Source organism: Ranitomeya imitator, chromosome 2 (assembly GCF_032444005.1).
Source record: "Ranitomeya imitator isolate aRanImi1 chromosome 2, aRanImi1.pri, whole genome shotgun sequence".
Taxonomy (NCBI): Eukaryota; Metazoa; Chordata; class Amphibia; order Anura; family Dendrobatidae; genus Ranitomeya; species Ranitomeya imitator.
In genome coordinates this window covers 276,524,563-276,668,741 of record NC_091283.1, presented here as the reverse complement: position 1 = coordinate 276,668,741, position 144,179 = coordinate 276,524,563, and the positions used below count along the sequence as shown (strand labels likewise).

Here is a 144,179-nt window from a genome sequence, read left to right as displayed (position 1 = left end):
TTTTCTCGGGAGTGTTCAGCCCTTTGACATTGTGAGAGCAGAAATTAATTCCAGCCATGTTAAAATTGGGTATCTAGGGTACGATAGTATGGACTTTGAGACCAGATCCTAGGAGATTTTGGGAGTAGATGTTGGAGTTGGAGGGGGGGGGGGTGGGGGAGGAAAAAGAAGAGTAAGAGATAGTAGGAGGAATGAGAGTAAAAGAGAAGAACTAAGCGTGTGTTAAGTGAGTACCTGAGGTGTGTAGTCATGGTGTGGTTACCTGGTGGGAAACCACCCAGAGAACTACCGACGGGGTCGGAAGAAGCCGCAGGAGAGAGTCCACCCTCGGCCTTCACCCCCGCAACCTGAACAATAAACAGTTGAGACAAACTTTAATGATCGACATCTGAGCCTATTTAAACTATGATTAGATTTACCTTGAATCTAGGGAGCAGGGGAAGGAGAGAAAAAAAAAAAAAAGGGGGGGGGGGGAAAGGGGGGTAGAGGAGGAAGGGAAAAAAAAGGGGGGGTAGAGGAGGGAGGGAAAAAGGGGGGGTAGAGGAGGGGGGGAAAGGGGGGTAGAGGAGGAAGGAAAAAAAAAGGGGGGGGGTAGAGGAGGGAGGGAAAAGGGGGGGTAGAGGAGGGAGGGAAAAAAAAGGGGGGGTAGAAGAGGGAGGGAAAAGGGGCGGGGGAATAGAAGAGGGAGGGAAAAAAGGGGGGGAGGGGTAGAGGGGGGAAGGGGAGGGGGATAGGGGGGAGGGGGAGAGGGTTAGGGGGAGGAGGAGAGGGAGGGGGAGGAGGAGGGGGGAGAAGGGGGGGAGGAGGAGTGGGGGGGATAGGGGAGAGAAAAAAGGGGGGGAAGATTAATAGATAAACCAACAATTCACTAACACTGTCTCAGAGTCCAGTAGCTAGATCTATGAACTATTAAGAAGTTGTGCACGACAAGGTGCGTGCAGGTCAAAACCAAATCGGTGCGTGAATCAATGGAACTTGTAACAAACTATTAAGATGTAAAAGAAAACATCACTGGGGAGGACAGCGTCTGGCGAAAGCTCCTTTCAAGTTGGGTCCGGGGAGGGACTAGTCTTCTTACGCTGCTTAGAATGCTGTGCTTTTAGCCATCTTGGGGGGATGTCTGGCAGTTGTGGTGAGCGCGGCCAATCAGGGAGGTCAGTCATTGGTAGCTCAAAGGTTCCTAGCAAGTTGGCCAGGTCACCCAGATTACGGAAAATGGCCGTCTTCCCGCCCATGAAGGCAATCAGCTGGAATGGGAATCCCCATCTGTAAGTAATGTCTCTGTCCTTGAGGAGAGACAGCAAGGGGCGTAACGCTCTCCTGAGCTGCAACGTGCACCTAGATAGATCTGACAATAGTAGAATTTGAGTTCCACAGTAGTCTATGGTGCCCCTCCGTCTGGCAGCTAGCATGATGGCCTCCTTGGTTCTATAATAATGAACTCTACAGATGACGTCCCTAGGTCTCGATTCTGAAGTCGGTTTGGGTCCCAGGGATCTGTGTATACGGTCAAACTCGATTGAGCGGCTTTCCTCACCTTCCAGAAGGTCAAGAAATATTTTCTGAACAGTGGAGTCCAAGTCAGGGGGGTTTACAGATTCAGAAAGGCCACGGATTCTAATATTATTACGTCTGTTACGGTTTTCTAAATCTTCCATTCCTGTCGCAAACTCCTCCAGTCTTTGAGCGTGGCTAGCTATAACCTCCCTGTGGGTTTGTAATTCTTGTAGAATAATGTCCTGGGACTTTTCAACCTCTTCCACCCGAGTTGTGAATTCTGACTTGAGAGCGTGTAGCTCTTTTTTGTATGAGTTTTCAATACGGCAAGCGACGGCCTCCAAGTCTGATTTAGTAGGAAGAGATCTGATGAATTTGCTAAGCTCGTTAACAGACACATCATCTGGGAGTTCTCCACTATCATCCCCTTCATTGATCATTCTGTCGGGCGAGCCCTGGTGGGCTGGTGGGTCCTGTCTGTTAGAGCAGTCTCCTGAGGACTTGGTGGAGGATTTGGATCTTGTGTTCCTGTGTTAGCCATTTGTATTAAGAAAACGATCCATGTTGCCAGGGAGAGGGTCAGATTCTGGGAGCAATCCAGTACGCTTTTTGGTCTTGCCCATACGCACCCGTGAGCCTTTAATTGCTAATAGGCGATTGCGGGGGGGATCTGGAGGGCATGTGTGACTACATTAGACAGGCAGACCTCTCAACGGCAGGTTCCTTTCCCCTATAGGAATCCTGGTTTCGATGGGGGGGTTAGACCCGGGGTGTTGTGGCCTGTGAGCGGGTCAATGAAGAGGGACCTGGTTGTGGTTAGGAGGCTAATCCCTTATGTGGACCTCGTGTTCGGCGTCGATAATGGGGGGAGGTGGAAGCCACCCAAGTCCTGAACTGGCCGCACACTGAGCTCTCCACTCCAATCCAGTGGGACAGTGGGGTTGCGAGGGGACGGTAGAGACAGGCCGCAGGGGTGACCAGAGGGCAGGCTGTGCCCAGGGCCGGTAGCTGACAGTGAGGCAGCAAGATGGGCACCGCCGTAGTCAGCGTCTACTCCCCACGCCTTCGGCACTCCCACACACACTCGGACCTGCTGTGCTGTGCCGCGGTCTCCCTCCCTGCCTCGCGTCCCGGTACCTGAAATGAGGGCCTGACCTCCTCTGTGCTCTGACCTCTTCCAGGGACCACAGCAAGGCGGCAGCAGCGTCTCTTTTATGGCCAGAGTGGGCGCCGATCAGTACACCTCTGCCCTGGAGATCCTCCAGCTGGAGGGACCACACGCAGGGTAGGAACCGGCTCTGCCGCCTCCGGGTGCGCAGCTGCCCCCAGTCCTCTCCACGGCAGCGCTCGGTGGCACAGCGGCGCGCCGAAGCAGGGAACTCTGCAAAGAGCCAGGTGGCTCCAACGCTGCGGCCAAGCTCCCAGGTGAGGGAAGGATCGCTGTGCGGGCATCTCGCTCCTCGGCGCAGTCCACTGACGCGATCGAGCCCCCTGCTGCTCGGTATTCAGGAGGGACTCCCGGCTCCCGATGGTCCCCGACGCGGCTCCCCCGGCAGAGGCGGATCCGGTCTCGAAGTGTGTCTCAGCCTGAGTTGGGGTAGTCCAAGGGCCTGCAGGGAAGGCTGTGTTGGTTAGTCCTCTGGGCTGTGTTGTGAGGGCGGGAAGGCCTCCGCCATGCGGCCTGTGGGCCCAAACCTTCAGGTGGTAAATGTCTTAGTCCGGAGCTCAAAAGTGGGTCAATCCTGGAATCAAACTGATCCTGACGGGGTCACGATTAAAAATCTGCCTAGTACTAAGTGGTGGGAACGTTCTTTGGGGAGAAGAATGAGGATTCCCACTGGAGCTCAGGAGCCGCACGTCTCCTCTGCTGCGGTCCTAGGCCACGCCCCTTGAAAACTGAGGTCTTTTAATGTGTGCAGCAAAATGTTAGAAATGTTCTACCAGTCGGTGGTGGCAAGTGCCATCTTTTTTGCAATCATATGCTGGGGTAATAGTGTGCGGGCCTCTGATGCTAATAAGCTGACTAAGCTTATCAAAAAGGCAAGTTCTGCTGTGGCCTGTAATCTGGACTCTTTTGGGGAGGTAGTAGAGAGAAGAACTCTGAGAAAGTGTATGGCAATTATGAACAATAATGCACATCCACTATATGAGCTATTCATGAGACAGAAGAGCACCTTCAGTAACCGGCTAATACTTCTGAGGTGTAAGAAGGAAATATATAGGAAATCGTTTGTGCCAACTGCTATGGGGATGTACAACAATAACATTAGGGTTAAATCATAAAGGTGATTGTCTACTTTATTTCTTCTACTTTTCAGTTCACCCGCTGTGTATGTCCTATTCTAATGTATAATGTTCTTCTGTCAACAAACTGTCATGTCAACTAAGTAATTCATTTTATGATTTTTATGATGTAAGTTGTGCTGCTGTGATACCATAATTTCCCACGGGATCAATAAAGTGTATCGTATCGTATCGTATTCCTGCGGTTCAGTGGGCACAATTTCATACTAGACAACTGCAGAAATTTCAACTGCAGAAATTTGTGTTAGAAGAGGACATTAAAAAGCGTGGACGTTTAGATCAGACAGTTTTTCTAACTTTAGAGGTGGTTTGCTCCCTTACATGGTGGTTGGAGTGGGAAAATCTCTCGAGAGGAGTTCTGTGGGTGATAACTCCTTCAAAAACATAGTGACCATAGACGCTAGTCCAGAAGGCTGGGGGGCACATTTTCAGGAGCAGATAGCTCAGGGTCTTTGGTCCAGATCAGAATCTTATAATTCTTCTAATGTTAAAAAATTAAGAGCTATATATTATTCCATACTCCACTTTCTTCTTCCAGCTGCGAGGCTCTCACACAAGTGTCCTTTCTGACAACACCACTGCAGTGGCCTACCTAAACCATCAAGGAGGTACACGGTCGGACAATCTCATGGATGTTACATCAGACATCATGAATTTAGTCGAAAGTCATCTGTTGTCTCTGTCAGCGGTTCACATCAGGGACATAGACAATTTTTGTGCTGATTTCCTCAGCCGCCACACCCTTCATCAAGGAGAATGGATGCTCAACAGGAAGATTTTCAGACTGATAACAGCTCGATGGGGGGTGCCTCAAATAGACTTATTTTCAACAAGAGCCAACCGTCAGGTCAGAGCATTCGCCTCGCTATGCAGACAGGACTATCCGGACACATTCTATGCCCTTCAGGTTCCATGGACATTCAGTCTGGCTTATGCTTTTCCCCCATGGAATCTCCTGCCCATAGTTATAAGAAAAATAAGAGAAGAAGGGGCAAGAGTGCTGTTGATAGCCCCATTTTGGCCCAAGAGGCCATGGTTTTCATGGCTCAAGGCAATGTTGATTACAGACCCTTGGATTCTAACTCAGATCAAGAACCTGCTCTCTCAAGGGCCATTCTTCCACCCTCAGGTAAAGGGCATGAACTTGACTGTCTGGAAATTAAGAGGTAGTTATTAAGTCTTAGAGGATTCTCTAAAGGGTTAATAGATACCCTCATGAAAAGTAGAAAACCTTCTACTACCAAAATTTATATCAGAGTCTGGAGAAAATTTCTTGAATTCCACACAACACAATTTTCTTCTGAGGTACCTATATTTTCAATATTAGAGTTTCTGCAGAAGGGTCTTGAGTTAGGTCTCTCTGTAAGCACTCTAAGGGTTCAGATTTCCGCTCTAGGAGCCCTCTTCAATTATGATGTTGCTGGAGATAGGTGGATATCCCGTTTTATATCTGCATGTGAACGGTCAAAACCAATCCGTATACCTCAGGTCCCTCAATGGGATCTAACTTTGGTCCTAGACGCATTGACACAGAGCCCTTTCGAGCCTCTTCATACAGCCTCATTGAAAAATATTTAATTAAAGACGGTGTTGTTAGTAGCATTGGTATCTGCTAGGAGAGTGAGCGATCTTCATGCCTTACTAATAGATCCTCCATTTTTATCTGTAACATCTGACAGAATAATTTTAAAAACGGACCCGTCCTATCTTCCTAAAGTATCCACTAGGTTTCATAGATCCCAGGAGATCTTCCTACCTACTTTTTTTATAAAGACCACTCAACTCCAGAGGAGGGGAGGCTTCATACCCTAGACGTTAAAAGGACTGTTCTGGCCTATTTAGAGAGGACTAGGGACTGGAGTAGGGCTCTCTTTGTGTCTTTCCAGGGTAAAAACAAAGGGTCCAGAGTCACAAAGTATACTTTATCGTGCTGGATCAGAGATGCCATTATCTTGGCATATAAAGCTAGAGGAAGAGATCCACAACTACATGTGGGAGCACGCTCTACAGGTGTTGTGAATTCCGCTCTTGGGCTCCCTCCAGTGGTTTTAAGTGGAATGGCTGCTCCTTGGATTTAGCAGTCTGCAGCTGCTTCCACTAATTGTCTTTCTGCTCGGTTATTTATGCCTGGCACTTTCCTTCATCAGTGCCACTTGTCAATGTTTCCTGGCTGGAGTCACATCTCTGCTTGGATTTTCCTGGTTTCCTGACCAGTTCAGCAAAGATAAGTTCTGGCTTTGCTCATTTCAGTCCACTTGTTGTGGACTTATTTGTTCTGTGCATTCTATATTTGTCCAGCTTGTCATTATGGATTATTTCTGTTAGCTGGAAGCTCTGGGAAGCAGATTTACCCTCCACACCTTTAGTCAGGTGTGGAGATTTTTGTAAACTCTGTGTGGATTGTTTTGTAGTTTTTATACTGACCGCACAGTATCCTTTCCTGTCCTATCTATCAAGCTAGACTGGCCTCCTATGCTAAAATCTGATTTCATTTCTGCGTATGTAATTTTCCCCTCCTCTCACCGTCAATATTTGTGGGGGGCTATCTTTCCTTTGGGGATTTTCTCTGAGGCAAGATAGGTTTCCTGTTTCCATCTTAGGGGAAGTTAAATCTTAGGCTGTGCCGAGGGGTCTAGGGAGCGTCAGGTACCCCCCACGGCTATTTTTAGTTGCGCTGCTAGGTTCAGGGTTTGCGGTCAGTACAGATACCACCTCCTTCAGAGCTTGTCTCATGTTGTTCCTAAACCACCAGATCATAACAGTACAAGTGGCCAAAAATGAATTAAACGCATCTCAAAAGAAGGAAAAGAAAGTTCTGAACCATTTTTTTTTCTGTGCTCTGTTTTGTCCCTTTTTTTCCTCTTGATTTCTGGGTGGTTCAGGATTTATGCTCTGGCATGGATGTTCAGGGTTTGTTTTCTCGTGTGGATCAACTTGCTGCAAGAGTACAGAGTATCCAAGATTATGTTGTCCAGACTCCGGCTTTAGAGCCTAGAATTCCTACTCCTGATTTGTTTTTTTGGGACAGATCCAAGTTTTTGAACTTTAAAAATAACTGCAAATTGTTTTTTGCTTTGAAACCCCGTTCTTCTGGTGATCCCATTCAGCAAGTAAAAATCATCATATCCTTGCTGCGGGGTGACCCTCAAGACTGGGCTTTTTCTCTTGAATCAGGGGATCCGGCATTATTCAATGTAGACGCATTTTTTCAAGCGCTCGGATTATTGGATGACGAACCTAATTCTGTGGATCATGCAGAAAAAACCCTGTTGGCCTTGTGTCAAGGTCAGGAAGCGGCAGAATTATACTGCCAGAAATTTAGAAAATGGTCTGTGCTCACTAAATGGAATGAGGAGGCTCTGGCTGCTATTTTCAGAAAAGGTCTTTCTGAAGCCCTTAAAGATGTTATGGTGGGCTTCTCTACGCCTGCCGGTTTGAGCGAATGTCTCTAGCCATTCTATGTCTCTAGCCATTCAGATTGATCGGCGTCTGCGCGAGCGCAAAGCTGTGCACCATATGGCAGTGTCCTCTGAGCAGAGTCCTGAGTCTATGCAATGTGATAGGATTTTGACTAGAACAGTCAAGGCAGGAATTCAGACGTCAGAATAGGCTGTGTTTTTACTGTGGTGATTCTGCTCATGTTATCTCTGATTGCCCTAAACGTACTAAGAGAGTCGCTAGGTCTGTCACCATTAGTACTATACAGCCTAAATTTCTCTTATCTTTGACCCTGATTTGCTCATTGTCGTCCTTTTCTGTCATGGCATTTGTGGATTCAGGTGCTGCCCTGAACTTAATGGACTTAGAATTCGCCAGGCGCTGTGGTTTTTCCTTGCAGCCTTTGCAGAGCCCTATTCCTTTGAGGGGTATTGATGCTACACCATTGGCCAAGGATAAACCTCAGTACTGGACGCAGATGACTATGTACATGTCTCCAGCACATCAGGAAGATTGCCGTTTTCTGGTGTTGCATAACCTGCATGATGTTGTTGTACTGGGTTTTCTATGGTTACAGGAACATAATCCGGTGCTGGATTGGAAAACTGTGTCTGTGACTAGTTGGGGTTGTCAAGGGGTACATAGTGACGTTCCTTTGATGTCAATTTCCTCTTCCCCCTCTTCTGGGGTCCCTGAGTTTTGTCGGATTTCCAGGTTGTATTTTATGAGCCCAAGTCCAGTTCCCTTCAACCGCACAGGGACTGTGATTGTGCTATTAACTTGATTCCTGGCTGCAAGTTCCCTAAGGGCCGACTTTTCAATCTGTCTGTGCCAGAGCATGCCGCCATGCGGAGTTATGTTAAGGAGTCTTTGGAGAAGGGGCATATTCGACCGTCTTCGTCACCATTGGGAGCGGGTTTCTTTTTTGTTGCTAAGAAGGATGGCTCCTTGAGACCCTGTATAGATTATCGTCTTCTTTATAAGATCACAGTCAAATTCCAATACCCCTTGCCTTTGCTTTCTGATTTGTTTGCTCGGATTAAGGGGGCTAGTTGGTTTACTAAGATTGGCCTTCGAGGGGCATATAAACTTGTGCGTATTAAACAGGGTGACGAATGGAAAACTGCATTTAATATGCCCGAAGGCCATTTTGAAAACCTTGTGATGCCATTCGGGCTCTCTAATGCTCCATCTGTGTTTCAATCCTTAATGCATGATATTTTCCGCAATTATCTTGATAAATTCATGATAGTGTATTTGGATGATATTTTGATTTTTTCCGATGATTGGGAGTCTCATGTGAAGCAGGTCAGGATGGTATTCCAGATCCTTCGTGATAATGCTTTGTTTGTGAAGGGGTCTAAGTGCCTATTCGGGGTTCAGAAGGTCTCTTTTTTGGGTTTTATTTTTTCCCCCTCGTCTATAGAAATGGATCCTGTTAAGGTCAAAGCCATTCATGACTGGATTCAACCCACATCTGTGAAGAGCCTTCAGAAATTTTTGGGCTTTGCTAATTTCTATCGCCGTTTCATTGCCAACTTTTCCAGTGTGGTTAAGCCCCTTACTGATTTGACGAAGAAAGGCGCTGATGTGACGAATTGGTCCTCTGCGGCTGTTGAGGCCTTTCGGGAGCTTAAACGCCGATTTACTTCTGCCCCTGTGTTGCGTCAGCCGGATGTTTCTCTTCCTTTTCAGGTTGAGGTTGACGCTTCTGAGAATGGGGCAGGGGCCGTTTTGTCTCAGAGAAATTCTGATGGTTCTTTGATGAAACCGTGTGCTTTTTCTCCAGAAAGTTTTCGCCTGCGGAGCGCAATTATGACGTCGGCAATCGTGAATTGTTGGCTATGAAGTGGGCATTTGAGGAGTGGCGACATTGGCTTGAGGGAGCCAAGCACCGCATTGTGGTCTTGACTGATCATAAGAATCTTATATACCTCGAGTCGGCCAAGCGGCTGAACCCTAGATAGGCTCGATGGTCCCTGTTTTTCTCCCGTTTTGATTTTGTGGTCTCGTATCTTCCGGGATCTAAGAATGTTAAGGCTGATGCCCTCTCTAGGAGTTTTTTGCCTGACTCTCCTGGAGTCCTTGAGCCGGTTGGCATTCTTAAGGAAGGGGTGATTCTTTCTGCCATCTCCCCTGATTTGCGGTGGGTGCTTCAGGAATTTCAGGCTGATAAACCTGACCGCTGTCCGGTAGGGAAGCTGTTTGTTCCTGATAGATGGACAAGTAAGGTAATTTCTGAGGTTCATTGTTCAGTGTTGGCCGGTCATCCTGGGATTTTTGGTACCAGAGATTTGATTGCTAGGTCCTATTGGTGGCCTTCCTTGTCGCGGGATGTGCGTACTTTTGTGCAGTCCTGTGGGACTTGCGCCCGGCCAAGCCTTGCTGTTCCCGCGCTAGTGGATTGTTTTTGCCTTTTGCCGGTCCCTGAGAGGCCCTGGACGCATATTTCCATGGATTTTATTTCGGATCTTCCTGTTTCCCAAAAGATGTCTGTTATCTGGGTGGTTTGTGACCGGTTCTCTAAAATTGTCCATCTGGTACCTTTGCCCAAGCTGCCTTCCTCCTCAGTTTTGGTTCCATTGTTTTTTCAGCATGTGGTTTGTTTGCATGGCATTCCGGAGAATATTGTGTCTGACAGAGGTTCTCAGTTTGTTTCTAGGTTTTGGCGGGCCTTTTGTGCTAGGATGGGCATTGATTTGTCTTTTTCTTCGGCGTTTCATCCTCAGACTAATGGTTAAACTGAGCGAACTAATCAGACCTTGGAAACTTTTTTGAGATGTTTTGTGTCTGCTGGTCAGGATCATTGGGTGGCTTTCTTGCCGTTGGCCGAGTTTGCCCTTAATTATAGGGCTAGTTCGGCTACTTTGGTCTCACCTTTCTTTTGTAATTTTGGTTTTCATCCTCGTTTTTCTTCGGGGCAGGTTGAGCCTTCTGATTGTCCTGGTGTGGATTCTGTGGTTGACAGGCTTCAGCAGATTTGGACTCATGTGGTGGACAATTTGACGTTGTCTCAGGAAAAGGCTCAACGTTTTGCTAACCGCCGTCGGTGTGTTGGTCCCCGGCTTCGTGTGGGGGATTTGGTTTGGTTGTCTTCTCGTCATGTTCTTATGAAGGTTTCTTCCCCTAAGTTTAATCCTCGGTTTATTGGTCCTTATAAGATTTCTGAAATTATCAATCCGGTGTCTTTTCGTTTGGCTCTTCCAGCCTCTTTTGCCATTCATAATGTTTTCCATAGATCTTTGTTGCGGAGATTTGTGGTGCCCGTTGTTCCCTCGGTTGATCCTCCTGCCCCGGTCTTGGTTGAGGGAGAGTTGGAATATGAGGTTGAGAAAATTTTGGATTCTCGTTTTTCGAGGCGGAGGCTTCAGTATCTTGTCAAGTGGAAGGGTTATGGCCAGGAGGATAATTCTTGGGTTGCTGCCTCCGATGTCCAAGCTGCCGATTTGGTTCGTGCTTTTCACTTGGCTCGTCCTGATCGGCTTGGGGGCTCTGGTGAGGGTTCGGTGACCCCACCTCAATTTTCTTCTGAGGTACCTATATTTTCAATATTAGAGTTTCTGCAGAAGGGTCTTGAGTTAGGTCTCTCTGTAAGCACTCTAAGGGTTCAGATTTCCGCTCTAGGAGCCCTCTTCAATTATGATGTTGCTGGAGATAGGTGGATATCCCGTTTTATATCTGCATGTGAACGGTCAAAACCAATCCGTATACCTCAGGTCCCTCAATGGGATCTAACTTTGGTCCTAGACGCATTGACACAGAGCCCTTTCGAGCCTCTTCATACAGCCTCATTGAAAAATATTTAATTAAAGACGGTGTTGTTAGTAGCATTGGTATCTGCTAGGAGAGTGAGCGATCTTCATGCCTTACCAATAGATCCTCCATTTTTATCTGTAACATCTGACAGAATAATTTTAATAACGGACCCGTCCTATCTTCCTAAAGTAGCCACTAGGTTTCATAGATCCCAGGAGATCTTCCTACCTACTTTTTTTATAAAGACCACTCAACTCCAGAGGAGGGGAGGCTTCATACCCTAGACGTTAAAAGGACTGTTCTGGCCTATTTAGAGAGGACTAGGGACTGGAGTAGGGCTCTCTTTGTGTCTTTCCAGGGTAAAAACAAAGGGTCCAGAGTCACAAAGTATACTTTATCGCGCTGGATCAGAGTTGCCATAATCTTGGCATATCAAGCTAGAGGAAGAGATCCACAACTACCTGTGGGAGCACGCTCTACAAGTGTTGTGAATTCCGCTCTTGGGCTCCCTCCGGTGGTTTCAAGTGGAATGGCTGCTCCTTGGATTTAGCAGTCTGCAGTTGCTTCCACTAATTGTCTTTCTGCTCGGTTATTTATGCCTGGCTCTTTTCTTCAGCAGTGCCACTTGTCAATGTTTCCTGGCTGGAGTCACATCTCTGCTTGGATTTTCCTGGTTTCCTGACCAGTTCAGCAAAGATAAGTTCTGGCTTTGCTCATTTCAGTCCACTTGTTGTGGACTTATTTGTTCTGTGCATTCTATATTTGTCCAGCTTGTCAGTATGGATTATTTCTGTTAGCTGGAAGCTCTGGGAAGCAGATTTACCCTCCACACCTTTAGTCAGGTGTGGATATTTTTGTAAACTCTGTGTGGATTGTTTTGTAGTTTTTATACTGACCGCACAGTATCCTTTCCTGTCCTATCTATCAAGCTAGACTGGCCTCCTATGCTAAAATCTGATTTCATTTCTGCGTATGTAATTTTCCCCTCCTCTCACCGTCAATATTTGTGGGGGGCTATCTTTCCTTTGGGGATTTTCTCTGAGGCAAGATAGGTTTCCTGTTTCCATCTTAGGGGAAGTTAGATCTTAGGCTGTGCCGAGGGGTCTAGGGAGCGTCAGGTACCCCCCACGGCTATTTTTAGTTGCGCTGCTAGGTTCAGGGTTTGCGGTCAGTACAGATACCACCTCCTTCAGAGCTTGTCTCATGTTGTTCCTAAACCACCAGATCATAACAACAAGAGCCTTGTCGGCTTCCTGGGCAGAGAAGGCGAACGTGCCAATAGACCTTATATGTAAGGCCGCAACCTGGTCTTCACCTAGTACTTTCTATAAGCACTATAGATTAGACCTATCTTCCACCTCTGATCTAACCTTTGGAAAATCAGTACTTGACACGGTGAACCCACCCAATCTATAGTCTCTGTAAATCTCTCTAGTGGGTGCTGTCGTGGCGAATAGAAAATACCGGATTACTTACCGGTAATGCTTTATTATAGAGTTCACGACAGCACCCATTCACATCCTCCCTTTTTTTTTATAGCAGCACGTGGTGCCTTTGTGCTGAGGTGTAAATAATAGAACAGTATAGTATAAGGTTGTAAATGTGTACATATTTCTGAGCCTATTAACTAAAGCCAGGCAGCGGTTCCTCCTATTCTCTGTTATACAACTGAGGAGCGAAGGGGGCCGCCCCTTTTATCTCTCTGAAGGTTTCCTGTTCCTAGGGGCCGATCCTCTCTCTCTAGTGGGTGCTGTCGTGGGCTCTATAAAAGAGCATTACCGGTAAGTAATCCGGTAGTTTTCTTGATTTCTCCTATTAGTGTGGTTCCATCCGTATCCAGCTAGATTGATTGCAAACACTATGTAGGAGTAGAGAGAGGAGCCTTTCTGCAGCCTTGCAGCGCTAGTGCACAGTTCTCTGCACTGTTCACAGCTGTCTGCGAGGTCTCTGTGTGTGAGTGCAGCTCACGCTGTAGTGTGTTCTGCAGCCACCTCCGGTTGTAGTCCACTCAGCGTGCGTCACTGCCTCATACATTGTCCTTTTTTGCATTACTGCTGCTCATTTTTCCTGATTTCTCCTATTAGTGTGGTTCCATCCGTATCCAGCTAGATTGCTTGCAAAAAACTATATACAGTAGGAGTAGATAGAGGAGCCTTTCTGTAGCCTTGTGCCCTGCAGCCCCAGCCAGATTAGTATTAGCCTATTTTTTGGAGCCTCATCTATTGCATTGTAGGTTACCTTCCTGCATTGTAATAGCTACAAAAAGTTTGTGATACTATCGGTTTTACATCTTTCGTCACATCCAGTGTCTTTTTGTGAAAAAAAAAAAAGTTAATAAAGTTCACCAAACACTCCACTTTACAGTTGTGTAGGCCACATTAGCTCATATTAAACTTTAGTGCACACTTTATAAAGTTAGTGTTTCTTATACCTGTTAGCAGCTGTTCAGGAATAAGCACACTAAGCCCTTAGTACTTTTCTGCTTATCTTTATCAGTCTACCAAGATGAAGAAGGCAGGGAGTAAGGCACGTGGTCGTGGGCGTGGAGTTTCTGCAGGGAGAGGACGTGGGGATTCTGTGCCTGCTGCGGGCACCAGTGACTCAGCACACCCCCAGTTTTACCAGGGAACAGTCCTTTATGCGCAGCTTTGTAGGAGCTCGCCGTACCCCACTGCTGCGGGACCAACAAATTGAAGCTGTTGTCGGATAGATGACAGCTAACGCATCGACTTCAATTACTTCCAGATCCTCTCAGGTCCTGAGCACTGAAGAGCACCCATCTGTCTCTTCACCACCTGCCAAATTGCCCAGGCAGTCAGAGAGCCCTGGACAGGAGCCATCTCTACTTCTGTTCTCTGAATCTCTTGGCTTGGAAATAGGGGGCAAGCCAAGCAGCATTCTAGAATTTGAAGAAGAGGTAGTATGCAGAGATGCGCAACCGCTTTGTCTCTCTGAATCTGAAGAGGCGGGTGGGCCAGTGCCTATGGTCAGCACACCTCAGTACGCATCTGATGATGAGACTCAGGTGCCACTTTCTGGTGCGTATTGTGCTGTTGAGACTGCCCAGGAGAAGCAGTTGTTTGAAGAGGGTAGTGTAGATGATGAGGTCCTTGACCCATCATGGCGTGAGGTACAGGAAGGTGGTGGGAGCAGCTCTGAGGAAGAGATTCCCCGAATGGCCCAAAAAGGAGGGAGAGGGAGGGGGCAGACTTGGTTGCTTGTAGCCTCCACTTCGGCATCCATTAGGAGCATGCATCTTCCAAAACCCAAAACGGCCGCTCCCAAGACTTGCAGTGCCTGGTCCTTTTTTGACACAGTTGCAGATGACATTTGCTTTGTCAAATGCAAGCTGTGTAATCAGAAAGTGAAAAGAGGGAAAAATGTCAGCAACTTAAATACCACAAATATGTGGAAACGTGCGGACCAAGCACGTGGTGGAGTTACAAAGACACACTGAAGACCTAGGCCAACCTACAGCGCCACCTACCACCTCTTCAGCTCCTGTTGTAGCCTCTTCCTCCAGCTCACAGACAGCTGGTTAGGCTTCCTCACAGGATTGCCATGGAAGAACTTCTGGCACTGTTGTACAGAGACACAGTGTCATTACACCCAGAGCACCACGTTCCCTGTCATCCTCACACTCCCAGGTCATTCTACAGCCATCGGTAGCACAGGCATGGGAGAAAAGGCGCCCATACTCGGCAAACCACTTCAGAGCACAGGCTCTGAATGCTGGCATTGCCAAACTACTGTCCCTTAAAATGCTATCATTCAGGCTGGTGGAGACTGACAGCTTCCGTGACTTGATGGCATTAGCAGTGCCACAATACAACGTGCCCAGCTGCTTTTATTTCAGCAGGCAAGCCGTCCCTGCCCTGCAAAAGCATGTGGAGGGAAAAATTAAACATGCGCTACTAAACGCCGTCAGTAGCAAGGTCCACTTGACCACCGATGCGTGGACCAGTAAGCATGGACAGGGATGATACCTTTCTCTCACTGCCCATTGGGTACATGTTGTGGAGCCGGGCACAGATCTTGAGAGTGGCACTGTACATGTTCTGCCAACTCCAAGGATTACAGGAATCCAGTCTGTACACATTGACTCCTCCTCATACTCCAGTTCCTCTGAATCAGCGCTGCAGGAGCCGTCACGGTCTACCTCCATATGGACTCGTGAACGCTTACCTGTTACGACCAATATGAGCACAGCCGTGGCCAAACGTCAACAGGCTGTATTGAAATTAATTTCTTTGGGGAATCAAACCCACACAGCGCAGGAGCTCTGGAATGCCATCAGGCAGCAGAGCGACGTGTGGTTTGTGCCAGCAAATCTCCAGCCAGGCATGGTAGTGTGTGACAATGGCTGAAATCTGGTGGGAGCTCTGGGCCTAGGCAACCTCACTCACATCCCATGTCTGGCACATGTGCTCAACTTGGTCGTGCAGAGTTTTTTTAGGTACTATCCGGATCTTGATGCACTGCTGCACAAGCTCCGCATAGAGTGTGCTCACTTGCGGCATTCCAGCATGGCAAGATCGCGCATTGCAGCTCTGCTGCGCCGATTAAGCCTTCCGGAACATCGCATCATATGTGACCTACCCTCCAGGTGGAATTCAACATTACATATGTTGGAGAGGTTGTGTGAGCAGCAGTAATGGAGTACCAGCTGCATCAGGCGCAAACAAGTCGCACTGCGCGTCTTTCACACCTCACCACCACTGAGTGGGCCTCTATGAAGGACATCTGCCACGTTTTGCATGCCTTCGATGATTCCACGCGGATGGCGAGTGCAGATGATGCGCTAGTCAGCATGACTATCCCCCTTATCTGCCTGCTTGAAAAAACACTGCAAGCACTAAGGGAGGAGGTTTTGGAAGAGGTGGAGGATGGGGAGTCACAAATGCTATCTACTTCTGGACAGTCTGTGCAACGTGGTTCCTCACAAAGGCCTAGGCAGGGGACACTTTGTGAGGAAGATGAGGAGGAGTCAATGGAGGATGAAGACATCTGTCCAGAGGAGGGAGGTACACAATGCTCTAGTAGTTAGTATGAAGAGTGAGGGTGGGGTGATGCAGAGCAGGCAGAGATGATGCCTCAAGCAGGGGACAGCGTTTCTTGGCCAGTTGGCAGTCTGCAGCACATGGTTGATTTCATGCTGCAGTGCCTGAGAAACGACCGCTGCATCGCCCACATTCTCAACACGGCTGATTACTGGGTGTCCACCCTCCTAGATCCTCGCTACCGGGAGAACTTACAAAGCCTCATAACACCGTTGAACCGGGAGCGTAAAATGCGGGAGTACCAAGACACACTGGTACATTGCATCATGTTCTCCATTCCATCCGAGAGCAGTGCTGCTAGTGCCTTACAAAGCAGCTCAGTGTGTCGAGGCAGTGGAGGAAGCTCTGCACAAAGAGGGAGCAGAAGCAGCGCCTCAGCACAAGGCAAGACCAGTATGGCCCAAATGTGGCAAAGTTTTGTGTCCCCGCCACAAATGTCTAAACCACCACAGATGGCTCCAGTCAGCAGGAGGCAACGTTTCCGTCAGATGGTGACAGACTACATGTCTTGCCCTCTCAGTGTACTCCCAGACGGCTCTTCCCCCTTCAAGTTTTGGGTCTCTAAGCTGGATACATGGCCAGGGCTTAGCCAGTATGCATTGGAGGTGCTGGCTTGCCCTGCTGCTAGTGTATTATCGGAACGCTTCTTTAGTGCCGCAGGTGGTGTACTAACAGACCGTCGCATGCGACTATCCTCCGATAACGTTGACCGGCTTACTTTTCTGAAAATGAACAAGGCCTGGATCTCGCAGGAATTTGCCAGTCCTCTTCCAGATTAAATAATTGGTTGGCAACAGTATCCAGGTCTCCTGATGTGTTCATGTTTCTACCACCTGAACTGTAATCCCTGGGCTCCAACACCGCCAGTTGCTGCTCAGAAGCGCCGCCTGCACAGTCAACACATGCTCCAGTGTTTTTGGGGTTGTGTAAAGCCAGCTGATCCCCTGCTGTGTGTCTGGCAATTTTTCCTGCTCTGTCCACATTCACACTACTGTTGTGAATTCTGTTGGCAAGCTCCCTCCTGTGGTTATGAATGGTACTTCGGCTGGTTCTGTCCTTGGGCTTCCTCTGGTCGATGTGAGTGGGGCTGCGGCTTCTGAGTTTCCGTCCACAGGTGACGAGGTTAAGTCGTTAGGTGCTGCTCTATTTAACTCCACCTAGTGCTTTGCTCCTGGCCTCCAGTCAATGTTCCAGTATTGGTATTGCTCTCTCCTGGATCGTTATTGTGGCCTGATTTCCCTGCATAAGGTAAGTTCTGCTTGTGTTTAATTTGTTTGCTATTTTTTCTGTCCAGCTTGCTATTTTTGGTTTGTCTTGCTTGCTGGAAGCTCTGGGACGCAGAGGGAGCACCTCCGTACCGTTAGCCGGTGCGGAGGGTCTTTTTGCGCCCTCTGCGTGGTCTTTTGTAGGTTTTTGTGCTGACTGCAAAGCTATCTTTCCTATCCTCGGTCTATTCAGTAAGTCGGGCCTCACTTTGCTAAATCTATTTCATCTCTGTGTTTGTATTTTCATCTTTACTCACAGTCATTATATGTGGGGGGCTGCCTTTTCCTTTGGGGAATTTTCTCTGAGGCAAGGTAGGCTTATTTTTCTATCTTCAGGGCTAGCTAGTTTCTTAGGCTGTGCCGAGGTGCATAGGGAGCGTCAGGAGCGCTCCACGGCTATTTCTAGTGTGGTGTGATAGGATTAGGGATTGCGGTCAGCAGAGTTCCCACGTCTCAGAGCTCGTCCCAAGTTATTAGTAACTATCAGGTCATTTTGTGTGCTCTTAACCACCAGGTCCATTGTTGTCCTAACCACCAGGTCATAACAGTACTGGAAGCCCAAAGTACTAATGCTTCTCAATAGAGGGAAAAGAGAAGTTCTGAGACCATTTTTTTTTCTTTGCACTGTGTTTTGTCTTTCTTTTCCCCTAGACATTTGGGTGGTGCAGGACACAGGTGTAGTGATGGACATTAAAGGTCTGTCCTCTTGTGTGGATCATCTCACTGCAAGAGTACAAAACATTCAAGACTTTGTGGTTCAGAATCCTATGTTAGAACCTAAAATTCCTATTCCTGATTTATTTTCCGGAGATAGAGCTAAGTTTCTGAATTTCAAAAATAATTGTAAACTGTTCCTAGCTTTGAAACCCCGCTCCTCTGGTGACCCAGTTCAACAGGTAAAGATCGTTATTTCCTTGTTGCGTGGTTACCCTCAAGACTGGGCATTTTCCCTTGCGCCAGGAGACCCTGCATTGCGTGATATTGATGCGTTTTTTCTGGCGCTCGGATTGCTCTATGATGAACCAAATTCAGTGGATCAAGCAGAGAAAATCTTGCTGGTTCTGTGTCAGGGTCAGGATGAGGTAGAGATATATTGTCAGAAGTTTAGGAAGTGGTCTGTGCTCACTCAGTGGAATGAATGTGCTCTGGCAGCAATTTTCAGAAAGGGTCTCTCTGAAGCCCTTAAGGATGTCATGGTGGGATTTCCCATGCCTGCTGGTCTGAATGAGTCTATGTCTTTGGCCATTCAGATCGATCGGCGCTTACGTGAGCGTAAAACTGTGCACCATTTGGCGGTATTATCTGAGTATAAACCAGAGCCTATGCAATGTGATAGGACTTTGACCAGAGCTGAACGGCAAGAACACAGACGTCAGAATGGGCTGTGCTTTTACTGTGGTGATTCCACTCATGCTATCTCCGATTGCCCTAAGCGCACTAAGCGTTTTGCTAGGTCTGCCACCATTGGTACGGTACAGTCGAAATTTCTTTTGTCCGTTACTTTGATCTGCTCTTTGTCGTCCTATTCTGTCATGGCATTTGTGGATTCAGGCGCTGCTCTGAATTTGATGGACTTGGAGTATGCTAGGCCTTGTGGTTTTTTCTTGGAGCCCTTGCAGTATCCTATTCCATTGAGATGGCCAAGAATATGCCTCAGTATTGGACCCAACTGACCATGTGCATGGCTCCTGCGCATCAGGAGGATATTCGCTTTTTGGTGTTGCATAATCTTCATGATGTGGACGTTTTGGGGTTGCCATGGCTACAGGTCCATAACCCAGTATTGGATTGGAAATCTATGTCTGTGTCCAGCTGGGGTTGTCAGGAGGTACATGGTGATGTTCCATTTCTGTCTATTTCATCATCCACCCCTTCTGAGGTTCCAGAGTTCTTGTCGGATTACCGGGATGTGTTTGATGAGCCCAGATCCAGTGCCCTACCTCCTCATAGGGATTGCGATTGTGCTATCGATTTGATTCCTGGTAGTAAGTTTCCTAAAGGTCGACTGTTCAATCTGTCTGTGCCTGAGCACGCCGCCATGCGGAATTATGTAAAGGAATTCTTGGGGAAGGGTCATATTCGCCCGTCGTCGTCGCCATTGGGAGCGGGGTTCTTTTTTGTGGCTAAGAGGGATGGTTCGTTGAGACCTTGTATTGATTACCGCCTTCTTAATAAAATCACAGTCAAATTTCAGTACCCCTTGCCGCTGCTGTCTGATTTGTTTGCTCGGATTAAGGGGGCTAGTTGGTTCACCAAGATAGATCTTCGTGGTGCGTATAATCTTGTGCGTATTAAACAGGGCGATGAATGGAAAACAGCATTTAATACGCCCGAGGGCCATTTTGAGTACCTGGTTATGCCATTCGGGCTTTCCAATGCTCCATCAGTATTTCAGTCCTTTATGCATGACATCTTCCGAGAGTACCTGGATAAATTCCTGATTGTATACTTGGATGATATTTTGGTCTTCTCGGATGATTGGGAGTCTCACGTGAAGCAGGTCAGAATGGTGTTCCAGGTCCTGCGTGCGAATTCTTTGTTTGTGAAGTGGTCAAAGTGTCTCTTTGGAGTTCAGAAGGTTTCATTATTGGGTTTCATTTTTTCCCCTTCTACTATCGAGATGGACCCTGTTAAAGTCCAGGCCATTTATGATTGGACTCAGCCGACATCTCTGAAGAGTCTGCAAAAGTTCCTTGGCTTTGCTAATTTTTATCGTCGCTTCATTAATAATTTTTCTAGTATTGCTAAACCGTTGACCGATTTAACCAAGAAGGGTGCTGATGTGGTCAATTGGTCTTCTGCTGCTGTGGAAGCTTTTCAGGAGTTGAAGCGTCGTTTTTCTTCTGCCCCTGTGTTGTGCCAGCCAGATGTTTCGCTCCCGTTTCAGGTCGAGGTGGATGCTTCTGAGATTGGAGCAGGGGCTGTTTTGTCGCAAAGAAGTTCTGATGGCTCGGTGATGAAACCATGTGCCTTCTTTTCCAGGAAGTTTTCGCCTGCTGAGCGTAATTATGATGTTGGCAATCGAGAGTTGCTGGCCATGAAGTGGGCATTCGAGGAGTGGCGTCATTGGCTTGAAGGAGCTAAGCATCGCATCTTGGTCTTGACTGATCACAAAAATTTGACTTATCTCGAGTCTGCCAAACGGTTGAATCCTAGACAGGCTCGTTGGTCGCTGTTTTTCTCCCGTTTTGACTTGGTGGTTTCGTACCTTCCTGGCTCTAAGAATGTGAAGGCTGATGCCCTGTCTAGGAGTTTTGTGCCCGACTCTCTGGGTTTGCCTGAGCCAGCGGGTATTCTCAAAGAGGGGGTAATTTTGTCTGCCATCTCCCCTGATTTGCGGCGGGTGCTGCAAAAATTTCAGGCTAATAGACCTGACCGTTGCCCAGTGGAGAAACTGTTTGTCCCTGATAAATGGTCGAGTAGAGTTATCTCTGAGGTTCATTGTTCGGTGTTGGCTGGTCATCCTGGAATCTTTGGTACCAGAGATTTGGTGGCTAGATCCTTTTGGTGGCCGTCTCTGTCGCGGGATGTGCGTTCTTTTGTGCAATCCTGTGGGACTTGTGCTCGGGCTAAGCCCTGCTGTTCTCGTGCCAGTGGGTTGCTTTTGCCCTTGCCGGTTCCAAAGAGGCCCTGGACACATATCTCTATGGATTTTATTTCGGATCTCCCTGTCTCACAAAAGATGTCGGTCATTTGGGTGGTTTGTGATCGCTTCTCTAAGATGGTCCATTTGGTACCCTTGGCTAAATTGCCTTCCTCCTCTGATTTGGTGCCATTGTTTTTCCAGCATGTGGTTCGTTTACATGGCATTCCGGAGAACATCGTTTCGGACAGAGGTTCCCAGTTTGTTTCGAGGTTTTGGCGAGCCTTTTGTGCTAGGATGGGCATTGATTTGTCTTTTTCCTCGGCTTTCCATCCTCAGACTAATGGCCAGACTGAACGAACCAATCAGACTTTCGAAACATATCTGAGATGCTTTGTTTCTGCTGATCAGGATGATTGGGTGTCCTTTTTGCCTTTGGCTGAGTTCGCCCTTAATAATCGGGCCAGCTCGGCTACTTTGGTTTCGCCGTTTTCTGCAATTCTGGTTTCCATCCTCGTTTCTCTTCAGGGCAGGTTGAGTCTTCGGACTGCCCTGGTGTGGATACTGTGGTGGATAGGTTGCAGCAGATTTGGACTCATGTGGTGGACAATTTGACATTGTCCCAGGAGAAGGCTCAACGTTTCGCTAACCGCCGGCGCTGTGTGGGTCCCCGACTTCGTGTTGGGGATTTGGTTTGGTTGTCATCTCGTTATATTCCTATGAAGGTTTCCTCTCCTAAGTTTAAGCCTCGTTTCATTGGTCCGTATAGGATTTCTGAGGTTCTTAATCCTGTGTCGTTTCGTTTGACCCTTCCAGCTTTTTTCCATCCATAATGTATTCCATAGGTCATTGTTGCGGAGATACGTGGCGCCTGTGGTTCCATCCGTTGATCCTCCTGCCCCGGTTTTGGTTGAGGGGGAGTTGGAGTATGTGGTGGAGAAGATTTTGGATTCTCGTATTTCGAGACGGAAACTCCAGTACCTGGTTAAGTGGAAAGGGTATGGTCGGGAAGATAATTCCTGGGTTTTTGCCTCCGATGTTCATGCTGTCGATCTGGTTTGTGCCTTTCATTTGGCTCATCCTGGTCGGCCTGGGGGCTCTGGTGAGGGTTTGGTGACCCCTCCTCAAGGGGGGGGGTACTGTTGTGAATTCTGTTGGCAAGCTCCCTCCTGTGGTTATGAATAGTACTTCGGCTGGTTCTGTCCTTTGGCTTCCTCTGGTGGATGTGAGTGGGGCTGCGGCTTCTGAGTTTCCGTCCACAGGTGACGAGGTTAAGTCGTTAGGTGCTGCTCTATTTAACTCCACCTAGTGCTTTGCTCCTGGCCTCCAGTCAATGTTCCAGTATTGGTATTGCTCTCTCCTGGATCGTTATTGTGGCCTGATTTCCCTGCATAAGCTAAGTTCTGCTTGTGTTTAATTTGTTTGCTATTTTTTCTGTCCAGCTTGCTATTTTTGGTTTGTCTTGCTTGCTGGAAGCTCTGGGACGCAGAGGGAGCACCTCCGTACCGTTAGCCGGTGCGGAGGGTCTTTTTGCGCCCTCTGCGTGGTCTTTTGTAGGTTTTTGTGCTGACTGCAAAGCTATCTTTCCTATCCTCGGTCTATTCAGTAAGTCGGGCCTCACTTTGCTTAAAGGGAACCTGTCACCCCGTTTTTGAAAGATGAGATATAAATAGTGTGAAATAGGGGCAGAGCTGGGCTTTACATTAGTGTCCTTTTGGTGCCTTTATTCCCCCGGGATGCTGCTGAAATACCTTTGTGAAGTATCCGTTTTGTCCTGTCAGTCAAGTTGGTCAGGTCGAATGGGCGTTGTAAAATAGCGGTTCCTCCCCCACCTCATGCAATTCCCTGCGAAGTTTAGTTCCGCCGTTGGCGTTATGTTTAGCGCTTGCGCAGTGAATTTGCCTCCGGCAATCTGTGGGCAAAGCATAATTGACATCATTGCGCATGCGCGGGCCTTCACTTTAGCCGGGGTGCCCCGGAAGTTGTCATATCGGCAAAGTGTTATTCTGGATGCCGTATCTCATCCCACACTGCGAGCGTAAGTTTTGTGCCAAGATCGCTCGCCTGCCTTACGCTCGCAGTGTGGGATGAGATACGGCATCCAGAATAACACTTTGCCGATATGACAACTTCCGGGGCACCCCGGCTAAAGTGAAGGCCCGCGCATGCGCAATGATGTCAATTATGCTTTGCCCACAGATGGGCAAAACATAATGCGCAGGCGCCGGAGGCAAATTCACTGCGCAGGCGCTAAGAAAAAGCGCGATCTGTGCTATTCACAGATCGCGTTTACGAAAGACAAGCCGAGAATCAGGGGGAGGAACCGCTATTTTACAACGCCCATTCGACCTGACCAACTTGACTGACAGGACAAAACGGACACTTCACAAAGGTATTTCAGCAGCATCCCGGGGGAATAAAGGCACCAAAAGGACACTAATGTAAAGCCCAGCTCTGCCCCTATTTCACACTATTTATATCTCATCTTTCAAAAACGGGGTGACAGGTTCCCTTTAATCTATTTCATCTCTGTGTTTGTATTTTCATCTTTACTCACAGTCATTATATGTGGGGGGCTGCCTTTTCCTTTGGGGAATTTTCTCTGAGGCAAGGTAGGCTTATTTTTCTATCTTCAGGGCTAGCTAGTTTCTTAGGCTGTGCCGAGGCGCATAGGGAGCGTCAGGAGCGCTCCACGGCTATTTCTAGTGTGGTGTGATAGGATTAGGGATTGCGGTCAGCAGAGTTCCCACGTCTCAGAGCTCGTCCCATGTTATTAGTAACTATCAGGTCATTTTGTGTGCTCTTAACCACCAGGTCCATTGTTGTCCTAACCACCAGGTCATAACACACTACTACTGATTTTAAACTTGCTCCAATTAGGCCTCTGGCTCCACTCTGTTTTTAGTATTTACCCTGGGTTCCAGCACTGCTAGCTGTTTCCCAGCAGTGTCTTTGGCACGGGTACTCCCTCCTGCCCAGCCAGGTTCCAGCACGCCAGCTGTTTCCGGGTAGTGTCAACATCACTTTGCCTCCAATACGCTGTCGTGTCCTGTCGTGTTGTGGTCGGGTTAGCCGACTCTATGGTGCCTGCAGTTTACATGCTTCCTAAGTGGGCTGCGGGATCTGGCAATGAAGGCTGGTTCCATAGTGCCAATAGGACAAGCACCCCCTGTAGGACTGTGGGTTTCGGTAACTCTGGCCGGCTCGCGGCCTTGCAACTTTTTTTTTTCATGTGTACCTTCTGCTACCTATCTGAGTTCCAGTACCATTAGCTGGTTCTTTGGAAGTCAATCTTGAATATGTCCCCCTGGGTTCCAGTAACATCAGCTGGTTCCAGGCAGTGCCTTTGGCTTAGGTGCCTCCTTCTCGGTATCCGAGTTTCATCAAGGTCTGCTGGTCCTTGGTAGTGCTTTTTGGCACAGGTACCTCCTGCTTAGTAACCGGGTTCCAGTACCATCAGCTGGTCCTCGGTAGTTCCATTGGCTCTTGTACCTTCTGCTACCCATCTGGGTTCCAGTACGGTCAGCTGGTTCTCGGCAGTTCCTCAGCCTTCTTGTACCTTCTGCTACATTTCCAAGTTCAAGCTTTTTTAAATGGTTTTTGGTAATCACTCTGGATCTCCCTGACAACGACCCTGAAGATGACGACCCTGTTGACCACCCCGAAGAAGACGACGACCCTGAAGACGACGACCCTGAAGAAATTGATGAAAAAGATGCTGCTGCTGAGGATGATGAAGTAGAAAGTATGGGAGAAGTAAAAAAGAAGGTGAAGAGCATGGAAGTAGTGAAACATATATAAATATCTGACAAAATATAAAAAAACTTAACATAGTCAATAACTTTGTAACTCAGAACATCTTAAAAACAAATTAATTCCTGCTATTCTATTTGGTTGGGCTAAACCTCTATGCCTTTAAAGTCTCCTCCACCTCCCCCAATACATTCTACATTATTCTTAGTTGTTTTCCTTTATGTAGAATTACCCTACACGGAAAGAAAGGGTTTATTTTCATTCCAAAATGTGTGTCCCATTGACTTGCATTGGTTTCCGGTATCGGAATCGGCGATATCCGATATTTTTTGGGTATCGGTCCGATCCAATATTTCCCGATATCGGAAGGTATCACTCAACACTAATGAACACATTTTCCATATAAACAGGTGGATATTATATTCCCTGAGCCTGATACGTGAGGAATGAACATGAAATATATGTAGATAATAGAGGAAGGAACACATATCCCATATAAACAGGTGGATATTATATTCCCTGAGCTTTATAGGGGAGGAATGAACATGGAATATATGTAGATAATAGAGGAATGAACACATATCCCATATAAACAGGTGTATATTATATTCCCTGAGCATTATAGGGGGGAATGAACATGGAATATATGTAGATAATAGAGGAATGAACACATATCCCATATAAACAGGTGGATATTATATTCCCTGTGCTTTATAGGGGAGGCATGAACATGGAATATATGTAGATAATAGAGGAATGAACACATATCCCATATAAACAGGTGGATATTATATTCCCTGTGCTTTATAGGGGAGGAATGAACATGGAATATATGTAGATAATAGAGGAATGAACACATATCCCATATAAACAGGTGGATATTATATTCCCTGTGCTTTATAGGTGGGGAATGAACATGAAATATATGTAGATAATAGGGGAATGATCACATATCCCATATAAACAGGTGGATATTATATTCCCTGTGCTTTATAGGTGGGGAATGAACATGAAATATATGTAGATAATAGGGGAATGATCACATATCCCATATAAACAGGTGGATATTATATTCCCTGTGCTTTATAGGTGGGGAATGAACATGAAATACATGTAGATAATAGGGGAATGATCACATATCCCATATAAACAGGTGGATATTATATTCCCTGTGCTTTATAGGGGGGGGGGAATGAGCATGGAATATATGTAGATAATAGAGGAATGAACACATATCCCGTATAAACAGGTGTATATTATATTCCCTGAGCTTTATAGGTGGGGAATGAACATGAAATACATGTAAATAATAGGGGAATGATGACGTATCCCATATAAACAGGTGGATATTATATTCCTTGAGCTTTATAGGTGGGGAATGAACATAGAATATGTTTTCATTCCTCTATTATCTACACCACCTATAAAGCTCATTGAATATAATATACACCTGTTTATATGGGATATGTGTTCATTCCCCTATTATCTACATATATTCCATGTTCATTCCCCCCATATAAAGCTCAGGGAATATAATATACACCTGTTTATATGGGATATGTGATCATTCCTCTATTATCTACATATATTCCATGTTCATTCCCCTCCTATAAAGCTCAGGGAATATAATATACACCTGTTTACATGGGATATGTGTTCATTCCTCTATTATCTACATATATTCCATGTTCATTCCCCCCCCTATAAAGCTCAGGGAATATAATATTCACCTGTTTATATGGGATATGTGTTCATTCCTCTATTATCTACATATATTCCATGTTCATTTCCCTCCTATAAAGCTCAGGGAATATAATATCCACCTGTTTATATGGGATATGTGTTCATTCCTCTATTATCTACATATATTCCATGTTCATTCCCCCCTATAAAGCTCAGGGAATATAATATGCACCTGTTTATATGAGATATGTGTTCATTCCTCTATTATCTACATATATTCCATGTTCATTCCCCCCTATAAAGCTCAGGGAATATAATATCCACCTGTTTATATGGGAAATGTGTTCATTCCTCTATTATCTACATATATTCCATGTTCATTCCCCCCTATAAAGCTCAGGGAATATAATATACACCTGTTTCTATGAGATATGTGTTCATTCCTCTATTATCTACATATATTCCATGTTCATTCCCCTCCTATAAAGCTCAGGGAATATAATATTCACCTGTTTATATGGGATATGTGATCATTCCTCTATTATCTACATATATTCCATGTTCATTCCCCCCTATAAAGCTCAGGGAATATAATATACACCTGTTTATATGGGATATGTGTTCATTCCCCTATTATCTACATATATTCCATGTTCATTCCCCCCTATAAAGCTCAGGGAATATAATATACACCTGTTTATATGGAATATGTGATCATTCCTCTATTATCTACATATATTTCATGTTCATTCCCCTCCTATAAAGCTCAGGGAATATAATATCCACCTGTTTATATGGGATATGTGTTCATTCCTTTATTATCTACATATATTCCATGTTCATTCCCCCCCTATAAAGCTCAGGGAATGTAATATACACCTGTTTATATGGGATATGTGTTCATTCCCCTATTATCTACATATATTCCATGTCCATTCCCCTCCTATAAAGCTCAGGGAATATAATATACACCTGTTTATATGGGATATGTGATCATTCCTCTATTATCTACATATATTTCATGTTCATTCCCCTCCTATAAAGCTCAGGGAATATAATATACACCTGTTTATATGGGATATGTGTTCATTCCCCTATTATCTACATATATTCCATGTTCATTCCACCCTATAAAGCTCAGGGAATATAATATCCACCTGTTTATATGGGATATGTGTTCATTCCTCTATTATCTACATATACTCCATGTTTATTCCCCTCCTATAAAGCTCAGGGAATATAATATCCACCTGTTTATATGGGATATGTGTTCATTCTCCTATTATCTACATATATTCCATGTTCATTCCCCCCTATAAAGCTCAGGGAATATAATATACACCTGTTTTTATAGGATATGTGTTCATTCCTCTATTATCTACATATATTCCATGTTCATTCCCCCCCTATAAAGCTCAGGGAATATAATATCCACCTGTTTATATGGGATATGTGTTCATTCCTCTATTATTTACATATATTCCATGTTCATTCCACTCCTATAAAGCTCAGGGAATATAATATCCACCTGTTTATATGAGATATGTGTTCATTCCTCTATTATCTACATATATTCCATGTTCATTACCCACCTATCAGGCACAGGGAATATAATATCCACCTATTTATATGGGATATGTGTTCATTCCTCTATTATCTACATATATTCCATGTTCATTCCCCCCTATAAAGCTCAGGGAATATAATATCCACCTGTTTATATGGGATATGTGTTCATTCCTCTATTATCTACATATATTCCATGTTCATTCCCCACCTATAAAGCTCAGGGAATATAATATCCACCTGTTTATATGGGATATGTGTTCATTCCTCTATTATCTACATATATTCCATGTTCATTCCTCACCTATAAAGCTCAGGGAATATAATATCCACCTGTTTATATTGGATATGTGTTCATTCCTCTATTATCTACATATATTCCATGTTCATTCCCCCCCTATAAAGCTCAGGGAATATAATATCCACCTGTTTATATGGGATATGTGATCATTTCTCTATTATCTACATATATTCCATGTTCATTCCCCACCTATCAGGCACAGGGAATATAATATCCACCTGTTTATATGGGATATGTGTTCATTCTCCTATTATCTACATATATTCCATGTTCATTCCCCCCTATAAAGCTCAGGGAATATAATATCCACCTGTTTATATGGGATATGTGTTCATTCCTCTATTATCTACATATATTCCATGTTCTTTCCTCTCCTATAAAGCTCAGGGAATATAATATCCAACTGTTTATATGGGATATGTGTTCATTCCTCTATTATCTACATATATTCCATGTCCATTCCCCTCCTATAAAGCTCAGGGAATATAATATCCACCTGTTTATATGGGATATGTGTTCATTCCCCTATTATGTACATATATTCAGTGTTCATTCCCCTCCTATAAAGCTCAGGGAATATAATATACACCTGTTTATATGGGATATGTGTTCATTCTCCTATTATCTACATATATTCCATGTTCATTCCCCCCTATAAAGCTCAGGGAATATAATATCCACCTGTTTATATGGGATATGTGTTCATTCCCCTATTATCTACATATATTCCATGTTCATTCCCCTCCTATAAAGCTCAGGGAATATAATATCCACCTGTTCATATGGGATATGTGTTCATTCCTCAATTATCTACATATATTCCATGTTCATTCCCCTCCTATAAAGCTCAGGGAATATAACATCCACCTGTTTATATGGGATATGTGTTCATTCCTCTATTATCTACATATATTCCATGTTCATTCCCCTCCTATAAAGCTCAGGGAATATAAAATCCACCTGTTTATATGGGATATGTGTTCATTCCTCTATTATCTACATATATTCCATGTTCATTCCCCTCCTATAATGCTCAGGGAATATAATATCCACCTGTTTATATGGGATATGTGTTCATTCCTCTATTATCTACATATATTCCATGTTCATTCCCCACCTATAAAGCTCAGGGAATATAATATACACCTGTTTATATGGGATATGTGTTCATTCCTCTATTATCTACATATATTCCATGTTCATTCCCCCCTATAAAGCTCAGGGAATATAATATCCACCTGTTTATATGGGATATGTGTTCATTCTCCTATTATCTACATATATTTCATGTTTATTCCCCACCTATAAAGCTCAGGGAATATAATATACACCTGTCTATATGGGATATGTGTTCATTCCTCTATTATCTACATATATTCCATGTTCATTCCCCCCCTATAAAGCTCAGGGAATATAATATACACCTGTTTATATGGGATATGTGTTCATTCCCCTATTATCTACATATATTCCATGTTCATTCCCCTCCTATAAAGCTCAGGTAATATAATATACACCTGTTTATATGGGATATGTGTTCATTCCTCTATTATCTACATATATTCCATGTTCATTCCCCCCCTATAAAGCTCAGGGAATATAATATACACCTGTTTATATGGGATATGTGTTCATTCCCCTATTATCTACATATATTCCATGTTCATTCCCCTCCTATAAAGCTCAGGTAATATAATATACACCTGTTTATATGGGATATGTGTTCATTCCTCTATTATCTACATATATTCCATGTTCATTCCCCACCTATAAAGCTCAGGGAATATAATATACACCTGTTTATTTGGGATATGTGTTCATTCCTCTATTATCTACATATATTCCATATTCATTCCCCACCTATAAAGCTCAGGGAATATAATATACACCTGTCTATATGGGATATGTGATCATTCCTCTATTATCTACATATATTCCATGTTCATTCCCCCCCTATAAAGCTCAGGGAATATAATATACACCTGTTTATATGGGATATGTGTTCATTCCCCTATTATCTACATATATTCCATGTTCATTCCCCTCCTATAAAGCTCAGGGAATATAATATACACCTGTTTATATGGGATATGTGTTCATTCCTCTATTATCTGTTGTGAGTTCTGTTTTTGGGCTCCCTCTGGTGGTTACTGATGGTACTGGGTGATTTGTGTTCTGCTGTCTCTGGTGTCCACCTGTTCTATTAGGATTTGGGAGTTTCCTAATTAACCGGGCTTTCTTGTCATTTCCCCGCCGGCTATCAAGGTTATCAGAGTGTTTTGTTACCTCAGCTTCTGGCTTCAGTAATCTTCAGGACAAGCTAAGTTTTTGATTTTCTTGTTCCACGTTTTGATTTATTTTTGTCTTGTCCAGCTTGCATATAATTGTTTCTTTGCTGCTGGTTGCTCTAGCGGGCTGTAATTGCTCCTCATGTTCCATGAGTTGGAACATGAGTTCAAGTAATTACAGGATGGTTTTTTGAAGGGTTTTTTGCTGACCGTGCAGTTTACTTTTGTATCCTCTGCTATCTAGTTTTAGCAGGCCTCATTTTGCTGAATCTGATTTCATACTGTGTATGTGCCTTCCTCTCATTTCACCGTCATTATATGTGGGGGGCTGCTATTTCTGTGGGGTATTTCTCTGGAGGCAAGAGAGGTCTGTGTTTCTTCTAATAGGAGAAGTTAGATCTTCGGCTGGTGCGAGACGTCTAGGATCAACGTAGGCACGTTCCCCGGCTATTGTTATTTGTGTGTTCAGGTTTAGGGTCGCGGTCAGCTCAGGTTCCATCACCCTAGAGCTCGTTGGTGCTTGTCCTTTTGTGATTCCCTGCCATTGGAATCATGACAGTATAGCCGGCCCAAAATGTTTGGGCTGAAGTAGGAGGAAAAGTAGTCTGAGGAAGTTTTTTTTTTTTTTTTTTCTCCTCTGAGGTTGCTGCTTAGCCCTAATTGCAGCCTGGCTGATTTTTTTTTTCTCCTCCTCTTAATCCTTGAATGGCTCTGACCTTAGCTGTTTATCATGGACGTCCAGAGTTTAGCTTCCAGCTTGAATAATCTTGCTGCTAAGGTTCAAAATATACAAGATTTTGTTGTACATGCTCCTATGTCTGAACCTAGAATTCCTATTCCAGAGTTCTTTGCTGGAGATAGATCTAGTTTTCTGAATTTTAGGAACAATTGCAAGCTGTTCCTTTCTTTGAAATCTCGCTCTTCTGGAGACCCTGCTCAGCAGGTTAAGATTATTATATCTTTCCTGCGGGGTGACCCTCAAAATTGGGCATTTGCATTGGCACCAGGGGATCCTGCGTTGCTTAATGTGGATGCGTTTTTTCTGGCATTGGGTTTGCTCTATGAGGAACCAAGAGATTCAGGCTGAAAAAGCTTTATTAGCTCTCTCTCAGGGGCAAGATGAAGCAGAAATATATTGTCAGAAATTTCGGAAGTGGTCAGTGCTTACTCAGTGGAATGAGTGCGCCCTGGCTGCAAAGTTCAGAGATGGCCTTTCTGAGGCCATTAAAGATGTTATGGTGGGGTTCCCTGCGCCTACGGGTCTGAGTGAGTCTATGACTATGGCTATTCAGATTGATCGGCGTTTACGGGAGCGCAAACCTGTGCACCATTTGGCGGTGTCTTCTGAACAGGCACTTGAGACAATGCAATGTGATAGAGTTCAGTCTAGAAGTGAACGGCAAAACTATAGGCGGAAAAATGGGTTGTGCTTTTATTGTGGTGATTCAGCTCATGTTATATCAGCATGCTCTAAACGCACAAAAAAGGTTGATAAGTCTGTTGCCATTAGTACGTTACAGTCTAAGTTCATTCTGTCTGTGACTCTGATTTGCTCATTATCATCCATTTCCGTCGATGCCTATGTAGATTCAGGCGCTGCCCTGAGTCTTATGGATTGGTCATTTGCCAAGCGATGTGGGTTTAGTCTTGAGCCTCTGGAAGTCCCTATTCCTTTGAAGGGAATTGACTCAACACCTTTAGCTATGAATAAACCTCAGTACTGGACACAAGTGACCATGCGTATGACTCCCGTTCATCAGGAGGTGATTCGCTTCCTGGTGTTGTATAATTTACATGATGTTCTAGTACTTGGTCTGCCATGGTTACAAACTCATAATCCAGTCCTTGACTGGAAAACAATGTCTGTGTTAAGCTGGGGATGTCAGGGGGTTCATGATGATGCACCTCCGATTTCTATCGCTTCATCTACTCCTTCTGAGGTTCCTGTATTTTTGTCGGATTATCGGGATGTTTTTGAGGAGCCTAAGCTCAGTTCGCTTCCTCCTCACAGGGATTGCGATTGTGCTATAGATTGAATTCCTGGTAGTAAATTTCCTAAAGGTCGTTTGTTCAATCTGTCAGTGCCAGAGCATACTGCTATGCGGGATTATGTTAAGGAGTCCTTGGAAAAGGGACATATCCGTCCATCTTCGTCCCCTTTGGGAGCAGGTTTTTTTTTCGTGGCCAAGAAAGATGGGTCCTTGAGACCTTGTATAGATTACCGTCTTTTGAATAAGATTACCGTAAAATATCAGTATCCTTTGCCTTTGTTGACTGATTTGTTTGCTCGCATTAAGGGGCTAAATGGTTCACTAAGATTGATCTCCGGGGTGCGTATAATCTTATACGAATAAAGCAAGGTGATGAGTGGAAAACCGCATTTAATATGCCTGAGGGTCATTTTGAGTATTTGGTAATGCCTTTCGGACTTTCTAATGCTCCTTCAGTCTTCCAGTCCTTTATGCACGATATTTTCCGTGAATATCTGGATAAATTTATGATTGTGTATTTGGATGATATTTTGGTTTTTTCTGATGACTGGGAGTCTCATGTTCAGCAGGTCAGGAAGGTGTTTCAGGTCCTGCGGGCTAATTCCTTGTTTGTAAAGGGCTCAAAGTGTCTCTTTGGAGTCCAGAAGATTTCTTTCTTGGGGTATATTTTTTCCCCTTCTACTATTGAGATGGATCCCGTCAAGGTTCGGGCTATTTGTGACTGGACGCAGCCTGCATCTCTTAAGAGTTTGCAGAAGTTCTTGGGCTTTGCTAATTTTTATCGTCGTTTTATAACTAATTTTTCTAGTGTTGTTAAGCCTTTGACGGATTTGACTAAGAAGGGTGCTGATGTGGCTGATTGGTCTCCTGCGGCTGTGGAGGCCTTTCAGGAACTTAAACGCCGGTTTTCTTCTGCTCCTGTGTTGCGTCAGCCTGATGTTTCGCTTCCTTTCCAAGTTGAGGTTGATGCTTCCGAGATTGGAGCGGGGGCGGTTTTGTCACAGAGAAGCTCCGATTGCTCGGTGATGAAGCCATGTGCGTTCTTTTCTAGAAAATTTTCGCCCGCTGAGCGGAATTATGATGTGGGTAATCGGGAACTTTTGGCCATGAAGTGGGCATTTGAGGAGTGGCGTCATTGGCTGGAGGGTGCTAGACATCGTGTGGTGGTCTTGACTGATCACAAAAATCTGATTTACCTTGAGTCTGCCAGGCGTCTGAATCCTAGACAGGCTCGTTGGTCACTGTTTTTCTCTCGTTTCAATTTTGTGGTTTCATACCTGCCAGGTTCAAAGAATGTGAAGGCGGATGCTCTTTCTAGGAGTTTTGTGCCTGACTCCCCTGGAAATTCTGAGCCCACTGGTATCCTTAGGGATGGGGTGATTTTGTCGGCCGTCTTCCCAGACTTGCGACGTGCTTTGCAGGAGTTTCAGGCGGGTAAACCTGATCGTTGTCCGCCTGAGAGACTGTTTGTTCCGGATAGCTGGACCAGTAGAGTCATCTCTGAGGTCCATTCTTCTGCGTTGGCAGGTCATCCTGGAATATTTGGTACTAGAGACTTGGTGGCCAGGTCTTTTTGGTGGCCTTCCTTGTCTAGGGATGTGCGTTCTTTTGTGCAGTCTTGTGAGGTTTGTGCTCGGGCTAAGCCTTGCTGTTCTCGAGCCAGTGGATTGTTGTCACCTTTGCCTATCCCGAAGAGGCTTTGGACGCACATTTCCATGGACTTTATTTCGGATCTCCCTGTCTCTCAAAAAATGTCCGTCATCTGGGTTGTGTGTGACCGCTTTTCTAAAATGGTTCATCTTGTACCCTTGCCTAAGTTGCCTTCCTCCTCTGAGTTGGTCCCTCTGTTTTTCCAGAACGTGGTTCGTTTGCATGGGATTCCGGAGAACATCGTTTCTGACAGGGGATCCCAGTTTGTGTCTAGATTTTGGCGGACGTTCTGTGCTAAGATGGGCATTGATTTGTCCTTTTCGTCTGCATTCCACCCTCAGACGAATGGCCAGACGGAGCGAACTAATCAGACCTTGGAAACTTATTTGAGGTGTTTTGTTTCTGCTGATCAGGATGACTGGGTTACCTTTTAGCCGCTGGCCGAGTTTGCCCTTAATAATCGGGCTAGTTCTGCTACCTTGGTTTCTCCTTTCTTTTGTAATTCGGGGTTTCATCCTCGTTTTTCCTCTGGTCAGGTGGAGCCTTCTGATTGTCCTGGAGTGGACTTGGTGGTGGATAGGTTGCATCAGATTTGGAGTCATGTGGTTGACAATTTGAAGTTGTCCCAGGAGAAGGCTCAGCAGTTTGCTAATCGCCGTCGCCGCGTGGGTCCTCGACTTCGGGTTGGGGACTTGGTGTGGTTGTCTTCTCGTTTTGTTCCTATGAAGGTCTCTTCTCCTAAGTTCAAGCCTCGGTTCATCGGTCCTTATAGGATCTTGGAAATTCTTAACCCTGTGTCGTTTCGTTTGGATCTCCCGGCATCGTTTGCTATTCAGAATGTGTTCCATCGGTCGTTGTTGCGGAGGTATGAGGTACCTGTTGTTCCTTCGCCTGAGCCTCCTGCTCCGGTGCTGGTGGAGGGAGAATTGGAGTATGTTGTGGAGAAGATCTTGGATTCTCGTGTTTCCAGACGGAAACTCCAATATTTGGTCAAGTTTGGGTTATGGTCAGGAGGATAATTCTTGGGTGGTTGCCTCTGATGTTCATGCTGATGATTTGGTCCGCGCTTTTCATAGGGCTCATCCTGGTCGCCCTGGTAGTTCTCGTGAGGGTTCGGTGACCCCTCCTCAAGGGGGGGGTACTGTTGTGAGTTCTGTTTTTGGGCTCCCTCTGGTGGTTACTGATGGTACTGGGTGATTTGTGTTCTGCTGTCTCTGGTGTCCACCTGTTCTATTAGGATTTGGGAGTTTCCTAATTAACCGGGCTTTCTTGTCATTTCCCCGCCGGCTATCAAGGTTATCAGAGTGTTTTGTTACCTCAGCTTCTGGCTTCAGTAATCTTCAGGACAAGCTAAGTTTTTGATTTTCTTGTTCCACGTTTTGATTTATTTTTGTCTTGCCAGCTTGCATATAATTGTTTCTTTGCTGCTGGTTGCTCTAGCGGGCTGTAATTGCTCCTCATGTTCCATGAGTTGGAACATGAGTTCAAGTAATTACAGGATGGTTTTTTGAAGGGTTTTTTGCTGACCGCGCAGTTTACTTTTGTATCCTCTGCTATCTAGTTTTAGCGGGCCTCATTTTGCTGAATCTGATTTCATACTGTGTATGTGCCTTCCTCTCATTTCACCGTCATTATATGTGGGGGGCTGCTATTTCTGTGGGGTATTTCTCTGGAGGCAAGAGAGGTCTGTGTTTCTTCTAATAGGAGAAGTTAGATCTTCGGCTGGTGCGAGACGTCTAGGATCAACGTAGGCACGTTCCCCGGCTATTGTTATTTGTGTGTTCAGGTTTAGGGTCGCGGTCAGCTCAGGTTCCATCACCCTAGAGCTCGTTGGTGCTTGTCCTTTTGTGATTCCCTGCCATTGGAATCATGACAATTATCTACATATATTCCATGTTCATTTCCCCCCTATAAAGCTCAGGGAATATAATATCCACCTGTTTATATTGGATATGTGTTCATTCCTCTATTATCTACATATATTCCATGTTCATTCCCCCCCTATAAAGCTCAGGGAATATAATATCCACCTGTTTATATGGAATATGTGTTCATTCCTCTATTATCTACATATATTCCATGTTCATTCCCCTCCTATAAAGCTCAGGGAATATAATATACACCTGTTTACATGGGATATGTGTTCATTCTCCTATTATCTACATATATTCCATGTTCATTCCCCTCCTATAAAGCTCAGGGAATATAATATACACCTGTTTATATGGGATATGTGTTCATTCCTCTATTATCTACATATATTCCATGTTCATTCCCCTCCTATAAAGCTCAGGGAATATAATATACACCTGTTTATATGGGATATGTGTTCATTCCTCTATTATCTACATATATTCCATGTTCATTCCCCCCCAATAAAGCTCAGGGAATATAATATCCACCTGTTTATATTGGATATGTGTTCATTCCTCTATTATCTACATATATTCCATGTTCATTCCCCCCCTATAAAGCTCAGGGAATATAATATACACCTGTTTATATGGGATATGTGATCATTCCTCTATTATCTACATATAACTCATGCTCATTCTCCTCCTATAAAGCTCAGGGAATATAATATACACCTGTTTATATGGAATATATGTTCATTCCTCTATTATCTACATATATTCCATGTTCATTCCCCTCCTATAAAGCTCAGGGAATATAATATACACCTGTTTATATGGAATATGTGTTCATTCCTCTATTATCTACATATATTCCATTTTCATTCCCCTCCTATAAAGCTCAGGGAATATAATATCCACCTGTTTATATGGGATATGTGTTCATTCCTCTATTATCTACATATATTCCATGTTCATTCCCCCCCCTATAAAGCGCAGGGAATATAATATCCACCTGTTTATATGGGATATGTGTTCATTCCCGTATTATCTACATATATTCCATGTTCATTCCCCCCCTATAAAGCTCAGGGAATATAATATCCACCTGTTTATATTGGATATGTGTTCATTCCTCTATTATCTACATATATTCCATGTTCATTCCCCCCCTATAAAGCTCAGGGAATATAATATACACCTGTTTATATGGGATATGTGTTTATTCCTCTATTATCTACATATATTCCATGCTCATTCTCCTCCTATAAAGCTCAGGGAATATAATATACACCTGTTTATATGGAATATGTGTTCATTCCTCTATTATCTACATATATTCCATGTTCATTCCCCTCCTATAAAGCTCAGGGAATATAATATACACCTGTTTATATGGAATATGTGTTCATTCCTCTATTATCTACATATATTCCATGTTCATTCCCCCCCTATAAAGCTCAGGGAATATAATATGCACCTGTTTACATGGGATATGTGTTCATTCTCCTATTATCTACATATTTTCCATGTTCATTCCCCTCCTATAAAGCTCAGGGAATATAATATACACCTGTTTACATGGGATATGTGTTCATTCTTCTATTATCTACATATATTCCATGTTCATTCCCCTCCTATAAAGCTCAGGGAATATAATATCCACCTGTTTATATGGGATATGTGTTCATTCCTCTATTATCTACATATATTCCATGTTCATTCCCCCCCTATAAAGCTCAGGGAATAAAATATACACCTGTTTATATGGGATATGTGTTCATTCCTCTATTATCTACATATATTCCATGTTCATTCCCCCCCTATAAAGCTCAGGGAATATAATATCCACCTGTTTATATGGGATATGTGTTCATTCCTCTATTATCTACATATATTCCATGTTCATTCCCCCCCTATAAAGCTCAGGGAATATAATATCCACCTGTTTATATGGGATTTGTGTTCATTCCTCTATTATCTACATATATTCCATGTTCATTCCCCGCTATAAAGCTCAGGGAATATAATATCCACCTGTTTATATGGGATATGTGTTCATTCCTCTATTATCTACATATATTTTATGTTCATTCCCCTCCTATAAAGCTCAGGGAATATAATATCCACCTGTTTATATGGGATATGTGTTCATTCCTCTATTATCTACATATATTCCATGCTCATTCCCCACCTATAAAGCTCAGGGAATATAATATCCACCTGTTTATATGGGATTTGTGTTCATTCCTCTATTATCTACATATATTCCATGTTCATTCCCCCCCTATAAAGCTCAGGGAATATAATATCCACCTGTTTATATGGGATATGTGTTCATTCCTCTATTATCTACATATATTCCATGTTCATTCCCCCCCTATAAAGCTCAGGGAATATAATATCCACCTGTTTATATGGGATTTGTGTTCATTCCTCTATTATCTACATATATTCCATGTTCATTCCCCACCTATAAAGCTCAGGGAATATAATATCCACCTGTTTATATGGGATATGTGTTCATTCCTCTATTATCTACATATATTCCATGTTCATTCCCCTCCTATAAAGCTCAGGGAATATAATATCCACCTGTTTATATGGGATATGTGTTCATTCCTCTATTATCTATATATATTCCATGCTCATTCCCCACCTATAAAGCTCAGGGAATATAATATCCACCTGTTTATATGGGATATGTGTTCATTCCTCTATTATCTACATATATTCCATGTTCATTCCCCCCCTATAAAGCTCAGGGAATATAATATCCACCTGTTTATATGGGATATGTGTTCATTCCTCTATTATCTACATATATTCCATGTTCATTCCCCTCCTATAAAGCTCAGGGAATATAATATCCACCTGTTTATATGGGATATGTGTTCATTCCTCTATTATCTACATATATTCCATGTTCATTATCCCCCTATAAAGCTCAGGGAATATAATATCCACCTGTTTATATGGGATATGTGTTCATTCCACTATTATCTACATATATTCCATGTTCATTCCCCACCTATAAAGCTCAGGGAATATAATATCCACCTGTTTATATGGGATATGTGTTCATTCCCCTATTATCTACATATATTCCATGTTCATTCCCACCTATAAAGCTCAGGGAATATGATATACACCTGTTTATATGGGATATGTGTTCATTCCCCTATTATCTACATATATTCCATGTTCATTCCCCACCTATAAAGCTCAGGGAATATAATATCCACCTGTTTATATGGGATATGTGTTCATTCCTCTATTATCTACATATATTCCATGTTCATTCCCCACCTATAAAGCTCAGGGAATATAATATCCACCTGTTTATATGGGATATTTGTTCATTCCTCTATTATCTACATATATTCCATGTTTATTCCCCTCCTATAAAGCTCAGGGAATATGATATCCACCTGTTTATATGGGATAAGTGTTCATTCCTCTATTATCTACATATATTACATGTTCATTCCCCCCCTGTAAAGCTCAGGGAATATAATATTGTCAAGGTGAAAAATATATTTTCTTTATACTGTTTTGTACTTTTATGTATTCTTATGCTGCGAAACAATAAGTTTTTCCCCTTTGCTTGTTAATGCATATGTAATTGTATTTAAGATGGCTGCCAGTATTCACCTTTGCCTTAGTTTTTGTTCTTGCCAAGAATCTACTTTCGTTTCTGAAGCTAAAGTATCGTTTCTGGAGAAATGGAAACTTAAAGTGACGTGGAGGAAGGAGGATCCATCATATGACGTCAGGCCAACCAGAGGGACTGAATACTAGATACATTGCTTAAACCCCGCCTATCCCCGCCCTCTGCACACCTTCCCCCAATAGATCATATAATGTTGTCTATTAGGAAATAAACCAGTTGCTGTGACGTTCCCACTACGTGTGGACACCCGAGCATGCAATGAGTTTGAACCAGCATTGTGTCTGACTCATTGTTATCCGGTACCAACATGCTCTTAATCTGATTTGGAATGACTGGTGGATGAAGGGTATTGTCGTGACGACCCCGACAATTTGGCGCAACCAACGTGGGGCGTGGCCCGCGAGATCCGAGACCCCCTGGACCCATGCCTGGACGTCCGTGGACGGCACCCGTAGTGGCTGGCCTCGAGGACTGATCACCTTCCAAACACGGTAAGTGGAGATCACATACTATGTATGTGTCACACTTGCTAGTGTTTCAGCCATTATTGGTTTGTCTGTGGTCTCCTTGGGTCTGGGGAGTGACCGGTCGAGTGGTGAAACCGAGCGCGATCCCGTGCCACGCTTCGAACCAGCAACTGAGAGACGTCGCACTCTGCACGTCCTCGTGTACACCACACCTCCTCCACCGGTCATTGTACTCCATTCAACCACCATACCCATGACTATTGCCTAGTAGTGATAGAGTGAAAGATTGAGAAGTTTTGTGGATTGGGGGCGGCTTAGAGGAAGGGATAGGAGACGTAGCCTCTGTGATATTGTACGCACATACATCGGTAATTAAGACGTCCCAAGAGGGGGACCACCAGAAACACTTGCACACACTTGCACATATCGGTAATTAAGATGTCCCAAGAGGGGGACCACCAGAAACACTTGCACACACTTGCACATATCGGTAATTAAGACGTCCCAAGAGGGGGACCACCAGAAACACAGTGGAGGGGTCTCACTAGGAGACCGCCTCCCAACGTTTAGTATATCGTGACAGGACAGACTGTAATCACTGGTGTTCAGGTTAGGGAAAAATATTGAGCGCGAGGCTCTTTATTCATAACACGTCGAGCGCGAGGCTCCGTGTTAGGACACAAGTGTTGCTGTCGCTGTCAGCGGCCTGCTGCAGAAGGGCGTAGTATTCTGTGAGTCATGTTGCGTCTCTTATAGCAGAAGAAGTCCGTGCCCCACAGGTTAGATGAGGATGCTGTGGAAGTCAAGACAATATTAGAGTCATGGGAGGGCAAGAAGGCAGTCAAGAATGTTGAGAGGTTGATGGAGAGGAAAGATGAAAGGATGCAGAGCCCGTGTTTGGTTATAAAATACCTCAATCATTAGTTTTTCTAGGGTGTTCTGGCATATGAATTGTGTGAAGGTTTTGTAGAAATTAATTGAGTCTGAGAACTGCTGTATTTCGTTACTCTGTGTGGTTTTCCGAGACACCCGATGGGAGGGGTCAAACAGCTGCGCTATGCCCTTCTTCTTTGTGTTGAGGAATGCTGTAAATTCTTATGTCTGTGTTTATAGCTGATGGGAGGGGTGAACCCCTGCGCGAATTGTTTCTGATTTCTTCTCTTTGTGCTGCGGGCCAGAGAAAGGGGGGGCCATGCAGCTGCGCTGAAGAATATGGTGGAGCTGTGTATGTTCTTTCCTTGGTTCATTAAAAGTAGTACAAAGTTTTCAGAAGAGCTTAACCCATTCTGTATCAGCAGCTGCAGCGATCTATACTCGCTCTCTAGCCCCCCTCCCCCGTGTCATGCCGTTGCTGCCGCCGCCTCTCCCCACTGCAGCTCGCCGGGTGCGTGCACGCGTCGCATTCAGCTCTGCGCGTGCGCACATCTGATTCCTCTGTTGGCGCTCTTTCCTGTCCTCTCCATCATCCTGGAGGACTGTAACCCGGAAGTAGCTCCCTTGCTGCTATGTAAACTGCTTCCTGCTGCTTCTCTGTGCCTGATGTTCATTTGTGTTTACAAGTGCTTCTGGCCACCTGTGGTCTCTGTGCGTTCCTAGCTCTCTGACTTTGGGTCTCCTCCGCCCTCTGCAGTGCCTGCCTGTTTCCTGTGTTCCTGCCTTGTTCCTTCAGGTCCTTTTCCTCTGCGGTACCTGCCCGGCTCCTATATCTTTTCCTTGCTCCCGTCAGCCTCGGTGTCTCCATATTGTCCTGCCAACCTCCGTGCCTCCGTAGCGTTCCCATCTTCTCCCTTGTCTCAGTAGTTCCTTTCTGTTCCCTATTTCCCTTTGTGCCTGCTGTGTTCCCTTCTGTTTTTAGTCGACCCTCCAGCTTCCGTGGCGATAGTCCCTCACGGGCCTGCCCCTAACTCTCCCTGTATAGGGGGCGGTCCACCTGGTCAGCTCGTCCGAGAGGGGTTCGTCATCACGGTCCAGTGGGTCCACACTCCGTTTTTCACTGTTTGAATTTGCATGCTCTAATAGGACTGCACTCGGGTGACATCCGAGTGCAGCCAGATTCTTACAGCGTCACAGTAACATCAGGCCATGGACCCCGCTGGAGTCTCCGCCACTCAAAAGGAGTTACTCTTTTTGCGTGAAAACCAGACTAGGATCATGTCATTTTTAAAGAATATGGAGTCTCGCCTACCGGCTTTACAGCCTTCTGATCCTGGTATTGCTCCGCAGTTGGTTGCCCTTCAGCAGGAGCTAGGTCAACAACGGGACACTCGGTCCCATATTTTGAATTTTATGGCCTCCATTAATGATCGGCTTCTCTCCCTCCAGAATGTGGCCTCTGTTTCCACTCCTGTCTCTGCGCCACATCCCTCGCCCCGACTTGCTAGGCCTCCTCGGTATGGTGGGGATTCTAAAGCGTGCTGCGGCTTTCTTAATCAATGCCAGTTGCATTTTGAATTGTCTCCGCTACTTTATCCTACCGACCGAGCTAAGGTTGCTTTTATAGTATCCCATTTGGAGGGTGAGGCTTTGGCATGGGTTAATCCTCTCTGGGAGCGTGATGATCCTTTGGTCTCCCAACTCAATCCGTTCCTGGATACCTTCCGTAAGGTTTTTGATGAACCTGGTCGTCTGGTCTCTACCACTGAGTCCCTCTTTAACCTTTTACCAGGGTACTCTCTCAGTAGCCCAGTACGCCATCCGTTTCCGGACTCTGTCCTCAGACCTTGGGTGGAATAATGAGGCTTTGGTTGGAGCGTTTTGGCTTGGTTTGTCTTCACGGATTAAGGATGAGTTGGCGGGACAGGACACTCTCACCTCTTTGGATGATCTTATCTCCTTGGCCATACGCATTGATCTGCGCTTTCAGGAGCGCACTCGTGAGCTTGCCAGAGAGAGGAGATCTCTTCGCCAGACCACTGTTGCTCGAGGGACTTCTTTTTCTCAAGCAGCCCCGGTGGCTTCTTCATCTTCTCCTGAACCCATGCAGGTCGATCGCCTTAAGTCTTCTGAGCAATGCCGCAAGGAGAGACTCGCACAAGGTCTTTGTTTTTACTGCGGCAATGCCTCTCATCTCTTACGCGCTTGTCCTCAGAAGCCGGGAAACGCAATCGCCTAGGACAGGTAAGAGAGGCCTTCCTAGGTGGTTATGATTCCTCTCCGCCTCTGGTTTTGTCTGTTATTCTACATTTAGGTTCCCGTCACTTTTCTCTGGAGGCTTATGTTGATTCAGGAGCGGCTGGGAACTTTGTTCAGCTCAATGTTGTTAACAGGCTTGGGATACCTGTTAGACCCTTGGAGACTCCTAGACAAATAGCTTCCGTCGATGGTCAGCCTTTGCGGGAGACCGTCAACTTGGTTACGGAGGAAGTCGAACTTCAGATTGGAGCTCTTCATCGTGAGAAACTGGCCTTTTATGTTTTACCTTCTTTGTCTCATTCTTTTCTTTTGGGTCTTCCTTGGTTGAGAGATCACGAACCCACGCTGGACTGGCGTACTGGAGATGTTCTACGGTGGGGACAGTCTTGTCTGAACAGGTGCCTGCTTCCCGTCAAGCCTGCGTCCTTCTCTCGGTCTGCTTCGGAATCCGTGGGAATTCCTCCAGCCTATTGCACTTTCTCGGACGTCTTTAACAAGAAGGAAGCGGAGATTTTGCCGCCGCACCGCTCTTATGACTGCCCGATAGACCTTGTTCCTGGTTCTACTCCACCTAGGGGTCGTATTTACCCATTGTCTCCTACCGAGACTCAAGCCATGTCCGAATATATTCAAGAGAATCTGGCCAGAGGCTTCATTCGAAAGTCTTCCTCACCTGCAGGAGCTGGGTTCTTCTTCGTTAAAAAGAAGGACTGTTCTCTTCGCCCATGTATAGACTATCGGGGTCTCAACACCATCACGATCAAAAACAAGTACCCACTTCCTCTCATACCAGAACTCTTTGATCGTCTGCGTGGAGCACGAATCTTTACCAAATTGGATCTCAGAGGAGCTTATAATTTGATCCGTATCCGTTCTGGTGACGAGTGGAAGACTGCGTTTAATACCAGAGATGGTCATTATGAATATTTGGTTATGCCATTCGGTTTATGCAATGCACCCGCAGTCTTCCAGGAGTTCATAAATGATGTTTTTCGGGATCTACTTTACACCTGTGTTGTAGTGTACTTGGACGATATCCTTGTGTTCTCTCCAGATCTGTCTACTCACAGAAGAGATGTGCGGCAAGTACTTCAGCGTTTGAGAGAGAATCGGCTGTACGCAAAACTGGAAAAATGTGTCTTCGAACAGTCATCTCTACCCTTCTTGGGTTTCATCATTTCCGACGCTGGTTTGTGTATGGATCAGGGAAAAGTTTCTGCCGTGCTCAACTGGCCGCGTCCTCTTGGAGTGAAAGCAATTCAGCGATTTCTTGGATTTGCTAACTACTATCGGCCGTTTATACCTCACTTTTCCTCTCTTTCAGCTCCAATCTCCTCCATGATTCGGAAGGGTGCCAATCCTCATCTGTGGTCGTCTGAGGCCGAAGAGGCTTTCCGGTCCATCAAGCAAGCCTTTGCCTCAGCTCCTATTCTTCATCGTCCAGTGGCCAATAAACCCTTCATCCTTGAAGTAGATGCTTCTGCAATTGGAGCTGGAGCTGTGCTCTCGCAGAAATCCTCTTCTGGTCGTCTTGTGCCCTGTGGTTTTTTCTCAAAGATCTTCTCCTCCTCAGAAAAAAATTATTCCATCGGTAATAAAGAACTTTTGGCAATCAAGTTGGCATTAGAGGAGTGGCGGTACCTCTTAGAAGGGGCTTTACATCGTTTTATAATCTACAGCGATCACAAGAATCTGGCGTATATTCGTTCTGCGCAAAGACTTAATCCTCGGCAGGCCAGGTGGGCCTTGTTTTTCGCCAGGTTTGACTTCGAACTTCGTTTCTTGCCAGGAAATAAAAACTCCAAAGCCGACGCTCTGTCTAGGTCATTCCAGGTGGTGGATTTGGAGGAAGAGCCTGCACACATAATTGATCCTGCCAGAATCATCACAGTTGCTCCAGTCTCTCTCACTTCGTTGCCTCTGGGTAAGACCTTTGTCGCTGAAGGGAACAGGAGACGTGTCTTACTTTGGGGTCACGCCTCCAAACTGGCTGGACATGTTGGTTTCAAAAAACCTTTCGTTTGATCTCTCGTTTTTACTGGTGGCCAACGTTGTCTAAGGATGTCCAAAGTTTTGTCGCCTCTTGTCCTTCCTGTGCCAAGAATAAGATTCCCAGGCAACTACCTTCTGGGCTTCTACATCCTTTGCCAGTACCTTCCTCTCCGTGGCAACATTTATCTATGGATTTCATCACTGATCTGCCTCATTCTTCTGGTTCCACCGTCATCTTCGTGGTCATGGACCGTTTCTCCAAGATGGCTCATTTCATCGCTCTCCCAGGTTTACCTTCTGCTCCCGAATTGGCAAAAATTTTTGTTCACCATATTTTTCGTCTTCATGGTCTTCCTTTACATATTGTTTCTGACCGAGGTGTTCAATTCACCGCCCGCTTCTGGAGATCCCTCTGCAGATCTATGAACATTTCGCTTGATTTTTCTTCGGCCTACCATCGACAGTCCAATGGCCAGGTGGAACGTACTAATCAGACCTTGGTAACTTATCTCCGTCATTTTTCCAATTCTCATCAGAATGATTGGTCTGACTTACTGCCATGGGCTGAGTTTTCTTACAATAACCATCCCAGCGAAGCCACTAACAAATCTCCATTTTTTATCGTCTACGGTCAACATCCTGGTCTTCCTCTTCCGGTTCCTCCTGTCTCTACTGTACCAGCGGCTGATCTTCTGTCTAGAGAGTTCTCCAGGGTCTGGCAGGAGACCAAGTCCGCCCTTGAGTTGGCTCAAGTTAGAATGAAGAGACATGCGGACAAAAGACGTCTTGATTCTCCTATATTCCATCCTGGGGACAAGGTTTGGGTTTCTTCTAAATTTATCCGTCTCAAAATCCCTTCACATAAGCTGGGTCCTCGCTATATCGGTCCATTCGAAGTTTTGTCTCGTATTAATGACGTTTCTTACAAACTTAAGTTGCCTGCCTCTCTGCGTATTTCAAATTCTTTTCATGTGTCTCTCCTTAAACCTGTAGTTTTTAATCAGTTTCATTCTTCTAACCTTTGTTCTCCTTCGCCTGTTTCCGAGGATGATGTCTTTGAAGTTAGGGACATTTTAGCCATGAAAAAACTTAGAGGGAGAACTTTGTTTTTGGTTGACTGGAAGGGTTTTGGTCCTGAGGAGAGGTCCTGGGAGCTTCGAGAGAACATTCGGGCTCCTCGTATTTTGTCCCGGTTTCTTTCTAGTCTTAAAAAGGAGGGGCGTAAAGGTGGGGGTACTGTCATGCCGTTGCTGCCGCCGCTTCTCCCCACTGCAGCTCGCCGGGTGCGCGCACGCGTCGCATGCAGCTCTGCGCGTGCGCACATCTGATTCCTCTGTTGGCGCTCTTTCCTGTCCTCTCCATCATCCTGGAGGACTGTAACCCGGAAGTAGCTCCCTTGCTGCTATGTAAACTGCTTCCTGCTGCTTCTCTGTGCCTGATGTTCATTTGTGTTTACAAGTGCTTCTGGCCACCTGTGCGTTCCTAGCTCTCTGACTTTGGGTCTCCTCCGCCCTCTGCAGTGCCTGCCTGTTTCCTGTGTTCCTGCCTTGTTCCTTCAGTTCCTTTTCCTCTGCGGTACCTGCCCGGCTCCTATATCTTTTCCTTGCTCCCGTCAGCCTCGGTGTCTCCATATTGTCCTGCCAACCTCCGTGCCTCCGTAGCGTTCCCATCTTCTCCCTTGTCTCAGTAGTTCCTTTCTGTTCCCTCTTTCCCTTTGTGCCTGCTGTGTTCCCTTCTGTTTTTAGTCGACCCTCCAGCTTCCGTGGCGATAGTCCCTCACGGGCCTGCCCCTAACTCTCCCTGTATAGGGGGCGGTCCACCTGGTCAGCTCGTCCGAGAGGGGTTCGTCATCACGGTCCAGTGGGTCCACACTCCGTTTTTCACTGTTTGAATCTGCATGCTCTAATAGGACTGCACTCGGGTGACATCCGAGTGCAGCCAGATTCTTACAGCGTCACACCCCGGCCCCTCAGCTGCAAGGACACAGCTGGCAACTGGTTCCTTATCAGTGGCCCAAGCAGAAGACTCCAGCTCCAGCCCCCCTCCCCTACACAAATCCAGTCTCACACTCCAATATTCATTTTAACCCTGTGTCTGGAAATCTCCCTCGCCATGTTAATTCTCAGACCAAGATAGGACAGATGGACTTGTAAATATTGCGGTCAGACAAACCCAGACTGGAGAAATACTTGTATAATCTGTGCTACAACCCGACCTAAGTGAATTACGCTGAATCCTGTCCAGATAAGATCATATGTAGTGATATAAGAAGCTGACACAGGATTGTGGGTAGTGGGGACATTAACTTTTGGGAGTAAGCTGACAGTAATCCTTTTGGGAAGGAGCTGTAGACCAGCATGTCATGTCACCCCCAACCGGTCATCTAGTCACCCCCACCACCAGACAACCAACCACATCAGGTAGTGTAAGACAGATACAGGAGTATTATCCCTGGAAGCCCTCTGACTAGTTAGCTACAGTGGGGCAAAAAAGTATTTAGTCAGTCAGCAATAGTGCAAGTTCCGCCACTTAAAAAGATGAGAGGCGTCTGTAATTTACATCATTGGTAGACCTCAACTATGGGAGACAAACTGAGAAAAAAAAATCCAGAAAATCACATTGTCTGTTTTTTTAACATTTTATTTGCATATTATGGTGGAAAATAAGTATTTGGTCAGAAACAAAATTTCATCTCAATACTTTGTAATATATCCTTTGTTGGCAATGACAGAGGTCACACGTTTTCTGTAAGTCTTCACAAGGTTGCCACACACTGTTGTTGGTATGTTGGCCCATTCCTCCATGCAGCTCTCCTCTAGGGCAGTGATGTTTTTGGCTTTTCGCTTGGCAACACAGACTTTCAACTCCCTCCAAAGGTTTTCTATAGGGTTGAGATCTGGAGACTGGCTAGGCCACTCCAGGACCTTGAAATGCTTCTTACGAAGCCACTCCTTCGTTGCCCTGGCTGTGTGCTTTGGATCATTGTCATGTTGAAAGACCCAGCCACGTTTCATCTTCAATGCCCTTGCTGATGGAAGGAGGTTTGCACTCAAAATCTCACGATACATGGCCCCATTCATTCTTTCATGTACCCGGATCAGTCGTCCAGGCCCCTTTGCAGAGAAACAGCCCCAAAGCATGATGTTTCCACTACCATGCTTTACAGTAGGTATGGTGTTTGATGGATGCAACTCAGTATTCTTTTTCCTCCAAACACGACAAGTTGTGTTTCTACCAAACAGTTCCAGTTTGGTTTCATCAGACCATAGGACATTCTCCCAAAACTCCTCTGGATCATCCAAATGCTCTCTAGCAAACTTCAGACGGGCCCAGACATGTACTGGCTTAAGCAGTGGGACACGTCTGGCACTGCAGGATCTGAGTCCATGGTGGCGTAGTGTGTTACTTATGGTAGGCCTTGTTACATTGGTCCCAGCTCTCTGCAGTTCATTCACTAGGTCCCCCCGCGTGGTTCTGGGATTTTTGCTCACCGTTCTTCTGATCATTCTGACCTCACGGGGTGGGATTTTGCGTGGAGCCCCAGATCGAGGGAGATTATCAGTGGTCTTGTATGTCTTCCATTTTCTAATTATTGCTCCCACTGTTGATTTCTTCACTCCAAGCTGGTTGGCTATTGCAGATTCAGTCTTCCCAGCCTGGTGCAGGGCTACAATTTTGTTTCTGGTGTCCTTTGACAGCTCTTTGGTCTTCACCATAGTGGAGTTTGGAGTCAGACTGTTTGAGGGTGTGCACAGGTGTCTTTTTATACTGATAACAAGTTTAAACAGGTGCCATTACTACAGGTAATGAGTGGAGGAAAGAGGAGACTCTTATAGAAGAAGTTACAGGTCTGTGAGAGCCAGAAATCTTGATTGTTTGTTTCTGACCAAATACTTATTTTCCACCATAATATACAAATAAAATGTTAAAAAAACAGACAATGTGATTTTCTGGATTTTTTTTTCTCAGTTTGTCTCCCATAGTTGAGGTCTACCTATGATGTAAATTACAGACGCCTCTCATCTTTTTAAGTGGTGAAACTTGCACTATTGCTGACTGACTAAATACTTTTTTGCCCCACTGTACGCTAAAATAATTGGCTGACCCTGAGAACAAACCTTTCCCAATATACAGACAAAGATAATATGATGGACGTATAAGTGCACCTGAGCAGACCTAGAGAGTTGGTGAGCCAAGATGATGGTCAGATGGTATTTATGTTATATAACCCCTATGTAGATGAACATAATGAGATGTGTATCTTACACGCACTTTCCCGATCAGTTTGCAGAGAGGAAAAAAAAAAAAAAAAGGGGGGGATAGTGTCTCTAACCCTGGCAGTTAGAATATCCTTATGTCACGCTGCTTCAGTATGTGGGTAATTTTTTGTTTTTTTGTTGTGTGCACAGACAGAGCAGGAAGCCATTGTTGCCACTGTTAGTTTTCGCAAGTATCTGGCAGATCTGAACTGTCGGGTTTCGGCCTCGAGACTTCGGTTCTGCCTTGGTCAAGTGATATTTTTGGGTCACTGTCTCCTTCAGGGTGCCAGACACCTCACAGAAGAAAGAAAAATAGCCGTCAGCTCCCTTTCTTTCCCAAAAGATGTGACTGAACTCCAACGTTTCCTTGGACTATGTACTTATTGTTGTCAGTGGATACCGGACGCATCCCGCATAATGCAGTCTCTCTACAAAGCCCTGAAAGACGGTTCAAGGTATGATGAGTTTGTCAGATTTCACACCGGATACGCTGTTACTATGGAAGACACTGTAGTGCCCGGAGCTGCACTCCCTCCCTCACTGTCAGGACAAGAAGCAGAATTTCAGGATCTGTCTACTACATGTGTTCTGGCCAAAGACAGGCGGGCTAATATATACACGGACTCACAGTATGCATTTGGTATTGCTCATGATTTCGGAGCTCTATGGGCCAATCGAGGATTTGTTACTACTGCCGGGACTCAGTGAAGAATGTTGAAGCTGTTAAAACCCTCATGGACTCAATCAAATTACCTACTCAGGTGGCCATTATCAAAGTTAAGGAGCACGGTCCTAGGAACAGTCCACAGACTGTTGGTAACGCCTGTGCGGATATGCAAGCAAAAGCCGCTGCTCTTCTACCCGTTGAACTGACCATACCAGCTATGGTGACCACACACTCTCAGCGTAAACAGTTACAAGAAACACTGACTCTACAGGAACCTGATGATCTACGCCAGACTGAGGTTTTTTGCCGGACCCCGCAAGACCGCTTAATGACGATGCAGAGAATTTCTCCAAAGGAAGAAGTGAAGCAGTGGAAAGCTGATGGAGCACGTATGGACATGGTCTCTGGAAAAAGGACCAACTTGTGTGTCTCCCTAAGCGGATGTACCCTGCTATTGCCACGTGGGCGCATAGGCTCACACATCGAGGTATCTGTCAGACCTGCAATCCCGGTCAACTTCAAAGTGTACCCCCGAAGCACCTTGCTAAGCCCGACTATCCTTTCCAAAGGCTCCAGGTGGACCACATCACGTTGCCTAAGTCTGGAGGGTATGAATATTGTCTGGTGGTTGTCGATATGTTCTCCAGGTGGCCAGAAGTATTCCCCGTTACCAACGTGACTGCAAAGACCACAGCAAAGAAACTGGTGATGGAAGTTATATGCAGATATGGTGTTCCGGAAGTTGTTGAAAGTGACCAAGGCCCGGACTTTTCTTCTCATGTGTATCAGGAGGTTCTGACAATGCTTGGATCCACTGTAGCCCTCCATACTCCGTACCATCCACAATCCAGTGGGAAAGTTAAGAGGCTGACCGGCACACTGAAGGGACAATTGACCAAAATGATGCAGGAGACTACGGCTCCATGGCCAGGGCTCTTACACATTCGTACTACCCCTATTGCAAAACATGGCTTGTCCCCATAGGAGATATTGTTTGGTGCTAGGTTCTTAGTTGCAAATTTTCATTCTCAGTAGTTGTCAGAAGAAACTGACCGTGCTGTTCAATATGTTATTCAGTTTAGTAGAAATGTTGCTAACACCCATGTTTTAGTTTCTTCTTTCCTTCTAGATTCAGCAGAAATCGATATTGGTCACAATTTGAAGCCTGGTGATTTTGTGGTCGTGAAAAGGCATGTCAGAAAATATGGACTAGAACCCCTGTGTGACGGTCCCTACCAGGTCCTCCTCATTACTCCTATGTCAGTAAAGCTAGAAGGGAGGCCGACATGGATCCACGTATCGCACTGCAAGCTGGTCAAACAGACTAGTAGCAAATAAGGGGACATAATGTTTTAATTTTTCGTATTTCCATATAAAAATATTGGTAACCGTATGGGACAGTCTAAATTCCCCAATATCCTTGAATAATAAGTTTGTACAATATCATGAAAGATTAGTAGTACAGATGGGTATAACCAATAGAATTGTCAGTTATACAAATGTGGGATAAATTGGTTAGGGCCACAGATTATCTAGATGATCAAATTTGGGATATATTGGATATACTTAATACTACTGCCTGTGTTATGAATCTGTTGAAGGGTCTAAAGTCCACTGATTGCTCAGATCATGTCCCACTAATTCATGAAGAACCCAAACTAAAGGTCCCAGGAGGGATAACTGTGTTAGCTGATAATTATACCTGCTATAATTCCCACGACACTACAGGTACACCAGTAGGGGTCTTCGAGACAGGTTTCAGCAAAGAGAACAGTTTCCTAGATACTGACTTGCTAGTTAATCATACACAGTATATGTACGACATATATTGGTTATGTGGAGATGGTAAGCTCCGTCCTAGGTTGCCTGGACAGGTCAATGTACCCTTGTTAAATTAGCTATGCAGTTCAAGATTTTACCTTGGGATCCGGAGACACCTGATGAATATACCAGAAAGAGGAGAAGTCTCGATCAGCTCCACATGAGTTATGAAGAAGATCCATTGGTATATGTCGATGGCATTGGAGTGCCAAGGGGGGTGCCTGACCAATTTAAAGCCCGGAACCAGATCTATGCTAGCTTTGCTTCTTTAATCCACAAGTGCAGATTAATAAAAATGTTGATTGGATCAAATATATATATTACAGTGAACAAAGGTTTGTCAATTTTACCTGTGATGCCTTCCAAGGTATAGTTGAGAAATTGAGCCCTAACACTAGAATGACCCTCCAAAACCGACTAGCCCTTGATATGATCTTAGCTGAGAAAGGAGGAGTCTGTGGGATGGTGGGAGAGGAGTGTTGTACCTATCCCTCAGAACTCTGGGGTAAATGGAAAGACCATGATAGCCCTTAAAAAGATAAATGGGTTAGCAGCAGAATTAAAAACTAATGCTGGAGTAGACACATCTTTCTTTTCCGGTTGGTTGGGTGGGCTCAAAGGATTTCTTCAACAAGCTTGTCTGGTACTGATTGCCCTTCTTGTAGTTGGATCGATAATTCTCTGTTGTGTTATTCCCCTGTATAAAAAGGTTATTGCTGAAGCAACTCTGACTGGCACCTTCCTCAACCAAGAAGTAGATCCACTAGAGTACGATGGCACTGATCCAGGGGAGATCCCTAAGCATGTCCCCCTTAAGAAATTAGACAAAACCCCTTATTCTCAGATGACGCTGAGATTTAGTTTAGGGACAGCGGGAGAACTCCATGTGAAGCTAGTGAAGGGTTCAGCTGCCTGGAGGCCTCTCACAAGGGGAGAGCTTCTGAGGTGTCTGGATGAAGAAATCCACCTCCCCTTTCCCCATCACATGGACAGTCTCGAAGGATCTTTCTTTTTAGGGAAAAACTTAGTGTTTAGGGGGGATTGTCAAGGTGAAAAATATATTTTCTTTATACTGTTTTGTACTTTTATGTATTCTTATGCTGCGAAACAATAAGTTTTTCCCCTTTGCTTGCTAATGCATATGTAATTGTATTTAAGATGGCTGCCAGTATTCACCTTTGCCTTAGTTTTTGTTCTTGCCAAGAATCTACTTTCGTTTCTGAAGCTAAAGTATCGTTTCTGGAGAAATGGAAACTTAAAGTGACGTGGAGGAAGGAGGATCCATCATATGATGTCAGGCCAACCAGAGGGACTGAATACTAGATACATTGCTTAAACCCCGCCTATCCCCGCCCTCTGCACACCTTCCCCCAATAGATTATATAATGTTGTGTATTAGGAAATAAACCAGTTGCTGTGACGTTCCCACTACGTGTGGACACACGAGCATGCAATGAGTTTGAACCAGCATTGTGTCTGACTCATTCTTATCCGGTACCAACATGCTCTTAATCTGATTTGGAATGACTGGTGGATGAAGGGTATTGTCGTGACGACCCCGACAATATCTACCTGTTTATATGGGATATGTGTTCATTCCTCTATTATCTACATATATTCCATGTTCATTCCCCTCCTATAAAGCTCAGGGAATATAATATCCACCTGTTTATATGGGATATGTGTTCATTCCTCTATTATCTACATATATTCCATGTTCATTCCCCACCTATAAAGCTCAGGGAATATAATATACACCTGTTTATATGGGATATGACATCATTCCTCTATTATCTACATATATTCCATGTTCAGTCCCCCCCTATAAAGCTCAGGGAATATAATATCCACCTGTTTATATGGGATATGTGTTCATTCCTCTATTATCTACATATATTCCATGTTCATTCCTCACCTATAAAGCTCAGGGAATATAATATCCACCTGTTTATATGGGATATGTGTTCATTCCTCTATTATCTACATATATTCCATGTTCATTCCCCACCTATAAAGCTCAGGGAATATAATATACACCTGTTTATATGGGATATGTGTTCATTCCTCTATTCTCTACATATATTCCATGTTCATTCCCCACCTATAAAGCTCAGGGAATATAATATCCACCTGTTTATATGGGATATGTGTTCATTCCCCTATTCTCTACATATATTTCATGTTCATTCCCCCCCTATAAAGCTCAGGGAATATAATATCTACCTGTTTATATGGGATATGTGTTCATTCCCCTATTCTCTACATATATTTCATGTTCATTCCCCCCCTATAAAGCATAGGGAATATAATATCCACCTGTTTATATGGGATATGTGTTCATTCCACTATTATCTACATATATTCCATGTTTATTCCCCTCCTATAATGCCCAGGGAATATAATATACACCTGTTTATATGGGATATGTGTTCATTCCCCTATTCTCTACATATATTTCATGTTCATTCCCCCCCTATAAAGCTCAGGGAATATAATATCCACCTGTTTATATGGGATATGTGTTCATTCCACTATTATCTACATATATTCCATGTTTATTCCCCTCCTATAATGCCCAGGGAATATAATATACACCTGTTTATATGGGATATGTGTTCATTCCTCTATTATCTACATATATTACATGTTCATTCCCCCCTATAAAGCTCAGGGAATATAATATCCACCTGTTTATATGGGATATGTGTTTATTCCTCTATTATCTACATATATTTCATGTTCATTCCCCACCTATCAGGCTCAGAGAATATAATATCCACCTGTTTATATGGGATATGTGTTCATTCCCCTATTATCTACATATATTTCATGTTCATTCCCCTCCTATAAAGCTTAGGGAATATAATATACACCTGTTTATATGGGATATGTGTTCATTCCCCTATTATCTACATATATTCCATGTTCATTCCACCCTATAAAGCTTAGGTAATATAATATACACCTGTTTATATGGGATATGTGTTCATTCCCCTATTATCTACATATATTTCATGTTCATTCCCCTCCTATAAAGCTTAGGTAATATAATATACACCTGTTTATATGGGATATGTGATCATTCCTCTATTATCTACATATATTTCATGTTCATTCCCCTCCTATAAAGCTTAGGGAATATAATATACACCTGTTTATATGGGATATGTGTTCATTCCTCTATTATCTACATATATTCCATGTTCATTCCCCCCCTATAAAGCTCAGGGAATATAATATCCACCTGTTTATATGGGATCCATGTTGATTTCCTAATTCTCTACATATAATTTATTTTCATTTCATATCTAAGATCCATAAGATATCTTTGATTTCTCTCCATCTCTTTGGACCTATAAATTATCATCTTCCTTTTCTTCACTCTTTTTAGTACGTCCCCCTTAGGCTACTTTCACACATCAGGTTTTCTCCTCCGGCCCAATTTGTCTCTTTTTTGAAAAACCGGAATCGGCTAAATCAAAAGCCGGATCCGTTTTTTTCTCATTGACTTGTATTAGCGCTGGAATGCTCCGCATCGCTCACCGTTCCTTCCATTTTTTTCCAGATCCGGCGAAAAATTCCATTCCGACATCTGGAAAAAACGTCTACAGTAAAGTTTTTTTTTTTTTTTTTTGTCTCCAGCGCTTCTGGCTTTTTGCTACAATGCAAGTCTATGGGCGCCGGAATATGCTGGATCCGGAAAAAGACAGATTCAGTGACCTGATCTGGTTTTTTAATCTGAGCATGCTCAGTACCAATTGGCCGGCCCAATTTACATTTTGGGGCCTCCCAGGGGCGTTTTAAAAAACCGGATCCGTCAAAAAATGGATAAAAAAAAGGAAGAAACGGATGGAAAACTGATGTAACGGATCCAGCTTTACGCCGGTTCCGCTAGTCGGATCTGTTTCATCAGTTTTTCACATTTTATGCCGGATCTGTCTATCGGCATCATGGCAAAAACCTGATGTGTGAAAGTAGCCTTAGACCTCATCGAGCGAGAGTACTGCCCTCCCCCGACATTCTGCGACTGTGGCTGTAGATTAATAAAGACGTCGCAAATATACACCTCGTACACACGGCTCCGCTCCGTACACCTCGTACACACGGCTCCGCTCCGTACACCTCGTACACACGGCTCCGCTCCGTACACCTCGTACACACACTGCTCCGCTCTGTACACCTCGTACACACGGCTCCGCTCCGTACACCTCGTACACACGGCTCCGCTCCGTACACCTCGTACACACACTGCTCCGCTCTGTACACCTCGTACACACGGCTCCGCTCCGTACACCTCGTACACACACGGCTACGCTCCGTACACCTCGTACACACACGGCTCCGCTCCGTACACCTCGTACATACACGGCTCTGCTCCACACACCTCGTACACACGGCTCCGCTCCGTACACCTCGTACACACACGGCTCCACTCTGTACACCTCGTACACACACGGCTCCGCTCCGTACACCCTGTACACACACGGCTCCGCTCCGTACACCCTGTACACACACGGCTCCGCTCCGTACACACACGGCTCCGCTCCGTACACCTCGTACACACGGCTCCGCTCTGTACACCTCGTACACACGGCTCCGCTCTGTACACCTCGTACACACGGCTCCGCTCAGTACACCTCGTACATACACGGCTCCGCTCCGTACACCCCGTACACACACGGCTCCGCTCCGTACACCTCGTACACACGGCTCCGCTCCGTACACCCTGTACACACACGGCTCCGCTCCGTACACACACGGCTCCGCTCCGTACACCTCGTACACACGGCTCCGCTCTGTACACCTCGTACACACGGCTCCGCTCTGTACACCTCGTACACACGGCTCCGCTCAGTACACCTCGTACATACACGGCTCCGCTCCGTACACCCCGTACACACACGGCTCCGCTCCGTACACCTCGTACACACGGCTCCGCTCCGTACACCCCGTACACACACGGCTCCGCTCCGTACACCTCGTACACACACGGCTCCGCTCCGTACACCCTGTACACACACGGCTCCGCTCCGTACACCCTGTACACACACGGCTCCGCTCCGTACACACACGGCTCCGCTCCGTACACCTCGTACACACGGCTCCGCTCTGTACACCTCGTACACACGGCTCCGCTCTGTACACCTCGTACACACGGCTCTGCTCAGTACACCTCGTACATACACGGCTCCGCTCCGTACACCCCGTACACACACGGCTCCGCTCCGTACACCTCGTACACACGGCTCCGCTCCGTACACCTCGTACACACGGCTCCGCTCCGTACACCTCGTACACACGGCTCCGCTCCGTACACCTCGTACACACAGCTCCGCTCAGTACACCTCGTACACACACGGCTCCGCTCCGTACACCTCGTACAGACGGCTCCGCTCCGTACACCTCGTACACACGACTCCACTCCGTACACCTCATAAACACACTGCTCCGCTCACCGCGTACACATACGGCTCCGCTCCATACACACTGTAAACCCCTCCTGACCCCACACAGAAACTTCCCCTCATCCAGCACCATGACAACCAGCACAGCAGAGTCCTGCATACACTGAGGCCCCTGATCATGTGACCCCCTGACTCCTCCCCTCCTGTGACCTCATCACAGGTCCTGTGCGGGTGTAGGACAGGTAGGTGCTAGAGGCTCCATTATTCTCTATGTGGAGTGCGGCTCCTTGGGTGGAGGTCGGTGCTGGAGGCTCCATTATTCTCTATGTGGAGTGCGGCTCTGCGGGTGGAGGTCGGTGCTGGAGGCTCCATTATTCTCTATGTGGAGTGCGGCTCTGCGGGTGGAGATCGGTGCTGGAGGCTCCATTATTCTCTATGTGGAGTGCGGCTCTGCGGGTGGAGGTCGGTGCTGGAGGCTCCATTATTCTCTATGTGGAGTGTGGCTCTGCGGGTGGAGGTCGGTGCTGGAGCCTCCATTATTCTCTATGTGGAGTGCGGCTCTGTGGGTGGAGGTCGGTGCCGGAGGCTCCATTATTCTCTATGTGGAGTGCGGCTCTGCGGGTGGAGGTTGGTGCTGGAGGCTCCATTATTCTCTATGTGGAGTGTGGCTCTGCGGTTGGAGGTCGGTGCTGGAGGCTCCATTATTCTCTATGTGGAGTGCGGCTCTGCGGGTGGAGGTTGGTGCTGGAGGCTCCATTATTCTCTATGTGGAGTGTGGCTCTGCGGGTGGAGGTCGGTGCTGGAGGCTCCATTATTCTCTATGTGGAGTGTGGCTCTGCGGGTGGAGGTCGGTGCTGGAGGCTCCATTATTCTCTATGTGGAGTGTGGCTCTGCGGGTGGCGGTCGGTGCTGGAGGCTCCATTATTCTCTATGTGGAGTGCGGCTCTGCGGGTGGAGGTTGGTGCTGGAGGCTCCATTATTCTCTATGTGGAGTGTGGCTCTGCGGGTGGAGGTCGGTGCTGGAGGCTCCATTATTCTCTATGTGGAGTGCGGTTCTGCGGGTGGAGGTCGGTGCTGGAGGCTCCATTATTCTCTATGTGGAGTGCGGTTCTGCGGGTGGAGGTCGGTGCTGGAGGCTCCATTATTCTCTATGTGGAGTGTGGCTCTGCGGTTGGAGGTCGGTGCTGGAGGCTCCATTATTCTCTATGTGGAGTGCGGCTCTGCGGGTGGAGGTCGATGCCGGAGGCTCCATTATTCTCTATGTGGAGTGCGGCTCTGCAGGTGGAGGTCGGTGCTGGAGGCTCCATTATTCTCTATGTGGAGTGCGGCTCTGCGGGTGGAGGTCGGTGCTGGAGGCTCCATTATTCTCTATGTGGAGTGCGGCTCTGCGGGTGGAGGTCGGTGCTGGAGTCTCCATTATTCTCTATGTGGAGTGTGGCTCTGTGGGTGGAGGTCGGTGCTGGAGCCTCCATTATTCTCTATGTGGAGTGCAGCTCTGCGGGTGGAGGTCGGTGCTGGAGGCTCCATTATTCTCTATGTGGAGTGCAGCTCTGCGGGTGGAGGTCGGTGCTGGAGCCTCCATTATTCTCTATGTGTAGTGCTGCTCTGCGGGTGGAGGTCAGTGCTGGAGGCTCCATTATTCTCTATGTGGAGTGCAGCTCTGCGGGTGGAGGTCGGTGCTGGAGCCTCCATTATTCTCTATGTGGAGTGCAGCTCTGCGGGTGGAGGTCAGTGCTGGAGGCTCCATTATTCTCTATGTGTAGTGCTGCTCTGCGGGTGGAGGTCGGTGCTGGAGGCTCCATTATTCTCTATGTGGAGTGCAGCTCTGCGGGTGGAGGTCGGTGCTGGAGCCTCCATTATTCTCTATGTGGAGTGCAGCTCTGCGGGTGGAGGTCAGTGCTGGAGGCTCCATTATTCTCTATGTGGAGTGTGGCTCTGCAGGTGGAGGTCGGTGCTGGAGGCCCCATTATTCTCTGTGGAGTGCGGCTCTGCGGGTGGAGGTCGGTGCTGGAGGCCCCATTATTCTCTATGTGGAGTGTGGCTCTGCGGGTGGAAGTATGTGGTGATTCTCCATTACTAGGTGTGGGGGACATTAACCCCTTCAACACTGGGGAGGCTCTTTTGGGGTCTCTGTGTGGTGTGGACAGAATGCGGCTTCGCTGGTTCCCAAGTCCACATTAGATCCATTCAGACAACTGCAGGATGTGAGGACAGAAGCCCAAACAAGTTCTCACAGAATGCCATTATTGTTCTCCTTGTTTAATAACCTGCCAAGTTAAATCAGACAGCTGGGGGCTGATATCAGGCTGGCAAGTTCCCTGGATATTGGCCCCTTCCCATCCTACAAATATCAGCTTTCATCCCCCTCAGAAGTGGTGCATTACATTAGATGCGCCAATTCGGCCACTTTGCCTGGCTCTTCTCTATTGCATTGGTGCTTTGGCAATCGGGGTAATTCTTTGGTGGAATTTGTCAGCTGGCATCAATCCTAGGGGTTAGTGTTGGAGGGATATCTGTCAGACACCCCATTACTAATCCAGTAAGCTGAAAGACAAAAACACTCTGAAAAATATTTCATTTTTAAAAAAACAACTCCCCTGCCCCCTAGTTCACCAAATTATTGAAATCATTTAAAAAAAATCCATGCTGGTTTTCAGGAGTCCACAAAATCCAACCTTGTCCAAAAATGGCAAGCTGAAAAACCTGAACAGAGAGAAATAAATGAATATAGACAAGAGACAATCTTTCGTTCACCATCATAGTACAACCTATAGAGACTTGTTCTGTGATCAAAGCATCATAGGTCACTATGGTTCTCACAGTACAGCCATTCCCCCACACAGTGTAATGTTCCAACAATACCTCCATCCCCCATACACTGTATATGTGTGACGCTAGTCACTCCTCATGGACAACCCGCAAGGCTGGGTGATCAAAAGGGCCAAGGTCAGGAGAGTACGTCATAGGTGATAAAAAAAAAATCATCAGTTAAATTTCCAGGGATCAAAATACCAATAAGATAGTGGATCACAGAGCACGGTCCTAGGTCAGGCAGCAGTAGAACAAAGCACAGTGAAACAAGGCAAACATAACACCAGTGAGCTAAATACCAGGTATTTATCTGAACCACCATCAGTACATGAATACATGAACGGACCCACCATCAGTACTTGACTACACCACGAGAACCATCATCATTAAATTGATACATCACCAGAACCTCTATCAGTACTTGACTATGTCACCAGAACCACAACCAGTACCGTAAATACTCGAGTATAAGCCGAGATTTTCAGCCCAAATTTTTGGGCTGAAAGTGCCCCTCTCGGCTTATACTCGAGTCACGGTCGGCGGGTGAGGGGGAGAGAGGTCACTGAGGCATACTCGCCTAGCCCCGGCGATCCTGGCGCTGTCCCTGCAGTCCCACGTTCTTCAGGTGCCGCAGCCTCTTCCTCTATCAGCGGTCACGTGGGACCGCTCATTAGAGAAATGAATATGGACTCCACTCCCATCGGGGTGGAGCCGCATATTCATTTCTCTAATCAGCGGTAACGGTGACCGCTGATAGAGGAAGAGGCTGCAGCACCGAAGACCAGCTGTCCGGGAGAAGGAGGGGGACGCTGGGAGCAGGTAACTATCGCATATTCACCTATCCCAGTTCCACCCGCGGGGCGCCGCTCCATCTTCCTGGCGTCTCTCCGCTCTGACTGTGCAGGTCAGAGGGCGCGATGACGCATATAGTGTGCGCGCCGCCCTCTGCCTGAACAGTCAGAGCAGAGACGCCGGGAGCTGCAAGCAAGAGAGGTGAGTATGGCATTTTTTTTTTATTGCAGCATTATATATACCGGTAGCACAGCTTTATAAGGAGCATCTATGGGGCACAAATGAACGGTGCAAAGCACTATATGGCAGAGCTTTATAAGGAGCATCTATGGGGCAATAATGAACGGTGCAGAGCACTATATGGCAGAGCTTTATAAGGAGCATCTATGGGGCAATAATGAACCGTGCAGAGCACTATATGGCACAGTTTTATATGGCACATCTATGGGGCAATAATGAACAATATGGAGCATTATATGTGGCACAGCTTTATACATAGTATCTATGGGGCAATAATGAACGGTATGCAGCATTATATGTGGCACAGCTTTATACAGAGCATCTATGGGGCTATAATGAACGGTATGCAGCATTATATGTGGCACAGCTTTATACAGAGCATCTATGGGGCTATAATGAACGGTATGCAGCATTATATGTGGCACAGCTTTATACAGAGCATCTATGGGGCAATAATCAATGGTATGGAGCATTACATGTGGCACAGCTTTATATGGAGCATCCTATGGGGCAATAATGAACGGTATTGAGCATCTATTTTTATTTTTGAAATTCACCGTTAGCTGCTGCGTTTCCTACCCTAGGCTTATACTCGATAAGTTTTCCCAGTTTTTTGTGGCAAAAGTAGGGGGGTCGGCTTATACTCAGGTCGGCTTATACTCGAGTATATACGGTATATGAATACATGACCAGAACCAAGAGTACTTGAATACAAGAACGAAGCTTAGTACAATAATTGTAATATCAATTCAGTCCCATAAACCATTGTATTGCATGAATTTGCAACCCTACAACTTCAATTATGTCCTTAAAAATGGTAAGAAGATACGTTATTATTATTTATTTATATAGCACCATTAATTCCATGGTGCTGTACATGAGAAAAGGGTTTACATACAGGGTTATAGATATCGTTAACAATAAACAAATTTACAATGACAGACTGGTATGGAGGGGAGAGGACCTTGTCCTTGCGGACTTAGATTCTTTGGGATAATGGGGAAGAGACAGGAGGTCAGGGTGCTGCAGCACTGGTGGTGGTGAGGCGGCAGCTCGGGTGGTTGGTGAGGCGGCAGAGTGGTTATTGCAGGCTGTAGGCTTTCCTGAAGAGATGGTGTCACGATTCACACCGTGACCGTCACCCCTACGTCACGGATCGGGGTGACTTTAGGCCAACAGACGGCTATCACATGTGCAGGGGGGCTTATCTTAGTTATCCTTCCACTGCTAACAATGTGATGAAAACAAACACAAGGCTATTGGCTTATCAGTTTGCAGCATGGGCTTATTTTAGTTATCCCACTGCTCTGCAATATAACACGAACTGCAGGGATTTATGTATATCCCGCTTTACAGTTCAGCTTGAATTTGCAGCTCTCTGGCGCCCCCCTTACCCTCAGGTCAGGTTAGGTACTGCACCTAGGGTAATTAGTCGCCAGAAAGGCTGTCTGCTTTGTACAGGCTATTGGGCACGCTGCAGCGAGGCGATATAACTACTCCCACTCGGGCAGGAACAATAATTATCAACGCCGCCATCGCTACGACGACTCCCAAAGGCACAGAACAAGGTATGCTGCCACCAGCTTCGATTAAACGGGTCCGAAGCTAACCCAAAACAGTAGCGTAATTCCCTTTAGGCTACTTTCACACCAGTGTTAACTACAATACGTTCAAATGCGTCGTTTTGCCGAAAAAAACGCATCCAGCAAAAGTGCTTGCAGGATGCGTTTTTTTCCCCATAGACTTGTATTGGCGACGTATTGCGACGGATTGGCATACGTCGGTATACGTTGTACGACGGATGCATCGAAATTAGGCGACACGTCGTCTGGAAAAACGTAGATTGTAACGTTTTTTGGCTCCGACAAAAAAACGTGTCGCGACGCATCCAGCGGCATGTGTCTTTGGCTACAATGAAAGTCTATGAGCGACGGATGCGTCGAGACACGTCGTACGACGCAATGCAGCACTGCAATACGTTTTTTTCTACTGAGCATGCTCAGAACCAGGATTTTTTAGCTAATTGGCCAGACATCCCCAAATCTATATAAACCTGACCTTGGCCTTCAACCCCACATATGCCAGCAAGAAGACGCAGAGAAGAAGCCAGCAAGACTGCCATCAAGACCCCAGCCTGATATCAAGACCCCAGCCGGACATCAAGACCCCAGCCTGGCAGCAAGGACCTTCCAGACACACTCCAACAGTGTGAGTATTGCCACTGTGAAGACATCCAGCTCCAGCCGGAGGACTGATGGCCGTGTGTGTGTATTTTTGTACTGCTGTGTGCTTTGGTATGTATGTGTTCACGTGCCTGCACCTTATTATATCTTCTGTCAACAAACTGTCATGTCAACTATGGAATTCCTTTATGATTTTTATGATTTAAGTTGTGCTGCTGTGATACCATAATTTCCCACGGGATCAATAAAGTGTATCGTATCGTATCGTATCGTATCGTATCGTATCGTATCGTATCGTATCGTATCGTATCGTATCGTATCGTATCGTATCGTATCGTATCGTATTATGCCTTCTTCAATATTACGCCTGTTCATGTGTTATGCTTGTGTTATGACTCTGCTTGCAGGTATGTTTGCGTGCGTCTTGTTGGTTGCATGTGCATTTGTCAATGCCATATTGGTTAATGTACTTTTTTGAGGTATTTACTAAGTATAGTGGTTTGTGCAGCCTGTGTGAATTTTTTTTTTTTTTTTTTATCTGATGTATTATTGCAAAGTCTTGTGGTCTGCAGCTTGTGGTTAGAATGTGTGTGTTTGTTTTTTTTTTTGTTTTTTTTAAAGTGTTGATTTTTTTACTGTTGAAACCATTCCCAGTTGATGGACTTATATTTAAAATAAAGAGCATTTCTGCTCCATTGTGATTTAAAAAAAAAAAACGAAAAAAAAAAAAAATAATTATGAAATTATACTACGGACAATTTTTTTAAACATTTTATTAAGGTAAATTTAAAACTGGTGTATGTACCAATGGTTACACATGCAATACAGAGTTGGTTGAGGGCTCATTTTTTACTAAAGGTTATCCTTGGAAGGTTTTTTGGGGGAGGTTATTTAAAAAAAAAAAAAAAAAAAAAAAAATGTGGTAAAAATATTTTTCCATGGTGTCTCATTTTAAATTTTTTTTTTTTTTTTGGGACATGGAAATGAATGGTATAACGTGCACCTGTTTTTGAGTTTTGGTTTTCCGCTATTTCTCACATTTTAAAACAGGGTGTTTATTGTTAAACATTACCTAGTTCTGCGGTGGTCTAACTATACTTATTATATACACTAGGGACCACAGCCACCGGCCGTAGCCACCAGGACCACATCCTCACATTTTTCAAAGTAAGTTTTGAAGACCCCAAATCTGCTACTTCAATGTGTAGAGCAGATTGCAAGTGTCTTTTTAACTTACAGACCCACCAGGACCACAGCCACCGGCCGTAGCCACCAGGACCAAAGCCACCGGCCTTAACACCAGGAACACAATGTCCTCTTCTGACAGCCCTCCTCCACAGCAACAGCGCTTATCGGTAAGTAAACAAATTTTTTTTTTTTTTTTTTTAATTTACATCATTTTTATTCACTACATGCATTTATTATGTTTAAACAGGAATCAGAATCCGATGAGGAGCTGTCAGAAGGGACCGAGACGGGTGGAGACATCCAAGTGGAGGAGGAACCAAGTGTAAGTAGTGGTGAAACACTTGCTTCACACATCACACTGCACCATACACAAAACAGAATTTCATATATAACGTAACACAGAAAACATATACATACATTAAAGCTAATTTTTGTTATCCTTTATTTCAGTCTCCTGCTGCTGCTGCTGAACTTCCAGCACAGCGTGAAGGTTCTCCCAGGCGCTCCCAGAGTCGGCGGAATCGACGCCGCGGTCGGCCATCAGTGAGTTGGTTTTTTGTGGGGCTTCGATTGGTAATTTTGTTTTTCAGTCTACTAATTTTTATTTTTTTATTTTTTTTTTCACAGGCTTCACAGTGTGCTCCCGCAGAAGATTTTGATATTGATATTGAAGCCCTCATCGAGGAGGTTCGCGAGCGGGAGCCGCTGTGGAACATGGCTGACCGCAGGCATGCTGATACCAGTGTCACCCATCGGCTCTGGTTGGAAGTATGTCATAACATCTTTCCAAGGTGGGAGCACCTTCTTCCACAGCAGCAGAGCAAACTATGTAAGTATTCACTTTTCAGTGATGTTTAGAGCGGAATGTAATGTCTTGCATTTACCATTTTTTTTTTTTTTCTTCATTCCTGTCTTCACAGGTGGCAAGGTTAGGAATCGGTGGCGGTCACTGAGGGATCGCTTTAAGAGGGAATTCAACGAGGAGATGCAGGCCCCGAGTGGCTCAGCAGGAAGGAAGAAGAGGACCTACAGATACGCCCCTGCCCTCTCCTTCCTGAGGCGAACCATGCTGAGTAGAGTGTAAGTATTCAACATCCCAGTAAGAACCTGTCTAATCACAAAACTTTTGTTTCAGTCCGGGCTTTTTCATATCAATATATTAATTTTTTTTTTTTCTTTCACAGCACCTTCTCTAGCCACCGTGCGCCCTCATCTTCCTCTGCGCCCTCTGGAGCGATCCCTCCTGAGTCCGCCACCGGGGACCACGTCGGTAGGCCCCACACCTCTGACCCCTCTGTCCCCTCCACTTCATCCACCTCAGGCACTGGAGCGCAGCCTTCGTTACTCGCATCTGATGGTCAACAGATAGTGTTCCCTTTACCCCACCCCTCTGACCCTGCCACCTCTACACCACCGTTAGGTTCGTGGCGGCAGCTTCAGAGGGGTCAGGAAAGGAGCTATGCTCCTGAGTTCTTACATCTAAATGCATCCTTCCAAAGTTCTTTTAAAATTTTGGGAGAACAAGTGACTGCTGGTTTCAACATGGTGCAATCACGCCTCAGTGAAACCCACCATCAAACCAGCAGTCGCTTGGATAGGCTGCATTTAGATGTAAGTCAAGCTCCGGCAAATCTTTTTTTTCAATCCATGCTCAGGAGCATGGAAAAGCTTTCTTTTGATCAGCAGATGCGGGTAATGAATAGCTGCCATAATATAGTAACATAGTTAGTAAGGCCGAAAAAAGACATTTGTCCATCCAGTTCAGCCTATATTCCATCATAATAAATACCCAGATCTACGTCCTTCTACAGAACCTAATAATTGTATGATACAATATTGTTCTGCTCCAGGAAGACATCCAGGCCTCTCTTGAACCCCTCGACTGAGTTCGCCATCACCACCTCCTCAGGCAAGCAATTCCAGATTCTCACTGCCCTAACAGTAAAGAATCCTCTTCTATGTTGGTGGAAAAACCTTCTCTCCTCCAGACGCAAAGAATGCCCCCTTGTGCCCGTCACCTTCCTTGGTATAAACAGATCCTCAGCGAGATATTTGTATTGTCCCCTTATATACTTATACATGGTTATTAGATCGCCCCTCAGTCGTCTTTTTTCTAGACTAAATAATCCTAATTTCGCTAATCTATCTGGGTATTGTAGTTCTCCCATCCCCTTTATTAATTTTGTTGCCCTCCTTTGTACTCTCTCTAGTTCCATTATATCCTTCCTGAGCACCGGTGCCCAAAACTGGACACAGTACTCCATGTGCGGTCTAACTAGGGATTTGTACAGAGGCAGTATAATGCTCTCATCATGTGTATCCAGACCTCTTTTAATGCACCCCATGATCCTGTTTGCCTTGGCAGCTGCTGCCTGGCACTGGCTGCTCCAGGTAAGTTTATCATTAACTAGGATCCCCAAGTCCTTCTCCCTGTCAGATTTACCCAGTGGTTTCCCGTTCAGTGTGTAATGGTGATATTGATTCCCTCTTCCCATGTGTATAACCTTACATTTATCATTGTTAAACCTCATCTGCCACCTTTCAGCCCAAGTTTCCAACTTATCCAGATCCATCTGTAGCAGAATACTATCTTCTCTTGTATTAACTGCTTTACATAGTTTTGTATCATCTGCAAATATCGATATTTTACTGTGTAAACCTTCTACCAGATCATTAATGAATATGTTGAAGAGAACAGGTCCCAATACTGACCCCTGCGGTACCCCACTGGTCACAGCGACCCAGTTAGAGACTATACCATTTATAACCACCCTCTGCTTTCTATCACTAAGTTACTAACCCATTTACACACAATTTCCCCCAGACCAAGCATTCTCATTTTGTGTACCAACCTCTTGTGCGGCACGGTATCAAACGCTTTGGAAAAATCGAGATATACCACGTCCAATGACTCACCGTGGTCCAGTCTATAGCTTACCTCTTCATAAAAACTGATTAGATTGGTTTGACAGGAGCGATTTCTCATAAACCCATGCTGATATGGAGTTAAACAGTTATTCTCATTGAGATAATCCAGAATAACATCCCTCAGAAACCCTTCAAATATTTTACCAACAATAGAGGTTAGACTTACTGGCCTATAATTTCCAGGTTCACTTTTAGAGCCCTTTTTGAATATTGGCACCACATTTGCTATGCGCCAGTCCTGCGGAACAGACCCTGTCGCTATAGAGTCACTAAAAATAAGAAATAATGGTTTATCTATTACATTACTTAGTTCTCTTAGTACTCGTGGGTGTATGCCATCCGGACCCGGAGATTTATCTATTTTAATCTTATTTAGCCGGTTTCGCACCTCTTCTTGGGTTAGATTGGTGACCCTTAATATAGGGTTTTCATTGTTTCTTGGGATTTCACCTAGCATTTCATTTTCCACCGTGAATACCGTGGAGAAGAAGGTGTTTAATATGTTAGCTTTTTCCTCGTCATCTACAACCATTCTTTCTTCACTATTTTTTAAGGGGCCTACATTTTCAGTTTTTATTCTTTTACTATTGATATAGTTGAAGAACAGTTTGGGATTAGTTTTACTCTCCTTAGCAATGTGCTTCTCTGTTTCCTTTTTGGCAGCTTTAATTAGTTTTTTAGATAAAGTATTTTTCTCCCTATAGTTTTTTAGAGCTTCAATGGTGCCATCCTGCTTTAGTAGTGCAAATGCTTTCTTTTTACTGTTAATTGCCTGTCTTACTTCTTTGTTTAGCCACATTGGGTTTTTCCTATTTCTAGTCCTTTTATTCCCACAAGGTATAAACCGCTTACACTGCCTATTTAGGATGTTCTTAAACATTTCCCATTTATTATCTGTATTCTCATTTCTGAGGATATTGTCCCAGTCTACCAGATTAAGGGCATCTCTAAGCTGTTCAAACTTTGCCTTCCTAAAGTTCAATGTTTTTGTGACTCCCTGACAAGTCCCCCTAGTGAAAGACAGGTGAAACTGCACAATATTGTGGTCGCTATTTCCTAAATGCCCAACCACCTGCAGATTTGTTATTCTGTCAGGTCTATTAGATAGTATTAGGTCTAAAAGTGCTGCTCCTCTGGTTGGATTCTGCACCAATTGTGAAAGATAATTTTTCTTGGTTATTAGCAGAAACCTGTTGCCTTTATGGGTTTCACAGGTTTCTGTTTCCCAGTTAATATCCGGGTAGTTAAAGTCCCCCATAACCAGGACCTCATTATGGGTTGCAGCTTCATCTATCTGCTTTAGAAGTAGACTTTCCATGCTTTCTGTTATATTTGGGGGTTTGTAACAGACCCCAATGAGAATTTTGTTACCATTTTTCCCTCCATGAATTTCAACCCATATGGACTCGACATCCTCATTCCCTTCGCTAATATCCTCCCTTAAAGTGGACTTTAGACAAGACTTTACATAGAGACAAACCCCTCCTCCTCTCCGATTTTTACGATCCTTTCTAAACAGACTGTAACCCTGTAAGTTAACTGCCCAGTCATAGCTTTCATCTAACCATGTCTCGGTTATTCCTACTATGTCAAAGTTACCTGTAGATATTTCTGCTTCTAGTTCTTCCATCTTGTTTGTCAGGCTTCTGGCGTTTGCGAGCATGCAGTTTAGAGGATTTTGTTTTGTTCCAATCTCCTCACTGTGAATTGTTTTAGAAATGTTCTTACCTCCCTTCTGAGTATGTTTTCCTGGGTCGTCTTTGTTCGAGTCTAATGTTTTTCTTCCCGTCCCCTCTTCTTCTAGTTTAACGCCCTCCTGATGAGTGTAGCAAGTCTTCTGGCGAATGTGTGTTTCCCAGGTTTGTTGAGGTGTAGTCCGTCTCTGGCGAGGAGTCCATCATACCAGTAATTCACACCGTGGTCCAGGAATCCAAATCCTTGTTGTCTGCACCATCGTCTTAGCCAGTTGTTTGCATCAAGGATCCTGTTCCATCTCCTGGTGCCATGCCCGTCTACTGGAAGGATAGAAGAAAAAACTACCTGTGCATCCAGTTCCTTTACTTTCTTCCCCAACTCTTCAAAGTCCTTGCAGATTGTCGGTAGGTCCTTCCTTGCCGTGTCATTGGTGCCAACATGTATCAGAAGAAATGGGTGGACGTCCTTGGAGCTGAAGAGCTTTGGTATCCTATCGGTCACATCCTTGATCATCGCACCTGGAAGGCAGCATACTTCTCTTGCAGTTATGTCCGGTCTGCAGATGGCTGCTTCGGTGCCTCTCAGTAGTGAGTCTCCCACCACCACCACTCTTCGTTGCTTCTTGGCTGTACTTTTTGCTGTCACTTGTTGCTGTGTGCCCTTTTCTTTTTTGCTTGCTGGTATTGCTTCATTCTTAGGTGTGCCATCTTCATCCTCTACAAAGATTTGATATCGGTTCTTCAGTTGTGTGGTTGGTGATTTCTCCATGGTCTTCTTGCTTCTTTTGGTCACATGCTTCCACTCATCTGCTTTTGGAGGTTCTCTGACACTTTTTGCACCTTCTGTGACCAGTAGAGATGCTTCTGTTCTGTCTAGAAAGTCTTCATTCTCTTTGATGAGTTTCAAAGTTGCTATTCTTTCTTCCAGACCCCGCACCTTTTCTTCTAAAAGGGCCACTAGTCTACACTTCTGACAGGTGAAATTGGATTCTTCTTCTGGTCGATCTGTGAACATGTAGCACATGCTGCAGCTCACCATGTAGGTTGTCACATCTGCCATGTTGCTCCTAGATCCTGCTGACTTGCTGTGTGTTTTCCTTCTTGTGTAATCTACTCAGCCAAGCTCTCTTGCAATAATGTCCTACAGGCAAAAATTCGTTCTACTCAAGGTCCTCCACGAACCCCAATCTACCCCCACACCTTTCCACACATCCCAGTCACCATTTCAACATCATGCCCCCCAATATCAACGCCAGTCCCAATACCATACCAGGCCCACAACCCAAATGTATTCCCCAGTGTTTTCTTCTTCCTTGCCCAGCTCTCCTTCCCCATTCAGTTATACAAATACCCCAACACAACCCCCCTCTGGTCAGCCTCCTGCTTTTCACCACCCTTCCACTGCAGACCAAACAAGTAGGGTTTCCCCAATCCCACCTACCGATGTGGTCCAACATTCCAGCCCCTCCCCCCATAGTTACTCCACCCGACACTACCAAGACTTGTAGTCCAAAAGTTATAAGTTTGTAAATGTTAAAAAAAAAAAAAAAGTTTTTTTGAAAAGAAAAACAAAATGTTTTTTTTGAAAAAAAAAAAAACAAGGTTTAAAATAAAAATCTTTCTGATTTAAAATCTACTCTGTGTGTGTTGATTCATTAAAGTAATAGGGTAAATATTAAAGGTTAAGTGAAAAGAAACACCAGACGTTTGAAAGGTATAACAAAATGGTTTTATATTACCAAGCAAACCACGCTTTGGGATTTTTTTTTTTTTTTTTTTGCTAGAAACACAATTTTTACATAAACAACAAAAGCCATGAAAAACATGTCACACAATGATGTCTTGCCATGGAATCCGCCCAACAGGTGACAAAAAATAATCCGCAAACTGGTCCCTCATCCTAGTAACAGAACCTGTGGAGCGAACAGAGGCACTGCGGTAATCCCACAAGGTTGTCTCCAGTTCTTCGTCATCCAAGGTAACGGGCTCCTTTGAAATGACAAAATTATGGAGCACCACACAGGCCTTCACAACATCGTCTACAGTTTTGGTTTCCAGTTTTATTGCTTTCAGCAGAACTCTCCACTTTGCCGTCAATATACCGAAAGAGCACTCTACTACTCTTCTTGCTCTAGTAAGACGGTAATTAAATACCCGCTTGGTACGGTTTAATTCACGGCTGCTGTATGGTTTCAGTAGGTGCGACGACAGTTGAAAGGCTTCAACATCTACACAAACATATGGCATGGCTGGTTCACTTGTTCCTGGGAGCGGTCTGGCTGGCGGGAAATTTTATGTATCTCCATACAGGCAACGACCCATCGGAGAGTTTTTGAACACTTGGGAGTCGTTGGAACGGCCATAGGCTCCTATGTCCACAGCAAGGAATCGGCAGTTGGCGTCTGCAATAGCCATGAGTACAATGGAGAAGTATTTTTTATAGTTGTAGTACTCAGATCCTGTTCCTGCCGGTTTTGCAATCCTTATGTGTTTGCCGTCCACGGCACCAACACAATTTGGGAAATTGCAAATTCTCTCAAATTGTTCTGCACTTCTCAACCAGATCTCCATTGATGGTTGTGGGATATACTCCGGCTGTAAAGTGTCCCAAATAGCCCGACATGTGTCCTTCACTATTCCGCCAATAGTGGAAATCCCCAGCCTGAATTGGAAATAGAGTGAAGTCAGAGACTTACCCGTAGCTAGGAAGCTGCAGAGAAAAAAAATGTAAAAAAAAAAATTGCACATACCATCAACAAAAAAAAACAGTGGAATGGCCTCAAACAACCCAAAAAATTACATGCTGCAGAAAATGCTGCGCAATGTGTCAGCGCAGTTTTGTCTGCAGCATGTAATAACATTCAATATGAGCAATCACATACAAAAAAAGATGCTTACCGCAGTGTCACCAGGAGCCGCTCCGCCGGTGTGATGGCAAGCCTCATCCTTGTGTCCTGCCTTTGGATGACATCCTCTAGTTTTCCAACCAAATAATCGAAATGTTCCATCCTCATCCGTACATAATTGAAGAATTTCTGTGGATTGCACCGCAACTCCAGATAGAGAGTGGACTGGACACCCCTAGTCATTCGCAGCTCATTGATCGGATGTATCCAGAATCGTCTCACTCTCCGTTGCATCCTCCGTCTTTCTGCTGCCGCCTCCTTCTCCCGCACTATGATATCCAGGCGATTCGTCTCAAATATAACGTCAGTAACCAAACTCGCAATCCTCCCAAGTACACCATCCATCCTTGCCACTAAACTAAAACCCTCAAAGATGGGCTGTAAATACAGTCAGTATATAGATTTCCCTTATTTTCCAGTAGCCAATCAAATTTTGGTGCCTTCCATTTTAACAACGGATTTGTCGAAAAAACGGATGGTAAAAACGGATGCAACGTATGCAACGCATCCAGCATTTCAACGCAACCGTTTATCGGATATGCGATGGATCCGTCGAAATGCTGTAAGCGTTGCATACGTTTTCCACTTTTTTGACGCATCCGTTTTTTCGGAAAAAAGACGTTTTTGTGACGGTTTGCAGTTAACGCTAGTGTGAAAGTAGCCTTAGAAGACTTGGGGTACGTTTTAGAGCAGGAAGAACGAAAACTAGTAATTTAAATATTTTACTCCGAAAGATTAAGGCAGTGTTTACAAAAAGGTTTATAAAGATGTTACAATATGAGACAATTGAAAATCTGTACAAGGTAATTATAAAAATAACGGGTTAAATGAGAAATTAACACTTAGATGTGTTCAGGACATTGCAGGCAACCAGGCTAGTGGGCGGAGTTCCCAAATATCCCAATGCATCAGGGCTAGCAGTAAGAGCTCCTCAGGTAAAACTGACTGCTGGGTAACTTATAGCTCAGCCTGGTGACATCACTAAAAGCGTTGGTTTCCTTAGAACCTCCCCTCTCCTCAGACTTACCGAATTTAACACAAATTTGTATAATGCTCGTATCTCCACTCTAGAACATGTCAAAATCCCAGCACACCGCTCATTCCTCTTATTTTACAATTGGCTTTCTATTGGTACCAAGTTCTGGCTAGTTGAGACACACACTTCCGGAGAAATCCGTACTTTTTTACCTGTTGGAATTAGAGGCTCGCGCTTACAGTGGCTGATAGATCCGCCGATGGAGATTCGCAAAATGGACTTATTTTCCTAGCTAAAATCGTTGGCCCAATATCTTACTATAAGAGGACAAAGAACCGCATGTCTTGAGAGAGATATCAGACCAGTTTTAGCTGGTACAATTGTCTACTGCAGCTACAGTGGTTGTACAAATTCCTTTTGTGGGAGGGAATGAGTAAGTTGCTCCAAACCTGGAATTTGCAACCAGAAGTAATAAAACCTCAGCAAAATATAGAGTGAGGGGGGGGGGGCAAATCCCACCCTATATGTGCTGGCAAGAGAAACTAAAACTTATATTATACATTATCCTCACACTTCCCTCGGCAAAAGTTTCCGGCTCGGGTACAACACGGGGTGCTCTTGGTCCCCCGAGTCAACCTGGCTGAGCACAGCACCGAGGCCAAACTCGCTGGCGTCAGTCTGCACAAAGAACGGTCGACTGCTGTTGACTGCTTTCAACACGGGCGTTGCACAGCGCTGTTTTCAACGCCTGGAAGGCCCCCTCACAGCCGTCGGTCCAGTTGACGATGTGGGGTAGCTTCTTCCTGGTAAGGTCCATCAAAGGTTTTGCCAGGCTACTATAGTGCTGTACGAAGCGCCTATAGTACCCTGCAGTGCCCAGGAAGGACATCACCTGTTCTTGGTCCTGGGGATGGGCCAGTTCACGATCGCTCCCTCTTTCTCAGGCTCTGGCTTTAGGGTGCCTCCGCCTACCCGGTGCCCCAGGTAGTGGACCTCACTCATGCCCATCTGGCACTTTCCCGGCTTGATAGTCAGTCCAGCTTGGTGAGTTCGCCTGAGCACCTCCTTGAGATGCTGCAGGTGTTTCTCCCAGGAGGAACTGAAGATGGCAATGTCATCCAAGTACGCCACTGCGTACTTCTCCAGTCCATGAAGCAGGAGGTTGACCATCCGCTGGAAAGTGGCAGGGGCCTTTTTCATTCCGAAGGGCATGACCGTGGACTCATACAGTCCAAAGGGTGTGATAAAGGCGATCTCCTGCGCCTCGGGGCTCAGGAGAATCTGCCAGTATCCCTGACTCAGATCCATTATGGTCAGGTATTTTGGCCAGCTAACCTCTCAAGCAGCTCCTCGATGCTCGGCATTGGGTGCGCGTCAGATGCTTTGATGGCGTTGAGCCCCCTGTAGTCCACGCAGAACTGGGTGATCTGGTCCTTCTTTGGCACGAGAACTACAGGTGAGGCCCACGCGCTCTTTGACTGTCGAATCACCCCCAGCTGTAACATCTCATCGATCTCCTGGCGCATAACCTGCTGCACCTGGTCGGAGATTCGATGGGGTGTTCGCCGTAGTGGGGCATGATTCCCGGTGACCACCTCGTGGAGTGCTAACTCAGTCCTTCCAGGTTGGTTAGAGAACACGGCCCGGAAGGGTTCCAGCTTGGAACGCAACTGCGACCGCTGGGGTTCGGTTAGTGAGGCGCTCCACATCCTCGATGGACCCACCGGCCTTGGCTTTGGCCAGCATGTCCAGGAGGGTGTCTTCCTCCCCGTCTTCGGGTAAGCTGCAGTCCGGTAGGACGAAAGGTTCACGTTTGTGATGAGCCTTCATCATGTTGACGTGAAAGGCTTTTCGCCTACCCCGAGCGTGGTCAAGCGTGACCACGTAGGTGACCGGGTTGAGCTGTTGGTGGACGACTTACGGGCCCTCCCAGGCTGCCTGAAGCTTATCCTTTGGCACAGGGACCAGCACCGACACCTTTTGACCCACGTGGTAGGTCCGCTCCCGGGCGTTCTGGTCGTACCAGTGCTTCTGGTCAGCCTGAGCCTGCGTCATGTTGTCATGCACCAACTGCATCAAGGTCTGCATCTTGTCACGGAAGCGCATGACATACTCCACTATGGACACTTCAGAAGGGTTCGGCTCCTTTTCCCAGGATTCCCTTACCAACCCAAGGGGTCCCCGGACTCGCCTGACATACAGGAGCTCGAAGGGGGAGAACCCCGTCGAGGCCTGCGGAACCTCTCGGTAAGCGAATAGCAGGTGGGGGAGGTACCGCTCCCAGTCGCGCCCTTGGGTCTCAACCAGCATGCGTAGCATCTGATTGAGGGTACCATTGAAGCGTTCACACAAGCCATTGGTCTGTGGGTGATACGCACTCGATACCAGGTGCTTCACCTGCATTCTCTTAGAGAGCCTCCATTAGGCGAGACATGAATTGGGTCCCTTGATCAGTAAGCATCTCCCTGGGAAATCCTACACGTGCAAAGATAGCCAACAGGGCATCCGCCACCTTATCTGCCCTAATTGACGACAGAGCTACTGCCTCTGGGTACCGGGTAGCGTAGTCTACCACAGTAAGGATGTATTGCTTTCCAGAGCTGCTAGGGATGGCCAGCGGGCCCACAATGTCCACCGCGATCCTCTGGAAAGGCTCCTCTATCACTGGCAAAGGGATCAGGGGAGCCTTAAGAGCAGGCCCCGCCTTCCCCACTCTTTGACAGGCGGTACAGGAGCGGCAGTAGTTTGACACATCTGTCCCCATCTTAGGCCAATAGAAGTGTTGAGACAGCCGGGCCTTTGTTTTGCTGATCCCCAAGTGTCCAGCTACCGGGATCTCATGGGCAATCCGTAACAACTCACCCCGGAATTGCTGCGGGACAACCAGCTGTCAACCATTCTTTTTGCGATTCTCCGGGTACTGTCTCCCGGTACAACCTTCCTCGTTCCCAGAACACCCTCTCCTTATCAGTCAAGGAGGTGGGCGTCTCGGCGAGTTGTATCAAACTCTCTAGGCTTGCGTGAAACTCCTGGCTACGGGAAGCCAGAAGTGACGTCAGGGTCTCTTCCCCACGGGAACCCTCCAATTATGGAAACAGGAACACATGGGCTACTTGCACAGTGAACAAGTCTGTAGGATCATGTTCACACACCACCAAGAAACCTGAAGACACAAAAGAGAATAGTAAAACCAAAAACACTCAGTTGGAAAAAATGTTGCAGTAATCCGCAAGTGCTAGTAGCCCATGTGTTCCTGTTTCCATAATTGTTCTCTTGTGTCTACAAGACTGGGGAGCTACCCACCACTCCTCTTGGGCTATCTGCACAAAAGCTGTTCTACTCTGTATGCACACATGGATTTTTCCTCTCTGGACCCTGTTCACACAGGTAATATACAGATGATCAGGTTTTTAAATACATCAGATAGGGATTGCATACATTAGTTAGGACTGCTCTGATAAGGGTATACCGTGAAGTTTGGTAGAGCAGCTTAGTATACATTTTTTGCAAAAAACGTATCAACCAAATACCCTGTTTTTTACATCTTTTACTAGCACTTGCGGATTACTGCAACATTTTTTCCAACTGAGTGTTTTTGGTTTTACTATTCTCTTTTGTGTCTTCAGGTTTCTTGGTGGTGTGTGAACATGATCCTACAGACTTGTTCACTGTGCAAGTAGCCCATGTGTTCCTGTTTCCATAATTACCCCCTCTCCAGCTGGTGGTGACTGGCTTCCGCACTTCCGATCTACGGTTGGCCTCATAGGCATCGGCAATCTGTGCTGCTTTTGTCACGTCTTTGGGTTCTCTGTTCATCACGAACTGTCACACCTCAGCTGGGCAAAGATGTAAGAACTGGTCTTTGATCATCAGGTCTCCCAGCTACTCAAAGGTGGTCACTGACAGTCCTTGGATCCACTGGTTAAAGTGGGACCTGAGTCTATGCACCACATCGCCGTAGCTGTCATGTGGGCCACGTTGGAGATTCCAGAACTTTCTATGGTACACCTCGGGCGTAAGCTGGTACTTGGCTATGAGGGCCTGCTTGATGGCCTCATAGTCACCATCTTGTTCTTGAGGGAGGGCAGCAAACGCCTTCAGAGCTTTGCCTCTCAGCCCTGGGGTCAGGTATCGTGCCCATTCTTGAGTAGGCAGCTGGTACTGTCTGCAGGCTTTCTCAAAGGCTCGCAGAAAAGTGTCCAAGTCCCCGTCCTTTTCCATAACAGGAAAGTGATCGGATCGGGGCTTCGGTATCTGAGCTCTGCTGGGCTCATGGCTCCGGGCGGTGGAGGGTATCGGGCCTCCCGCTCGGCTCGCTCCTGTTATTGCTGGATTAGCTGCAGACGTCCATCACGGTCATCGGCGTGCAGTAGTTCCAAGACCGCCAGCAGGTGGGGGTCCAGTTCGCCCTGATTGCTAATAGGGCCGGCATTCAGTGGTTGGACCTCTGCTGCAGCACTATGTTTGCTTGTGCTGGCTTCTGTGGCCACTGGGCTCTGAGAGCGGTCTAGAGCGGCTTCCCATTGCACCAGATCTGCAACCAGTTGGCCTTTGTTTTTGCCTGCAAAGTCAATGTGCTGCTGCTTGTAAAAGGTTTCTCCCAGCACAACCATGGTTGCCAAATAAAAGATAGGACAGAAAAACAAAGAGAAGAGAAGGGGATAATTACCAGTACACACAATTGTCTCAGGACTAATAAACACTGAGTTCGTTCTCCAAACGTATTTGCCAGAGTCCTTGCAAGAACTTTGCAAGTTTTTAGTGAGAGGAATGATTGCTCAAACCAAATCACTAATGCTCTAAGATCCCACCGCGCTGCCACCAATATGTCACGATTCACACCGTGACCCTCACCCCTACGTCACGGATCGGGGTGACTTTACGCCAACAGACGGCTATCACATGTGCAGGGGGCTTATCTTGGTTATCCCTCCACTGCTAACAATGTGATGAAAACAAACACTAGGCTATTGGCCTATCAGTTTACAGCAGGGGCTTATTTTAGTTATCCCACTGCTCTGCAATATAACACGAACTGCAGGGATTTATGTATATCCCGCCTTACAGTTCTGCTTGAACTTGCAGCTCTCTGGCGCCCCCCTTACCCTCAGGTCAGGTTAGGTACTGCACCTAGGGTAATTAGTCGCCAGAAAGGCTGCCTGCTTTGTACTGGCTATTGGGCATGCTGCATCGAGGTGATATAACTACTCCCACTCAGGCAGGAACAATAATGATCAACGCCGCCGTCGCTACAACAACTCCCAAAGGCACAGAACAAAGTATGCTGCCACCAGCTTCGATTAAACGGGTCCGAAGGTAACCCAAAACAGTAGCGTAATTCCCTTTAGAAGACTTGGGGTACGTTTTAGAGCAGGAAGAACGAAAACTAGTAATTTAAATATTTTACTCCGAAAGATTAAGGCAGTGTTTACAAAAAGGTATATAAAGATGTTATAATATGAGACAATTGAAAATATGTACAAGGTAATTATAAAAATAACGGGTTAAATGAGAAATTAACACTTACATGTGTGTTGTGAATTCTGTGGCTGAATTCACTCCTGTGGTCACAAGTGGTACTGCAGCTTCTGAGCTTCCTCCCTCAGGTGTTCTGGTGAGCTCGTTAACTGCTTCATTACTTAACTCCGCCTGATGCTGCTATCCTTGCTCCTTGTCAATGTTTCAGTGTTGGATCTGAGCTTCTCCTGATTGTTCCTGTGACCTGCCGCTCTGTATAGCTAAGTGCTTTTTGTTTTTTTGTTGCTTTTTTTCTGTCCAGCTTGTCTTTTGTTTTGCTGGAAGCTCTGAGACGCAAAGGGTGTACCGCCGTGCCGTTAGTTCGGCACGGTGGTTTTTTTTTGCCCCCTTTGCGTGGTTTTGCTTTAGGGTTTTTTGTAGACTGCAAAGTTCGCTTTACTGTCCTCGCTCTGTCCTAGAATATCGGGCCCCACTTTGCTGAATCTATTTCATCCCTACGTTTTGTCTTTTCATCTTACTCACAGTCATTATATGTGGGGGGCTGCCTTTTCCTTTGGGGAATTTCTCTGGGGCAAGTCAGGCCTATTTTTCTATCTTCAGGCTAGCTAGTTTCTTAGGCTGTGCCGAGTTGCCTAGGTAGTTGTTAGGCGCAATCCACAGCCGCTTTTAGTTGTGTTTAGGATAGGATCAGGTGTGCAGTCTACAGAGTTTCCACGTCTCAGAGCTCGTTCTTGTATTTTTGGGTATTTGTCAGATCACTGTGTGCGCTCTGATCGCTAAGCACACTGTGTTTCTGGATTGCCTTCATAACACCTGTCATTAGCAAACATAACAGTACAAGGAGCCCAACTAATGATTCTCAATAGAGGGAAAGAAAAAGTTCTGACATCATTTTTTTTTTTTTTTTCTGCTCTGTGTTCATTTTTCTTTTTTCCCCTAGACATTTGGGTGATTCTGGACACAGGTGTGGACATGGATATTCAGGGTCTGTGCTCTTCAATGGATAATCTCGTTATAAATGTACAAAAAATTCAAGATACTATTGATCAGAAATCTATGTTAGAACCAAGAATTCCTATTCCTGATTTGTTTTTTGGAGATAGAACTAAGTTTCTAAGTTTCAAAAATAATTGTAAGCTATTTCTGGCCTTGAAACCTCATTCTTCTGGTAATCCTATTCAACAGGTTTTGATTATTATTTCTTTTTTGCGCGGCGACCCTCAAGACTGGGCATTTTCTCTTGCGCCAGGAGACCCTGCATTGAGTAGTGTCGATGCGTTTTTCCTGGCGCTCGGATTGCTGTACGATGAGCCTAATTCAGTGGATCAGGCTGAGAAAAATTTGCTGGCTTTGTGCCAGGGTCAGGATGATATAGAAGTATATTGTCAGAAATTTAGGAAATGGTCAGTACTCACTCAGTGGAATGAATCTGCGCTGGCAGCTTTGTTCAGAAAGGGTCTCTCTGAGGCTCTTAAGGATGTCATGGTGGGATTTCCTATGCCTGCTGGTTTGAATGAGTCTTTGTCTTTGGCCATTCAGATCGGTCGACGCTTGCGCGAGCGTAAATCTGTGCACCATTTGGCGGTACTGCCTGAGGTTAAACCTGAGCCTATGCAGTGCGATAGGACTATGACTAGAGTTGAACGGCAGGAATACAGACGTCTGAATGGTCTGTGTTTCTACTGTGGTGATTCCACTCATGCTATTTCTGATTGTCCTAAGCGCACTAAGCGGTCCGCTAGGTCTGCCGTCATTGGTACTGTACAGTCCAAATTCCTTCTGTCCATTACCTTGATATGCTCTTTGTCGTCGTTTTCTGTCATAGCGTTTGTGGATTCGGGCGCTGCCCTGAATCTGATGGATTTGGATTATGCTAAACGTTGTGGGTTTTTCTTGGAGCCTTTGCGGTGTCCTATTCCATTGAGAGGAATTGATGCTACACCTTTGGCCAAGAATAAACCTCAATACTGGGCCCAGCTGACCATGTGCATGGCTCCTGCACATCAGGAAGTTATTCGCTTTCTGGTGTTGCATAATCTGCATGATGTGGTCGTGTTGGGGTTGCCATGGCTACAAACCCATAATCCAGTATTGGATTGGAATTCCATGTCGGTATCCAGCTGGGGTTGTCAGGGGGTACATGGTGATGTTCCATTTTTGTCGATTTCGTCATCCACCCCTTCTGAGGTCCCAGAGTTCTTGTCTGATTATCAGGATGTATTTGAAGAGCCCAAGTCCGATGCTCTACCTCCGCATAGGGATTGTGATTGTGCTATCAATTTGATTCCTGGTAGTAAATTCCCTAAAGGTCGATTATTTAATTTATCCGTGCCCGAACACGCCGCTATGCGCAGTTATGTGAAGGAATCCCTGGAGAAGGGACATATTCGCCCATCGTCATCACCACTGGGAGCAGGGTTCTTCTTTGTAGCCAAGAAGGATGGTTCGCTGAGACCGTGTATTGATTACCGCCTTCTTAATAAGATCACTGTTAAATTTCAGTATCCCTTGCCATTGTTATCTGACTTGTTTGCTCGGATTAAGGGGGCTAGTTGGTTCACTAAGATAGATCTTCGTGGTGCGTATAATCTGGTGAGAATCAGGCAAGGAGATGAATGGAAAACTGCATTCAATACGCCCGAGGGTCATTTTGAGTATCTAGTGATGCCGTTCGGACTTGCCAATGCTCCATCTGTGTTTCAGTCTTTTATGCATGACATCTTCCGTGAGTATCTGGATAAATTCCTGATTGTTTACTTGGATGACATTTTGATCTTCTCAGATGATTGGGAGTCTCATGTGAAGCAGGTCAGAATGGTTTTTCAGGTCCTGCGTGCTAACTCTTTGTTTGTGAAGGGATCAAAGTGTCTCTTCGGTGTGCAGAAAGTTTCATTTTTGGGGTTCATCTTTACCCCTTGTACTATCGAGATGGATCCAGTTAAGGTCCAAGCCATCCAGGATTGGATTCAGCCGACATCTCTGAAAAGTCTGCAAAAGTTCCTGGGCTTTGCTAATTTTTATCGTCGCTTCATCTGTAATTTTTCTAGCATTGCCAAACCATTGACCGATTTGACCAAGAAGGGTGCTGATTTGGTTAATTGGTCTTCTGCTGCTGTGGAAGCTTTTCAGGAGTTGAAGCGTCGTTTTTGTTCTGCCCCTGTGTTGTCAGCCAGATGTTTCGCTTCCGTTCCAGGTCGAGGTTGATGCTTCTGAGATTGGAGCAGGGGCGGTTTTGTCACAGAGAGGTTCTGATTGCTCAGTGATGAAACCATGTGTTTTCTTTTCCAGGAAGTTTTCGCCCGCTGAGCGTAATTATGATGTGGGCAATCGAGAGTTGCTGGCCATGAAGTGGGCATTCGAGGAGTGGCGTCATTGGCTTGAAGGAGCTAAGCATCGCGTGGTGGTATTGACTGATCATAAGAACTTGACTTATCTCGAGTCTGCCAAGCGCTTGAATCCTAGACAGGCCCGTTGGTCGTTATTTTTTGCCCGCTTCGACTTTGTGATTTCGTACCTTCCGGGCTCTAAAAATGTGAAGGCGGATGCTCTGTCTAGGAGTTTTGTGCCCGACTCTCCGGGTTTATCTGAGCCAGCGGGTATCCTCAAGGAAGGAGTCATTGTGTCTGCCATCTCCCCTGATTTGCGGCGGGTGCTGCAAAAATTTCAGGCGAATAAACCTGATCGTTGTCCAGCAGAGAAACTGTTCGTCCCTGATAGGTGGACTAATAAACTTATCTCTGAACTTCATTGTTCGGTGTTGGCTGGTCATCCTGGAATCTTTGGTACCAGAGAGTTAGTGGCTAGATCCTTCTGGTGGCCATCTCTGTCACGGGATGTACGTACTTTTGTGCAGTCCTGTGGGATTTGTGCTAGGGCTAAGCCCTGCTGTTCTCGTGCCAGTGGGTTGCTTTTGCCCTTGCCGGTCCCAAAGAGGCCTTGGACACATATTTCGATGGATTTCATTTCTGACCTTCCCGTTTCTCAAAAGATGTCAGTCATTTGGGTGGTCTGTGATCGCTTTTCTAAAATGGTCCATCTGGTGCCCTTGGCTAAATTGCCTTCCTCCTCTGATTTGGTACCTTTGTTCTTTCAGCATGTGGTTCGGTTGCATGGCATTCCTGAGAATATTGTTTCTGACAGAGGTTCCCAGTTTGTTTCAAGGTTTTGGCGAGCCTTTTGTGGTAGGATGGGCATTGACCTATCCTTTTCCTCGGCTTTCCATCCTCAGACTAATGGCCAGACCGAACGAACCAATCAGACCTTGGAAACATATCTGAGATGTTTTGTTTCTGCAGACCAGGATGATTGGGTGTCTTTTTTGCCGTTGGCTGAGTTCGCCCTTAATAATCGGGCCAGCTCGGCTACCTTGGTTTCTCCATTTTTTTGCAATTCTGGGTTCCATCCTCGTTTCTCTTCAGGACAGGTTGAGTCTTCGGACTGTCCTGGTGTGGATTCTGTGGTGGATAGGTTGCAGCAGATCTGGACTCAGGTAGTGGACAATTTGATCTTGTCCCAGGAGAAAGCTCAACTTTTCGCTAATCGCAGACGCCGTGTGGGTCCCCGACTTTGTGTTGGGGATCTGGTTTGGTTATCTTCTCGTCATATTCCTATGAAGGTTTCCTCTCCTAAATTTAAACCTCGTTTTATTGGTCCGTATAGGATTTCTGAGGTTCTCAATCCTGTGTCTTTTCGTTTGACCCTCCCAGACTCCTTTTCCATACATAATGTATTCCATAGGTCGTTGTTGCGGAGATACGTGGCACCTATGGTTCCATCTGTTGAGCCTCCTGCCCCGGTTTTGGTGGAGGGGGAATTGGAGTATATTGTGGAGAAGATTTTGGATTCTCGTGTTTCTAGACGGAAACTCCAGTATCTGGTTAAATTGAAGGGTTATGCTCAGGAAGATAATTCCTGGGTTTTTGCCTCTGATGTTCATGCTTCCGATCTTGTTCGTGCCTTTCATGCGGCTCATCCTGGTCGGCCTGGGGGCTCTGGTGAGGGTTCGGTGACCCCTCCTCAAGGGGGGGGGGGTACTGTTGTGAATTCTGTGGCTGAATTCACTCCTGTGGTCACAAGTGGTACTGCAGCTTCTGAGCTTCCTCCCTCAGGTGTTCTGGTGAGCTCGTTAACTGCTTCATTACTTAACTCCGCCTGATGCTGCTATCCTTGCTCCTTGTCAATCTTTCAGTGTTGGATCTGAGCTTCTCCTGATTGTTCCTGTGACCTGCTGCTCTGTATAGCTAAGTGCTTTTTGTTTTTTTGTTGCTTTTTTTCTGTCCAGCTTGTCTTTTGTTTTGCTGGAAGCTCTGAGACGCAAAGGGTGTACCGCCGTGCCGTTAGTTCGGCACGGTGGGTTTTTTTTGCCCCCTTTGCGTGGTTTTGCTTTAGGGTTTTTTGTAGACTGCAAAGTTCGCTTTACTGTCCTCGCTCTGTCCTAGAATATCGGGCCCCACTTTGCTGAATCTATTTCATCCCTACGTTTTGTCTTTTCATCTTACTCACAGTCATTATATGTGGGGGGCTGCCTTTTCCTTTGGGGAATTTCTCTGGGGCAAGTCAGGCCTATTTTTCTATCTTCAGGCTAGCTAGTTTCTTAGGCTGTGCCGAGTTGCCTAGGTAGTTGTTAGGCGCAATCCACAGCCGCTTTTAGTTGTGTTTAGGATAGGATCAGGTGTGCAGTCTACAGAGTTTCCACGTCTCAGAGCTCGTTCTTGTATTTTTGGGTATTTGTCAGATCACTGTGTGCGCTCTGATCGCTAAGCACACTGTGTTTCTGGATTGCCTTCATAACACCTGTCATTAGCAAACATAACACATGTGTTCAGGACATTGCAGGCAACCAGGCTAGTGGGCAGAGTTCCCAAATATCCCAATGCATCAGGGCTAGCAGTAAGAGCTCCTCAGGTAAAACTGACTGCTGGGTACCAGGCATAAAACTTATAGCTCAGCCTGGTGACATCACTAAAAGGGTTGGTTTCCTCAGACCCTCCCCTCTCCTGAGACTTACCAAATTTAACACACATTTATATAATGCTCGTATCTCCGCTCCAGAACATGTCAGAATCCCAGCACACCCCTCATTCTTATTATTTTACTATTGGCTTTCTATTGGTACCAAGTTCGGGCTAGTTGGGACACACAGTTCCAGAGAAATCCATACTTTTTTACCTGTTGGAATTATAGGCTCGCGCTTACAGTGGTTGATAGATCCGCCGATGAAGATTCGCAAAATGGACTTATTATTTTCCAAGCCAAAATCGTTGGCCCAATATCTTACTATAAGAGGACAAAGAACCGCATGTCTTGAGAGATATCAGACCAGTTTTAGCTAGTACAATTGTCTATTGCAGCTACAGCGGTTGTATAAATTCCTTTTGTGGAAGGGAATGAGTAAGTTGCTCTGAACCTAGAATGTGCAGCTAGAAGCAATAAAACCTCAGCAAAACACAGTGAAGGGGGGTCAACGCCCACCCTATATGTGTTGGCAAGAGACACTAAAACTTATATTATTCATTATCCTCACAGATGGGTTTTCAGGTTCCGTCTGCGGGATCCGAGGGTGGTGGTTAATCGGACGTGTTGAGGCGTGGAATTCCAGAGGATGGGAGACATTCGGGAGAAATCTTGTGTGAGGAACGATTAAGTGTGGTGGAGAGTAGGAGGTCTGGGGAGGATTAAAGATTACGTGAGGGAAGACAGTGGGAGTTTAGTTCAGAGATATAGGGAGGGGACAGGTTGTGGATGGCTTTGTAGATCAGTGTTAGTAGTTTGAACTGGATTCGTTGGGGAATTGGGAGCCAGTGGAGGGATTTGCAGAGGGGAGAAGCAGGGGAGTAGCGAGGAGAGAGGTGGATTAGCCGAGCAGCAGAGTTGAGGACAGACTGGAGTGGTGCAAGGGAGTTAGCGGGGAGGCCACATAGGAGGGTGTTGCAGTAATCGAGGCGGGAGTACATGGAGTTGTTATTAGCAGCCATCATCATACTGCGGACTATACAATGATCATTTGCATCCAGGTATCTTATGGATTACATATTTTCTGGAGGTCGTCTTTCTTTCGATCTCCATCTTGTCTAGATGACATGATGACTTTTCACAGCCACAGCTGGTCTCAGCAGACCTCCATCTTCTCCGCTCTTTTGCAGCACATCCTGATCAGTCCCAACAAACTTGTAATTCCTACAGCCAATAAGTTGCTGATGCAATGGCCAACTTAGCCAGTGATTGGGAGCATGGAGGACATGTCTTAGTCAGTAATACAACTTGTGTTCCAGTCCGTAAAAGACTGGAGAATACAACATCTACTTGTTCTATCTCCTGATATGTTTCACATTGTTGTCATCCTTTATGATGTTACATTGGCTCACTTTCTTCCTATTCATTTCCCTGCAATATCAGATCCTCTCAGTGGACATCTTGTATATTGAGAGAAATTATCTGACTTAATCATCAAGGATGGATATGGACAGGGACCAGATGGCGGAGAGAATATTACACATCACCCTAGAGATCCTCTTCCGTCTGACTGGAGAGGTGAGAGATTCTGATGATGTCACATTTCATCATTCTTATCGATGGGAATAAGATGGACAGAACTGGAGAGGTGAGGACTCTGGAAATGTCTGTAGTGAGATTTATCAATTTGTCTCTCCATAACTAGGATTACACGGTAGTGAAGAAGACCTCTAGTGAGCTCTGTCAGGACCTGGTGTCTGATGGATGGGGAAGACCACTGAGCCCAATCACGAGGCCTCTACCTCACCTGATACATGAGAACTTTAATGACCGGAAGATCCTAGAACTCACTTACAAGATGATTGAGCAGCTGACTGGAGAGGTGACACTGCTGGGACATTACACAGTAACGCTATAAAGGAATCGGGGGATGACGGTATCATTGTATGTGTCAGGTTCCTATAAGGTGTCAGGATGTCTCCGTCTATTTCTCCATGGAGGAATGGGAGTATTTAGAAGGACACAAAGATCTGTACAAAGATGTCATGATGGAGGTTCCCCAGCCCCTCACATCACCAGGTAATAGACAGGACTAACTACACACGGCCTATAATTTTCTGTATTTAAAGAATGAATTCAGTCCCTGTATGTGTTTCCTCCAGATCTATCCAGTAAGAGGACAACACCAGAGAGATGTCCCCGTACTCTTCTTCCAGAGGACTGTAAACAAGAAGATCCTATTGTTCACCAGGATCATCAGGTAGATGGAGAAGGGTCATGAGATTTCCCCTATGATGTGTAGACGGCTGTGAAGGTCTTGTGCTCAGTCTTGTTTTATCCACCAGTATTCTATGTTTTAGGGCTTGTTTTAATTTGCGAGATATATGTCCGAGTCTCGCATGTGGAAACGAAGCTCTGGTGCCGGCACTTGGGAGCTGAGCGTGCGGCTGCATAGGAACACATGGAGCCGCACGCTCCGCTCCGGAGTGCCGGCACCAGAGCTTCGTTTCCACATGCGAGACACGGACGTGTATCTCGCTAGTGAAAACAAGCCCTTATACTTGTGTAATGAGAACGGTGAAGATGGCAGGATTAGAGCTGATCATAGATGTGACTTCTCCATCTGTCTGTGACTTTTACAATATTTGTTTCAGGGTGAAGATTTGACCCATATTAATACTACAGAGACATATGTGAGGGGTGATGAGCGGTGTAAAGAGGAGATTCCTACATATGACTACCCAGGTGAGTAGTGACCACTAAATGCAGAGAAGTCACAGATTCCTCTCAGTCATCGGCTGTGGCTGCTTTATCAGTCATGTAGTTCTTTTAAATCACATAGTTTTTATTAAAGCATATGACACGCCAGTAACAGTCTGACACAATTTCCAGACAGGTACAATGCATACAAAACCTATTAATACATTTTCATTTAATGAAAACAACTCACTTACTCCTGCCGGGTTCCCCTATATAAATGGAAATCCCCTGACAAGAGCCCATTTACCCTTATCCAGGCTCTTGTAGACGCATATAACAATTGCACCCATCTTATAAATCTCTCGCTAAAACCTATAGCCTTCATGACCGCCCACAAATACCGCCACTCCTCAGTATCAAACGCCTTAGCGGCATCTAAAGACACCACAACCCTCCTACCCATATTGTCCGCCTTTACCTGCATATTAAGAAACTATTGTCTAAGATTACATGCAGTAGAACTATTGGGCATAAATCCAGATTGGTCCTGGTGTATTAGTATCGTTATCACCTTGTTAAGACGATTAGCCAATATCTTGGCCAACATTTTAATATCTGTCGTTAATAACGAAATTGGGCGATAAGAAGCCGGATCCTTACCCTGTTCTTGCAACACTACAATTATTGCCTCACGCATGGACTGCGGCAACTCCCCCTCCACCAGACCAGCACCATACACCTCCAACAAAGCGGGAAGCAATACCTCTTTATATTTTTTTATACACCTCCTCCTTAATCCCATTCACCCCTGGGGCTTTATCATTGGGCATAGAGGACAGTGCAGCGTCAAGTTCCTCAAGAAGACCCCGATCTGCCTCTGAGAGTCTGGGGAGCTGTACCTCTGCCAAGAAACCATCCACCTCCTTCATCGTTGGCTGAACCCGTGATTTATAAAGATCCGAGTAATACTCCATCATCACCTCCAAAATAGCTTTGCAACCAGTATGGCCCTTCCCATCCTTTCTCTTCAAAGAGACTATATGTGTGGAGTCTCTCTGAGCCGCCACTATTCTAGAAAGGAGAGGGCCCGCCCTGTCCCCCTCCTCAAAGTATTTAGCAGTTTGAAACATTTTCCCTGCGTTACACGTTTTTCATTGCCATCTGACATACTTTATTCTGCGCTACCTTCAACCTTCCCTGTGCTTCTGGGGACTGATCGTTCATTAATGCCTCCTCCGCCTCCTCCAACTCTCTATGAACATCTGATCCTTCCTGCCCGTTTCTACCTTGACTTGGGATATCTCTTTAATGCAGAGCCCTCTGAAATAAGCCTTCATAGCTTCATATATCGTCAATACTGAAGGCAACCCAGCATTAATTTTAAAATGTTCCTTAATGTCCCCCCTATGTGTCCATCTAAGTCAATGAAGTGTAGCCAAAATGGGTTCAGCCTCCACATGCACCCCCTAGCAGGTACAGAGCCCACTCCCTCAAGTATCACACTCATGGGGGAATGATCCGATATTGTTCTAGCCATATATGTTACCTCCCCAACAAGGCCCAACATCGGCGTATTGCCCAAGGCCAGATCTATTCTTGACAAAGAAGCGGAGGACGAAAATGAGGAATATTTGTACACTCCAGGATGAGAAATCCTCCATAAATCATGCAGAGCGGTCTCCCTCAGGACGGCACCAAATGGTGTACAGTTACCACCCGACTTCAGCGTCTCTCGTCTCCCCCTATCCCAATTTGTGTCCGGAATATTGTTCAAGTCCCCTATTATCAAAAATGGTGTCTCCTTCATTATCTCCAGAACTGTCGATCACCTTTCCACAATATGGTGGTGGAACATAAATTTAAACCAGCCACATCAGACATCCATACAATTTACAAAGTAAACATATGAATCTACCCGACTGATCTATAACCACTTTGTGATACACAAAAGGAACCCCAGCACAGATGAGGATGCTTACCCCCCTAGAGTATGCAGAATATGTGGCATGGTATCCCACCTGTACCCATCTTTTAGTCAGAAAATGCGTTCTCTCCTTCACCTTATTATTTCCTACAGACAGATCACTGACGTCTTAGCATCATTCATAAATTTAAACACATCTTGCCGCTTCACTCCGGACGCCAAACCCCTAACGTTCCAACTCACAACTCTCATTCTTCCAGACATTTTCCCTCCACAGAACATTTTATCCCACATTTTTTCATCCAGTTGCTGCTGAAGTCACAACCACAGTAACCATGGTGATGTACATTATGCAAATATTTCCCCAAACCCACCCCCTCCCCCCACACCACAGAAAAACACCCCCAACATATCCCCATCCCATCCTTCCATCCTCTCCTAACATGGTGGAGAGCGCACTTGATCCGGAAAAGTCTGTTAACCCCTTCCAACAGTCCTTCAACGTGTCCCAAACTATTGGGACTCTCCCATGACTTGTGGATTGCGGCCTACGAGTATTTACATTTTCAATAAGTAGTCGTGTAGTTCGGTCGTATCACGATCGTGTGATCACCATTTTGCCTCTAGAGTAGAACCTTCTCCTCCATCTGAAAATGTTGAAATGATTTTGTGAAAGCCCTTTCCTCTTGAACTTACAACCTGGAGGATCCACCTACTTCCTGGGATTAGGAGATGTTGACCGTTACCTGCCTAGATCTGTAAACTACAAAGCCAAATAACAGTGTACATAGAACGTGCTGACAAGTTAGAAAAGTTGAAGAAAAATATTATGATGGTCCTCTAAGAGAAAGCGGAGGGTAATGATGCTGTTGGTTTCCTAGAATCCCGATTGGGGATGAGCGAATGTGCTCAGTGGTACTCGGATATCACTTGATTATCTGGGTGCTCGGATGTGCTCGTTACTCGGCAAACATTAGCCGGTGCTCGATTTCGAATCCCCACTCCGCGTGTGTGGTGACTGTTACACAGCCAAAATACATGCGGGGATTGCCTGCGGGTCACTGTAATGCTGTAGCCATCTTGGTAGTGGCATTACTCTCATTCCTTGCTGTGTGACATCATCAGGGGGTTGTTAAAATGGTAGGCGGCGTTAGTTTCGGCACAGTGACACCATTGCAGAGCTCTGTGACAGTTGTTATTGGAGGGAGAGAGTGCTTGTCCAGGCGTGTGTGTGTGTGCAGTACAACGTCTCAGAGTCCTGTAGTGTAGATATTGGTGCTGAAGCTGAACCATCATACTAACAGCCCTTCTAATCTTGTGCTTTCGAAGTTTGTATCAGATACAGCTCTGGCAAAAATTAAGAGACCACTTCAAAATTTTCAGTTTGTCTGATTTTTCTCTTTATAGGTATATTTTTTAGTTAAAATGATTACTATTATTATTACTTATTATAGCGCCATTTATTCCATGGCGCTTTACATGTGAGGAGGGGTATACATAATAAAAACAAGTACAATAATCTTAAACGATACAAGTCACAACTGGTACAGGAAGAGAGAGGACCCTGCCCGCGAGGGCTCACAATCTACAAGGGATGGGTGAGAATACAGTAGGCGAGGGTAGAGCTGATCGTGCAGCAGTTTGGTCGATCGGTGGTTACTGCAGGTTGTAGGCTTGTCAGAAGAGGTGGGTCTTCAGGCTTGTTACGGAGAGGCGGGGTCAGTGGGTGCTCTTGTCCGCTGGCCCGGCTGTCCTTAGCAAGACTGCATGGACCACGGCTCATACCACTGAACGCCCGCTCTATCTCCCAGTGGGCAATACACTACACAGACAACACAGGGTTAAGGTAAAACAGGGTGGCAATACTTTATTGAACCACAGCACACAATAGCAAACAGAGCCTTCCCAACATGCCTGGAATTGTATGGGTTAGGGTTGAGCGAAACGGGTCGAACATTTTCAAAAGTCGCCGACTTTTGGCTAAGTCGGGGTTTCATGAAACCCGATCCGACCCCTGTGTGGGGTCGGCCATGCGGTACGCGACTTTCGCGCCAAAGTCGCGTTTCAATGACGCGAAAAGCGCCATTTCTCAGCCAATGAAGGTAAACGCAGAGTGTGGGCAGCGTGATGACATAGGTCCTGGTCCCCACCATCTTAGAGAAGGGCATTGCAGTGATTGGCTTGCTGTCTGCGACGTCACAGGGGCTATAAAGAGGCGTTCCCGCCGACCGCCATCTTACTGCTGCTGATCTGAGCTTAGGGAGAGGTTGCTGCCGCTTTGTCAGAAGCAGGGATAGCGTTAGGCAGGGTCCATTAACCACAAAACCGCTTGTGCTGCAGCGATTTGCACTGTCCAACACCACCCTCGGTGTGCAGGGACAGTGGAAGTTTTTTTTTTTTTTTTTTCCCCTCAGCGCTGTAGCTCATTGGGCTGCCCTAGAAGGCTCCCTGATAGCTGCATTGCTGTGTGTACGCCGCTGTGCAAACCAACTGCTTTTTTCAAAGCACAAATCCTCTTGTTCCTTCCTTTCTGCACAGCTATCTTTTTTGTTTGTCCACACTTTTTATTTCATTTGTGCATCAGTCCACTCCTTATTGCTGCCTGCCATACCTGGCTGAGATTACTGCAGGCAGGGAGATAGTAGCTGCCTGCCATACCTGGCTGAGATTACTGCAGGCAGGGAGATAGTAATTGTAGGACATTCCCTGTTTTTTTTTTTTTTTTTTTTTGGGTGGGAGATTAAGATTGGCAATTTGGCATTTCTGCTAGAGTGCCATCCCTGTGTGTGCCATCTCTCTCACATAGTGGGCCATAGAAAGCCTTTTCATTTTTCTGTATTTTTTTTTGTGGGGTGTATAAATTCTCCCTGATAAAAATACAGTGGGAGATTAATATTGGCCTTTGGGCTTGTGTGCCAGTCCTGAGTGTGCCATCTCTCTCACAAATAGTGGGCCATAGAAAGCCTATTTTATTTTTTTTTGGGTTTTATAAATTCTCCCTGAAAAAAAGGGAGATTAATATTGGCCTCTGGGCTTGTGTGCCAGTCCTGAGCGTGCCATCTGTGCCAGCCCTGAGCGTGCCATCTCTCTCACAAATAGTGGGCCATAGAAAGCCTATTTAATTTTTTTTTTGGTTTTATAAATTCTCCCTGAAAAAAAGGGAGATTAATATTGGCCTCTGGGCTTGTGTGCCAGTTGTGAGCGTGCCATCTGTGCCAGTCCTGAGCGTGCCATCTCTCTCACAAATAGTGGGCCATAGAAAGCCTATTTAATTTTTTTTTTGGTTTTATAAATTTTCCCTGAAAAAAGGGAGATTAATATTGGCCTCTGGGCTTGTGTGCCAGTTGTGAGCGTGCCATCTGTGCCAGTCCTGAGCGTCCCATCTCTCTCACAAATAGTGGGCCATAGAAAGCCTATTTTTTTTTTTTTTTGGGTTTTAGAAATTCTCCCTGGAAAAAAAAAGGGAGATTAATATTGCCCTTTGGGCTTGTGTGCCAGTACTAAGCGTTCCATCTCTCTCTCTCTCTCAGTCAGTGGGCCATAGAACGCCTATTTTTGGTTTTATTTGTTTTCTAAATTCTCCCTGAAAAAATCATTTTATTTTATTTGGTTTCTAAATTCTTCCTGATAAAATCATATTTTTTTTATTATTTTTTTTTCTAAAGTCTCCCTGAAAAAAAAAAAAAAAAAAAAAAAAACAGTGGGAGATTAATATTGGCCTTTCTGCTTGTGTGCCAGTCTTGACTCCTGGGTGCGTCATCTCTCAGTCAGTGGGCCATAGAACGCCTATTTTTGTTTTTATTTGTTTTATAAATTCTCCCTGAAAAAATCATTTTATTTTATTTGGTTTCTAAATTCTTCCTGATAAAATCATATTTTTTTTATTATTTTTTTTTCTAAAGTCTCCCTGAAAAAAAAAAAAAAAAAACAACCAAAAAAAACAGTGGGAGATTAATATTGGCCTTTCTGCTTGTGTGCCAGTCTTGACTCCTGGGTGTGCCATCTCTCTCTCTCTCTCTCTCTCTCCAATTGTGGTCCATAGAAAGCCTATATTTTTTTTCCTTGATTTGGGTTCCAAAATCTACCAGAGAAAATAACTACATCAATCATTGGTAGAAAAATATTGGCCTCTGGGCTTGTGTGCCACTCCTGACTCCTGTGTGCGTCATCTCTCAGTCAGTGGGCCATAGAACGCCTATTTTTGTTTTTATTTGTTTTATAAATTCTCCCTGAAAAAATCATTTTATTTTATTTGGTTTCTAAATTCTTCCTGATAAAATCATATTTTTTTTATTATTTTTTTTTCTAAAGTCTCCCTGAAAAAAAAAAAAAAAAAACAACCAAAAAAAACAGTGGGAGATTAATATTGGCCTTTCTGCTTGTGTGCCAGTCTTGACTCCTGGGTGTGCCATCTCTCTCTCTCTCTCTCTCTCTCTCTCTCTCTCCAATTGTGGTCCATAGAAAGCCTATATTTTTTTTCCTTGATTTGGGTTCCAAAATCTACCAGAGAAAATAACTCCATCAATCATTGGTAGAAAAATATTGGCCTCTGGGCTTGTGTGCCACTCCTGATTCCTGTGTGCGTCATCTCTCAGTCAGTGGGCCATAGAACGCCTATTTTTGTTTTTATTTGTTTTATAAATTCTCCCTGAAAAAATCATTTTATTTTATTTGGTTTCTAAATTCTTCCTGATAAAATCATATTTTTTTTATTATTTTTTTTTCTAAAGTCTCCCTGAAAAAAAAAAAAAAAAAACAACCAAAAAAAACAGTGGGAGATTAATATTGGCCTTTCTGCTTGTGTGCCAGTCTTGACTCCTGGGTGTGCCATCTCTCTCTCTCTCTCTCTCTCTCCAATTGTGGTCCATAGAAAGCCTATATTTTTTTTCCTTGATTTGGGTTCCAAAATCTACCAGAGAAAATAACTCCATCAATCATTGGTAGAAAAATATTGGCCTCTGGGCTTGTGTGCCACTCCTGATTCCTGTGTGCGTCATCTCTCACTCAGTGGCCCATAGAAAGCATATAGTTTGTTACATTTGTTTTCTAAATTCTCCCTGCAAAAATCTATTTTTTTTTTTTTGGGGGGTTTCTAAAGTGTTCCTGAAAAAAATAAAAATAAAAAAAAAATAATAGTGTGACATTAATATTAACATTTGTGCTTCAGTGACAGTCCTGCGTGTGGGGCATCTCTCTAATTTGCAGCCACCAAAAAAAGAGTGTGTAACATTGGGCCTGATTTTCGCTGTGGTCTCACCAACCTGTAAAGGGGTAGCTAAATCATACTGAAGTTATAGCTCACCGTGTAAGTTGTGTGACTGCAACAAATAACGTTAGTTTGGTTACGTTTTTAAAACAATGAGGAAGTCTAGTGGAAGAGGTCGTGGCCGGGGGCGTTCATTGTCAGCTGGTAATGAGGGTAGTGGTAGTGGTGGAGCATCAGGTGGTCGTGGGGAAAAAAATATTGCACCTAAGTCTGGAGCTGTGGAGCCAGGTTCGTCGTCCGGCTACACAAGGCCTCGAACGCTCCCTTTTCTGGGATTAGGAAAACCGCTTTTAAAGCCGGAGCAGCAAGAGCAAGTTTTGGCTTATCTTGCTGACTCAGCCTCTAGCTCTTTTGCCTCCTCTCGTGAAACTGGTAAAAGTAAAAGCAGCGCGTCGTTAGTGGATGTTCACGGTCAGGGACAAGTCACTTCCTTGTCCTCTTCAGCAAAAACAACAACAGAGAAGAATGCAGCAGGCGACACAACGGGTTACTCCATGGAGCTCTTTACACATACCGTCCCTGGCTTAGAAAGTGAAGCAGTTAACAGTCCATGCCCATTACAAATTGAATCTGACATGGAGTGCACTGACGCACAGCCACAGCCAGACTACTATGCTGGTCCTTTGACTCAGACCACAACATTGCCCTCGCAGGGTGCTGATCAAGAATCAGACCCTGATGAGACTATGTTGCCCCATCACGAACGCTATACCACCGAACGACACGGTGACACAGACGAAGTTGCGCAGGAGGTACAAGAAGAGTTATTAGATGACCCAGTTCTTGACCCCGATTGGCAGCCATTGGGGGAACAGGGTGCAGGCGGCAGCAGCTCTGAAGCAGAGGAGGAGGAGGGGCCGCAGCAGGCATCAACATCGCCACAGGTTCCATCTGCCGGGCCCGTATCTTGCCCAAAACGCGTGGCAAAGCCAAAACCTGGTGGAGGACAGCGTGGCCATCCGGTTAAAGCTCAGTCTGCAATGCCTGAAAAGGTATCCGATGCTAGAAAGAGTGCAGTCTGGCATTTTTTTAAACAACATCCAATTGATCAGCGCAAAGTCATCTGTCAAAAATGTTCTACTTCCTTAAGCAGAGGTCAGAATCTGAAAAGTCTCAATACTAGTTGCATGCATAGACATTTAACCACCATGCATTTGAAAGCTTGGACTAACTACCAAAGGTCCCTTAAGGTTGTTGCACCCTCGGCCAATGAAGCTAGTCATCAACGCAACATCCCTTCCGGCAGTGTAGGACCACCATTTAGCGCACCACCTGCTGTATCTGTGCAGGTATCTTTGCCAGGCCAAAGCAGTCAGGGTCAGGGAATCACCAGTTTCGTAGTAGGAAACACTGCATCTAGGGCACCGGCGGCAACAATACCATCTCCCACCGTCTCTCAGTCTGCCATGTCCACCGGCACCCCCGCTAGTTCCACGATCTCCATCTCTCCAGTCCAGCTCACCCTACATGAGACTATGGTTAGAAAAAGGAAATACTTAGCCTCGCATCCGCGTACACAGGGTTTGAACGCCCACATAGCTAGACTAATCTCGTTAGAGATGATGCCCTACCGGTTAGTTGAAAGCGAAGCTTTCAAAGACCTGATGGACTACGCTGTACCACGCTACGAGCTACCCAGTCGACACTTTTTTTCCAGAAAAGCCATCCCAGCCCTCCACCAGCATGTTAAAGAGCGCATCGTCCATGCACTCAGGCAATCTGTGAGCACAAAGGTGCACCTGACAACAGATGCATGGACCAGTAGGTATGGCCAGGGACGTTACGTGTCCATCACGGCACACTGGGTAAATGTGGTGGATTCAGGGTCCACAGGGGACAGCAAGTTTGGGACAGTTCTGCCTAGCCCACGGTCTAGTAAACAGTTGTCTGTAGCCGTTCGCACCCCCTCCTCCTCCTCCTCCTCCTCGTCCTCCTGCAGAAGCAAGAGCTCGTCCACAGACCGCAGTCGCACAAACACTCCATCCGCACCTGCCACTGTTGCACACCAGGTCTCCCATTATGGGGCAGCTACTGGCATACGTCAGCAGGCTGTATTGGCTATGAAGTGTTTGGGCGACAATAGACACACCGCGGAAGTTCTGTCCGAGTTCTTGCAGCAAGAAACGCAGTCGTGGCTGGGCACTGTAGATCTTGAGGCAGGCAAGGTACTGAGTGATAACGGAAGGAATTTCATGGCTGCCATCTCCCTTTCCCAACTGAAACACATTCCTTGCCTGGCTCACACCTTAAACCTGGTGGTGCAGTGCTTCCTGAAAAGTTATCCGGGGTTATCCGACCTGCTCCTCAAAGTGCGTGGACTTTGCGCACATATCCGCCGTTCGCCTGTACACTCCAGCCGTATGCAGACCTATCAGCGTTCTTTGAACCTTCCCCAGCATCGCCTAATCATAGACGTTGCAACAAGGTGGAACTCAACACTGCACATGCTTCAGAGACTGTGCGAACAGAGGCGGGCTGTTATGTTTTTGTGGGAGGATACACATACACGGGCAGGCAGTAGGATGGCAGACATGGAGTTGTCAGGTGTGCAGTGGTCGAAGATTCAAGACATGTGTCAAGTCCTTCAGTGTTTTGAGGAATGCACACGGCTGGTTAGTGCAGACAACGCCATAATAAGCATGAGCATCCCCCTAATGCGTCTGCTGATGCAAAGTTTGACGCACATAAAGGATCAGGCGTCTGCACCAGAGGAAGAGGAAAGCCTTGATGACAGTCAGCGATTGTCTGGTCAGGGCAGTGTACATGACGAGGTACCGGGCGAAGAGGAGGTGGAGGATGAGGAGGATGATGGGGATGAGTATATTTTTAATGAGGAAGCTTTCCCGGGGGCACGGGAAATTGGTGGCGTGGCAAGGCCGGGTTCTGGTTTTTTGAGGGACATAAGTGACGTAGATTTGCCTGCAACTGCCCCTCAACCAAGCACAACCGCAGATTTGACAACGGGAACTTTGGCCCACATGGCGGATTATGCCTTGCGTATCCTCAAAAGGGACACACGCATTACAAAAATGATGAACGATGACGATTACTGGTTGGCCTGCCTCCTTGATCCTCGCTATAAAGGCAAATTGCAAAATATTATGCCACATGAGAACTTGGAACTAATATTAGCAACAAAACAATCAACTCTTGTTGACCGTTTGCTTCTGGCATTCCCTGCACACAGCGCCCGTGATCGTTCTCACACGAGCTCCAGGGGCCAGCAGACCAGAGGTGTTAGAGGGGCAGAAATCAGAAGTGGCGTTGGCCAGAGGGGTTTTCTGACCAGGTTGTGGAGTGATTTTTCTATGACCGCAGACAGGACAGGTACTGCAGCATCAATTCAAAGTGACAGGAGACAACATTTGTCCAGTATGGTTACAAACTATTTTTCATCCCTTATCGACGTTCTCCCTCAACCGTCATTCCCATTTGATTACTGGGCATCCAAATTAGACACCTGGCCAGAATTGGCAGAATATGCATTGCAGGAGCTTGCTTGCCCGGCAGCTAGTGTCCTATCAGAAAGAGTATTCAGTGCTGCAGGTTCAATACTAACAGAAAAAAGGACTCGTCTGGCTACCCAAAATGTAGATGATCTAACCTTCATTAAAATGAACCACAACTGGATTTCAAAATCTTTTGCCCCACCCTGCCCGGCTGACACCTAGCTTTCCTATGAAAAGCTCTTGCCTGTGGACTATTCTGAATGACTTTTCCAATCTCGTAATTTTCTTCACCTGATTGTCCAGCATACGACATGTTTCCACCTCACGAAATGGCCAAACTCCCCACACGGGGCCGTGCTATCGCCACTTTGCGCTTGGACCCTTGAGAGTGCTGTTTGTCTGAAGAGGTGGGTGTGGCCGCTTTTGGTCGACGGCACTGCCACTGGGTCCCTCATAGTACAATAAAGTGTCTCTGGCGGTGGTGGTGCGCACCCAACGTCAGACACACCGTTGTAATATGAGGGGCCCTGTGCCTGTACCGCCGGCCACAAGACAGTTCCCCCCCCCAGCTCAAACAGTGCTCTACCACTAGCAAAATTATCTCTCACAGCTTCACCAATGTGTAGTCTAGGCGCTGACATCCTTCAATGCCTGGCACTGACAATACCATTGTTTTGACATTTTTGTTATGTTAGGCCTTCGAAGCCTATCTGCGGTCCCTTCTTTCTACAACTACTACACTGACCAGGCCACTGCTGGCCGTGTTACCCTGGAACCAATTTAAAAGTGCCTACAGTCAGCCCAATTTTGTTATGTTAGGCCTTCGAAGACTGTCTGCCGTCACTCCTTCCACTAGACTTCCACTGACCATACACTGCTGCCCATGTACCCCTGGAACCAATTTAAAGTGCCTACAGCCAGCCCAATTTTGTTATGTTAGGCCTTGGAAGCCTGTCTGCGGTCACTCCTTCCACTAGACTTCCACTGACCAGACCACTGCTGCCCGTGTACCCCTGGAACCAATTTAAAAGTGCCTACAGCCAGCCCAAGTTTGTTATGTTAGGCCTTCGAAGCCTGTCTGCGGTCACTCCTTCCACTAGACTTCCACAGACCAGACCACTGCTGCCCGTGTACCCCTGGAACCAATTTAAAAGTGCCTACAGCCAGCCCAAGTTTGTTATGTTAGGCCTTGGAAGCCTGTCTGCGGTCACTCCTTCCACTAGACTTCCACTGACCAGACCACTGCTGCCCGTGTACCCCTGGAACCAATTTAAAAGTGCCTACAGCCAGCCCAAGTTTGTTATGTTAGGCCTTGGAAGCCTGTCTGCGGTCACTCCTTCCACTAGACTTCCACTGACCAGACCACTGCTGCCCGTGTACCCCTGGAACCAATTTAAAAGTGCCTACAGCCAGCCCAAGTTTGTTATGTTAGGCCTTGGAAGCCTGTCTGCGGTCACTCCTTCCACTAGACTTCCACTGACCAGACCACTGCTGCCCGTGTACCCCTGGAACCAATTTAAAAGTGCCTACAGCCAGCCCAAGTTTGTTATGTTAGGCCTTCGAAGCCTGTCTGCGGTCACTCCTTCCACTAGACTTCCACTGACCATACACTGCTGCCCATGTACCCCTGGAACAAATTTAAAAGTGCCTACAGCCAGCCCAAGTTTGTTATGTTAGGCCTTCGAAGCCTGTCTGCGTCCCGTTCTTTCAACTACAACTACACTGACCAGGCCACTGATGGCCGTGTTCCCTTGGAACCAATTTTAACTTGCCTACAGCCAGCCCTATGTTATTATGTTAGGCCTTCGAAGCCTGTCTGCGTCCCGTTCTTTCAACTACAACTACACTGACCAGGCCACTGATGGCCGTGTTCCCCTGGAACCAATTTTAACTTGCCTACAGCCAGCCCAATGTTAGGCCTTTGATGCCTGTCTGCCGTCAATCCTTCCACTAGGCCTCCACTGACCTGTCTATTGCTGCCCGTGTACCCCTTGAACCAACATCATTAAATATAAAAAAAATTAATTTGATTAAAAAAAATAAGATCGTGTTGAGATCTCAAATGCAGACATTTTAACAATCAAAACAAACACACAACAAATATCTGGAACTGTACTACAAAGGTCCAACAGCTACAATTTCTTTCTCCTGCAAGAAGTTAACTGAAAGTTTTTTGGAGTTGTTAACACAGATATGGCATCCACCGAGTGTTGTCCTGTCGCGTCTCCTTTAAATTATTTCCAATAAGATGTTAAACTATTAATTTAATAAAATCAATAATTAAAAAAATAATTGAGTAAGTCAAAAGCACATTGCAAATAAACATTAATTACAAATCAAGAAGCATGGCGCGTCCGAGGGTGAGTAGATACCGAATAAGAATATAATCACCCTCGGACGCGCAATGCTTATTTACAACAGCCTTCCTTCCTAAGAATCAGCCCTTCCGTGGTGTAGAGAGAGGTTGTGTTACACTCCAAGGTGTTCCCCAGGTTGCCTTTCCTGAGCTTCGATCTTCCGGCTCTCGTTTAGTAGCTGTTGGAAACTACGCTGCATTAGGCCTACTAATTGTGTATGGGGTGTAGAGACAGGTTGTGTTACACTCCAAGGTTTTCACCAGGTTGCCTTTCCTGAGCTTCGATCTTCATGCTCTCGTTTAGTAGGTGTCGGAAAGTAGGCTGCATTAGGCCTACAAATTGGGTATGGGGTGGAGAGAGATGGTGTGTTACACTCCAAGGTGTTCCCCAGGTTTCCTTGCCATTGCTTCGGTCTTCCGACTCTCGTTTAGTAGTTGTAGAAAAGTACACAGCATTAGGCCTACAAAATGGGTATGGGGTGGAGAGAGATGGTGTGTTACACTCCAAGGTGTTCCCCAGGTTGCCTTTCCTGAGCTTCGATCTTCATGCTCTCGTTTAGTAGGTGTCGGAAAGTAGGCTGCATTAGGCCTACAAATTGGGTATGGGGTGGAGAGAGATGGTGTGTTACACTCCAAGGTGTTCCCCAGGTCTCCTTGCCATTGCTTCGGTCTTCCGACTCTCGTTTAGTAGTTGTAGAAAAGTACACAGCATTAGGCCTACAAAATGGGTATGGGGTGGAGAGAGATGGTGTGTTACACTCCAAGGTGTTCCCCAGGTTGCCTTTCCTGAGCTTCGATCTTCATGCTCTCGTTTAGTAGGTGTCGGAAAGTAGGCTGCATTAGGCCTACAAATTGGGTATGGGGTGGAGAGAGATGGTGTGTTACACTCCAAGGTGTTCCCCAGGTTTCCTTGCCATTGCTTCGGTCTTCCGACTCTCGTTTAGTAGTTGTAGAAAAGTACACAGCATTAGGCCTACAAAATGGGTATGGGGTGGAGAGAGATGGTGTGTTACACTCCAAGGTGTTCCCCAGGTTGCCTTTCCTGAGCTTCGATCTTCATGCTCTCGTTTAGTAGGTGTCGGAAAGTAGGCTGCATTAGGCCTAAAAAATGGGGAATGGGGTGGAGAGAGATGGTGTGTTACACTCCAAGGTGTTCCCCAGGTTTCCTTGCCATTGCTTCGGTCTTCCGACTCTCGTTTAGTAGTTGTAGAAAAGTACACTGCATTAGGCCTAAAAAATGGGTATGGGGTGGAGAGAGATGGTGTGTTACACTCCAAGGTGTTCCCCAGGTTGCCTTTCCTGAGCTTCGATCTTCATGCTCTCGTTTAGTAGGTGTCGGAAAGTAGGCTGCATTAGGCCTACAAATTGGGTATGGGGTGGAGAGAGATGGTGTGTTACACTCCAAGGTGTTCCCCAGGTTTCCTTGCCATTGCTTCGGTCTTCCGACTCTCGTTTAGTAGTTGTAGAAAAGTACACAGCATTAGGCCTACAAAATGGGTATGGGGTGGAGAGAGATGGTGTGTTACACTCCAAGGTGTTCCCCAGGTTGCCTTTCCTGAGCTTCTATCTTCAGGCTCTCATTAAATTGTGGTTAAATGGAACAACTGCATTTGGCGTACTAGTTGGTTTGGGGCCTACTATCGGTGTCTGCCACTCCTTGCTGTTCTCCTGGTTTCCTGTCCTGAAATACCATTTTCAGCCTCTCGTTAAGTAGTTGTTAATGTTAGACTGCATTTGGCCTACTAGTTGGGTTGGGGCCTACTATCGGTGTCTGCCACTCCTTGCTGTTCTCCTCCACTGAACAAAGCTGTGCCGCCTGTTTACTACGGTTGCCAATTTTGAACTGCATTTCGACTACTTACTGATTTGGCCCTACTCTCTGTGTCAGCCTCTCATTCCAGTTGTCCTCCACTGCAATGCCCCCTGGTTATTCCTGTGTTACCAATTTTGAACTGCATTTAGCCCACTTTCTTCTTTGGGCCTATATCTGTGTTTCCACTTCATCGTGCCCATTGCCCAGCCAGTGATAGATGAGTCTGCTGGTACATTGACCCATAACGCAACATTCCCCGTGCACGCTACACAACAACATTGTGACCCTGCTGAAAGTCAGGTTGCTCTTCCCGCATACCATACCACCTTACACGGGGACAAAGAGGAAGGTGCAGATGAAAGTGCAGGTTCCTTCATCAGGTGGGGGGAGGAATACTAGTTGGCGACGTCACTGGCACAGGGCCTCTCATAGTACGCAAAAGTGTTGCTGCCGGTGGGAGGCGCCCCCGCCGTGCAAACACACCGCTGTACTTTGAGGGGCCCTGTGCCAGTGCCAATGCCAACGAGTGGGCCCCCCCTGCTTGCTCAGGTTCACAGCACTTGCAAAGTTGAAATACTTACCTCTCCCTGCTCCACTGCCGTGACGTGGTCCAGATTTCCTGGGCCCACTAATTACTTGAACCAGCCCTACCCCCCACAACTTTAGCCAAATGACCCCCAATTTCAAATGCCTTCCAATTATTATAAGGTAAATTACGCTTGACAAGCTTCATTAAGAAGAATGGATGGTTTTGACATTAAAATGGGCACTCTAGGTGTTTTCCTGGCCCCCACTCACTGCCGACTATGCTGCCCCATTGACTTGCATTGGGTTTCGTGTTTCGGTCGATCCCGACTTTACGTCATAATCGGCCGATTTCACTCGACCCGACTTTGGACATAGTCGGGTTTCGCAAAACCCGGCTCGACTCTAAAAAGGTCAAGGTCGCTCAACTCTAGTATGGGTACATGGGCGCATATAAAATATCACTGCGTCTCCACGTGTTTCCAGTATGACACAATGTCAGAGCTCCCAGGCTCGCTACTCCATCTGTGGATGAACGCACAGAGAAGAGGCAATGACAAGCATAGGGAGATGACCAAGAACTGTCCATAGAGTCCCTACAAGGTTCAGAGCCAGTTGACACGAGAGTCACCACCCGTCTTATCGGACCATCTCCATGGAACCAGGCGACCAGCAGGTGCCAACCCTGGCTTTCTCCAAACATATCCATGGTGCAGAGATGGTCACTGGATCAGATCTGTGTCCTTCCAATCGGAGCCGAAAACCCCTAGGTTGTATCCTATAGAATCCTAGACCAGTGTCCCTCGTGATGGTGCCATGATGAATTGGCTGCAGTCCTTCTTTCTGTCTGTAGTGTGGTTTGCAGAATGTCTTGCTGGTAGCTCTGTGTTACTTCAGTCTCCCAGGATGTGAACTCTGAGTCAATTTATACCCAAGGCCTGTAAGCTATTTTTAGAATTACCCAGTGTCCTTTAGTTCAGCATCAAGATATGGCAAACAATGGTGATGGGATTAAGTAGCCCTATTAGCATATAAGCACACATCAATAAACAAAGCTTAACCCACTCAATGTACAGCCACTATTACAGACTTAGGGTACCGTCACACAGTGGCATTTTGATCGCTACGACGGTACGATCCGTGACGCTCCAGCATCGTAACAATATCGCTCCAGCGTCGTAGACTGCTGTCACACTTTGCAATGTACGACGCTGGAGCGATAATTTCATGATGTATGTGCGATGTAGAAGCCGTTGGTTATTATGCGCACATCGTATACAATATCGTGCACACCTTTGTTACACCATGCGATCATGCCGCCACAGCGGGACACTAGACGACGAAAGAAAGTTTCAAACGATCTGCTACGACGTACGATTCTCAGCGGAGTCCCTGATCGCAGTAGCGTGTCAGACACAGCGAGATCGCTGGAACGTCACGGATATATCGCTGGAACGTCACGAATCGTGCCGTCGTAGCGATCAAAATGCCACTGTGTGACGGTACCCTTACACAGTATGTTAGATAGTATATCAGTGGGCAGTCTGTCTTTTTGACCCACCAGACATAAACACTTAAATTCACAAGCCAATATACAGATAAAAAAACAGTTCTTTTGTTTATGCAAAAACATAGCTGTCTGGGTAATTAAGATACAATCTGGTTTCTTCACAAGGCTCTTTTTGAAGGTTTCGATGGTAGGCGAGAGTCTCACATTTTGTGGTAGAGGGTTTCAGAGTAGGGGTGATGTGCGGGAGCAATCTTGTATACGATTATGGGAAGAGGGGAGTAGAGAAGGAGATCTTGTGAGGATCGGAGGTTGCATGCAGGTAAGTACCGGGACACGAGGTCACAAATTTAAGGGAGGAGACAGGTTGTGGATGGCTTTGTATGTCATGGTTAGGGCTTTGTACTGGAGTCTCTGGGCAATGGGGAGCCAGTGAAGGGATTGACAGAGGGGAGAGGCCGGGGAATAGCGGGAGGACAGGTGGATTAGTCGGGCAGCAGAGTTTAGAATAGATTGGAGGGGTGCGAGAGTGTTTGAGGGGAGGCCACAGAGCAGGAGGTTGCAGTAGTCGTGGCAAGAGATGATGAGGGCATGGACTAGGGTTTTTCCAGATTCTTGGTTTAGAAATGTACAGATCCGTGAAATATTTTTGAGTTGAAGGCGGCAGGAATTGGAAAGGGCTTGGATATGTGGTTTGAAGGAGAGATCAGTGTCAAGGATTACCCCGAGGCAGCGAGCTTGTGGGACTGGGGAGATTGGGCAGCCGTTTACTGTAATGGATAGGTTCGTTGGGGGGGGGTCACGTGAGATGGGGGAAAGATGATGAATTCTGTTTTGTCCATGTAAAGTTTCAGAAATCTAGCGGAGAAGGTTGAAATAGCAGACAGACATTGAGGTATTCTGGTTAGTAGGGTGGTGATATCTGGTCCAGAGATGTAGATCTGTGTGTCGTCGGCATAGATGTGATAATGAAAGCCGTGAGATTCTGTGAGCTGTCCCAGGCCAAAGGTGTAAATGGAGAAGAGCAGGGGCCCTAGGACTGAACCTTGCGGGACATTTGTTGTTTTATTCTATAAACTACTGACAACATGTCTCTGAAATTCAAAGCTAAAAGTTTTGTATTTATTTGCAGCAAATGATAAATTGTCAAAATAATAAAAAAGAAACAGTGATTTCAGACCTCAAATCATACAAAGAAAACGAGTTCTTATTCATTTAGAAACAACATTACTAATTTTTTACCTCGGGAAGAGTTCAGAAATCAATATTTGGTGGAATAACCATGATTTTTACTCACAGCTTTCATGCATCTTGGCTTGCTTTTCACCAGTCTTTCACACTGCTATTGGATGACCTAATGCCACTCCTGGCACAAAAATGTAAGCAGTTCTAATTGGTTTGATGGATTGTGACTATCCATCTTCCTCTTGATTACATTCCAGAGGTTCTCAATGGGGTTCAGGTCTGGAGAGCGGGCTGGCCATGACAAGGTCTTGATGTGGTGCTCCTTCATCCACACATTAATTGACCTTGCTGTGTGGCAAGGGGCATTGTCTTGCTGGAAAAAACAGTCCTCAGAGTTGGGAAACATTGCCTGATCTGAAGGAAGCAAGTGTTTTTCAAGGATAACCTTGTATGCGGCTTGAATCATACGTCCTTCGCAAAGATTAACCTGCCTAATTCCAGCCTTGCAGAAGCATCCCCAAATCATCACCGATCCTCCACCAAATGTCACAGAGGGTGCAAGACTCCGTGTCTTGTACGCCTCTCCAGGTTTCTGTCTAACCATTAGACGACCAGGTGTTGGGCAAAGCTGAAAATTAGAATCATCAGAGAAGATTACCTTACTCCAGTCCTCTATGGTCCAATACTTATGGTCTTTGGCAAACTTCAGCCTGGCTCTCCTTTGCTTCTCATTGATGAAAGGCTTTTTTCTAGCTTTACATGACTCGAGGCCTGCCTTTAGAAGCCTGTTACAAAATTACTTTAGGGCTATTCCTAGCACTTGTTTTGCAGTTCAACTTGTCCTATTGCAAGAGGATTGTGAAGACCACAGCAGGTTTTTTATACTTTCCCTCATTAAATAAGATTTGGTTCAGGTGATCACCTAATCAGAAGCACATTAAGTAGAATGAGATGTACTCTGGTTGGAATTCAACTGACACTGGAATGGAATGGCTGTCAGACATGTAGAGATGGTAATTTTTAGAAAACTGTGCAGTGGTCTCTTAATTTTTGCAGAGCTGTACAAATTGCATTTAGGCTAGGGATGAAGAGAGAGTTGCAGGAGCAGGGAGAGTGGCTGAATGCAGTCTGTAGGCAGTGTTTAGGGCTTTGTAGTCAGTTGCTCAGTATATAGCTGTGGTAGTTGATTTTTTTTTTTTGTTAGAAAAATTGTTATATATGGTGATCCATAGTGCATTACGTGTTTTGTGGTACATTTCTCCTTCGCCTCATTTGGGGACACAGACTGTGGGTGTATGCTGCTGCCACTAGGAGGCTGACACTTAAGTGATACAAAGAAAGTTAGCTCCTTCTCTGCAGTATACACCCTCCTGCTGGCTCTCAGCTAACCAGTTCTTGCTTAGTGTCTGTAGGAGGCACACAGGGTCTGGTTCAGACCCCAACGTTTTTATTTTATTTTTTACTTTTCTGTAAATTTTTTAATTTTATGGAGTGAAGGGGGCGACGGTTCCTTTCAAGGTTCCGATCTCCCCCAAATCATCAACAGGCGAGCATGGCGAGTATACCTCCTCGTACCCTCTCGGCGCCGTGAAGGGAACAGTCGCCCCAAAGATAGCTCAGGCATGGCTTCCCACTTCGCAGGAGAGGTATTACAGCACAGTAGACCCCGTTACAGGTAACAACGTTAACAATACAATAAAGTACAATAAGACAGCCCTGCTCGTGAGAGCTTACAATCTACAATGAGGTGGGGGAGATAAAAAGTACAGGTGTGTATTTACAATGATGTATTAACAGTGATGGTCCAGCCATCTTCAGGGGGTGGGGGGTAGATGGAGATAGTGAATGGGCTACACACACAAACATGAAATGACTTTGATTAGTTAACATGGTAGGCCGCTCTGAACAAATGTGGTTTGAGCGAGCGCCTAAAACTATGGAAGTTGTGGATGGTCCTAATATCTTGGGGTAGAGCATTACAGAGGATTGGCGCAGCGCGGGAGAAGTCTTGGAGTCGGGAGTGGGAGGTACGGATTAGTGCAGAGGTTAGCCGAAAGTCATTTGCAGAGCGCAGCGGTCGGCTGGGCCGATAGACCGAAATGAGGGAGGAGTCTGGGAGGCTTTTTATAGCCTCATTATGCGGCCAATCTTTGTCGTTTATACTCTGAACCTTGGCTGAGTGCATCTGACTCTGGTGTGTCTCTGCTTTGTGCATGTACTACTGTCTATTTGTTAGGTTTCTGATCTGGTTCCGTCCCTGTTGTGATTCTTACCTGCCGTTTCTGTACCGTCTATTGCCCATTCTGGTTTACTGATCTCTTGCTACATCCTGACTATTCTTCTGACTGCCCCTGTATACTGCGCCGACCTCTCTGTATTTGACTTTGGCTTGTGTGACTACGTGTTTTCCTGTCACCCCTTTTTACATCCCTGGGGTGTCTTCTCCCTTTTGCACTTTCCCCCCGATGCCACTGCAGCCCCACGCTGTGGGCTCAAACAGCGGTGCTGGGCTCCGCCCACCCCTCTAACTCACGGTCACGTGACTGCATGTCCTATTTGTCTTCTCTTGAGTGCCCAGCTCCTACAAGCACCACTGGTACCGCTCTCATGGCTCACCAGGGTCACAGGCTGTCCCCAGCACCAGCCATCCAGGCCAACCCCCTGTTCAGCTGCCAGTGAGTGCCTGTCGGGTCGCTAGTTCTGACAAAGGTCTTGACCACAGGTATCGGCATCAGAATATCGGCATTTTAGGCATCAGAATAATTTTGATAAGATTAACTCGACCCACAACAGACAAATGCAGCTTAGACCAAGCCCCTACCTTAGCCTTAAGAGTTTCCAGTACCGGTGTCAGATTCTTATGCAAATAATTTGTAATTGGCAAAGAGATTAATATCCCCAGATACTTGAATTGGTCTGCTATCTTAAGTCTACCCCCTTCTGTAGAATCACCCAGCTCACCTCCCACATCATCCACCATGATTAAAATTGATTTATTCCAGTTTATTTTTAGTCCTGATAGAGAGCCAAATCCCTCGATGAGCCACATAGCATTGCTCAATGAGTCATGCGGGTCTCCCAGAAATGGCAGTATATCGTCAGCGTAAAGCGCTATCTTTTTCTTCAGTCGACCCATATTTAAACCCTAAAACCTCGGTGGACTTGCTGCTGCAACACTGACAGAGCAGTGGTAGCTGTAGCTGACTTGTGAAAATGGGCTCTCATGCCACGTACCTTGACCAGAAGCTCTGGCAACTCTGTAGGTTTTCAGCAACTGAGGGTTAGTGCCAAATTAAGTGTCAAGTTCAGTTAGATAAAGTGTGGGGACAGCGTGAGCATGTTACTCAAGGCAGTGCATTGTCAAACATCCTTCCATGCGAATCCATCAGTAGACTTGGGAACCATGAGATGGACATCCGGGCCTTTAGGTGCTCTAAGCCTACAGAACTACAGGGAAAGAAGGACTGAAACTCTCAGAGGCAGGAGGTGATGTAATTCGGGTGCATTGCTTGTGCTGGAATTGCTAGTGCTAGCAGAGTTCGCGAGAGAGATGCTCTGCCCATACTGAGAACTAGGGCTAAGGTCAATACCTGGGAGCGCTGAACAGACTGGATGAACTTTTTTTTCTCAATCCCTTCTGAGATGGAGAGGTATACTAAAATGGTGCTATACCAGAAGTCCAGATAGAAAAGATGTTGACAAAATTCCCATCAGACGTTAGCAGCAGGGGGCAGCTTGCCCAACCAAGGAGGAAAGGCGAGGGAGACGCACACCAGGTACAGCAGATGCAGAGGCACACTGTCAAAGGCCTGGTCTAATTTCATGACACCCTCCCAGCATCCAGGCCCTGATGTCTGGGTATTTTTGACAAGGATGAAAAGTTTTCAAATATGGTCAAGCAATACCTGGCTGATAAAACCAGCATACTCCATAATTCCTCTGTGACCTTCAGTTTTTTATATAAAAAAATCAATTTCGGTTTACTTTAAATTCTTATTTTTTAATAACATAGTAACATAGTTAGTAAGGCCGAAAAAAGACATTTGTCCATCCAGTTCAGCCTATATTCCATCATAATAAATCCCCAGATCTACGTCCTTCTACAGAACCTAATAATTGTATGATACAATATTGTTCTGCTCCAGGAAGACATCCAGGCCTCTCTTGAACCCCTCGACTGAGTTCGCCATCACCACCTCCTCAGGCAAGCAATTCCAGATTCTCACTGCCCTAACAGTAAAGAATCCTCTTCTATGTTGGTGGAAAAACCTTCTCTCCTCCAGACGCAAAGAATGCCCCCTTGTGCCCGTCACCTTCCTTGGTATAAACAGATCCTCAGCGAGATATTTGTATTGTCCCCTTATATACTTATGCATGGTTATTAGATCGCCCCTCAGTCGTCTTTTTTCTAGACTAAATAATCCTAATTTCGCTAATCTATCTGGGTATTGTAGTTCTCCCATACCCTTTATTAATTTTGTTGCCCTCCTTTGTACTCTCTCTAGTTCCATTATATCCTTCCTGAGCACCGGTGCCCAAAACTGGACACAGTACTCCATGTGCGGTCTAACTAGGGATTTGTACAGAGGCAGTATAATGCTCTCATCATGTGTATCCAGACCTCTTTTAATGCACCCCATGATCCTGTTTGCCTTGGCAGCTGCTGCCTGGCACTGGCTGCTCCAGGTAAGTTTATCATTAACTAGGATCCCCAAGTCCTTCTCCCTGTCAGATTTACCCAGTGGTTTCCCGTTCAGTGTGTAATGGTGATATTGATTCCCTCTTCCCATGTGTATAACCTTACATTTATCATTGTTAAACCTCATCTGCCACCTTTCAGCCCAAGTTTCCAACTTATCCAGATCCATCTGTAGCAGAATACTATCTTCTCTTGTATTAACTGCTTTACATAGTTTTGTATCATCTGCAAATATCGATATTTTACTGTGTAAACCTTCTACCAGATCATTAATGAATATGTTGAAGAGAACAGGTCCCAATACTGACCCCTGCGGTACCCCACTGGTCACAGCGACCCAGTTAGAGACTATACCATTTATAACCACCCTCTGCTTTCTATCACTAAGCCAGTTACTAACCCATTTACACACATTTTCCCCCAGACCAAGCATTCTCATTTTGTGTACCAACCTCTTGTGCGGCACGGTATCAAACGCTTTGGAAAAATCGAGATATACCACGTCCAATGACTCACCGTGGTCCAGTCTATAGCTTACCTCTTCATAAAAACTGATTAGATTGGTTTGACAGGAGCGATTTCTCATAAACCCATGCTGATATGGAGTTAAACAGTTATTCTCATTGAGATAATCCAGAATAACATCCCTCAGAAACCCTTCAAATATTTTACCAACAATAGAGGTTAGACTTACTGGCCTATAATTTCCAGGTTCACTTTTAGAGCCCTTTTTGAATATTGGCACCACATTTGCTATGCGCCAGTCCTGCGGAACAGACCCTGTCGCTATAGAGTCCCTAAAAATAAGAAATAATGGTTTATCTATTACATTACTTAGTTCTCTTAGTACTCGTGGGTGTATGCCATCCGGACCCGGAGATTTATCTATTTTAATCTTATTTAGCCGGTTTCGCACCTCTTCTTGGGTTAGATTGGTGACCCTTAATATAGGGTTTTCATTGTTTCTTGGGATTTCACCTAGCATTTCATTTTCCACCGTGAATACCGTGGAGAAGAAGGTGTTTAATATGTTAGCTTTTTCCTCGTCATCTACAACCATTCTTTCCTCACTATTTTTTAACGGGCCTACATTTTCAGTTTTTATTCTTTTACTATTGATATAGTTGAAGAACAGTTTGGGATTAGTTTTACTCTCCTTAGCAATGTGCTTCTCTGTTTCCTTTTTGGCAGCTTTAATTAGTTTTTTAGATAAAGTATTTTTCTCCCTATAGTTTTTTAGAGCTTCAATGGTGCCATCCTGCTTTAGTAGTGCAAATGCTTTCTTTTTACTGTTAATTGCCTGTCTTACTTCTTCGTTTAGCCACATTGGGTTTTTCCTATTTCTAGTCCTTTTATTCCCACAAGGTATAAACCGCTTACACTGCCTATTTAGGATGTTCTTAAACATTTCCCATTTATTATCTGTATTCTCACTTCTGAGGATATTGTCCCAGTCTACCAGATTAAGGGCATCTCTAAGCTGTTCAAACTTTGCCTTCCTAAAGTTCAATGTTTTTGTGACTCCCTGACAAGTCCCCCTAGTGAAAGACAGGTGAAACTGCACAATATTGTGGTCGCTATTTCCTAGATGCCCGACCACCTGCAGATTTGTTATTCTGTCAGGTCTATTAGATAGTATTAGGTCTAAAAGTGCTGCTCCTCTGGTTGGATTCTGCACCAATTGTGAAAGATAATTTTTCTTGGTTATTAGCAGAAACCTGTTGCCTTTATGGGTTTCACAGGTTTCTGTTTCCCAGTTAATATCCGGGTAGTTAAAGTCCCCCATAACCAGGACCTCATTATGGGTTGCAGCTTCATCTATCTGCTTTAGAAGTAGACTTTCCATGCTTTCTGTTATATTTGGGGGTTTGTAACAGACCCCAATGAGAATTTTGTTACCATTTTTCCCTCCATGAATTTCAACCCATATGGACTCGACATCCTCATTCCCTTCGCTAATATCCTCCCTTAAAGTGGACTTTAGACAAGACTTTACATAGAGACAAACCCCTCCTCCTCTCCGATTTTTACGATCCTTTCTAAACAGACTGTAACCCTGTAAGTTAACTGCCCAGTCATAGCTTTCATCTAACCATGTCTCGGTTATTCCCACTATGTCAAAGTTACCTGTAGATATTTCTGCTTCTAGTTCTTCCATCTTGTTTGTCAGGCTTCTGGCGTTTGCGAGCATGCAGTTTAGAGGATTTTTTTTTGTTCCAATCTCCTCACTGTGGATTGTTTTAGAAATGTTCTTACCTCCCTTCTGAGTATGTTTTCCTGGGTCGTCTTTGTTCGAGTCTAATGTTTTTCTTCCCGTCCCCTCTTCTTCTAGTTTAACGCCCTCCTGATGAGTGTAGCGAGTCTTCTGGCGAATGTGTGTTTCCCAGGTTTGTTGAGGTGTAGTCCGTCTCTGGCGAGGAGTCCATCATACCAGTAATTCACACCGTGGTCCAGGAATCCAAATCCTTGTTGTCTGCACCATCGTCTTAGCCAGTTGTTTGCATCAAGGATCCTGTTCCATCTCCTGGTGCCATGCCCATCTACTGGAAGGATAGAAGAAAAAACTACCTGTGCATCCAGTTCCTTTACTTTCTTCCCCAACTCTTCAAAGTCCTTGTAGATTGTCGGTAGGTCCTTCCTTGCCGTGTCATTGGTGCCAACATGTATCAGAAGAAATGGGTGGACGTCCTTGGAGCTGAAGAGCTTTGGTATCCTATCGGTCACATCCTTGATCATCGCACCTGGAAGGCAGCATACTTCTCTTGCAGTTATGTCCGGTCTGCAGATGGCTGCTTCTGTGCCTCTCAGTAGTGAGTCTCCCACCACCACCACTCTTCGTTGCTTCTTGGCTGTACTTTTTGCTGTCACTTGTTGCTGTGTGCCCTTTTCTTTTTTGCTTGCTGGTATTGCTTCATTCTTAGGTGTGCCATCTTCATCCTCTACAAAGATTTGATATCGGTTCTTCAGTTGTGTGGTTGGTGATTTCTCCACGGTCTTCTTGCTTCTTTTGGTCACATGCTTCCACTCATCTGCTTTTGGAGGTTCTCTGACACTTTTTGCACCTTCTGTGACCAGTAGAGATGCTTCTGTTCTGTCTAGAAAGTCTTCATTCTCTTTGATGAGTTTCAAAGTTGCTATTCTTTCTTCCAGACCCCGCACCTTTTCTTCTAAAAGGGCCACTAGTCTACACTTCTGACAGGTGAAATTGGATTCTTCTTCTGGTCGATCTGTGAACATGTAGCACATGCTGCAGCTCACCATGTAGGTTGTCACATCTGCCATGTTGCTCCTAGATCCTGCTGACTTGCTGTGTGTTTTCCTTCTTGTGTAATCTACTCAGCCAAGCTCTCTTGCAATAATGTCCTACAGGCAAAAATTCGCGCGCCGTAAGGTGCGCGGTTTGGTGATGCTTTCGAAGCAGCTGGTCCCGGCTGTACCCAACGATCTTCTAGCTTAGGGAGACTTCGCTTCTCCCAGAAGGCACCTGGAATATGCAAATTAGCCTCCTGAAGCTTGAATCCCTGGTTTGGTGATGCTTTCGAAGCAGCTGGTCCCGGCTGTACCCAACGATCTTCTAGCTTAGGGAGACTTCGCTTCTCCCAGAAGGCACCTGGAATATGCAAATTAGCCTCCTGAAGCTTGAATCCCTGGTTTGGTGATGCTTTCGAAGCAGCTGGTCCCGGCTGTACCCAACGATCTTCTAGCTTGGGGAGACTTCGCTTCTCCCAGAAGGCACCTGGAATATGTAAATTAGCCTCCTGAAGCTTGAATCCCTGGTTTGGTGATGCTTTCGAAGCAGCTGGTCCCGGCTGTACCCAACGATCTTCTAGCTTAGGGAGACTTCGCTTCTCCCAGAAGGCACCTGGAATATGCAAATTAGCCTCCTGAAGCTTGAATCCCTGGTTTGGTGATGCTTTCGAAGCAGCTGGTCCCGGCTGTACCCAACGATCTTCTAGCTTAGGGAGACTTCGCTTCTCCCAGAAGGCACCTGGAATATGCAAATTAGCCTCCTGAAGCTTGAATCCCTGGTTTGGTGATGCTTTCGAAGCAGCTGGTCCCGGCTGTACCCAACGATCTTCTAGCTTAGGGAGACTTCGCTTCTCCCAGAAGGCACCTGGAATATGCAAATTAGCCTCCTGAAGCTTGAATCCCTGGTTTGGTGATGCTTTCGAAGCAGCTGGTCCCGGCTGTACCCAACGATCTTCTAGCTTAGGGAGACTTCGCTTCTCCCAGAAGGCACCTGGAATATGCAAATTAGCCTCCTGAAGCTTGAATCCCTGGTTTGGTGATGCTTTCGAAGCAGCTGGTCCCGGCTGTACCCAACGATCTTCTAGCTTAGGGAGACTTCGCTTCTCCCAGAAGGCACCTGGAATATGCAAATTAGCCTCCTGAAGCTTGAATCCCTGGTTTGGTGATGCTTTCGAAGCAGCTGGTCCCGGCTGTACCCAACGATCTTCTAGCTTGGGGAGACTTCGCTTCTCCCAGAAGGCACCTGGAATATGTAAATTAGCCTCCTGAAGCTTGAATCCCTGGTTTGGTGATGCTTTCGAAGCAGCTGGTCCCGGCTGTACCCAACGATCTTCTAGCTTAGGGAGACTTCGCTTCTCCCAGAAGGCACCTGGAATATGCAAATTAGCCTCCTGAAGCTTGAATCCCTGGTTTGGTGATGCTTTCGAAGCAGCTGGTCCCGGCTGTACCCAACGATCTTCTAGCTTAGGGAGACTTCGCTTCTCCCAGAAGGCACCTGGAATATGCAAATTAGCCTCCTGAAGCTTGAATCCCTGGTTTGGTGATGCTTTCGAAGCAGCTGGTCCCGGCTGTACCCAACGATCTTCTAGCTTAGGGAGACTTCGCTTCTCCCAGAAGGCACCTGGAATATGCAAATTAGCCTCCTGAAGCTTGAATCCCTGGTTTGGTGATGCTTTCGAAGCAGCTGGTCCCGGCTGTACCCAACGATCTTCTAGCTTAGGGAGACTTCGCTTCTCCCAGAAGGCACCTGGAATATGCAAATTAGCCTCCTGAAGCTTGAATCCCTGGTTTGGTGATGCTTTCGAAGCAGCTGGTCCCGGCTGTACCCAACGATCTTCTAGCTTAGGGAGACTTCGCTTCTCCCAGAAGGCACCTGGAATATGCAAATTAGCCTCCTGAAGCTTGAATCCCTGGTTTGGTGATGCTTTCGAAGCAGCTGGTCCCGGCTGTACCCAACGATCTTCTAGCTTAGGGAGACTTCGCTTCTCCCAGAAGGCACCTGGAATATGCAAATTAGCCTCCTGAAGCTTGAATCCCTGGTTTGGTGATGCTTTCGAAGCAGCTGGTCCCGGCTGTACCCAACGATCTTCTAGCTTAGGGAGACTTCGCTTCTCCCAGAAGGCACCTGGAATATGCAAATTAGCCTCCTGAAGCTTGAATCCCTGGTTTGGTGATGCTTTCGAAGCAGCTGGTCCCGGCTGTACCCAACGATCTTCTAGCTTAGGGAGACTTCGCTTCTCCCAGAAGGCACCTGGAATATGCAAATTAGCCTCCTGAAGCTTGAATCCCTGGTTTGGTGATGCTTTCGAAGCAGCTGGTCCCGGCTGTACCCAACGATCTTCTAGCTTAGGGAGACTTCGCTTCTCCCAGAAGGCACCTGGAATATGCAAATTAGCCTCCTGAAGCTTGAATCCCTGGTTTGGTGATGCTTTCGAAGCAGCTGGTCCCGGCTGTACCCAACGATCTTCTAGCTTAGGGAGACTTCGCTTCTCCCAGAAGGCACCTGGAATATGCAAATTAGCCTCCTGAAGCTTGAATCCCTGGTTTGGTGATGCTTTCGAAGCAGCTGGTCCCGGCTGTACCCAACGATCTTCTAGCTTAGGGAGACTTCGCTTCTCCCAGAAGGCACCTGGAATATGCAAATTAGCCTCCTGAAGCTTGAATCCCTGGTTTGGTGATGCTTTCGAAGCAGCTGGTCCCGGCTGTACCCAACGATCTTCTAGCTTAGGGAGACTTCGCTTCTCCCAGAAGGCACCTGGAATATGCAAATTAGCCTCCTGAAGCTTGAATCCCTGGTTTGGTGATGCTTTCGAAGCAGCTGGTCCCGGCTGTACCCAACGATCTTCTAGCTTAGGGAGACTTCGCTTCTCCCAGAAGGCACCTGGAATATGCAAATTAGCCTCCTGAAGCTTGAATCCCTGGTTTGGTGATGCTTTCGAAGCAGCTGGTCCCGGCTGTACCCAACGATCTTCTAGCTTAGGGAGACTTCGCTTCTCCCAGAAGGCACCTGGAATATGCAAATTAGCCTCCTGAAGCTTGAATCCCTGGTTTGGTGATGCTTTCGAAGCAGCTGGTCCCGGCTGTACCCAACGATCTTCTAGCTTAGGGAGACTTCGCTTCTCCCAGAAGGCACCTGGAATATGCAAATTAGCCTCCTGAAGCTTGAATCCCTGGTTTGGTGATGCTTTCGAAGCAGCTGGTCCCGGCTGTACCCAACGATCTTCTAGCTTAGGGAGACTTCGCTTCTCCCAGAAGGCACCTGGAATATGCAAATTAGCCTCCTGAAGCTTGAATCCCTGGTTTGGTGATGCTTTCGAAGCAGCTGGTCCCGGCTGTACCCAACGATCTTCTAGCTTAGGGAGACTTCGCTTCTCCCAGAAGGCACCTGGAATATGCAAATTAGCCTCCTGAAGCTTGAATCCCTGGTTTGGTGATGCTTTCGAAGCAGCTGGTCCCGGCTGTACCCAACGATCTTCTAGCTTAGGGAGACTTCGCTTCTCCCAGAAGGCACCTGGAATATGCAAATTAGCCTCCTGAAGCTTGAATCCCTGGTTTGGTGATGCTTTCGAAGCAGCTGGTCCCGGCTGTACCCAACGATCTTCTAGCTTAGGGAGACTTCGCTTCTCCCAGAAGGCACCTGGAATATGCAAATTAGCCTCCTGAAGCTTGAATCCCTGGTTTGGTGATGCTTTCGAAGCAGCTGGTCCCGGCTGTACCCAACGATCTTCTAGCTTAGGGAGACTTCGCTTCTCCCAGAAGGCACCTGGAATATGCAAATTAGCCTCCTGAAGCTTGAATCCCTGGTTTGGTGATGCTTTCGAAGCAGCTGGTCCCGGCTGTACCCAACGATCTTCTAGCTTAGGGAGACTTCGCTTCTCCCAGAAGGCACCTGGAATATGCAAATTAGCCTCCTGAAGCTTGAATCCCTGGTTTGGTGATGCTTTCGAAGCAGCTGGTCCCGGCTGTACCCAACGATCTTCTAGCTTAGGGAGACTTCGCTTCTCCCAGAAGGCACCTGGAATATGCAAATTAGCCTCCTGAAGCTTGAATCCCTGGTTTGGTGATGCTTTCGAAGCAGCTGGTCCCGGCTGTACCCAACGATCTTCTAGCTTAGGGAGACTTCGCTTCTCCCAGAAGGCACCTGGAATATGCAAATTAGCCTCCTGAAGCTTGAATCCCTGGTTTGGTGATGCTTTCGAAGCAGCTGGTCCCGGCTGTACCCAACGATCTTCTAGCTTAGGGAGACTTCGCTTCTCCCAGAAGGCACCTGGAATATGCAAATTAGCCTCCTGAAGCTTGAATCCCTGGTTTGGTGATGCTTTCGAAGCAGCTGGTCCCGGCTGTACCCAACGATCTTCTAGCTTAGGGAGACTTCGCTTCTCCCAGAAGGCACCTGGAATATGCAAATTAGCCTCCTGAAGCTTGAATCCCTGGTTTGGTGATGCTTTCGAAGCAGCTGGTCCCGGCTGTACCCAACGATCTTCTAGCTTAGGGAGACTTCGCTTCTCCCAGAAGGCACCTGGAATATGCAAATTAGCCTCCTGAAGCTTGAATCCCTGGTTTGGTGATGCTTTCGAAGCAGCTGGTCCCGGCTGTACCCAACGATCTTCTAGCTTAGGGAGACTTCGCTTCTCCCAGAAGGCACCTGGAATATGCAAATTAGCCTCCTGAAGCTTGAATCCCTGGTTTGGTGATGCTTTCGAAGCAGCTGGTCCCGGCTGTACCCAACGATCTTCTAGCTTAGGGAGACTTCGCTTCTCCCAGAAGGCACCTGGAATATGCAAATTAGCCTCCTGAAGCTTGAATCCCTGGTTTGGTGATGCTTTCGAAGCAGCTGGTCCCGGCTGTACCCAACGATCTTCTAGCTTAGGGAGACTTCGCTTCTCCCAGAAGGCACCTGGAATATGCAAATTAGCCTCCTGAAGCTTGAATCCCTGGTTTGGTGATGCTTTCGAAGCAGCTGGTCCCGGCTGTACCCAACGATCTTCTAGCTTAGGGAGACTTCGCTTCTCCCAGAAGGCACCTGGAATATGCAAATTAGCCTCCTGAAGCTTGAATCCCTGGTTTGGTGATGCTTTCGAAGCAGCTGGTCCCGGCTGTACCCAACGATCTTCTAGCTTAGGGAGACTTCGCTTCTCCCAGAAGGCACCTGGAATATGCAAATTAGCCTCCTGAAGCTTGAATCCCTGGTTTGGTGATGCTTTCGAAGCAGCTGGTCCCGGCTGTACCCAACGATCTTCTAGCTTAGGGAGACTTCGCTTCTCCCAGAAGGCACCTGGAATATGCAAATTAGCCTCCTGAAGCTTGAATCCCTGGTTTGGTGATGCTTTCGAAGCAGCTGGTCCCGGCTGTACCCAACGATCTTCTAGCTTAGGGAGACTTCGCTTCTCCCAGAAGGCACCTGGAATATGCAAATTAGCCTCCTGAAGCTTGAATCCCTGGTTTGGTGATGCTTTCGAAGCAGCTGGTCCCGGCTGTACCCAACGATCTTCTAGCTTAGGGAGACTTCGCTTCTCCCAGAAGGCACCTGGAATATGCAAATTAGCCTCCTGAAGCTTGAATCCCTGGTTTGGTGATGCTTTCGAAGCAGCTGGTCCCGGCTGTACCCAACGATCTTCTAGCTTAGGGAGACTTCGCTTCTCCCAGAAGGCACCTGGAATATGCAAATTAGCCTCCTGAAGCTTGAATCCCTGGTTTGGTGATGCTTTCGAAGCAGCTGGTCCCGGCTGTACCCAACGATCTTCTAGCTTAGGGAGACTTCGCTTCTCCCAGAAGGCACCTGGAATATGCAAATTAGCCTCCTGAAGCTTGAATCCCTGGTTTGGTGATGCTTTCGAAGCAGCTGGTCCCGGCTGTACCCAACGATCTTCTAGCTTAGGGAGACTTCGCTTCTCCCAGAAGGCACCTGGAATATGCAAATTAGCCTCCTGAAGCTTGAATCCCTGGTTTGGTGATGCTTTCGAAGCAGCTGGTCCCGGCTGTACCCAACGATCTTCTAGCTTAGGGAGACTTCGCTTCTCCCAGAAGGCACCTGGAATATGCAAATTAGCCTCCTGAAGCTTGAATCCCTGGTTTGGTGATGCTTTCGAAGCAGCTGGTCCCGGCTGTACCCAACGATCTTCTAGCTTAGGGAGACTTCGCTTCTCCCAGAAGGCACCTGGAATATGCAAATTAGCCTCCTGAAGCTTGAATCCCTGGTTTGGTGATGCTTTCGAAGCAGCTGGTCCCGGCTGTACCCAACGATCTTCTAGCTTAGGGAGACTTCGCTTCTCCCAGAAGGCACCTGGAATATGCAAATTAGCCTCCTGAAGCTTGAATCCCTGGTTTGGTGATGCTTTCGAAGCAGCTGGTCCCGGCTGTACCCAACGATCTTCTAGCTTAGGGAGACTTCGCTTCTCCCAGAAGGCACCTGGAATATGCAAATTAGCCTCCTGAAGCTTGAATCCCTGGTTTGGTGATGCTTTCGAAGCAGCTGGTCCCGGCTGTACCCAACGATCTTCTAGCTTAGGGAGACTTCGCTTCTCCCAGAAGGCACCTGGAATATGCAAATTAGCCTCCTGAAGCTTGAATCCCTGGTTTGGTGATGCTTTCGAAGCAGCTGGTCCCGGCTGTACCCAACGATCTTCTAGCTTAGGGAGACTTCGCTTCTCCCAGAAGGCACCTGGAATATGCAAATTAGCCTCCTGAAGCTTGAATCCCTGGTTTGGTGATGCTTTCGAAGCAGCTGGTCCCGGCTGTACCCAACGATCTTCTAGCTTAGGGAGACTTCGCTTCTCCCAGAAGGCACCTGGAATATGCAAATTAGCCTCCTGAAGCTTGAATCCCTGGTTTGGTGATGCTTTCGAAGCAGCTGGTCCCGGCTGTACCCAACGATCTTCTAGCTTAGGGAGACTTCGCTTCTCCCAGAAGGCACCTGGAATATGCAAATTAGCCTCCTGAAGCTTGAATCCCTGGTTTGGTGATGCTTTCGAAGCAGCTGGTCCCGGCTGTACCCAACGATCTTCTAGCTTAGGGAGACTTCGCTTCTCCCAGAAGGCACCTGGAATATGCAAATTAGCCTCCTGAAGCTTGAATCCCTGGTTTGGTGATGCTTTCGAAGCAGCTGGTCCCGGCTGTACCCAACGATCTTCTAGCTTAGGGAGACTTCGCTTCTCCCAGAAGGCACCTGGAATATGCAAATTAGCCTCCTGAAGCTTGAATCCCTGGTTTGGTGATGCTTTCGAAGCAGCTGGTCCCGGCTGTACCCAACGATCTTCTAGCTTAGGGAGACTTCGCTTCTCCCAGAAGGCACCTGGAATATGCAAATTAGCCTCCTGAAGCTTGAATCCCTGGTTTGGTGATGCTTTCGAAGCAGCTGGTCCCGGCTGTACCCAACGATCTTCTAGCTTAGGGAGACTTCGCTTCTCCCAGAAGGCACCTGGAATATGCAAATTAGCCTCCTGAAGCTTGAATCCCTGGTTTGGTGATGCTTTCGAAGCAGCTGGTCCCGGCTGTACCCAACGATCTTCTAGCTTAGGGAGACTTCGCTTCTCCCAGAAGGCACCTGGAATATGCAAATTAGCCTCCTGAAGCTTGAATCCCTGGTTTGGTGATGCTTTCGAAGCAGCTGGTCCCGGCTGGGCTGTACCCAACGATCTTCTAGCTTAGGGAGACTTCGCTTCAATACTTTTTAAATTTTGCCTTATATACCAGTTATTATACAGTAAATTGTTTAACATTTTTTCCCTGTAAACTATAATTTCTCTATTCTTGAATGACAAGTTTGAGTCCCTGCGGCCGCATGTTTTGCGACTGTTAAGGCCCCTTCACACTCAGCGACGCTGCAGCGATCCCGACAACGATCCGGATCGCTGCAGCGTCGCTGTTTGATCGCTGGAGAGCTGTCACACAGACCGCTCTCCAGCGACCAACGATGCCGGTAACCAGGGTAAACATCGGGTTACTAAGCGCAGGGCCGCGCTTAGTAACCCGATGTTTACCCTGGTTACCATCCTAAAAGTAAAAAAAACAAACACTACATACTTACCTAACGCTGTCTGTCCCCGGCGCTCTGCTTCTCTCCTGCACTGGCTGTGAGCACAGCGGCCGGAAAGCAGAGCGGTGACGTCACCGCTCTGCTTTCCAGCTGACCGGCGCTCACAGCCAGTGCTCTGCTTCTCTGCACTCCTCCTGCACTGGCTGTGAGCGCCGGTCAGCTGGAAAGCAGAGCGGTGACGTCACCGCTCTGCTTTCCGGCCGCTGTGCTCACAGCCAGTGCAGGAGAGAAGCAGAGCGCCGGGGACAGACAGCGTTAGGTAAGTATATAGTGTTTGTTTTTTTTACTTTTAGGATGGTAACCAGGGTAAACATCGGGTTACTAAGCGCGGCCCTGTGCTTAGTAACCCGATGTTTACCCTGGTTACCAGTGAAGACATCGCTGGATCGGTGTCACACACGCCGATCCAGCGATGTCAGCGGGAGATCCAGCGACGAAATAAAGTTCTGGACTTTGTTCAGCGACCAACGATCTCCCAGCAGGGGCCTGATCGTTGGTCGCTGTCACACATAACGATTTCCTTAACGATATCGTTGCTACGTCACAAAAAGCAACGATATCGTTAACGATATCGTTATATGTGAAGGTACCTTTAGACTGCCGAAAAACATGGGGGGATTACCAAGCCGCATACTGTAATTATTCCAGAGAAGTTTCACCTTTTAGTTATTCATGTTTTACTGATGAAGACATTTGAGTTTGATAATTTCAGTAGATGTTATTGTCTATACTCAGTTTTTGACTACAGTAGTTATTTCCCAAAATACTCTAAATTTAACCATTTCCAGCAGCCAGTTTTATTTTCCTAATCGGGTCCCATATTTCAAATTTGATATGTGTCATTTTATGTGGCAATAACATTGGAATTCATCAAAAAGTGTAATAAGAAACTAATGGACCTTACAAATAATTTTCTCACTTCTCTTGAATCCAGCAATAACTATATGCCGTTGTATTCCACTGTCTGGGCACATGGCGAGGTTAAAAAGAGAAGGAGCGCCATTTAGCTATTCAAATCTAAATCTTGCTGGAATAGTTTGGAGACAAAATATATTGGGGGCACTGTTCATTGTCACCTGGCAGCTCAATAGATGGCTACTACAAACAGAATTGGCGCTATCTACTCCGTTTTCCATGTCCCAATGATTGCCTTGCTCATCATATTCCATGGAATTTCCTTGCACATCATCCTTTATATTATATACATGGATTTGGACCTGCACAAAGGGCCCTGGGCTTGGGCCACATTTTTACCTTCTGTTCGGTTCCATGAGATGGGAAGAAGAAAATTCAGGTTGCCGGCTTGTGTCTGGCACCTTCCAGCAGCGCTGATATTGCTGGATTGGTTTATTGAAGCCATGTTGCTTTTCAAAAGACTTTGAGCCATTAATAATGTGGAAACCTGTTTTTCCACTGACCGATGATGGACCTGAGTGGGGACTTAATATCACATGACTAAAGTTTTTATTGATATTATTTTTGCCTGCAATACAGTCGAGGGGTTCAAGAGAGGCCTGGATGTCTTCCTGGAGCAGAACAATATTGTATCATACAATTATTAGGTTCTGTAGAAGGACGTAGATCTGGGTATTTATTATAATGGAATATAGGCTGAACTGGATGGACAAATGTCTTTTTTCGGCCTTACTAACTATGTTACTATGTTACAGTTGGTGGCTTTTAATTTGATATTTGGGAAGCAGAGTGAACAAACAGTGGAGCACCACGATCTACTCGTGCATCTTCTGAGGTTTTCTATTGGCCTGTGAGCTGTCAATGTCTTGGTAAATCAATATTTTACTTAACTTGCTATTTTTACAGACAGTTTAACCCCTTTCTGACCTCGGACGGGATAGTACGTCCGAGGTCAGAGGCCCTATTTGATGCGGTCTCCGGCGGTGAGCCTGCATCAAAGCCGGGACATGTCAGCTGTTTTGAACAGCTGACATGTGCCCGTAATGGGCGCGGGCAGAATCGCGATCTGCCCGTGTGACGGGTTGTACGGCAGAGCAAGAAGGGACAACAGGCCGAGGGATGATTCAACAGATTTATTATCAAGAACGCTGAAATAACACATGCAGGTAGATCTAAAGAGTCCACAATTAGTCCAATGGAACAGGTTCGGGGGCACCTCCCGATAATCCTTGTGCCAGGTAACAAAGCAATAGTCCACACAAGTCCAATAGATCCCAAAACAATCTCACAAACGACGAGATATGTCCTCAGCTCAAGTCTCGCCCCGTTCGCTTCCGCAGTCCCAGATGGACATGGGGTCTTGCCTCAGCTAAGAATCCCCACTCCTTCTCCTTCAAAGATCAACTCACATCTGATCTCAAAATAAGAATGGATTGTCTGAGCTCCTGGGATCCACCCATAGAGGGGGGTCACACCTTCTATTCAATGGTTGGGTCCACCAGAAGATTCTAGACTGGTGGGCTCCAGGCAGTCTAGGTAGTATTTACATTTGACTAGCCACCTGCTGTGAGGAAGAATGGCTATTCCTCCACTAGTGATGTTGACAAAGCCTAATTACATTAGAGCTGAGGGCTGCAAGTATTGGGGGAAGGAGACAGGTTAGTTACATACACCCCATGACATTGCAAAATGTGCAGTAAATACAACGAAAGAGAAGTCGCATCACATCATGACATATTATACAAAATACAGGACAGGGAAAAAAGTACATATCATGACAATCCCTTCCCCTCCCAATTTGTGTACGTACTAGGGACCTCTACAGGTCGCTGGTTAAGTACACACAGGCATGGCGTAACTTACATGTGGTTTCATGCAGCCACGAATTGGCATCGTAGCTCTCCCACATCATTGCCCAGGAGAACATCTGCAGGCAGACCACCCATCACCCCAACCACACATCGCCTGACCCCAAAACCAAAGTTCAGATCCACATTGGTGTGGGAATAGTCCTCCATTGTCCACCAGCCAGTTCAATGACAATCCCAGGCCCTCGATGGATTGCCTCAGGCCGAACCACTCGGGGATCAGCCAGTGTGAGGAAAGCCCCTGAGTCACAAAATCCAATAAGTCTCTGTCCATCCAGCATGACCTCCTGCAAGTGCTTACCTCGATGAGCAGAAGTAGTCATAGCTGCAGGTCGCACACCATAAACTCCTAGTGGTGCAACATGGGTGGGTGAGGAACTAGGCCAGTCCTCACGTATTGGTGACACGTCATCCTCCATGGCACTTGGCTGTACATAATTAATAGTATGACTGGGTACAGGATCAATCCTCATTTGAACAGCTGGGCAGGAGGCTTGCAGATGCCCCGGCTGTCCACATCGATAGCATCTGTGCTGGGTCTCACTCCATCCAAGGCGTCCTCTTGGGCGAGGGGTAAGGGAACCTGGAGGCCGGCTCACACCTGAAGGTGCTGTAGGGGTTTGAGGACGACTTCTCCATGAGCTGGCTGGGCATGAGGCCTGCAGATGCCCACAACCATAACACCTGCGCTCTGCTACTTCCTCTCCTCGTCGTATTCCAGAAAATGCAGTAGAAGCAACTGGAGGCACTTTTACACGGGTATCAGCATGAGGTGGAGGCTTTGAGGAACGGGGAACAATGGGGACAGAAGAACAGGGGGCCACCGGTGTTGTGGAGCTGGTAGGCCTCTCTCCATCCTCCAACAGAACCCTACACTGAGCCTTGATGGTGAGAGCCTCATCAGCTAGAGCTGCAGCTTCCTCCACTGTGGCTGGTCTCCTCTCACGCACCCATTCCCGGATCTCAGCAGGGCACTTGAAGTAAAACTGCTCTTTTAGGATAACCTGGAGGAAGGTCTCCCAGGTTAAGGCCTCCTCTGCCTCCAGCCAGCGATGACATATTTGTTTGAGTCTGTGGGCATACATCTTGAAAGACACTTCCTCATCACAGGCTAAAGTACGGAACTGAGTCCTGTAAGTGTCTGGGGTAACAGCATAATGTTCTAGAATAGTCCGTTTAATCTCCGCATACTCACAGTTGACCAGTGGGGTACCGCAGGGGTCAGTATTGGGACCTGTTCTCTTCAACATATTCATTAATGATCTGGTAGAAGGTTTACACAGTAAAATATCGATATTTGCAGATGATACAAAACTATGTAAAGCAGTTAATACAAGAGAAGATAGTATTCTGCTACAGATGGATCTGGATAAGTTGGAAACTTGGGCTGAAAGGTGGCAGATGAGGTTTAACAATGATAAATGTAAGGTTATACACATGGGAAGAAGGAATCAATATCACCATTACACACTGAATGGGAAACCACTGGGTAAATCTGACAGGGAGAAGGACTTGGGGATCCTAGTTAATGATAAACTTACCTGGAGCAGCCAGTGCCAGGCAGCAGCTGCCAAGGCAAACAGGATCATGGGGTGCATTAAAAGAGGTCTGGATACACATGATGAGAGCATTATACTGCCTCTGTACAAATCCCTAGTTAGACCGCACATGGAGTACTGTGTCCAGTTTTGGGCACCGGTGCTCATGAAGGATATAATGGAACTAGAGAGAGTACAAAGGAGGGCAACAAAATTAATAAAGGGGATGGGAGAACTACAATACCCAGATAGATTAGCGAAATTAGGATTATTTAGTCTAGAAAAAAGACGACTGAGGGGCGATCTAATAACCATGTATAAGTATATAAGGGGACAATACAAATATCTCGCTGAGGATCTGTTTATACCAAGGAAGGTGACGGGCACAAGGGGGCATTCTTTGCGTCTGGAGGAGAGAAGGTTTTTCCACCAACATAGAAGAGGATTCTTTACTGTTAGGGCAGTGAGAATCTGGAATTGCTTGCCTGAGGAGGTGGTGATGGCGAACTCAGTCGAGGGGTTCAAGAGAGGCCTGGATGTCTTCCTGGAGCAGAACAATATTGTATCATACAATTATTAGGTTCTGTAGAAGGACGTAGATCTGGGGATTTATTATGATGGAATATAGGCTGAACTGGATGGACAAATGTCTTTTTTCGGCCTTACTAACTATGTTACTATGTTACTATGTTACAGTTCCCCTGAGGGTCCATAGCTCTATAGGCTGCGGCAGCTCCACCCTCTAAGAGCCCCACCAGATGTCGGACTCGGTCCCTTTCCGGGACTTCCATTAATCGACACTGATGCTCAAAGTCCTGGAAGAAGCCCTCAATGTCGCCTGCAGCCTCATTAAAGGGCTTGAAGTCTTTGCGGGACACTCTGGGGAGTTCCCTCATGGTGGGTGCTGGGGTTAGTCTGTCTGGAGCTTCTAGCTGCTTCCAAAGCGATCTGCCTCTCCAGCAATGCCATCTCCTGAGCTCTGTCCTCGGCTCTGTGAATGGCCTCCCTCTCCCTCTCGGCTCTGTGAATGGCCTCCCTCTCCTCGGCTCTGTGAATGGCCTCCCTCTCCTGAGCTCTGTGAATGGCCTCCCTCTTATCGTCCATGGTGGCCTCTTCTCCCAGCAATGCCAACTCCTCCTCGTACCACACAACCCACTGACTCCTTTGGGCATTTACCTCCGGCTGCAGTCTTTCCTCCATTTGCTGTGAGGATCCTTCCTCAGCGTCATCTTGCAGGCGAACTCCTTCCAAAGCCTCAATAAGCTGCTCCTTGGAGAGTCCTTTAAAACGGACTCCTACTTCACGGGCCTTTGATTGTAGGCTCCCCAAACTCCAGTTCTTGTACTCTGTGGTGCTGGTTCCCGATGTTGATGGGCCTTTGTCCTCCATTCCTTCTGCTCTGGTCCCACTGCTTGCCACCAGTTTGTGACGGGGTGTACGGCAGAGCAAGAAGGGACAACAGGCCGAGGGATGATTCAACAGATTTATTATCAAGAACGCTGAAATAACACATGCAGGTAGATCTAAAGAGTCCACAATTAGTCCAATGGAACAGGTTCGGGGGCACCTCCCGATAATCCTTGTGCCAGGTAACAAAGCAATAGTCCACACGAGTCCAATAGATACCAAAACAATCACACAAACGACGAGATATGTCCTCAGCTCAAGTCTCGCCCCGTTCGCTTCCGCAGTCCCAGATGGACATGGGGTCTTGCCTCAGCTAAGAATCCCCACTCCTTCTCCTTCAAAGATCAACTCACATCTGATCTCAAAATAAGAATGGATTGTCTGAGCTCCTGGGATCCACCCATAAAGGGGGGTCACACCTTCTATTCAATGGTTGGGTCCACCAGAAGATTCTAGACTGGTGGGCTCCAGGCAGTCTAGGTAGTATTTACATTTGACTAGCCACCTGCTGTGAGGAAGAATGGCTATTCCTCCACTAGTGATGTTGACAAAGCCTAATTACATTAGAGCTGAGGGCTGCAAGTATTGGGGGAAGGAGACAGGTTAGTTACATACACCCCATGACATTGCAAAATGTGCAGTAAATACAACGAAAGAGAAGTCGCATCACATCATGCCATATTATACAAAATACAGGACAGGGAAAAAAGTACATATCATGACAGCCCGCACCTATTAACTAGTTAAATGCCGCTGTCAAACGCAGACAGCAGCATTTAACCACCGCTTCCGGCCGGGCGGCCGGAAATGATTGCATCGCCGACCCCCGTCACATGATCAGAGGTCGGCGATGTTTCTGAATAGTAATCATAGAGGTCCTTGAGACCTCTATGGTTACTGATCGCCGGTAGCCGTGAGCGCCACCCTGTGGGCGGCGCTCACAGCACACCTGCATTTCTGATACATAGCAGCAAACATCAGATCGCTGCTATGTAGCAGAGGCGATCGTGCTGTGCCTGCTTCTAGCCTCCCATGGAGGCTATTGAAGCATGGCAAAAGTAAAAAAAAAAAAAAAAGTAAAAAAAAATGTGAAAAAAAAAAAAAAAAAAAAATGTAAAAGCTTAAATCACCCCCCTTTTGCCCCATTCAAAATAAATCAATAAAAAAAAAAAATCGAACCTACACATATTTGGTATTGCCGCGTTCAGAATCGCCCGATCTATCAATAAAAAAAAAAGAATTAACCTGATTGCTAAACGGCGTAGCGAGAAAAAAATTAAAAACGCCAGAATTACGGTTTTTTTTGGTTGCCGCGACATTGAATTAAAATGCAATAACGGGCGATCAAAAGAGCGTATCTGGACCAAAATGCTATCATTAAAAATGCCAGCTCGGCACGCAAAAAATAAGCCCTCACCCGACCCCAGATCACGAAAAATGGAGACGCTACGAGTATCGGAAAATGGCACAATATTTTTTTTTTTTTTTGCAAAGTTTGGAATTTTTTTTCACCACTTAGATAAAAAATAACCTAGCCATGTTAGGTGTCTATGAACTCGTAATGACCTGGAGAATCATAATGTCAGGTAAGTTTTGGCATTTAGTGAACCTAGCAAAAAAGCCAAACAAAAAACAAGTGTGGGATTGCACTTTTTTTGCAATTTCACCACACTTGGAATTTTTTTCCCGTTTTCTAGTACAAAACATGGTAAAACCAATGATGTCGTTCAAAAGTACAACTCGTCCCGCAAACAATAAGCCCCTACATGGCCATATTGACAGAAAAATAAAGTTATGGCTCTGGGAAGGAGGGGAGCGAAAAATGAACACGGAAAAACGGAAAATCCCAAGGTCATGAAGGGGTTAAGTAAAAAAGTTAAAAAATATAAGTCAAGGATATTTTATTCAAAATTTGTTTGATTTTATTCTTGGCAGATGACTGTACCAGGAGACCAGAGGGACAGCTGACATCTTCAATTTTTAAATCAGATGATCAAGAGATTCCACAGGATACAATTAAAGTAAATGCCATTACTCCAGATATACCATCATCCCTTCACAGCGATGATCTCTCATCTGATCCTTTCAAACAGGTCCTGTCTTCTGATTCATTACAGACTATTAAGGAAAATCAAAGTCACAAAATAAGCATTCAAAAAGTAACTGGTCATAAAGCAAAAAAATCATTTTCAAGTTTAGAATATGGAGAGAGTTTTCCTTTCAAAAAATCTTTTGTAAAACATCAAAAAATTCACACAGTAGAGAATTACTATTCTTGTTCCAAGTGTGGGAAATGTTTTAATAAGAAATCACATCTGGTTCGTCACCAGAGAACTCACACAGGGGAGAAGCGATTTTCATGTTCAGAATGTGGGAAATGTTTTATGGACAAATCAGATCTTCTCAGACATCAGAGAATTCACACAGGGGAGAAACCATTTTCATGTCCAGAATGTGGGAAATGTTTTATGGACAAATCAGCTCTTCTCAGACATCAGAGAATTCACACAGGGGAGAAGCCATTTTCATGTTCAGAATGTGGGAATTGTTTTACACATACATCACAACTTATCACACATCAGCAAACTCACACAGGGGAGAAGCTTTTTTCATGTTCAGAATGTGGGAAATGTTTTACAGTGAAATCAAGCCTTCTCCAACATCGGAGAATTCACACAGGGGAGAAGCCATTTTCATGTTCAGAATGTGGGAAATGTTTTACACAGAAATCAAGTCTTCTCAAACATCATAGAATTCACACAGGGGAGAAGCCATTTTCATGTTCAGAATGTGGGAAATGTTTTACAGTGAAATCAGCTCTTCTCCATCATCAGAAATTTCACACAGAGGAGAAGCCATTTTCATGTTCAGAATGTGGGAAATATTTTACAACTAAATCACATCTTCTCACACATCAGAGATTTCACACAGGGGAGAAGCCATTTTCATGTTCAGAATGTGGGAAATGTTTTACAACTAAATCAAGTCTTCTCAATCATCAGAGAATTCACACAGGGGAGAAGCCATTTTCATGTTCAGAATGTGGGAAATGTTTTACAGAGAAATCAGCTCTTCTCAAACATCAGAAATGTCACACAGGGGAGAAGCCGTTTTTATGTTCAGAATGTGGGAAATATTTTACAACTAAATCTTATCTTCTCAAACATCAGAAATTTCACACAGGGGAGAAGCCATTTTCATGTTCAGAATGTGGGAAATATTTTACAACTAAATCAGATCTTCTCACACATCAGAAATTTCACACAGGGGAGAAGCCATTTTCATGTTCAGAATGTGGGAAATGTTTTACAACTAAATCAGGTCTTCTCACACATCAGAAATTTCACACAGGAGACAAGTCATTTTCATGTTCAGATTGTGGGAAATGTTTTAACCATAAATCGAGTCTTGGAAGACACCAAAGAACTCATACAGGGGAGAGGCCTTTTTTATGTTCAGAATGTGGGAAATGTTTTACAGATAAATCCGTTCTTCTGAGACATCAAAGAACTCACACAGGGGATAAGCCTTTTTCATGCTCAGAATGTGGGAAATGTTTTACAGATAAATCAGTTCTTCTCAGACATCAAAGAACTCACACAGGGGAGATGCCTTTTTCATGTTCAGAATGTGGGAAATGGTTTACAGGTAAATCCGTTCTTCTCAGACATCAAATAACTCACACAGGGGGGAAGCCTTTTTCATGCTCAGAATGTGGGAAATGTTTTACAACTAAATCATATCTTCTCACACATCAGAGATTTCACACAGGGAAGAAGCCTTTTTCATGCTCAGAATGTGGGAAATGTTTTGTGAAGAAATCATTTCTTCTTGGTCACCAAAGCAGCCACAAAGGGGAGAAGACTTTTTCTGTTCAGAATGTGGGAAATGTTTTGTGAAGAAAACATCTCTCCTTAGTCACAATGAAAGTCTCATAGGGGAGAATCCTTTTTTTATATTTCCACAGTCATGAATGGCTCAGTATTTGCTCAGGATTTGATGCAGGTAAAATTTGCACCTGAGGTCACTGGCAGGTCACCTGCATTTTTTTACATGTGTATTTGATGTGTTTTTTCATTGCATATGTTTTTTGTGTCACTTGGAATAAAACTAATTGAAAGCTGGCTTCTGGGAAGGAAAAAAATTGTGATTTCCTGTTTGTAGATATATTGGGATATGTTCCCACAGTCAGTATATACTGCGGGTTCGGCCCTGCATTCATCCGCAATGTCCAACCTGCAGCATCCAGCTGTAACAGCATAGTGGATGGGATGTAAAGAAATCCCATGTCCATTAGGCGTGCACCGACTCTCACGGCTCACCCGTAGAGACGGACATGCAGCACGTCTTTCCAGACCGCAGCATGTCAATTTATGTAGTGGAGACTCTTCGTCTCCGCTGGGTAAATTTCCCATTCACTATCATCAGATGTGGTAAAACCAAAACATCTTCCTAGTCACATGCGTATAAATTGCGAGAATGCAACTTACTTTGCATGTGTACTAATTTATATAATGGTGAATCTTATGACACAGCCAGAAATACATGACACAGGAAGTGAAGCAAAGCACACAGAGGTCCTTTCCTTTTTAATACATAAATAATTAAAAAAAATGTCCTTGGGTCCTCCTATATTAATTAACCAGCGACAGTAAAGCAGACTACTGGGACTGTTATTTCAGTCTGGTAAGGAACCAGTGTCCAAGAATATTACCAGCCTGATATTACCAGGCCGCAGCTGTCTGCTTACCTTGGATGGTTTTGGCCCACACCAGCTTAAAAATAGTAGCCAGCAGCCGCCCCACAACTGGCACATCCAAAGATTCGCTAATTGTGGCATTTTACCCGGCTCTTCCCACTTGCCCTGTAGCGGTGGCAAGTGGGGTAATATTTGTGGGGTTTATGTCACCTTTGTATTGTCAGGTGACATCAAGCCCATGGATTAGTAATGGAGAAGCGTCTATATTACAGTTATCCATTACTAGTCCTATAGTTACATGGTAAATAAAGACACAGCCAGAATAAAATCCTTTATTAATCTTAATTAATCATATTTACTGCATCGCCTAATCCCTGAATCCCTCAATCTCATGCAAGGAAAATAAAATAATAAACCAACATAAATACTTCCTGTCCGTCGTAGTCCATTACCGAGTGTCTCACGATGAGTACAGCTCTGCTACATCTGGATGCCTTTGGCTGAATGGTGACTTTATGCCACCATCCAGCCTGACATCCAGACACAGCGGAGCTTGTAGATGACCACCGGGGATAACTCGGTCTACGGCGGTAACCTGCAAGGCATTTCTCACGGTCAGCTGAGCTCATCGCGAGAACTGCAGTGGATGCGATCTTCCGGCTGAATCAAGGTAAGACATTATTTATATTAGTACACATGTGTAGTAAGCTGCGTTTCCACACTTACTACACATGTGACTATAAAGATAATGCAGTTTTACCGCATGTAATGATAGTCTATGGGAAATTTATGCTGCGTCTCCGCAACATAAATGGACATGATGCGGTCTGGAAAGACCCTCCGCATGTCCGCTTACGCAGGGCTGCTGCAGGTGTCTCTGAACCCATAGTGGAGATGGGATTTCTTTAAATCCCACCCATTATGCTGAAACATCTGGACGCTGCGGATGAACACATCGTCAAATCCACAGCGTTTACTGTCCGTGGAAACATACCCTCAATGTTGTACATATGTTGCTTGAAAATCAACTCTTAATAAACTTCAGAGCAGTCACACAGGGGAGAAGCTTTTTTATGTTCAGATGTTGAAAGTGATTTAACTGACAACAACCCCTTGTCATTCCTCATGTTTGGCCTCATTAAATTAAAAAAACTCATCTCTTCTGTGCCGGCGCCGTTCCAGCGGTGTCAGGACCCACATTCCCGAGGCTCACTGAGGGTGTTACATCACACGAGCCCTGCTCCCAATCACTGCCGGCTGTACTGTCCGCGCCTTTGGATGTATTGAATATCAACCGGTAGCCAGGGCGGCGGCTGCTCTCTGACTTCCTCCTGATGTTTGATTTGTCCGAAGGTGGGGGATGGTGACGCCAGTGCTGATTGGGGGCAGGTTTCACATGATGTAACAACCTCACATGAACCTCAGGGACGCAAGTGCCGACACTGCTGGAAAATGCCACACAGAGAGAATCCATTACCATACCTGGAGTGTGAAAAATGAATTACTGGAAAATCATATTATATGTTATTGACAAATTGTACAAAAGATATAACAGACAGTCGTATAATTGAATGAGAACGGGAGATTACTTTACAACTTGCCATAGGTTTTTCACTATAAGACACTGTTATAGAAAACATTAAAATCCATACAGCAATACCTGCCTATAAGCCCCAAATCAGTAGTGGTCAGATCGCTGACTCCAGCCATGTCATGTTTACCATCTATATGGAAAGGTAAAATCGCGATAAAAACATAGCGGTGATCTTGAACTTCTGCGGTCTTCAGAAGATATTGTTAATGTTGGGAATTTTATAAAATCCTGAAGGGCTGAGAACATCCCACCACCCGGCCCACGTGAGGTCATCAAGGAGGGGTGTCTGGGTGTCACTTACGTGCTGATAAAAGGTCAAGGTTAATTATGATCTGGGTTCATGCAGAAAGATATATATCAGTGTATGCACGATCCCGTTCACTGGACGTTCCCAATCGCAGTGCTCTCCTTCACTAATTCAAATCATCTCTGTGATCACCATAGTAAGTCTCCTGTGTTAATCTTGTTTATTTCATGCTCTGCATATGATGTATTGTTTAACCTCTTTGTAAAATCTTTTTTTATAAATCATATACGGTAAATTTTTCTTGAATTTTTCTACATAAAACAAAAGACAACACCCATCCAAACCCCTCCCCCTCCTTGTTCCGGACCACATAGCAATTGGCAAGTATCTTAAAATATAAATATACAACATATTTAAGCTGAATGCTGCAATCTTTACACTCGTGTGCAAATAAACATTATGAAAGATGAGTCCCAAGTCTCCAAGTTCTTTAGATTTCACCTGAATCATGAAGGACATTATGGGAACAGATTTTATATGCTTCAGTCCAAGGAGCTTTAATCGGACATATCTCGCTCGACACAAGTAATATTACCCAGCACCCCCCACGTAAGGCCATAGTATCCATGCCTTAGTGAACCTTCAGTATTGCGGTATCTGGAAGAAGAGCAGGAGCTGAAGATCCGGGGTCAGCCAGTCCGAGTATTGGCAGTGGGGAAGCCCCTGCCAACGCTGCTGCCGTGCCCGAAGCCGCCACCACTGGGACCAATGTGTCCACAGGATGAGCGGGGGGAGCGAAGCTGCCACTCCAGAGAGGAGGCAGGGGCTACCGGGGTCCGTCAGGGGTATACGAGGACGGTGCCTGAGGATGAAGGTGGAGCAAGATGGCCACCGCTCTGGAAATATAGCACTCCTTCCGGGTCCCCGGGCGGGCACATATGCACAAACGCTCTCCCAAGTAACGCGATGCAGGGAGAGGATGGGAGGTAGCGCTACACACGCGGCAGATTTAAGCCTGCTGCAAAGAAATGTTCCTTGCTGAATGCAATACCTCGGAAAATGTAGGACAGCAACCAGGAGCAGCCTAAGGCCGGATTCACACATGCGAGAAACACGTCCGTGTCTCGCATTTGAAAAGCAAGCTCTGGCGCCGGCATTTGGGAGCGGAGCGTGCTGCTCCATGTGTTGCTATGCGGCCGCACGCTCCGTACCCAAGTGCCGGCGCCAGAGCTTGCTTTTCACATGCGAGACACGGACGTGTTTCTCACATGTGTGATTCCGGCCTAAGCAGCAGCATCACCACCGCTGCAAGCAGCAGTCATATGGGCAGGATTGAGGCGAGCAAAGAATCTGGTCCAGTAGTCACTCCACGAAGCGCAGCAGATCTGCTGTGATGAGCAAGTCTCCTTTCGTGGATGATCCTCTACGAGATCCTATCCCTCGTCCAGAACCAGTACCTGTGACCGTATCCACTGGTGAGTGACCTTCGAGAAAGTTCACCATTGTAATTTGGGCCCTTCTCTTCCCTTTATTAGGGAAAGAAGAGATAGAGGAAAAATGAAAAACAGGAGTTGCCCCACCTGTGACAGGGCCTTGCTGGAATCCTGGATCAAGAAGCTCTGCGACTCTGTGGTGCCCCAGGGTCCTGGTCGTCACAGTAGAATTGCTTTCCTCATGGGGAGAGTGATGTTACGCTTGAAGGCAAGAAGGGATAACTGCAACCAGGTACCACAATTATGCAACACATTCACACTCCAGGCCACCAGGGGGAGCTTTTGATCCTACTTGCTAGGTGACTTCCAATATATACAGTGGCATGTAAAAGTTTGGGCACCCCTGGTCAAAATTACTGTTATTGTGAACAGTTAAGCAAGTTGAATATGAAATCATCTCCAAAAGGCCTAAAGATAAAGAGGACACATTTCCTTTGTATTTTAGGAAAAAATATATATATATTCTCATTTTTTACATTTTAAAAATTACCAAAAGGAAATTGGGCTCATGCAAATGTTTGGGCACCCTTGGAGAAGTGTATACTCAGAGATAACTTTGACCAATGTTTCAGACCTCACTTAGCCCGTTAGAGTTATGGCTTGTTCACTATCACCGTTAGGAAAGGCCAGGTAAAACAAATTTCCCAGCTTTATAAAAACTCAGCCTTCTCTAACCTTGTGCCAAAAAACAGCAGCCATGGGTTCTTCTGAGCATTTGCCTAGCAGTCTGAAAATGAAAATGGTGTAGGCCAGCAAAGCAGGAGAAGGCTATAAGCAGATAGCTGTTGTGAATTCTGCTTTTGGGCTCTCTCCGGTGGTTGTAGATGGTAATAATAATAATAATAATAATAATTTTATTTATATAGCGCCAACATATTCCGCAGCGCTTTACAAATTATAGAGGGGACTTGTACAGACAATAGACATTACAGCATAACAGAAATACAGTTCAAAACAGATACCAGGAGGAGTGAGGGCCCTGCTCGCAAGCTTACAAACTATGGGGAAAAGGGGAGACACGAGAGGTGGATGGTAACAATTGCTTTAGTTATTCGGACCAGCTATAGTGTAAGGCTCAGGTGTTCATGTAAAGCTGCATGAACCAGTTACCTGCCTAAGTATGTAGCAGTACAGACACAGAGGGCTAATACTGCATAAAGTGTATGAGAACATGATGCGAGGAACCTTTTTTTTTTTTTTTTTTTTTTTATTATAATGCAGTTGTCTCTGGGCTGCAGTCTTGGACAGGTGTATCCGCTAATTGCAATTCTGACTGGACTATTTAGCTTTGCAGGACTCATTAGTCCTGGCCAGTTGTCAATGTTTCTTTGGAAGTGTTGGATCTCTGCCTGGCCTCTCCTGCTTATCTGCCAGTTCAGCAAAGATAAGTGTCTGTTTCTTTTTCTGAAGCACACATGCTGTGTGCTTATTTTCAGTGCTGATCTTTTGTTTCTATTTGTCCAGCTTAGACTGTGTCAGTTGTTTTTCTCAGTCTGGTTGGATTCTCTGGAGTTGCAGATATACTCTCCACATCTTTAGTTAGGTGGTGGAGTTTTGTATTTTCTGCTGTGGATATTTTTGTAGTATTTTTATGCTGACCGCTTAGTATCCTGTTCTTTTCTATTTAGCTAGAAGTGGCCTCCTTTGCTAAGCCTGTTTTCTGCCTGCGTGTCTTTTCCTCTCCAACTCACAGTCATTATTTGTGGGGGGCTGCCTATCCTTTGGGGGTCTACTCTGAGGCAAGATAGTTTTCCTATTTCCATCTTTAGGGGTATTTAGTCCTCCGGCTGTGTCTAGGTGTCTAGGTTTTGTTAGGCACACCCCACGGCTACTTCTAGTTGCGGTGATAAGATCAGGGTTTGCGGTCAGTATAGTTACCACCTACTCCAGTGAAGGTTTTCATGCTGCTCCAAGGCCACCTAATCATAACAGTACAACTGGCCCACAATGAGTTAAATGCATCTCAGAAGAAGGGAGGAAAGGTCTTGAGCCATTTTTTTTTCTTCAGTCTACTTTGTCTTCTCCTCCCTCTTAATCTCTGGGTGGCTGAAGAGCCTTGTGCTAGCATGAATGTTCAGGAATTAGTTTCTCGTGTAGACCAGCTTGCTGCTAGGGTACAGGGTATTTCTGATTACATTGTTCAGACTCCGGCTTTAGAACCGAAGATTCCTACTCCTGATTTGTTTTTTGGTGACAGGTCCAAATTTTTAAATTTTAAAAACAACTGTAAACTGTTTTTTTGCATTGAAACCTCGATCCTCCGGTGATTCCATTCAACAGGTTAAAATCATCATCTCCCTGCTGCGTGGTGATCCGCAGGATTGGGCATTTTCCCTGGAATCTGGGGATCCTGCTTTGCTTAATGTAGACTCCTTCTTTCAGGCGTTAGGATTACTGTATGATGAACCTAATTCGGTGGATCAAGCTGAGAAGACCTTGTTGGCCCTGTCTCAGGGGCAAGAGGCGGCTGAATTGTATTGTCAGAAATTCAGAAAATGGTCTGTGTTGACTAAATGGAATAATTATGCTTTGGCGGCAATTTTCAGAAAGGGTCTTTCTGAATCCGTTAAAGATGTTATGGTGGGGTTTCCCACACCCTCCAATCTGAGTGATTCTATGTCTCTGGCCATTCAGATTGACCGGCGCTTGCGGGAGCGCAGAACTGTGCGCACTATGGCGTTATCCTCAGAGCAAATTCCTGAGCCTATGCAGTGTGATAGGATTCTGTCTAAAACAGAACAACAAGGTTTCAGACGTCTCAATAGGTTGTGTTATTATTGTGGCGACGCTTCCCATGTCATTTCTGTCTGCCCTAAGCAGACAAAGAGGATCGCCAGTTCATTTACCATCAGTACTGTACAACCTAAATTTCTGTTATCTGTGTCCTTGATCTGTTCATTGTCATCATTTTCTGTCATGGCGTTTGTGGATTCAAGCGCCGCCTTGAACTTAATGGACTTTGACTTTGCTAGGCGTTGTGGTTTTCCCTTGCAGCCCTTGCAGAACCCTATTCCTTTAAGGGGCATTGATGCTACACCCTTGGCTAAAAATAAGCCCCAGTTTTGGACACAGGTGACCATGCGCATGGTGCCAGCTCATCAGGAAGATTGTCGATTTCTGGTGTTGCATAATTTGCATGATGCTATCGTGCTGGGTTTTCCATGGTTACAGGTACATAATCCTGTTTTGGATTGGAAGTCCATGTCTGTGACTAGTTGGGGTTGTCAGGGGGTTCATAATGATGTTCCTCTGATGTCTATCGCCCCTTCTTCCTCTTCTGAAATTCCGGAGTTTTTTTTCTGATTTTCAGGATGTATTCGATGAGCCCAAGTCCAGTTTCCTTCCACCGCACAGTGACTGCGATTGTGCTATTGACTTGACTCCAGGCTGTAAGTTTCCTAAGGGCCGACTTTTCAACCTGTCTGTACCTGAACATGCCGCCATGTGGAGCTATATTAAGGAGTCTTTGGAGAAAGGGCATATTCGGCCATCTTCTTCACCGTTGGGAGTGGGGTTCTTTTTTGTTGCCAAAAAAGATGGTTCCTTAAGACCCTGTATTGATTATCGCCTCTTGAATAAGATTACGGTCAAGTTTCAATACCCGTTACCTTTGCTTTCCGATTTGTTTGCTAGAATTAAGGGAGCTAGTTGGTTTACTAAGATTGACCTTCGGGGGGCTTATAATCTTGTTCGTATTAAGCAGGGTGATGAATGGAAAACTGCGTTTAACACGCCCGAAGGCCATTTTGAATACCTTGTGATGCCATTTGGACTCTCTAATGCTCCATCTGTTTTTCAGTCCTTCATGCATGATATCTTCCAGAATTATATTGATAAATTCTTGATTGTATATTTGGACGATATTTTGATTTTTTCCGATGATTGGGAGTCTCATGTGCAGCAGGTCAGGATGGTATTTCAGATTCTTCGTGACAATGCCTTGTTTGTGAAAGGGTCTAAGTGTCTTTTTGAGGTGCAGAAGGTCTCCTTTTTGGGCGTTTGAGGAGGGGCGACATTGGCTTGAGGGTGCTAAGCACCGTATTGTGGTCTTGACCGATCATAAGAATCTGATTTACCTCGAGTCTGCCAAACGGTTGAATCCTAGACAGGCTCGATGGTCCTTGTTTTTTTCTCATTTTGATTTCGTGGTCTCGTACCTTCCGGGTTCTAAGAATATTAAGGCTGATGCCCTCTCTAGGAGTTTTTTGCCTAATTCTCCTGAGGTCTTGGAACCGGTCGGTATTCTGAAAGAAGGGGTGGTCCTTTCTGCCATTTCTCCTGATTTACGACGGGTTCTTCAGGAATTTCAGGCTGACAAACCTGACCGTTGTCCTGTGGGGAAATTGTTTGTTCCTGACAGATGGACTAGTAGAGTGATTTCTGAGGTTCACTGTTCCGTGTTGGCTGGTCATCCTGGCATTTTTGGTACCAGAGACTTGGTTGGTAGGTCCTTTTGGTGGCCTTCTTTGTCGCGTGATGTGCGTTCTTTTGTGCAGTTCTGTGGGACTTGTGCGCGGGCCAAGCCTTGTTGCTCCCGTGCTAGTGGGTTGCTTTTGCCTTTGCCGGTCCCTGAGAGGCCCTGGACACATATTTCTATGGATTTTATTTCCGATCTTCCTGTTTCCCAGAGGATGTCGGTTATCTGGGTTGTTTGTGATCGATTCTCTAAGATGGTTCATTTGGTGCCTTTGCCTAAATTGCCTTCTTCTTCTGATTTGGTTCCGTTGTTTTTTCAGCATGTGGTCCGTTTGCATGGTATTCCGGAGAATATTGTGTCCGACAGAGGTTCCCAGTTTGTTTCTAGGTTTTGGCGGGCCTTTTGTGCCAAGCTGGGCATTGATTTGTCTTTTTCTTCTGCATTTCATCCTCAGACAAACGGCCAGACCGAGCGAACTAATCAGACTTTGGAGACTTATTTGAGATGCTTTGTGTCTGCTGATCAGGATGATTGGGTGGCTTTTTTGCCATTGGCCGAGTTTGCCCTTAATAATCGGGCTAGTTCGGCTACTTTGGTTTCGCCTTTCTTTTGTAATTTTGGTTTTCATCCTCGTTTTTCTTCTGGGCAGGTTGAGTCTTCTGACTGTCCTGGTGTGGATTCTGTGGTTGACAGGTTGCAGCAGATTTGGGCTCATGTGATGGACAATTTGGTGTTGTCTCAGGAGGAGGCTCAATGTTTTGCTAACCGTCGTCGGTGTGTTGGTTCCCGGCTTTGGGTTGGGGATCTGGTTTTGTTGTTTTCCCGTCATGTTCCTATGAAGGTTTCTTCTCCTACGTTTAAGCCTCGGTTTATTGGTCCTTATAGGATTTCTGAGATTATTAATCCGGTGTCTTTTCGTCTGGTGCTTCCGGCCTCTTTTGCTATCCATAATGTCTTCCATAGATCTTTATTGTGGAAATATGTGGAGCCCGTTGTTCCCTCTGTTGATCCTCTGGCCCCTGTGTTGGTTGATGGGGAGTTGGAATATGTTGTTGAGAAGATTTTGGATTCCCGTTTTTCGAGGCGGAAGCTTCAGTATCTTGTCAAATGGAAGGGTTATGGCCAGGAGGATAATTCTTGGGTTTTTGCCTCTGATGTCCATGCCGCTGATTTGGTTCTTGCCTTTCATCTGGCTCATCCTGATCGGCCTGGGGGCTCTGGTGAGGGTTCGGTGACCCCTCCTCAAGTGGGGTACTGTTGTGAATTCTGCTTTTGGGCTCCCTCCAGTGGTTGTAGATGGTAATGCAGTTGTCTCTGGGCTGCAGTCTTGGACAGGTGTATCCGCTAATTGCAATTCTGACTGGGCTATTTAGCTTTGCAGGACTCATTAGTCCTGGCCAGTTGTCAATGTTTCTTTGGAAGTGTTGGATCTCTGCCTGGCCTCTCCTGCTTATCTGCCAGTTCAGCAAAGATAAGTGTCTGTTTCTTTTTCTGAAGCACACATGCTGTGTGCTTATTTTCAGTGCTGATCTTTTGTTTCTATTTGTCCAGCTTAGACTGTGTCAGTTGTTTTTCTCAGTCTGGTTGGATTCTCTGGAGTTGCAGATATAATCTCCACATCTTTAGTTAGGTGGTGGAGTTTTGTATTTTCTGCTGTGGATATTTTTGTAGTATTTTTATGCTGACTGCTTAGTATCCTGTCCTGTCCTTTTCTATTTAGCTAGAAGTGGCCTCCTTTGCTAAGTCTGTTTTCTGCCTGCGTGTGTCTTTTCCTCTCCAACTCACAGTCATTATTTGTGGGGGGCTGCCTATCCTTTGGGGGTCTACTCTGAGGCAAGATAGTTTTCCTATTTCCATCTTTAGGGGTATTTAGTCCTCCGGCTGTGTCGAGGTGTCTAGGTTTTGTTAGGCACACCCCACGGCTACTTCTAGTTGAGGTGATAAGATCAGGGTTTGCGGTCAGTATTAGTTACCACCTACTCCAGTGAAGGTTTTCATGCTGCTCCAAGGCCACCTAATCATAACAGATAGCATAGCGTTTTCAAGTTGCCCTTTCCTAAGTTCAAAATGTAATTAAGAAATGTCAGGTTACAGGAACAGTGGAGGTCAAGATAAGGTCTGGAAGATGAAGCAAAATTTCAGTGAGACCTGCTTGTATTGCTAGAAAGGAAAATCATAACCACTGCTTGACTGCAAGAGACCTTCAGAAAGTTTTAGCAGGATCTGGAGTTCTGGCACATTGTTCTACTGTTCAGAGACACCTGCACAAATACAACCTTCATGAGAGTCATCAGAAGAAAACCTCTCCTGCATTCTCACCATAAAATTTAGAGTCAAAAGTATGCAAAAAAATCTAAACATTCATTGTGGAAACAAGTCCTGTGGTCTGATGAAGTTAAAATAAAACTCTTTGGCCACAATGATCAAAGGTATGTGTGGAGAAAAAAGGACACAGTATTTCAGAAAAAGAACATCTCGACAACCATTAAGCATGGGAGTGGATCAATCATGTTTTGGAGTTGTCTTGAAGCCAATGGGATGGAGAATATTTCACAGGTAGAGGGAAGAATGGATTCAATGAAATTTCAACAAATTCTTGATGCAAATATGTAAAAAAGCTGAATTTGAAAAGAGCATGGCTTCTACAAATGGATGATGATCCTAAACACATGTCAAAATCCACAATAGACTACTTCAAAAGGCGCAAGCTGAAGGTTTTACAATGGCCCTCACAGTCCCCTGATCTGAACATCACTGAAAATCTGTCGGTATACCTCAAAATAGCAGTGCTTGCAAGACGACCCTGGAATCACACAGAACTGCAAGAATTTTTCAAGGAAGAATGGAAAAAAATCCCTCAAACAAGAATTGAAAGACCCTTGTATGGCTACAAAAAGCATTTGCAAGCTATAATAGTTTTAAAAGGGGGGGCTACTAGGTACTAACCATGCAGGATGCCCAAACTTTTGCCTGAGCCCATTTTCCTTTTTGTAATTTTTAAAATGTAAAGATGAAAAATATATATATTTTTTTTACAAAAATACAAAGAAAATGTGTCATCTTAAACTTTAGGCCTTTTAGAGATGATTTAATCTTCAACATGCTTAAGTGTTCACAATAACAGTAATTTTGACCAAGGGTACCTAAACTTTTACATGCCACTGTATATAACTGGTAGTCTGTAGGGAAAGTCAGTCAGTTCCAGGAAGGTCCAGTCAGGAAAGAGACTGGATCAGTCTGAGGCAGCAGAAGGTTTTACGGAGCTGTGCCGCCAAAGTGCAGCAGCTCCTGGAAAGACACATTGAGAAAGCCGAATACATTGCAGAGAACGTGCAGAAGAGCAAAGCACAGGAGAGGATACCAGGGGGAGACCAGCCCCTAGCAGGCTGCCTCTTCCTGAGGCGCAGAGACTGGTAGCCGGAATACCGAGGTTGCAAGTACCTCTATGACTTACATCAGAGACCGGCAGGACAGCTGAACTCCAAGTTACTTGTCTGACATAACACCCAGGAGGCACGGTGGCACATAAACAGCCTCAAGCCACCAGTCATACGGGTTATGTCCTATCCTACCTGGGGGACAGAGAGACAGATAACATCTGTGAGGACCTTATGTGGAGCTTTAAGCAGTAAGGGACTAAAACACCACGGCGCTAGAGGAAGGCTTTTGATTTCCACCTGGATAAGGGGACTCCTAACTTGCCTTCAAGCCGGCCGGACCCTGCCTGCCCTGTGATGTAGTGCCCCGTACTGTGGCTGCCTGAAGACTTCAGTAAACAAGGTAAAGAGACTGCAAACTTGTGTCCTCATTCTTTACTGCACCATTCACCATCTTCCATCTACACCACGGGAGCCCTGGGGATATACTTCACCTATGGGAAGTTATACCATCTAGCTGCCATAACATCACCCCAGAGGACCCCTTAAAGCAGCATCAGTCCCCACTGACTGAATACCACAGGTGGCGTCACGAACACAAACTTTATTCCCTTTAAAGACCTTCCCCTTGAACGTTGATGCCCAGGGCCACAGACCGGGTCGTCACCGTGACATCCCCCTGTGAACCGTAGGACCCGGTACCGAGTACCCCACGGCCCTGTGGGTGTGTCAACTCTAGTACACAACAAATTATTTGTGAGGAAACCCCAGATTTTGCTTCGTAACTTAGATATGTAATCAGATCCGAGGTCCAGAGTTCCCTTTCATCCCTAAAACAAGGAGATACATCCAAAAAGAGGGATCCCATAATATGCTCGCAATCTAACCCCTCTATCTATGGGGGTATTGACTTGGATATATTAGATTTCTCCGCAGCATCCTCTGACGAGGAAATGGGGGGCGTCATTGTTTTCCCCTCGATGAGGTAGACACTAGTAAAAGTAGTGAGGTCTACTATGGGGGTGGTGGACCCTCATCCTGATAAATCAGTGCAAGATATTATGTTTGGGGATTAGGCCAAAAGAAACACAAAGCGTTTCCACTTAATGAGAATATCCAGGCTTTAATAAAAAAAGAATGGGAGAGGCCGGATTGGAAGAATTCCTCGGTGCCTTCCCTTAAAAGGAATTATCCCTTTGAAGAGGAGGCATCCACATCTTGGGACAAAGCCCCTAAACTGGACATTGCTGTAGCTAAAGCCTCTAAGAAATTCACCCTCCCCTTTGAGGACATGGGTACACTTAAAGACCCCTTAGACAAAAAAGCTGACACCTTTCTTAAAGGGGCCTGGAAGTCAGCGGGGG

At 45.7% G+C, this 144,179-nt stretch overlaps 1 protein-coding gene across 1 annotated transcript; it reads left to right on the top strand.

Annotated features, from left to right (window-relative positions):
* Nucleotides 1-57,604: 57,604 nt before the first annotated feature.
* Nucleotides 57,605-133,979, top strand: LOC138666914 (zinc finger protein 665-like). The gene is made up of 7 exons (XM_069755099.1): nucleotides 57,605-57,646; nucleotides 85,996-86,130; nucleotides 86,258-86,434; nucleotides 86,508-86,631; nucleotides 86,715-86,812; nucleotides 87,207-87,297; nucleotides 128,924-133,979. The coding sequence occupies exons 2-7, from the start codon at nucleotides 86,053-86,055 to the stop codon at nucleotides 130,885-130,887; spliced, it is 2,532 nt and encodes an 843-aa protein (XP_069611200.1). The 5' UTR covers nucleotides 57,605-57,646; nucleotides 85,996-86,052; the 3' UTR covers nucleotides 130,888-133,979.
* Nucleotides 133,980-144,179: the final 10,200 nt, after the last annotated feature.

Coding starts and splice junctions, on each gene's coding strand:
- LOC138666914 (XM_069755099.1), top strand. CDS start 86,053: ATGGATATGGACAGGGACCAGATGGCGGAGAGAATATTACACATCACC. Junction 86,435..86,507: donor TTGAGCAGCTGACTGGAGAG/GTGACACTGCTG, acceptor TGTATGTGTCAG/GTTCCTATAAGGTGTCAGGA. Junction 87,298..128,923: donor TCCTACATATGACTACCCAG/GTGAGTAGTGAC, acceptor TATTCTTGGCAG/ATGACTGTACCAGGAGACCA.